Source organism: Nycticebus coucang, chromosome 4 (genome assembly GCF_027406575.1).
Source record: "Nycticebus coucang isolate mNycCou1 chromosome 4, mNycCou1.pri, whole genome shotgun sequence".
NCBI lineage: Eukaryota > Metazoa > Chordata > Mammalia > Primates > Lorisidae > Nycticebus > Nycticebus coucang.
The window spans coordinates 28,934,520-29,078,698 of NC_069783.1; the positions used below are offsets into that span (position 1 = coordinate 28,934,520).

General features: G+C 45.3%; 1 protein-coding gene across 1 annotated transcript; it reads right to left on the reverse strand.

Annotated features, from left to right (window-relative positions):
* Positions 1 to 1,449: 1,449 nt before the first annotated feature.
* On the reverse strand, positions 1,450 to 81,605 carry CAPN13 (calpain 13). The gene is made up of 23 exons (XM_053589873.1): positions 81,463 to 81,605; positions 68,507 to 68,735; positions 61,058 to 61,130; positions 59,522 to 59,637; positions 54,860 to 54,996; positions 48,268 to 48,442; positions 47,335 to 47,409; positions 42,820 to 42,905; positions 38,879 to 38,953; positions 36,861 to 37,009; positions 34,794 to 34,942; positions 30,069 to 30,080; positions 27,736 to 27,938; positions 26,734 to 26,770; positions 26,336 to 26,392; positions 23,310 to 23,367; positions 23,159 to 23,217; positions 21,182 to 21,250; positions 11,656 to 11,731; positions 9,739 to 9,867; positions 8,674 to 8,729; positions 8,067 to 8,124; positions 1,450 to 2,296 (listed from the first exon to the last, which is right to left on the reverse strand). The coding sequence occupies exons 2-22, from the start codon at positions 68,702 to 68,704 to the stop codon at positions 8,098 to 8,100; spliced, it is 2,016 nt and encodes a 671-aa protein (XP_053445848.1). The 5' UTR covers positions 68,705 to 68,735; positions 81,463 to 81,605; the 3' UTR covers positions 1,450 to 2,296; positions 8,067 to 8,097.
* Positions 81,606 to 144,179: the final 62,574 nt, after the last annotated feature.

Consider the following 144,179-nt stretch of genomic DNA (forward strand, 5'->3'; position numbering starts at 1 on the left):
ATGATTAGGACTCAGACACTGGAGAGTGTGATCATTCTGCCCAGCAGACGGCTCCTGTGTCCCTCGCAGTATCCTGATTGTGGGCCAGCCGGTTCATTCTGGCTCTTCCTAGAAATGGATCCAACTGGTGGAAGGGTGCTGTGAGGAGACTTCTCCCTCCTTTCCCATCGGGGGATATCTCCTGCTTAATTTTCTAGAGAAGTCCAAGCTGGTGTCCTGAAGTTCTCAGATGACCTGCTAGGTAGGCCTGAGCCTACCAGGCCCTGAGCCAGCCTAAAGCTGGAAGGCAGCATGGGCTGTGTTTCATGCAGAGTGGGTTTAGACATATCAAAGCCACGGAGATAGCACAGGCCCTCAGAACAAGAGCCAGATTCTTGAGTAATCCCTGGGAGCTTGTTCTAGAGGACGAGGATGCTCAAATGCAGAACGCCAAGGGAGAGTAAAGAAACTTGTCCTTCCCTGAGTGACTGCCGAGATCATGATCATCCTGATAGATGTTGTTCTGGACCAGCCCCCAGCAAAGGAGCACAGATGTCTCCTGATGCCAAGGCCACCAGCCCCCAACATGCCCATGGCCCCCTAGTGGATGGGAATGTCCCTCATCCATTCTTTAAAATCCTTCAAAGGGCACCCTCACCACCCACTTTGTCCTACCTGCCCCTTGAGTCCAAACCTCAGACCTTTTTAGCACCTCAATTGCCAGCAGCAGTGTGGAGGGAAACTGAGGGAGCAGATGTTCCTCCCACCCACTGGGCAGGTTGTTAGGACGGAGGCTGGAGGCAGCTACAGCAACAGCAGCTCTGTTCTTTTTTCCAGCTCAGCTCTGGATTGCCAGCTGTGGACTTCTGCAGAGGAGTGGTTTCCCCCCCAGTGTGGCTGGGGGTTAAATGGACACTCTTGCATAGACATTTTTTTCTGCAGCCATAATCAACTAACTGCTCTGCAAAGAAGCCTGATTCTTCTTCCCTGGCCCCCTCTTCTCGAGTCCCAAATTCCTGTCTTTCAGGCTATTTGCTAATTTGCTTATTTATTTTTTCAAAAGTTTTAGTCCAATGTACATAACTAAAAAATTCAAACAGCACAAGGTCTGAAGGAAAAATGGCAGTCCTCTGTCCCTTTTCTCCTCTAAATTCCTCCCCCCAAACTTTTTATTCTGATGTTCCTTTCCATATTTCTTTTTTTTTTTTTTTTTTTGTAGAGACAGAGTCTTACTTTATGGCCCTCGGTAGAGTGCCGTGACCTCACACAGCTCACAGCAACCTCCAACTCCTGGGCTTAAGCGATTCTCTTGCCTCAGCCTCCCGAGTAGCTGGGACTACAGGTGCCCGCCACAACGCCTGGCTATTTTTTGGTTGCAGTTCAGCTGGGGCCGGGTGTGAACCCGCCACCCTCGGTATATTGGGCCAGCGCCTTACCGACTGAGCCACAGGCGCCGCCCTCCTTGCCATATTTCTAAACAATATGCTTAGGCAGTCATTCCTTGACTTGTCCATTTTAAATGCTTATTGGCTTCTTATAACGGAGCACGGGGCTGGGTGCTCTAAACCTGCTTGCATGCCTCTATCTTCTTTCTCTTCATTCTTCTAATGTAGTATATCATTTTTTTGTTAAATCGATATTCAGTTTTTATTTTATTACACTTACATGTGTGCTGTTCCCTGCTGAATGGAGAAATACTCTAGGATCACATTTCCTTTCTTCTATAACTCTCTATTCTCCTAGAAGTTAATAATTACCTCATTTTTTTTTTGTCTGCTTAGTCTCAGTGATTATCCTAATAACTCTTCTAAGTCTCCCCAGTAGAATTTCCAAACCTCTATAAACACTCCTTTTCCTATAATTAAGCAATCTGATAAACTACGGGTTCCGTTTTTCCTAAAGGTCACTCCTCCTGCTCCCCTTGGAGTTGCTCACTCTCTTCTTTCGCTGCAGCTCTGGTTCTCGGACTTTTTTGCTTATAGAGTGTTGGGTCTTCTCTTCCCTGGATTCCTACTCTTCCTCCTCCTTCATTTGTGCTGTTGGAGTTTCCATGTCAATTCCCTAGCTGGAACCATTTCTCTTCCAGAGCCAGCTCCAGAAGCCTGGACACCCTGGCAAGTTAAGGCACCTGGTAACCGCCAGGGACATGTTTGGCAGGGGTGCTGGGAGTATGGGCATCTCCAGAGGCACATCCAGACTCCCACCTCTCAGCTCAACCTGCACAGGAGAGTCTGGTTCAAACTTCTGACAGTCTCATCTGCCCCGTGATATCAGTGTTGAATCCAAAGTCTAGCCAGGAATCTCCAAAAAAATTTCTCTGTATGGAAAGAATTGAATGGGAGGAATGAATTTATTGGGCTAGAAGCTGACCCACCCTAGTGAAAACTGAGCCCCTGACGCCATACATGTATTTCACCTTCCCGAAGATGAGGAGAAGATGGCCCTTTTCTCAAGACACTGTATTTTTGTATGGTGGGAAATCGTTATAAATGCTCATTTGGTCAGAATACTGCCATATTGACAGTACATCAACATCAATGTGGATGGCGTTAGCTAGACAAACTCTCAGCAGAGTGTGGTTGGCTGTGTATTAACCCTGTGTATTAAGGTCAATATGGCCTCAAATGTCCAAAGGAGCATAGACCAATGTACTGAGTATTTGCATTTTTTCAAGTCTGAACTTGATATTTTAACATATTTTAATGTAAGTATTGCCTGTGATGCAGAAATGAGGCACATTTGTTTTGTTCAAACATGGGAGAGGAGGAAGAGTTCAGCCTGTTTGTACACACCAGTATCCTAATCTGCAAAGTCAGAAGAGGGCAGATGGGTTGGAGATGAGACAGAGAGAGGAAGTGTACCCCAACTTGCCCAGTGAGTCCAAGGGCAAATGAAGGGACTCTTGCACACAGTTTGTAGGGAATGATCCAGAAGCAAAGCAGACTACAGATGGGTTCCAATAACCTTGGGCTCTGGGGAGAAGCTCACTTAGCTCACATGGCAAAGCCTTTGTTTGTTCCATGGACACTTTGTTGTACCAAGGACCAAATGAAGGGAATTCATCTTAAGAGACTGTAGATTATGATATATTGGGTATAATAACAAGATAATGTTAACTGTGTGCTTCCCAATATACCAAAAAGGAAGAAAACAGAGAAATAACTAAAGTAGCAGGAAGACTTGCAAAGATTGGAATGAGAACAAAACTGGAAGACACAAACCTGAAAGGATGTGGTTTTAGTTATTTGCAAGTGGTTACTGAGTGGCTTCTCTAAGCTGGGCACCTTGCTTCGTGCTAGGGAATAGCAATAAACAAGGCACACTGAGGCTTACAGTCTAACAGAGAATAGAGACATAGAGCAGGTAATTACAAGTGTGTTAACTCAGACAACTGCACATACACAAATAGCTTCCTCAGCCAAAGAAATAGCATGTATGAAAAACTGACAATGAGCATCACATTTAATGGCAAAAAACTGTGTCTTTTCTTCCAAGATCAGGAACGCATGGTTGCTTTCTTCACTTACACTAGCCATTGTATTAGAAGTTCTAGCCAGGACAATTATGCAAGAGAAAGAAAGCAAAGGCATCCAGATTAGAAGGAAAATAATTAAACTATCATCATTTGTGGATGACATGATTTTGTATATATAAAATTCTAAGGAATCCCTTAAAACACTATTAGAGCTAGGTTCAGCAAGGTTGCAGGCCATAAGATCAATATAAAAAAATCATTTCTATTTCTATACAGCAGTAAAGAGCAATCTGAAAATGAAATTAAGAAAACAATTCAATTTATAATAGCATCAAAAAGAATATAGCACGTAAGAATAAATTTAATAAAGTTCACGACTTCTACACTGAAAATAGTAAAACATTGTTCAAAAACATTAACCAAGATATTAAGAAAAAAAACCAGAGAGATGCATGGCTTGAAGGATTGTATGTGCCCTGTTTCCCTGAAAATAAGACATCCTCCGAAAATAAGACCTACTTACAGGAAAGATAAGACGTCCCCTGAAAATAAGACCTAGCGCATCTTTGGGGCACACCTTAAAATAAGACACTGTCTTATTTTTGGGGAGACAGGGTAGTGAATATGGCAATATTCCCCACATTTATCTACAGATTTTAATGTGTTTTCCATCAAAGCACCAGCAGCCCACCCATCCACCTTTTTGCAGAAATTGATAAGCTAATTCTAAAATTCATACGTAAATGTAAGGAACCAAGAATGTTAGAGAACTCAACATTTCCTGATTTGAAAACTTACTACAAAACTACAATAATCAACATGGTGTGGTACTGGCATAGAATAGACATATATATTGATGGAATAGAAATGAGAGTCTTACATTATGATAAATTGATGTTTGAAAAGAATGCTAAGACAACAAAATAGGAGAAAAAAATGTTTTCTTCAAGTGGTGGTAGGATATCTGGATATTTACATGCAAAAGAATCAAGTTCAACCCCTACCTCATACCACAAACAAAAATTACCTCAAAAAGAATCAAACCTAGGGCAGCGCCTGTGGCTCAAAGGAGTAGGGTGCTGGCCCCATATGCTGGAGGTGGCAGGTTCAAACCCAGCCCCGGAAAAAAACTGAAAAAAAGAAAAAAGAAGAATCAAACCTAAATGTAAGAACTGAACTATAAAACAGAAGTAAATATTCAGACCTTGGGCTAAGTAATGGTTTCTTAGCTATGCCACCAAAAGCACAAACAACAAAAGTAAAAATAGATATAAATTGAAAAGATAACCTATGGAATGGGTGAAAAATTTAGCAAATCACATAGTGATAAGGGACTAGCACCTGGAATATATTAAGAACTTTTACAGTTCAGTAGTGAAAAGGTAAATAACCCAATTTAAAAATGGACAAAAGATTGAATAAACATTTCTCCAAAGAAGACATACACGTAACCAGCAAGCACTGAAAAGATGCTTAACTTTATCGGTCCTCATGGAGATGCCAGGCAAACCACAATGACGTGAACATGTGGAGTGGTGCAGCTACTTTGGAAAACAGTTCGGCTGTTCCTCAAAATGTTACACATAGAGTTATCCCAAGATCCAACAATTCTACTCCTAAGTATATACCCAAGCAAAAAGGAAACACAGGCCCCCTCATATGAACTTGTATGCAAAAATTCATAGCAGGATTATTAACACTACTCAAAAAAAGTATAAACAACCTAAATGTCTACCAACTGACAAATAGATAAATGAAATATGATAGAGCCACAAGGAAATATTATTTGGCAATAAAAAGGAATGAAGTATTAATCAACAACATGAATGAACCCTGAAAACATTATGCTAAGTGAAAGAAGCCAGTCACAAAAGGCCACATTTGCATTATTCCATTTGTCTGAAATAACTGCAATAGACACCTCTGTAGACTTGGAAGGTGGATTAGTGGTTGCTTAGGACTAGAGGGTGTGATGCCATGGGGAGTGACTGCAATGGGCCTGCTTAGATGGGCATGGGGTTTCTTTTTGTGGTGACAAAAAAAGTTCTAAAATTATACTGTGGTTATGGTTGCACAACTCCATTGCCACACTAAAAACCAATAAACTCTATACTTGAAATGGGTGAACTGTATGGTATGTGAATTATATCTCAATAAATCTCTCTTTCTAAAAAAGGAAGGAGTGGGCAACAACTAAAGAGTGTGCCAAATGTTATGATTGGGAAAGGGTGACATGTGAGTAAATAACATGCGAACCCAACTGGGCTAAGACACGAAGGAGCATGAGTTTGGTGATTGATGACTCCCAGGGCAGAGAACATGGTAAGGTCAAAGACCTGAGGCTGGGAAAAGCATGGAAAACAAAAGGAAATAAGGTATGCTAGTGGGCTGAGAGCGAGCAGGAAGGAGAGGGTCAAGGTGTGGTTAGATGGCTTGGCAAGATGCAGGCCCTTGTGGTCCATAATAATGACTCTAGATTTTCCCTTTAAATTGATAGGGAGACATTGAAAGGTTCTACCCTGGAGAGTGGAATGACTGGAGTTGAGTTTTTAAAGGTGTGCTCTGGCTGTAGGAAATTGATTTGAGGGGAGGAATGGCTATAGGACAATCAGACAGGAAACCAATGAGAGAGGTGATCTCTAAGAAATCTAAACCAAAGTAGTATGAGGGGAGAGTGGGAGGTGAGGACGTGCAGACAATTAGCTCTTCTAAGAAGTTCGGCTGTAATGAGAGGAAAGAGAGGGAGTTGTAGCTGGAAGGGATATGAGATGGAAGAAATTTAAAAGATACACATGTTTAAATGGAAATTGGAAGACTCCAGAAGAGAAAGGCAGGTTTAGTATTCAGAAGACAGAAGAGAGAATTCATTTAGTCAGACGAAGGTGGAAAGTAATGAGATACAGAACACTCTCAGAGGGATCGGCCCTCTGATGTTAACAGGGGAAGGGAGGATATGGCTATGGATGAAGCTGGGTTCATCCTCATCTTCCTTTCTCCAATTTTGCAAAGCAACCTGTGGACCAAGAGTGAGTGGATCAGCTTTAATAGTGTGCTGTCAGGGGCGGCACCTGTGGCTCAAAGGAGTAGGGCGCCGGCCCCATATGCCGGAGGTGGCGGGTTCAAACCCAGCCCTGGCCAAAAGCTGCAAAAAAAAAAAAATAGTGTGCTGTCAGGGGTGGTGATTAACAAGGAAGCCCTCTGAGGGGTGATGATAGGCATTAATCAAAGAGACCAAAACACGCATAACCACACACCCGTAACCACACACCCAGGATTACACTTCCTTCTTATATATCCTTCCCACTAGGAAAAGTGGAAAAATGAATGAAGAGAGAATTGGAACCTTGAATGGAGACAAGACAGTGGAGAGGATCCAGTCAATTCATAAGTTCAAGCCTTTCAACCCTGTGTGTTGAATTAACTTCAAGATACAACTGAAGACTCGTTTTAGATAGTAGAAATCATAGAGACTGGAATAAGCATAATAAAATTGGAAATGATCAAATGTTCTATTTTTAAAGAACAGCAAAAGAAGAATTCAAGAAAATATAGTTGATTGCCATTAACATTGATCTCTGAAATGTTTGTTAGTTTGTAATTAGGAAGCACCAGTGTTCATCAGGAAATATTTATGTCAAAATATTATGTCTTTATGGGGATGGTGTCTGTTTCTTGATTTCAAAGTACATGATTGGGAGATTAATACTGTTTTCAAAAATAATAAAGTTTAAGAGGACATTGATCCCAGGTCTGCTTCATGGAGAACTACGTACTTCAAAGGGGCATTGACCTTTAGAGAATGGTCACCAGGAGGTCTTGGATGAAAATCAATAGAAATAGCAAAAGCAAAGAGGCATTGGACATGGCAGTACAGATGACCTCAAGCATTCAAAGGCCTGCTATATCTGGTCTTTTTTTTTTTTTAGAGTAGTCCATAAAGTAGAGCTGGAAGAATGTTCTGGGAAGGTGGACTGTTGCCTCTAAATAAGGAAGAGCTAACACCTAGAGATGTCCAACAAGGGGGAGCAAATATTGAGCTCCTCAGGCCTGAGGGGTTCTAAAAGATTCTATTGGGAGATCTGCTACAGCAGGGTTGGGGACTATGTAACACTAGGGTCTGTTCTTTGAAAATAAATGTGGAGGCAATGATATGGGTGTTAATCCTTTGGCATACACTCTAGACGTGTGAACACCAACACCCACAGAGACTGTGATCTAGCAGAGCTGTCTGGCCAGGCAATGGTAGTGCTGGAACCGACTCTTCTCTCTCCAAGATCTGACTGTTTCTGTTGCTCCATACCATTCTGTTCCCACCACTTCTATTGCCTTTCCTGTGTTTCTTTGGAATATCATTTAAGAATTCTAAATCCCCCATTCATGACTTTGAGGCCACACCCTTCCCCAAATATCAACTGGTTTATACAGCCTGGATGATGTCTGCAGCATTGGCCTTGAAACTCAAGGGCCCTCAGCAGCTGACCCTTGGTCCACACGGATAAGGGCTCTGTAATCCCTGGGGAGGCTGCTCCCAGGGAAAGAGTCTTGTGTCTGCTTCCTGGAGAAGGGGAATCGTGCTCCTGAGAGGAGATGACTCCAATGCCACATGCCTCACCTGAACTGTGGGGTCAGCTCTACGTCTTGCCTCAGTTGTACATGACCAGGGTCATCCACTGAAATACAACCATCATCATTACAACCAATTCTTTAAGTTCATTAGCTCAATACAGAGCCGGGAAAATGCCACCCTTCTCCCTTAGACCTCAGTGCAGTCCCATCACCCTTTTCCAGCTAATCCCAACCCAAGCATGAGGTCTTAGCCCCTGCCACAACACATCTGCTGCTCCCTGAATAGCCACAGTGAGGGGGGGGTAGCTGAGGTCGACCAGCTGGTTGGGAGGCTCTAAAACCCAATGGGAGTCAGTTTAATGCACAGTGAGCTCAGAGGCTGTTCTTCAGTTCCCTCTTGGATTTATGACTCCCACATAATCCTCTGCTTTATTAAGCTATTGGAAAAAAATAAAATCTGTCTGCCAAGATCCTAAAGCATCCTGGCAGCAGCGATATATAAGGCAGTAATTGGAGTCCAGGGTGGGGGGGCAGCAGCTTGGCTGGCCTCTGATGGATTGTTCAATGCCCTCAGGGAGAAAAATGCCCCTTGGAATCAGTTCAGGAGAGGCGACCTGGGACTGTGCCTATTCCTGGGACGGGATGGGGCCTACCTCCATCTCTGTCAGGTAGAGTCCTTTTCCATCCTTAGAGAGGTTATGGAAAGTCTCTAGGGTCAAGAAGGAAAATTTTGACTGAGTGAGGGGGAGGGAATCGGGGCAGGTCAGGGGAGGCAGATCTGGGCCCACCAGGAGGTGAAAGCAGATGTGGTGATTCTGCCAGGAGAGGGCCCCAGCTGCCTCCTCTCTCTGCAGCCACACTCTCCCCAGGCCGCTCAGGTGCATTCTGAGAACAGTTCCCTGGGACCCTCTGCCACACACCCACCCCATCTAGCTCCTAGTACTTTGTACCCGCCCCCCACACTCAGCCCTGGGGACGTGTGGGCTTGTCTTTTTTCACAGACACAATTTGGAGGCCTGAGGACTCTTTTGGGGGGCGGGGGGGAGGGCAAGGGTTGTGCCTCAGATTTTCTTTTACCCTCACAGGGCTCTAGTCTTCTCAGCTCTTACCCAGCTCGGAGCTGTGTGGGGTATGTAGAGGAACCTCAAAGCAGGTGTGAGGATGATGGGAGTAGGGGTCAGGGGGAGGCTGGCCCTCTGCTCCACCCCAACCATGTGGCTCCTCTAGAGCTCTATTATGGCCTGGCCTTCAGACATTGTTTCATTTAAAACAGAGGGTTATGCTGTTAAAAAGTGTGAAAACCTCGGGACTGCATAGTGGATTTCTGCAGCCTGGGGAGGGGCCTCCTGCCCACACTTATTCATGTGTGTGTGGAATTCCTGTAGCAGAGATCCAGGTTCTCCGTGGCAGGACCAAAGAGCAGGTTTAAATTATAAACACAACCTGGAGAGGGGACAGAGTAATTTAGATTACCCGTGTTTCTGAGACAGGAGCTGGGCAGGGGAGTGTGCTGGGGGAAACACAGAGGGAGCTGTCTACACTATGGGTGGCCTCAGCTGGCTGTGTCCTCTTAGAGCAAGGGCACCTCATGTAGGACACCAGCCCACCCTGCTGTGGGGGTCTTGGCCAGGCCTCGGGCAGGACTGGGCTCCTGGTCCTCTCCTGTGCTCTCTGACCACTGCAAAGGTCTCCCGGGTGCTCTCCCCAGCAACACTTACTTGCCATGGCTTCTAGCCGCATCAGGAGGCACACCAGGCTGGGAAAGCTGACCCTGCCAGCGCTGTTGCTGTACCGGAGGGTCACGAGGTCCAGCAGCTCAGTGCTGATGGAGATCCCTGCAAGAAAGTCTGGGCAGCAGGGTGTGTGTGAGTGGGGAGGAGGCCATGGGCCCGGTCTCTGCCCCACCAAGTCTGAGAGATGCGTTCAGAGGGCCCACGGCCTTCCGCCCACTCCTACTCAGCCTGGTGTGGAGTGGATGCCCCTCACTTCAGTGTCTTCCCTTTTTTGTTGGCTGCTGGGCCCCAGTGACACAATTCTGGAGTTTGGCCAGAGGCCAACTCATACTCAAGAGACACGGTGTGCCTTGGGGACACATCAGCCTTCACAATCCTCTGTTAATTCCCATGTAGTGTGGGAATTGCCGGGACACCTGGGGTTTGCTGGTGACCTGGTGAAACAACCGTCCTCCCTCAGCCATGATACCACATGGGTCTTAATGTGTGGCTGCTGCCAGTGCAGCTAAGTGTGGTCCCTGGCAGAGGGGCACAGCTAAGTCAGCCACCCAGGGAAAAGGTTGTTCCTCAGAGAGGAGACACAAACTCAGTGGGCAGGAGGTAGGACTAGTCATAAGCTCCAACCACACAGGGGCCAAGTGCGGACCAGCAGCATAGGCAGGCCTGAAAGCCCGGGTAGCAGGCAGAACCTTGTAAGCCAAACCATCCCTCAATAGACGAGCCCAGTGGCAATAGACCAGCTCAGAGACACACAGGGTTAAAAAGCGTGAATTTAAAGGCCTTTAGATGGGACACACAGACTCCAGCTTGCCACATTTTCAACCCCGCACCCCTTTCCTACAGTTAACAGCATTGCTCTTCTAAGTTACCGCCCTGCCTTTGGAAGGCTTTCGACTTGAATTTGAACTATTCTCTATTTTTTCCTCTTTATTATTCTGGAGTCACAAGGAAGGTCTCCTTTGAAGTCTTTAAAGGTCTTTTAGTGGTTCTCAAAGACCAAGGGCAAGCACAGAACCTGGGAGTTTGCTAGAGATGCAAATTCTTCAGCCCCACCCCAGACCTTCAAATCAGAAATGTTGAGGTGAGGCTCAGTCATCTGTGTTTCACCCTCCAGGGGATTCTGGTGCACATTCAGGCCTGTGAACCCTGGCTCTACATTATGAAGAATTACAGAAGAGGAGACGTCTACGTTACAGCAGAGGAGGGGTAGGAGCCACAGAGGTAGAATTACAGAGGCTTTCCTTCTAGTGTCAATTTGGGGAATATGGTTTCACATTTCATTAAGGTCGGTTGTCAACTCCTTGCATAGCCTTTTGTGATCCATTCTCCCCTTTGGCCACGTGGAGATAATGATTCCTGCCCTGCCCAGTTCTCAGGGTGGTGGAGACGGTGGAATAAAAGGACGTCAGTAGAAGCACCTGTGAACCATGAAGCACTTACGCCCCCTAAGGTATTATTATCAATATTTTGGACTGAAAGCTTTTGCCTACTTGAAGCAGACAGATGCCATTTGATTGAATTTAGCCCATACCCTCTATGAAGAGGGAGAAGAAAGATCAGCAGCCTGCCAGTGGGTATTTAACCCCAATGGCCCAGACATGGAGCTGGGAGCGTCTCTGAGGCCAGCTCGATCCCTGGAAGGGCAGCAGTCCTGTGGGGCTATTTTCTCACAATCAGAGCTGTGCTGGGAGAAGAGGCAGCTGGGAAAATTGACTGCACATGCGAAGTCAGGCTAAGAAAGGATGCCCGAGGCCAGAGCTCTGGAGGCCCTGAAGGGAGTGTGAGTGTGAACTGGGGGAGAACACAGGAGCTGCACGTCCCCCTCCTCTGACTTACCCCCCCACGCCATGCCCCCTCCCACCCTCACCCCCAGGATCCCAAAGCGGAGGGCTCCTGCTCTACCTGTGTTCTCTACAGCCTTCCACAGGTCTGAGCTCAGGAGAACTCCGGGGCTCTTCTGGATGTTCTGGAAAACATGCTGATATGGGAAAAGAAGCAAGAAGTCTCTGTGAGGACCCAGAACATGTCCTAGACAGGAGGAGGTCCAGGAAATCACTTTTTGCATCCTTGGAACTTATTTCTTCAAAACTCAAGTGGAGTCAACTCAGAGGTAGGCGTCACAGCATAGCTAAGGCCTGGAAGGTGGGAGTGGCCAGACTTGGTGACGTCAACAATCCTGGCTGCCCGCTGATGGGGCTGTGGGTTCCCCTCTGTCCTCCTTTCCTGTTCCCTACACCCAGCCTTGCCCCTGTCACATAGGGCAGTTTGCTGCTTTCTCTAAAGAGTCTTCACAGGTCAGTGGTTAGGAGCACAGGCTTCACAACCAAAACGCCAGGGTTTAAATCCTGCCTCAAGTACTTACCAGCTGTGCAACCTGGGCAGTGGCTTAATCTTTCTAGGCCTTAGTTTCCTCGTGTGCAGCACGGGGTTAATTACAGTACCTACCTCACGGGTTCGTTGCCAGCAATAAATGAGCAAATACAGCAGAACCTCTATCATTGACCACATCCGTACATTGACCACCTCCTTAAGTGAATCTAATGTTTATAGACTGGACGTGCACCACACGTACATACCAGTATGATAGGCCTCATTCCTCATGTCGACCACCTCCATACGGTAACCAGTTTGCTACATTCCCTTGGGTGCTCAACTTACAGGGGTTCTACTGTATTTATAAAGTGGTCAGGAGAGCACTGTGCACATTAGTAAGTTCATACAGGAAATATTAGAAGCAGGTAGGTACTGCAGCCTGGGTCCCAGCACAATCACAGAAGGTAGTAACTGTAACAGCTTGATTCTGTGTATGGTGGCTCTCACATTTACCCAGCACTTGTCTGCATCTACTCACCGTAACCCTGATCAGTGTCATACTTCATAGGACAGGGCAGTCCCTTGCCTTGGATTAAGTATATAGGTACCACAGGACTGAACTGAGGACTCCTGATGTGGGTCCGTGCAAATCAGGAGCTGTTCCCAGACAAAATATCCCACACACAGCTTTCTTTGATCTTCACTGTGAGAGCCAGGTGGGAGCTCTTGAAGGTGAAATTCCCCAACGTGTGGGTGTCCCTCTAAGACTAGGTTCCCAGGAATTGAACTCTCAAGCTAGTCCACACTCAGCCTCTGGCTATTCATCAACCATCATCTTTTTCTTGTGAGGATAGGAGTGATGACTTCTAAGCTTTTCACATGTCATAGTGGACACTGGCATTCCTTATCTAACTCTTGGCTCTCATTTCAGAGTAAGAGCAAGATGGCGGCTGAATAACAGCTTCCCTGCAACTGGGCACTGTGAGTCTGGGGAGATAAGACTCCAGGCATCTCTGGCTGGTGGGATCTGACTATAACCATCCCTTTGAGGACACAGGGAGTCAGCGAGAGACTTCTGGACCCCAAGAGGAGGACAAAAACAGTGGAAAACTGGCAAGTGATTGCTTGTGTTAGATCGGTCTAATCCCGCTGGCAGCTGTAAGTACAGCAGCAATGAGACTGCAAACTGGAAAGGCCTTCCCTGTGAACTGTTTTGGTGTTTTTGGACTTGGCACTCAGTTGAACTGCCTTGGGGAGAGCTTGGGCAGGAGTGCAGAGAACTCTGGGCATTGTCTAGGGCCCCAGACTGAGCCACTGAGCTGGAGGAGCTAATAGTGTTCGGCTGTGGGCCACAGGGAGCATTGTGAGAGAACTGCCCTGGCAAGCTCCACCCTCAGAGCAAGGATCGGGTGGGAGCTAATAATCTAGTGACTGAGCAGCCTAAAAGTGAGGACTGAGCTGCCTTATAGTCGTAACCCTCAGGGCAGGGTGAGACCAGTTTTGGCACACTGGGTAAGTGGATAGCCACTTTAGCAGTGATCCCAGTGACAAGCACTTTCCTGGAAAATCTTCTGCTTAGCCAAGCTTAGAAGTTTAAAGTGCCTTTTAAGAGGGTTGAAGAGAGATTTAGGGTCTCCACCCTGTGGGGTTTGGAAATCAGCAGAGGCTTCCAGTCATATAAGCATTGTGATTAACATCTCATACCCCAGAAGACCACCTGTTGCCCAGACAATATTCAACTGCTTTGTTTTGGAGTTTTTTTTCTTTTCTTTGTTTTTTGTTGTTGTTGTTGTTGTTTTTGATTTCAACCTTTTCCCTGCAGATTTTTTCTTTTCTTTTTTTCTTTCTTTTCTTTCTCCATTTTTCTAGTTTAAATACAATTTCCCATTGCCACCGTTTTCAATAATTAGAACTTCATTTTTCCTAGTGTTTCTACCCCTATTATTTGGTTTTTCACCCAAATTTATTCTGTAAAGTTTTCTGTTTGCTTGTTTTCGTTTGATTTATAGCATTTTTGTCTTTCCTCCCTACTTGGTGGAGGTGGGGTACTGTGTCCGATCAGGTTAGCAAAGAGCTGCTGACCTCAAGGGAACCACCCAACTGGGCACCGACAGAGGTTGGGATTTTTTTTTAAGGATGTGTCAAAGTACCCTACTGTACACCTATATTGCTCTGTCTCCCTCTTTCTTGGTCTCTTTTCTTTTTGTCAATATTCCCTTTTACCCACCCCCTCTCCTTTCTCTATTTTCTTTTCTTTCATTCATTCTCTTTCTTTTATCTGTTCTTGCTCTTCAACCTTCTCATCCTTCTGGTCCTGTACCAAAAGGACTCATTGAAACCCTAGTCCACAGGCATGACAACTTAAAGAGCAAGAGGAAGTGAAAGGAAAATTAGAGCAAGGAAACAGATAAAAGAAATCACTCATGAGGAAGAATCAGCAAAAAACTCCTGGCAACATGAAGAACCAGTCCTGAGCAACCCCTCCAAGAGACCATGAGGTAGCTACTGCAGAGGATTCCACCTGTAAAGAAATGTTAGGAATGACAGAAAGGGAATTTAGAATACACGTGATAAAAACAATGAAGGAAACTGCTAATAAAGTGGAAAATAACCAAAAGGAAATCCAAAAACAGAATCAAATAAGAGATGAATGATGTGAAGAATATAGAAAGGATATAGCAGAGCTCAAGGAACTGAAGCAGTCAATTAGGGAACTTAAAGATGCAATAGAAAGTATCAGCAACAGGTTAGACCATGCAGAAGAAAGAATTTCAGAGGCAGAGGACAAAGTTCTTGAGATAACTCAGATAGTTAGAGAGGCAGAAAAAAGAGAGAGTAAGCAGAATGTTCACTGACAGAATTAAGGGACTTTATGAAGCGTTCCAACATACAAGTTATAGGAATCCCAGAAGGGGAAGAAGAATGCCCCAGAGGAATGGAAGTCATACTATAGAATGTTATAAATTAAAATTTCCCAAATATCACCAAAGATTCTGACACACGCCTTTCAGAGGGATAGCGGACTCCAGGTCACCTCAACTTTAACTGAGCTTCTCCAAAACACATTGTCATGAACCTATCCAAAGTCAAGATAAAATAAAAGATTCTGCAAGCTGCCAGAAGTAAGCACCATTTGACCTACAGGGGAAAATCCATCAGAGTGACTGCACACTTCTCTAATGAACCTTTCCAAGCAAGAAGACAATGGTTGTCTACCTTCAATCTACTTAAACACAACAATTCCAGCCCAGAATTCTATACCCTGCTAAGCTAAGCTTTAAAATTGACAGAGAAATCAAATCATATGGATTTACAAACATTGAGGAAATTTGCCACAACAAGACCAGCTCTACAGGAAATACTTCAACCTGTTCTACACACTGACCTTCACAATGGATCAGCAGCGAAGTAAGAACTCAGAAATTAAAGGACAGAACCTAACTTCCACACTGATGCAAAAGGTAAAACTAAGCAATGGATTCTCACAAAATAAGATGAATAGAACACTACCACACTTATCAATTATCTCAATAAATATTAATGGCTTGAATTCCTCACTGAAGAGACATAGATTGGTTGATTGGATTAAAAAACACAAGGCATCAATTTGCTGTCTGCAGGAAACACACCTGGCTTCAAAGTACAAATTAAACTCCTAGTCAAGGGTTGGAAGACAATTTTTCAGGCAAATGGAATTCAGAAGAAAAGAGAAGTTGCAATCTTATTTTCAGATACATGTGGATTTAAAGCAACTGAAGTCAAAAAAGACAAAGGTGGTCACTTTGTATTGGTCAAGAAAAAATACCACAAAAGACTTTTCAATTCTAAATATTTATGCACCCAATTTAAATGCTCCCAGATTCTTGAAACAGATGTTACACAGTCTGAGCAATATGATATTCGATAATACCATAATAACAGGGAACTTTAACACTCCTCTTATAGAGCTGGACAGATCCTCTAAACACAAATTAAACAAAGATATAAGAGATTTAAAGGAGATCCTAAAACAACTGTGCTTGATAGATGCATATAGAACACTTCATCCCAAAGATAAAGAATATACATTCTTCTGATCACCCCATGGAACATTCTCCAAAATTTATCATAACCTGGGACACAAAACAAATATCAACAGAATAAAAAGAATTGAAATTTTACCTTGTATCTTTTCAGACCATAAGGCACTAAAGGTGGAACTCAACTCTAATAAAAATGTTCGACCCCACACAAAGGCATGGAAATTAAGCAACCTTCTGTTGAATGACAGATAGGTGCAGGAAGAAATAAAAGAGGAAATCATTAACTTCCTTGAGAACAACAACAATGAAGACACAAGCTACCAAAACCAGTGGGATACTGCAAAAGCAGTTTTGAGAGGAAAATTTATTGCTTTAGATACCTACACTTGAAAAACAGAAAGAGAGTGCATCAACAAACTCACAAGCCATCTTATGGAATTGGAAAAAGAAGAACAATCTAAGCCTAAACCAGTAGAAGAAAAGAAATCTCCAAAATCAAATCAGAGATCAATGAAATTGAAAACAAAAGAATCATTCAGAAAATTAATGAAACAAAGAGTTGGTTTTTTGAAAAAATAAATAAAGTAAATAAACCTTTGGCCAGACTAACTAGAAATAGAAAAGTAAAATCTCTAGTAACCTCAATCAGAAATGATAAAGGGGAAATAACAACTGATCCCACAGAGATACAAGAGATCATCTCTGAATACTACAAGAAATTCTATGCCCAGAAATTTGATAATGTGAAGGAAATGGATCAATATTTGGAATCACACCCTCTCCCTAGACTTAGCCAGGAAGAAATAGGGCTCCTGAACAGACCAATTTCAAGCACTGAGATTAAAGAAACAGTAAAAAAGCTTCCAACCAAAAAATGCCCTGGTCCAGATGGCTTCACACCAGAATTCTATCAAACCTTCAAGGAAGAGCTTATTCCTGTACTGCAGAAATTATTCCAAAACATTGAGGAGGAAGGAATCTTCCCCAACACGTTCTATGAAGCAAACATCACCCTGATACCAAAACCAGGAAAAGACCCAAATAAAAAGGAGAATTTCAGACCAATTTCACTCATGAATATAGACGCAAAAATTCTCAACAAAATCTTAGCCAATAGATTACAGCTTATCATCAAAAAAGTCATATATCATGATCAAGTAGGTTTTATCCCAGGGATGCAAGGCTGGTTTAACATATGCAAATCCATGAACATTATCCACCATATTAACAGAGGCAAAAATAAAGACCATATGATTCTCTCAATAGATGCAGAAAAAGCATTCGATAAAATCCAGCATCCTTTTCTAATTAGAACACTGAAGAGTATAGGCATAGGTGGCACATTTCTAAAACTGATTGAAGCTATCTATGACAAATCCACAGCTAATATTTTACTGAATGGAGTAAAACTGAAAGCTTTTTCTCTTAGAACTGGAACCAGACAAGGTTGTCTTCTGTCACCTTTACTATTCAACATAGTGCTAGAAGTCCTAGCCAATACAATTAGGCAAGACAAGGAAATAAAGGGAATCCAAATGGGAGCAGAGGAGGTCAATCTCTTTCTCTTTGCTGACGAGATGATCTTATACTTAGAGAATCCCAAAGACTCAACCACAAGACTCCTGGAAGTCATCAAAAATACAGAAATGTTTCAGGACATAAAATCAATGTCCACAAGTCAGTAGCCTTTGTATACGCCAATAACAGTCAAGATGAGATGCTAACTAAGGACACAACTCCCTTCACCATAGTTTCAAAGAAAATGAAATACCTAGGAATATATCTAATGAAGGAGGTGAAGGACCTCTATAAAAAAATTATGAAATCCTCAGAAAGGAAATAGCAGAGGATATTAATAAATGGAAGAACATACCATGCTCATGGATGGGAAGAATCAACATTCTTAAAATGTCTTTACTTCACAAAGCAATCTACCTATTCAATGCCATTCCTATTAAAATGCCAACATCGTACTTTGAAGATTTGGAAAAAATGGTTCTGCATTTTGTATGGAACCAGAAAAAACCCTGTATAGCTAAGGTGGTTCTTAGTAATAAAAATAAAGCTGGGGGCATCAGCATACCAGATTTTAGTCTGTACTACAAAGCCATAGTGGTCAATACAGCATGGTACTGGCACAAAAACAGAGACATAGACACTTGGAATTGAATAGAAAACCAGGAAGTGAAACTAGCATCTTACAACCACCTAATCTTTGATAAACCAAACAAGAACCTACCTTGGGGGAAAGACTCCCTATTCAATAAATGGTATTGGGAGAACTGGATGTCTACATGTAAAAGACTGAAACTGGACCCACACCTTTCCCCACTCACAAAAATTGATTCAAGATGGATAAAGGACTTAAATTTAAGGCATGAAACAATAAAAATCCTCAAAGAAAGCATTGGAAAAACACTGGAAGATATTGGCCTGGGGAAAGACTTCATGAAGAAGACTGCCATCACAATTGCAACAACAATAAAAATAAACAAATGGGACTTCATTAAACTGAAAAGCTTCTGTACAGCTAAGGAGACAACAACCAAAGCAAAGAGACAACCTACACAATGGGAAAGGATATTTGCATATTTTCAATCAGACAAAAGCTTGATAACTAGGATCTATAGAGAACTCAAGTTAATCCACATGAAAAAAGCCAACAATCCCTTATATCAATGGGCAAGAGACATGAATAGAACCTTCTTTAAAGAAGACAGACGAATGGCTAACAAACATGAAAAAATGTTCGTCATCCCTATCTATTAGAGAAATGCAAATCAAAACAACCCTGAGATATCATCTAACCCCAGTGAGAATGGCCCACATCACAAAATCTCAAAACTGCAGATGCTGGCGTGGATGTGGAGAGAAGGGAACACTTTTACACTGCTGGTGGGACTGCAAACTAGTACAACCTTTCTGGAAGGAAGTATGGAGAAACCTCAAAGCACTCAAGCTAGACCTCCCATTTGATCCTGCAATCCCATTACTGGGCATCTACCCAGAAGGAAAGAAATCCTTTTATCATAAGGACACTTGTACTAGACTGTTTATTGCAGCTCAATTTACAATCGCCAAAATGTGGAAACAGCCTAAATGCCCACCAACCCAGGAATGGATTAACAAGCTGTGGTATATGTACACCATGGAATACTATTCAGCTATTTAAAAAAATGGAGACTTTACATCCTTCGTATTAACCTGGATGGAAGTGGAAGACATTATTCTTAGTAAAGCATCACAAGAATGGAGAAGCATGAATCCTATGTACTCAATTTTGATATGAGGACAATTAATGACAATTAAGGTCACGGTGGGGGTGGGGGAAGGGGAGAGCAGAGAGAGAAAGAAGGAGGGAGGGGTGGGGAAGGGAAGAGCAGAGAGAGGGAAGGAGGGAGGGGGTGGGGCCTTGGTGTGTGCCACACCCTTTGGGGGCAAGAGGGACTTTACCTAACAAGGGCAATCAGTGTAACTGGGCTTATTGTACCCTTAATGAATCCCCAACAATAAAAAAAAAAAAGAAAAAAATCCCACACGCAGCTGTGTGACTGAGGCCCACTGTGGAGACAACTATTGTGCAGGAGCAGCTGGAGGACTTCTCCTTGGCCTTCTTCGGCTTTTGGTGAGTAAGAAGTCAGGCCTAGAGTGTTCTCAACTAGGTATTCATGTGTTCACTCACAATTTATTAGTCTGACCATTTATTTAGCATTTTTGATCCCTGTCTATGTTGTAGACACTAAGGGAGTCACTGAGGAAAGATTGATATGAGTGAGCTCCTGTCCTGGAGGGCCCCCCCAGTCTAACAGGGCAGTGGACACTCCAGCATCGTAGTGGCTGAAAATGAAATGAGAAGCCAATGACCTCGGCCAGGGATTAGGAAACACATCCCCGTATAGTCACAAAGGAGCACTTTATTCAGCCTTTAAACAGGTTGTGGAAATATCTAGCAACCTGGCTAGACATTTGATATATTGGTTTTCTCTTTTTAAAAAACAGATTATGCTTTTTGTTTGTTTGTTTGTTTGTTTTTTGCAGTTTTTGGCCAGGATCAGGTTTGAACCCACCACCTGCAGTATATGGGGCCAGCACCCTACTCCTTGAACCACAGGCGCCTCAGATTATACTTTTATATAGCATATGTGGGAATGTATATTAGAGGAAAATCCCAAAGTGTATTCACTGGGTGATAATAGTTTCTCTTTGGTTGGTAAGATCATGTTTTCTTTTTTAAATGTATCTTTGTCCTTCTATGATTCTGTTTTTTTTTTTTTATTATTATGGCAAGTATAGCCTTCATAATAAGGATGGGTTATTTATAAGTACAAAATAGCAAGACAACACAATGTGGCTTGTCCTGCAGATGTGGGTTCAAGAGTTAGGAGCTAAGGGTGGGGTGGGGGGTGACACTGGCTCAGGGAACCTGAGGAAGGTTCTGTAGGGAAGGTGTGTTTGGGGCTGGATGCTCAGGGCGGGAAGGCACTGGCCAGGCATGGGGTGTAGGGAGGGAGAGGGAATAGCAGGCCAAAGGGGCAAGGGCAAGTTTATAGGGAGTAATGACGAATCTCAGCTGGGAGCTGAGGCAGAGAATGGGACGAGTGAAGGGGGTTTCTCCAGCACCCCAAATAGGCGCCCGACTTGGAAGGTTTTGTGTGTGATTAGACTTTGTCCTAAGAACAATGGGAGGGCCACACGAGCCCCCCAAACATGTCTGCATTTTGACAGCTCCTCTGGCAAATGAATTGGAAGGGGCTGAGGGAGCAGGTGGGCCGGGGTTGTGCAGAGGACGGGGCACGAGGAGGAAAATGCTAGCTGGCAGTTTTAGCTACAGTTCACAGGGACCTTTTTCTCTCCTAGCCTCCCAGTATCCATCATCCTGCACCTGACCGGGAGCAGCCTGTGACCTCTAGTGCTCTAGAAGTGAGTCTAGACATGCATGTCTCCCCAGACAGAGTGTGAGCATGCCTGGAGGGCAGGGGAGACATTTCCTCTTTTTTTCAGACCTCTCAGCCCTGGTGCAGGTTTGGACATCTGCTAAATATCTGCTAAACTGGATGGAATCGGAGCATGAATCACAGAGAACCCACGCGGACCTGGCAGCGGACGAGGCGCCTCCACAGTCGTGTGAACTCCTCCTGGTTGAGCCGCCCATTCACTTGCAGCTGGATGGAGAGTTAAGAGTTAACCCGCCCAGCGGGCAGTGAGCTGGAGGGGCCGCTGGTCCTGCCAGCGAAGCCTCCATCCATCACTAGTAACTCTGTTGTTGGCCCAGCACCACCTATATGTGACCCCTCGCCAGCTGGCTCCCACAGCAGCGTCTGAAAGTGACCCAGCTCAGATTTGTTTTACAAAGAAAAATGGACAATTGGAAGAAGAAAGCCCTGAGAAAAAGAGGCCAATGTCACTTGCATCCAGAGGAAGAGAGTGGACTCAGGACAGAGCCCCACCCATCAGTGGGTTCTCTGGGGAGGGGCAGCTGCAGGTGAGTGTGTGCAGAGGGAAGCGCTTTCCATGTTCCTATTAAAACCAGACGTGGGGCCATTCCCTCGGAGGGGTTCAGTGATGACTGTGGAGGGGAAGAGGATTAACCTCAGAACTGGAAGGGGAGCCAGGGGTGGGTAGGAGGAAGGCCAGGAAAGGCCTGTCTGCTTTGCAGGAGTCCAGCAAAGGTGACCTCCTCTGGAGTTACCCACCTCAGGCCATGAGGCTGCAGAGACCATTTGGGTTCCTCTGTGGGAGATGGCAGTATCTCTGAGTGATTCTACACACCAGCCACCTCCTCCCCTTGCCACTGGAGGAGTCCCCACAACTTAGATTTTTACTCAGCAAGGCCCCAGTTCAATAAAGGTAGGAACCACCAACACATATAGAAATGTGGAGTCAGACAGAGCCTGACTCCATCACAAAGCCCTTGTGGTCTACAGTAACCAGCTCCACAATGCTGACCGAGCCTCGTGAGCTGCGTGAGAGCAGGCTGCTCTGTCCGTCTCAGGAGACAGAACACGGCCCAGCGAGGGGCTGGCCAGGCAGCAGCAGGGTGTGCACACGTGGGGTCAGCCTCCCCTGCCTGCTGGGCTGGGGGTGTGCAGGGCAGAATGGCCCATTGGAGGGTGAAACCAGCAGAGTCAGGAGTCCAAGTCAAGTTCTTGGTCCTGCCACTTGAAGTCATTGAGCTGAGGCGAGTCACTGGATGACTACCCAGCCACCTCCTTGGCAAATTTGCAGTCATGGGTCACAACTGCTGTGCAGACTGAGGAGTTTTCTGTATGTGTTGGTGGTTCCTAATTTTATTGAACTGGGGCCTTGCTGAGTAAAAATCTAAATTGTGGGGACTCCTCCAGTGGTAAGGGGAGGAATGGGGAGAGGGAGACTAGGCTTCCTGCTCTAAGGAGGCGGCATGGGGTTAAGATTAGAACATGGACTTTGGGGATTGAAAATTCCAACTAAAGGGGCGGCGCCTGTGGCTCAGTGGGTAGGGCGCCGGCCCCATATGCCGAGGGTGGAGGGTTCAAACCCGGCCCCGGCCAAACCGCAACAAAAAAATAGCCGGGCGTTGTGGCAGGCGCCTGTAGTCCCAGCTACTTGGGAGGCTGAGTCAAAAGAATCGCCTAAGCCCAAGGATTTGGAGGTTGCTGTGAGCTGTGTGACACCACGGCATCTACCGAGGGTGATAAAGTGAGACTCTGTCTCTACAAAAAAAAAAAAAAGAAAAGAAAATTCCAACCAAAATCTCAGCACAAGTCAGTCCTGGCTAGCTGCATGACCTGGGCAAATTAACATCTTTATACCCCTGTTTCTTTCACTGTGTGCTGAGATAATACCTCCTATGTCACAGAGTTGTTGCAAAAATTATAAGAAAAAATATATGTATTAAACAGTGCAGTTCTCAGCACACAGCGGTTACTCAATAGACGGTGACCACTGTCATGTTGCTATGGTTGGCCTGGAGAGTCAGTGAGTTGGAAGTGAATCCATGGAAACTCAGGGCCAAGAAGAAGAGAGTGAGAAATTGGACCCCTGCTGAAAGGGGTCCCCTCTCAGAGCCAGGGAGGGATGACTGCAAAGGATACGTCCATCAGAGCCACAATGCTGCGGCACTCGTCCAAGGAGAATGTGTCCCCCAGGGATCCTGAGGAGGGAAAGCCGGGGGGGCTGACGTGTTGGGGGCTGGGTGCCAGAGGGGACAAGGATGGGGCCAGCAGTCCCATGGGCTGATCCTACCTGTCAGGAGTTCCTGGTTGAGAAGGCTCTGAAGCTGGGTGGCATCAATGTCCGCCCTCTGTTCCAAACAAGGGAGGAAGCATTTGTATAGTGCTGGGCCCGAGAGACACATCCAGCTGGCCCTGTCTGTAAAAGTGCTCCATTTCTGAGCCTTTGGTTCCCAGGATGTGCCCATTTCGCCTTTGTCACGAAGCCTCCCCTGAGCTCCAGGCAGTGGTGGTCACTCCCTCCTCTGAACATCTGGAGGGCTGGTCATGGCGGCTGGCACCGGGGGTGGGCTGCCCTGCACTTCCCTCTCCATTCATTACTGGATGGAAAGCCAGGCTTGCCTCCTCCCGCCATCCCCTGCATGTGGTAGGCTTCCGGAAAGGTAATGTTGAATGCTCAATGCAGCCCGGTGGGTATTTTCCCCATCTGCTTCCAGAAAGAGATTGAGGGAGAATATGCTACTCTGTCTGTGCGAGTGCACACGTGTGTGATAACAGGAGTTAAAAATACCAGAAATGTAGGCTAAGAGGAGCTGCTATCACCGAACACATTACTTAGCATGAGTCTTCCCAGCCACTGAAGTGAAAACTGGAGACGTCATGGCTTTCCTTCCACTAGAAGCTGAAAGCAATTGAGGGGAGGGAGAAACTTTTCCCAGCCGCAGCTTCTGGACGACATTGAACAGCGTGGCAGACCGAGTGTCAGAGATGCAGGGTGTTCTATGCATGGCCAGCATACGTCCAGCCTAGGAAGGGCTGAGGAGACGATGTGTCGCTGTCACCCTGGGAGCTGATGCTGGAGTGAGGTTTCTCAGCAGGGCTCTGCAGGTGACACCAGTCAGGTGGAAGAAGGTGCGTCCCTGGGGTCTCCTGAGAATCGGCACCTCCCACCTCCCACCTCCCAGGGTGGGCCCTTGCCCGGAGGGCAGGCACAGCCGCACAGCCCTGTGGGGTTCCTCACTTGGGAGGACGAGCCCTTAGGGTGCTCCCCGAAGAAAACATCCTGCCACTGTCTGCAGTTGGTCCTCCGGTCATCCCTCCAGCATCTCACCTTTGGTTATGTCAGGGAAGCTGGTGTTGTGTACCCACCCTCAACTGAGTTTCTCTTCAGAGGAATCACATCCCCTTGATCTGGACAGCAGTGGACGTGATCTGAGGAACTCCCGCTCACAGGGAATGCTCCCCTGGACTACAAGCAGCTTTGGGGTATGGACCACGTTGCCCTCCTTCTTCATATCCCTGTGCTTTGACAGGCCCTGACGTGGACCCTATACTAGGTAACCAACCAAAAGTGTTTAAGGAGTGAGGGTAGGAACGAAGATAAGGGTTTCTTAAACCAAGTCCCACAGATTTGCACATTTGTCTCTCCCACCACAAGGTGAGATACCCAAGGGCTATGCTTGGTATGCCCAAAGCTTAGGGTAGCACTGGGCATGTCCTGGGTGCTTGGTAAATGCCTGCCAACTGAACAAACCAGCCCAGAGTCCAAGTGTATCCTTTCCCTACGGGCAGACCTAGAGCACTATGGCCTGTGCTGTGGCTAGTAAGGGAACGAATGGTAGCAGTACGCGCAGTCATAAGTTGTCGTATTAAAGTTAGTTAAAGCAACGTAGGAGATCAGGAGTTGGGACACGGTGAGTACGTGGGTTCATATTTTGCTTTAAACTTTCTTTGGAGGGCATAGTCTCTGAGGATAAATTGCAGGTTGTACAGACTAAAGCAAGGTGGTCCCTGCTCAGGGTGCCTGGCTGAGAGGTGAGATAGGCGGGAAGCCAGGCTCTGCTCCCATCCAGGGCACCCTGGCACAATGCCGCATCAGGGTCTAATTCTAGTTCCTACAAAGGCCACATAGGGGCTGCCAGTCACCCACTATGAGGAGGCATTTGGCTGTTGTTTGGAAAAGTCTTGATTAGGGAATCTGTCCCATCTTATCATATGACAAATATATTTTTATTTTAAAGGTGCAGGTGCAGGGACCATGTGTGAGAATATGCCACCTGCCCCTGAAGGAAGCTGGGTCTCAATCAGGCCCTTCTAACCACCTGGGGGCAGCTAACCTTAGCTTGGGCATCTGCTCTGGAGGAGCTAATCTGTCTCAATTCAATTCAACAGAAATGATTGAGCACCCACTTTGCGCCAAGGACAGTGATGACTGTTGGGGACAAGGAGTGCATATGATATCCTCCCTGCTTTGGGGAGCTCACAGACTGGGGACTGTCCTCTGGCCAGCCTTGCCATGTATCAAGTGAAGTGCCTTCTGGATCAGCCCAGATGGTGGCCTGAATCCTGGGCTGACACTGATTTCTTGGAGGTCCACATTCAGCTGCTCTTTGCAACATGTGCCCCTCATTCCACCTACGTTCTTCATTTTTCCTTTTGGGTCTCCTCTTGGGCCCAGGCTGCCTCTGGGTTACCACAAACTGTTTTTTACCCTCTGAACACAAAGCAGGGCCTGGCACCCTTCATGTCCTTGGCCTCTGCCTGGCTCCAGGCAGAAGGGAACCCATGGTCATTTGTATCACTCCCTGCTTCTCACACCAACATGATTATTAATAGCCAGAGGCCTAGCCCTTGGCAGCCATTTTATCCTGACAAGTCAAGGAGTTCTTTATAACAGTTTATTAAACTATTAAGAAAACCCCATGTGCACATAGGTGGCTTGGCAGGAAGGACGCTGCTGTGGCTCTCTGAAGCTGGCCAGCTCCCAGAGGAGTGATGCCAGGCTGGTGGAGGCGGCTGAGTGGGAGAAGGAAAGATTTCAAGGGGTACTGCCAATTGCTTGTTTTAACATTTAGAAGGCAACACACCCCAGGTCCCCCACCCATAATTATCCACTCCGTTTCTAAGCTCAACATTCCATCTGGATGTCACCCACATGACACTGGGTGTGCCGCTGCTTCCCTACATAGTTTGGCAGCTACAGTTCTGGAGCCGATGTGGGGAGAGAGGCTGATAGAATAATTCATCCACCTCCTGGTAAGGGCTGGGAGAGGCCCTCCACCCCCATCCTAGGTAAGGCCCCTGGGGCAGGCACAGTACCTGCTGAGCGTATCTGTAGAAAATGCTTTCCTGGGAACCAGGTTCTGCAAGGCTTTCCTGGATCAAAGGGAAAATAAGCAACATTATTAAACTGGGGAAAAAGCCACCTGCCTGGCACAGTGAGGGCACACACACACACACCCAGATCTGAGACAGAGGTTTCATCTACAAGGTGGAAAAAATCTTTAGGGAAATAAAACAAAAAATGAAGTTTGTGGGAGGAAGATGGTTGGGTTGAGCCTGGCCTTGGAGGCTGCTATCCTCCCCCAATCTCACCTCCCCTTTGAGCCATCGATGGCCCTTCATGGTGTCTCCATTTTCATTGGTCAGAGGACAGGTAAGAAGGGGACAGAGCTCGTGGGGCTGGGAGGTGGGCGAGGAAGCTTACACGTGCCTACCTGTAGTGCTTTCAGGCTGAAATTGCTGCTCAGGCTCCTGTAAAATAGGGAACAATGTGACAAGGACAACCTGTGCACCCCTCAAAGGGGCCTGCATGTGGCAGACACTCGGATGGCACTTGATGCTGCCAAGGGCTGAGCAGGGAGCCCTCAGCACTGCAGGACATGAAGTGGGCAGCCAGGCAGTCAGGACACTGATGAGCACCAAAGCCACATGCCCAGTTTTCTAGGTGGACATGGTCCGGTCTTTTGTCTTTCAGTAAATAATTCCTTTTGCAACCAGATACACATGTACCGTGACCCCCATTGCCAGAGTGAATAAGCTGTGTCCTCTGCTCCACCTCTAATTGGTGGTACAATGGCTGCTGGCATGCCAGACTGAGGAGGCGTCCCCCACTGCAGACTGTCCTGATGACAGTGATGTCTGCCTTGGGCCCAAGAGGGGATGAGGGGCCTAGAGGTGTGAGTACCTGCTGATCCCAGTCTTGACCCACTGACTTGGATGCAAGACCCTCCATGATTGGACCCTATCATTCAGGCCCACTTTTGGCTGCCTATATACCCATGTTCAGGCCACATTTCTGACAATGTGACAGGCTTGCCAGAGGCCACCGTCCTGCACAGATGCTGACACCACCCACTGTCCAACCAGCCCTGTGCTCCTCATTTCCCTGCTGTGTTCATGCTTGTTCCTCCCCCCTCCCGGCCTTCTCTTTAAATCATCACAGGACCAGCTCCAGTGCTGCCCCTCGGAGAGCCCTCCTCAGCCCCTCCTCAGCCCTCCCGTGGGACTTCACGTTTCCACCCACAAGGGGCCTCGGCCTGGGTGTGGTCTGGGTCTCGGTTCACAGACTTCCTCGGTCCCCTTTACAGGCCCCGCGTTGTGTCCTCCGCTCACACGGCACGTGCTGCGGACCCTGAGCAGACCTCCGCAAGCAATGTCACCGTGCATTTTTACAAAATTAAGTAGAATAAAACATTTAGAACTCCAGACTTCCATACCTGTCACCATCAGGCGTTTTCAGGAAGATTCGGAGCAAGAACTCAGCTGCACCTCTCCGTGCTGAGGGGACCACGACATAGTTCCCGGGGCTCAGGTGGAAGGATTTTGTGAAGTTGCACTTGGTTTTACAATTTATGCCCTGGGCGGCATTTCTGAATGGGGAAAAGAATGTGGACGGCAGTCTCTCCCCGAACCGCTGGAACTGGAAGAAGCATGAGTGTTGTGAGGCTTCCCCTCCATGCATGGGCCTGCGCCACTGGGGGAGACACCGCCACCTCTAGACCCTGTCTGTCCACTCCACCATATCTGCGTGACAGGCCCTGCAAGGGGACATGAACCCTCCCAAGGCACAGTCCCATTTAGACAGACCCGTACATGAATGCGAGGGAGTATAGTGCAGTTTTATCTCAGTAAGCCCAACAGCATCCCGGGGTTCTGGGTTTTCTCTCTCTGTATACATATGTTTATATATGTCTTATATATATGTTTATAGTTTCCGTGGAAACTAGTGACATCATTTCAACACTGTTTTGCTTCTGGGGCTCCTAAAGCCCCTTCTCTCCTAAACCTTTAGTGAAATACCCTAGATGGCTATGGTATTACAGAATTAAATTCTTTCCACTTCTGTTTCATCTCACCAGTGGCACCCCGAGATTTCTTCCTGTTGGAGGAATAATAGGCCCTGATCATTTTCTTTTTATTCCAATCTTTTCTTAGAGATAAAACAATAAATATAATGCCGTTCCTATTACCAGACATCACATGCACATTACATAATAAAAACCCCTTACTAAACAAATTTTCCCCACGATAGTCAAGCAAGGGGATCCTGTTTAGAGTGGTTATGGACCAGAAATGGATATTTATGAGCTCTGCCCACGGAAAAAGCAGGTGAAAGGGGATAGTTTCTTTTCAGGGTGTAGGAAAGGGTTTGTCTCCAGGGTGAGACAGGAGATAAGACCCTGTCCCAGCCATACAGCCTCCAAAGTGATCCTGCTGATGTTAACAGCAGCCCTGGTGGGTTTGGGAGTCAGACTTGCTTGGGCCCTTTTGGAAAAATCAGTGATGGAATCAGTTCTTCTCCAGAAGGTCAGTAAGGCCCCGTGGCTCTGGGTGTCATTGTGTGAGTGTGCCCTGCATATGTGCACGTGTGTGCATGTGGGAAGCGGTATACATGCAGAGGTGAGGGTGTCGAGCATCCTACAGTACTGCTAACCGGCTCTCCTGCCCTCCTCCCCGTGCTGGCCCTTACTCCCTGTCTAGGCTGCTGATCCTGCAGAACAGACCTGCTCAGGGGCTGTGAAAAGTGTGTAGGGACATGAGGGGAGTCTTGGCCCAATACTCAGAGGACTCAGCATAAAATTAACATGAGGATAGTTGTGAGCTGGCCTGACTCTGTAGTTCCTGAGATGGGGCATTTGCCTTTTCCTAGATTCAGTCCCACGCTGCTCTCCAGCTCTGAGAATGGAAGGGCTGACTGGTTTTTTGAACCTGAATGCTTCCCTATGATTCCTTCCAAACATTGCATTTCTATGGCTGGGGTTCTGGGGCCAGAGTCAGATCCTAGCCCCCAGCTTTGTGGCTGGGCCACAGCTGTCATAAACATGCTATTAGCTTTCTACCTTGACTTCTGCATATCCCTTGTCCTGAAACTCCTCTGTCTTGGTGTCTGTCAACCTGTTGGGGCTTCCCTGGAAGGCCTGGACATGGACGTGCTCCAGTCACCACCTGCTGGCTGCAGTCACATCTCGAAGTCCCCAGGTAACTGCATCTTCCTCTTGGCAGCTCAGAGCTCCCATCGTGGGAGGGATAAGTATCCCAAACTCCATCTGCCCTTTTCATCCTTCCTCCTAGTCACAAGTCACTTTTGACTAATATCAAGCCAGGTTCTATTTAGGGGGTGGTAAAATGCTTATAAGAGGATTTCAGCCTGTGCCTGGAAGCTACATTTGGAGAGCACACATCCCATTTGTGGTGGATTTGGGGGCTAATCAGGAGGCTGAAGATCTTTCTGAGGGACCTCTTAAATCTGCTCTCATCTTAAATAGCAGGGAACTGGCTGTATCAATCTTATCTCTGTCAAGAGCCACACAGTTGAAGATCGTTTCACTTGAATGTTAAGCAAAAGAACAGCCTTCAACCTTCCGTAGACCAGGACAGCTAAACATTTTCCTGCTTGGTTGACTTCTTTGGAGATTCTAAGTTTATGTCTGACATAAGACATAGCAAGACAGAATGCGCGAAGGCCACGGGCATTGGAAGAGGAGGAGCACTTCAGCCGAGGAGAGCAGTAAAGGTGTGGGAAGCCCAGCGAGGGGACGGTGAGCCATACCTGGAAGTCAACCTGCAGGGAAGAGGAAAGGCAGATTCAGGGACCGGAACCCAAATAAAAACACTGGCTTAGCCCCGTGTCCCCTCTTCTTGAGTGCCCAGCCTGTTTCCTAGCACACCTGGGCATGAATCAGGACAATTACTCATTCCCTGCGTGGGGTTGTATAAAAGGAAAGCCACTCAGTTGTAGAGAGCAGCAAGAGAATCTGTAAATTCCCTGACATCGGGGTGTCCGTGAGCAGTCAGCCTCTTTTTTTCCATTAGAAGGAATACAATACGATGGGAATTTGTTCTAGCCTCCCCACGCCTGGTACTTGCAAGAATCATGTATGTACGTGATGGGGGACTACCCAAGCTGCAGTCTTTCCCTGCACGAGAAGGAAGCTCCACTCTGACCCACTCTGCAATACGCAAAGCACTTCTATGCGATGTGCTGACAAGGATCCCATAAGTGACACGAGGCTCCGTGTTTTATGGATGTGGAAACTGAGGCTCGGTGGTTTAAGCAGCAGAGTTGAGAGCTGAGCGAGTTGTGTCACCTCCTTTGTAATCAAGCCCACCACCACCAGGCAGTCTCCCCCAGTGGTGTGCGTTTTGATTCTTTCCTGTTGCTCAGCTGGGCCCTACCCATGGGTACAGGTTCTTGATTTGCCCAGGCGGCCTTCTCTGGAGGCCAAGGGTAAGCTGGGAGGGAGGTGGATAGTCTTGGCCCTGGGGGAGGAACTTTGGGGGTGAGGACAAAATGCTGTGTCCACTTGGTGCTTTCCACTGTCCTATCTTCTTCTGCCTGTTCATACACCGCCAGGGTTTGGTTTGACATAAGGCAGAGTTGAGATCTCACAGCAATTGGGGAGTCACGGGCCCAAGCCAGGGCGGGAGCCTCACATCAGCTGTGTCAGCATCGCCACCGCTAGAGCTCTGGAGACCTCTGAAAGCCTGGCTGCTGGCACGTGCATAGCCTGTTTCTCTGCTGGCTGAGAACTCATGCATCTTTTGAGATGTCAAAGTCTGGGGTATTCTTTTGTGTTTAACTCAATTAAGATCCTGCAGGGTCCCTGGGGATCTTTAGGGAGCCTAAGGAGATCTTGGGTCTGAGTGTTCCTTCAGCAAAGTGGGAAGTGGTGAGAATCATGCATCTCCGGCTAAAAAGTAAAGACCTGGGCTTGGTGTCACTTTTAAAATGGCACAACAGTACTATTATGAAACCAATATATAATCATCCACACTTTCATATGAAGGATAAACACAACTATAGCCCAGAATGAAGGAGGGAGAGAGGAGGGTGAGAGGAGGGAGAGAGGAGGGGAGGGGGGAGGCTGGCTGGAGGGAGGTTAATCGGTGGGACCTCCCCTATTGTGCATATTGCAAGGGTACATGTCAAATCTGCTAAGAGTAGAGTATAAATGTCTTAACACAACAATTAAGTAAGGGAGGTAAAGGCGATGTCAACCATTTTGATGTAGGCATTCCAAATTGTATATAAAATCAGCACATTGTACCCCATAATTAGTGTACGCAGTTATGATTTAATAAAAAAGTATTAAGAATTAAAAAATAAATAAAATGGTACAGGGTTCCTGAACTGTAAGACTCTGTGCATATCAACGCAAGACTGCTAGGTTGCCCGACTCTGGACACCAGAGTCAAGGATGGCAGTGTGAACTGCAGCCCCAGCTGTGTGTGTCTGTGTGTGTGTGGCGGGGGTGGGTGGGGGGTCTGAGAGCCTCTCTGCTTCTTCTGCACGTCAGGAAAAGGAAGAATTGGCTGCGATATTTTGGGAGGCCTGTTTGACTCTTGACCCATTGGCTACTGGCTGGGCAGACTCCATGCCTCTTCTCAGCGTTATTCAAATCCTTCCCTCTGTCTACAGCCTTTTGTTCTTCACAGAGGCGAGAGTTGGGGGTCTCTGAGGATGACAGTCCCCTTAGAAGGCAGCTGAACCAGCAGGGCTTCTTGGCTAAACGCCAGGGAAGGAACCCAGGTGGGGTGGGCTGAAAGGCACTTCTGGGAAGGATAGCTCTGACAGCTCTCGAGCTGCTGTGGTGTCTGGAAAATGCAGCTTGGAAGGTGGTCAGGAGCCAAGGGAGACGGTGACATGGCCAGATACCAGCACAGGGACTGCCCTGCCTTGCCGCTGCTGGGCTCAAAGATTTGCTGCCAATAGTCCTTGGCTCGCGCTCCCTGGTTTACTTATTTCCACATATGTCAAAGCTCCGAGTGACCAGGAGAATGTGTTAGCGGGCAGGAGAAGAGGTATCTGATTGGACAAACCTGGGTCTGCACCTTTTACATCCAAAGTCTGGGAGAGAGAATATGTGGTCTCTTTACCTGTCACAATTGAAGGCTGCATCCTGCCCCCCACCAAGATTCCCCCAACGCAGGAAGGACCTTCCGGTGCCAGGTGGGGATGAAAATGACAACTGTTCACTACTGCATCTTAAGAAACGTTCTCGGAGAGCCTTGACAGGGTTGAGGCACCTCAAAGTGTTGTGCTAAACCGCAATAATTTCTTTCCATTGAATTCATGTAACAGGAAGCACAAACACACTCAGAGAGACTGGAACCCAAAGCTGTCGGTCTTCCAGAGCCAGAATTGTTGTTTTTTCTTGGAGCCATGCACGAAAGGCAGAAAGGCAGTGTCTAAGCCCTGCCTAGAGCCCTGGACCTGGGACCACAAGTCCTGAGGTCAAACACTCCCCTGTCACCTCCTAGCTGCATCTGGTTTCCCCCTTTACTCTCTGAGCTTGGCTTTCCACACCTATAAAAGTGGGGATAATTGGAGTTTTGAGACAATGAATGTGAATGTGCTTACAATTCTGAAGTACAGGTTGGACATCTCTAATCCAAAAATACAAAATCCCAAATGCTCTGATGAGCACCTTTTTTGAGCATCATATTGGTATTCAAAAGTTTTTTTTATTTTGGAATGTTCTGAATTTCAGATTTACAGATGGGGATGCTGAACTGACACTTATATAATGGCAATATTCCAAAATCTGAACAAGTCCCAAATCTGAAACACTTCCAATCCCACGCATTTCAGACAAGGGACACAGCACTTGTACTATATCACCTCAAGGGCCTCTGACTAGAGTGAGCCACAGCCAGAGCGCAGCACTGCTCAGCCGTCTCAGCTGAGAGTGGAGTGCCCAGGAGCCCTGCTTGTTCATAAACAGGTAAGACCCAAGGCTGTCAATTTGGCCTTCATCTGTGTGAGCGGAAACTGAAATCATGCCCAGAAATAGTGTAATCGAAGTTCCAGCCCGGTTTGGTAATGGACCTCTGATATCCTGGGTGCTTACGCAGATGATTTACATATTTGATTAAAGTCTTGGGGCACCTCTGGTTACTTTGGGGTACCCAGTCCCAGCTCTGCCATTAACTCTGACAGTGTCACTTCACTTCCTCAGCCTCAGTTTCTTCGACTCTAATATGAGGAGAGAGGGTCCCCACGTGTGATGGATGCTGGATCCTACCCTGTTTCCCTGAAAATAAGACAGTGTCTTATTTTAAGGTGTGTTCCCAAAGATGCGCTAGGTCTTATTTTCAGGGGACGTCTTATCTTTCCTGTAAGTAGGTCTTATTTTCGGAGGATGTCTTATTTATGGGGAAACAGGGTAAGTACCATAGTGCAGAGAAGCCATGGCATGTGTGATTTGAGAACCATCCACTTTATCTGTGAGGTGTGTTGAATTGTTTCGGGGAAGGGGCGGTAGTAGATAACTGTTTATCGACTTTTTTTATCTATAGCTATTTTTTGAACCTATAGCTAAACTTTTGTGGCACACTTAAATTATGTTGATTAAGAAAAAAAGTAAAAAGGAACACACTTACTGTGGTTTGAACTTATTTCAAAAATAGTTTAATTAATGATCTTTAAAATTTTTTCAAAGCACACCCAAGATCTTTTCAGACTACACCAATGTGTCATGGCACATGGGTTGAAAATCACTAGAGTAGAGGTTCCATCTGTGTTTTTTTTCTTTTGTAACTTTTTACAAAAATGTTTTATTAAACGGTATTTTAATAAATAAATTCCCTGATTACCTACTCATGGTTGGTTTGTACAGTGGCATGGTGAAGGGGGCGTGGCCCCCAGGAGGTGAGGAGCTGCTCATGGGGGATCCTTGAAGGGAGAGACCCACGTGGAGGGAAAACCTGGCCCGGGGCAAGTGCCTACACAGATGCTGGCATTATAGCCACCAAGCTGTGACTGGACTTTGGTCTAAACATAAGAGAAAAATATACCTTCTGGATTTTTACCCAGGCTTTTTTTTTTTTTCTTAAACTCTTCCTAAAGTTCAGCCAATGATTCTCAAACTTTAACAGGCATAAGCACCCCCTCTGGCAGGGGGTAGGGGAATTGTTAAAATGCATATTTTCTTAGGCTCTGTCCTTAGACGTTCCAATTCAGGTCTGGGGAGGGCCCAGGAATCTGCATTGTTACAAAGGCTGGTGTTGGCCCAGACCATTTTTCCAGTAGTAAGTACTAGATGCTGCAACATCTCAGGAAAGGATGACAAGTGACGCAGGCAGGCATGAATCCCACCGTAAGCATGAAGTCTCTTCTCCTCCCTGGCTTCAGATTTTCCTGCAAGTTTAGGGCTTGCATGAGGTGTGCTATGGCCTCTTTGGGCTTTATCTCCAAAGTATGGTGCAGTCAAACCTCCCAGCCTAAGGTTTAATTAAATTGCCAAAAGGGCGAGGCCTGGGCAGGCTGCCTTACCTTGAACACCTGGAAGTTCAGTGGGAATTTCTCATCTTCTGCTTTCTCACCTGATGGCATGCCAGCCACCGTGAAAGACACGACAACATTGGTGCCTTCAGTGTGCTCTTGCACAGAGAAGGGGTAATGAGCATCACTCTGAGGTCCTCCTGCATGAGAAAGAGCTGTTAGCAGAGCTCAGCTCTACTTCTGGGACTCCTAGCTGGGCCTATGTCCAGTTCACAGGGTCCTGTGGGTTTGTGGACTCTGGATTGGAGACCTAAGGCCTGGTCCCAATCCCTGAAGTTACTAGTTGTGATATAAATTTTTTTTTTTTTCTAAGCCTCAGTCTCCTCTTAAAAATAGGGAGGGGAAGTATATAGTCTGCGCTGGGTGAAAATGTTTCTTAAACTGTTAAGGATGAGGGCTATGTTTATAATAACAAGTGTAATTCCAGAGCCCCCAGGTAGTATACATGAGTTTAGATATAGGCAGTAACCACCAAAGCCTTGAAATGGCATCAACCACCCACCACCACTGGAGACAGGAAAATAGGCAGAGAGATGGCAGCTCACTCCAGCATGCTCACCAAAGCCAGAACGAGAGAGGAGAACTAATGTGAAAACTGCTAGATTCAAATGCATGAAAGGGCAAAGGCAAGTCAGGATAGAGATGAATCGATACATTCAGAAGGTTCTGGTTGCAACTGGGAAGCTCCAAAGGGGAGTGGGGAGATGTGCAGGACCATCATCGTGTCACAGGCTTTCTGAGAGGACTGCATAAGACGGTGCGCTAAAATGCAACTAGCAGCATAGCAGGTGCTCAGTCGCTGGCTCCCTTCCCTCTCTGCCTTGTGAGGTACTATTACAAATGGTCCCAATGTATAGTTTTGGTTAGTTCATTGATATGCGTGATATCTGGAGAAGAGGGCTTCGGCTCCACAGTCACAGCTGTGCAGCTCTAGAAAATCAGCACATGTGCTGCCCCTGAGTGACTCAGTGGCTCCTCAGTGGAGTCTGCACGTGGCCTCCTCGGGATGAGGGTCTCTGAGCAGCAGAGCGACCACTAGAGCCTGGAGTTGGGAAAGAGGAACCCCTGAGGTACATGGTGTCATTTGAGCAGACCATTCTAGACCAGCAATGCCCAGGAGAACTCACGCACATCTCACAGCGTGAACACACACACATACACACTAACACACAAACATGGTTTACAGCCTCTTCAGTGTGCTCTTGCACGGAGAAGGGGTAATGAGCATCACTCTGAGGTCCTCCTGCATGAGGAAGAGCTGTTACCAGAGTTCAGCTCCATTTCTGGGACTCCTAGCTGGGCCTATGTCCAGTTCACAGGGTCCTGTAGATTTGTGGACTCTGGATTGGAGACCTAAGGCCTGGTCTCTGTTATCAAGGACATACGCACACTCAGAGTCATCTACACAGGGGAATATTTCACTCAACAGTGTCACAAACAGGAACAGGAGGTATAGTGATGGAGTGTGACTCTCCCAAGGTCATGGTCAACAAGATTCATCTCAGGAGATCCCAAGGATAGGCTTAAAGACACCTACTTCTGGGACCTTAACAGGAAGACAGGGCAGGAACTGTCTCCCCTGTGTCTGGTGGTGCTCTGTGGATTGAAGGGACAGGCACATATTATTGATCTCACTGTTTACAGTTGAGGACGTTGACAATAGAATAGATAGTTACAGGCTCAAAGTCAGGAGGCTAATACATGGCCGAGAAGATGGCTTGACCTGGGCTCTGACTTCTGCCCAGTGTTCTTTCCATTACCCCCCCTGCTGTTCTGGACACCTACTGAAGGGCAGTGAGCCAGCTGGTGGAAGTTAGCAGAAGGACGGCAGTGCAGGGCACAGGGCCAGGGGAGACCTGATGGAGATTTTCCCACCCATCCCCACCAGCAATCATTTCCCTTAGAGAAGCAATAGCCATCCCATCAGGGTGATAAATTCCTTTCCTCTCTGCTTCAGACTGATGGTCCAGAATCAAGGGCAGGAGAGAGCTGGAACCAGAGCGGGGCTGGGGCTGCCAGCTTCCAGTTGGGCAGCGTGATCCCTGGGGTCATAATTACCTACATTGTTTCCTCGGATGACTTGGTTTCTAAACATCATTGAGGACCATCTTTCATGGAGCACGTTGTTTCCACGGTCCAGGGTGATTGGAATTTGGGCACATATAAACAGGCAGGAGAAGTTCTCTTGGAAATCTTGACATGACATCCTGTGAAAAACAGGTACACATGACTAAATGACCACTGGCTGTCCCCAGGGTGGGAATTTCCAACACTTCAGTGTCAGCCAAAGAATCTGTTGACTTAACCACTGTCTTCCCCAAATACCAAAGTCTGATTCTGGTCATTGACCATCAAGTAGCCCACTGTTTTTTCAGTCCCTTTCCTCTGGAGGTTGGGAGGACCAGAACAGAGTCATTTTCTGCATGTCACCTGGCCGGAGCTTCATCATTAACCACATCTCCTTATTGATCCAGCAGTGACACTTTTCACACGAGGTGGGGGGGTGACTACCAGTTTCTCTCTGTAGTGGGTCCTCTACACCGCTAGGAAAATCACCCTTCCCGAGGGCCTTTTACAAAATTCATTGCTGAGGTCTTTAGCAGAATAAAATGAATTCCATACGTAAAACCCTATCTCTTACTGTGATTAATGGGAGATAGTGGGATTATTTTCCTCCTAATTTACATTTTTCTCCTGGTTCTTAATTACTTAGACCCAGGTTCCTTTCCACACTTGCTAAATTTTCATTTAAATATGTTGCTCAGTAAACCAGACAGCCCTCTAAGAAAGATCCATCTAGTCCTACAGGAGTGTCCAGGCTTTTTTTTTTTTTTTCTCTCTGCTGCACACTGAAACAGTAAATACGTAAATGTTTATGAAAGCTGATTAGCAAAGGAAAAGGTCTCTGCATACTTTTTGTGATATCTGACACTTTAGATAAGCAAAAAATTCCTGACAAAGTCAGCATGTGGCCCACGGGCTGCAGGTTGGACACCACTGCTAAGATGTGAGCACGCACCGGGAATATGTTTTGAAAGCATCTGGTCCTGCACGACTTCTGGGTAAGAACATCAGTGGTTTGCCCAGAACTGTAGAATCAGGGCTGGGAGACAAGGGCCTTGCTGCTTTTTGGAGACTGGGGAGCTCCAGGGTCCCAACAGGATGGCACAGAAGACACAGATGTGACAACCAGGCCATCTGGTTTCCAGGAACCTCCAACTTTAAACCATTGGTGCCAATATTCCTGGCGCCTGTGGCTCAAGTGGCTAAGGCACCAGCCACATACACCTGAGTTGGCGGGTTCCAATCCAGCCCAGACCCGCCAAACAACAGTGATGGCTGCAACCAAAAAATAGCCGGGAGTTGTGGCGGGCGCCTGTAGTCCCAGCTACTTGGGAGGCGGAGGCAAGAGAATTGCTTAAGCCCAGGAGTTGGAGGTTGCTGTGAGCTGTAAAGCCATGGCACTCTACCGAGGGCCACATAGTGAGACTCTGTCTCAAGAAAAAAAAAAAAAGGTAAAGAGGAACACTACCTAATTATCCCCATGACTTTGGGTGGCACCTGTGGCCCAGCGAGTAGGGTGCTCGCCCCATATACCGAGGGTGGTGGGTTCAGGTCCGGCCCCGGCCAAACTGCAACAAAAAAAATAGCCACAAAAAAAAAAGCCGGGCGTTGTGGCGGGTGCCTGTAGTCCCAGCTACTCCGGAGGCTGAGGCAAGAGAATCGCCTAAGCCCAGGAGTTGGAGGTTGCTGTGAGCTGTGTGAGGCCACGGCACTCTACCAAGGGTGACAAAGTGAGACTCTGTCTCTAAAAAAAAACAAAACAAACAAACAAACAAACAAAAAAATGTCCTGAAACATCTAACATTTCATAACTGAAATGACTTTCCCACAAGAGGGAGCACACGATAACTTCCCACCGCATTTCTGTGTCTTGTTAGAGAAAATAGACCCCAAATTTGTCTCTGCAGACCTAATTCCCATCCTCATAAGAGTTTAGGGAAAGAGGAAGAAATGGGGACCTTGGGAAAATAGTTAATGATCGAAAAATATCATTTTTAAGGATGGATAGATACCAAAACTCGCCATCTTCCTTGTTCTTATGGAGCTGGCTTTTCCATGGGTCACTGGTTTCCTGCCACTCCCGAGACCTGAAGGTGGAGACAGGAACCGGAGGATGAGATTTCCAAGAGCGTTTTATCAACCACGCGTGGCCCCACAGTGGCCCTTTGCATGGGCCACCAGTCGTTCCTGGGGAATGAGTGGAGAGGCCATGCTACCCAGGGACAGGACTCAGTCATCCTCTGTCTGCTGGTAGCATTCAAACACCTGTTCCCGCCTGGTCCTCTTTCACCGCTGGAGTCCCATAGTGATCTCAAGTCATCCTGACCCAGCCCGTACCCTCCTCTCATTGCCTGAGTGAGAATGTGAGGAGTTGCTCTCTCGCCATCCACCCATTTCCTCCCCTACTTCTGTTATCCTACTTCAGGTCACCCTCAGCTCCCCCAGCACATCTAACTTTCCCATCCATCCACCATGCTGCCATCCAAATGATCTTTCTAAAATATAAGCTTGATGACGTTATTGCCCTGCGTCACACATCAGTGCTTCCCTGGTACTCTCAAGGTGAGGCTCAAACTCCTCAAAGGGAACCTGGGCCTCTGCCTATCTCTCCAGCACTCTCTTCCCACCTACCCTCACCCTTGAATCATTCCATGCTCCAGGAATAATGACTGTCTTCATTTCTTCAAAGACACCTGTCTGCCCTGCCCACCACCTTGGCTTTCACCTGGATGCCCTGTCCACCTGGAACACTGTTCCTCTTCTCAGTTCTGTAACCCACTCCATCTTCTTCTGGGTGGGGGGGCTTGCTCAGCCCTGCAGCCCACCTGCCCCATGTGCCCTGAGCTCCTGTAGCCCTGGTGCCACTGCTATCTCGGCAGCTAATGTCACTTGGGCTTGTTTATTAGACTCCACGTGCCAATATGTCAGCAGAGGTGTTTCACCCATGCCTTGGCTTGTAGTTGGCACATGATGATTTTTCATTAGTTATTTAATTATTAATGCTGTCCACTCCCTTGGGATGATGTGACTAGAAGCCGGTCCTAGGGTCTGTGCTGAGGAGGACACCCTCACTGGCAGAAGGGAGCCCCTCTTTCAGCCCCATCTTCACAGTGGAAGCATGCTCCCTGGCTGTGGTCCCCAGTGACACAGGAGTTTAATGAGATCTTTCTCAGGGAGGGACTCATGTGGGCAGCCGCGGTCACCCTGTGCTGCGATAGCAAGGCAGGGGCCACCATTCAGGCTTCTGGGTACAGGCTGAGGCAGTCAGATGTGTTATTGTAAAATGGCAATTTTATAATTAAGTGATAATTACATTTTCTGCAATGTGTAAGGGAAAATAAATGCAGCGTAAATCGATATGCTATTGATCCACGCAAGTTTGCCTTTAAGTGTGTGAGACTGAAATTTCAATTATGGCGAAGATTAGACCATCCAGCTCTCCCCATCCATCTCCATTTCTGAAAAGTAGGGAAGAAATCGACCACCGCATGGAGACAGTGAGTATGTGGTCCCTGTCACTTCCTTCCAGCCTGGTTTCTTGTGGGAAGTGGGCGACCCGGAGCACCCAGCAAGGTTCATGATCCTACAGAGCAGGTGCTGTGAGACCCATCTCCCCAGCCTCTGTTCTGCACATGTCTCTCCCCTGTTCTGAAGCTTTCCTCATGCCTGTGCCTGCAGGGGATAAATCCACACTGCTAAGCTGCCCTCGGCAGGCTTGTTGGCCCTGAGCGGACCATGTGTGTTTCTGGCTCAGCACTGTGGCCTGGGCTCCCCCTCCTACCCAGTCATCTCCTCTGAGGTGAGTCACACGCCCTCCCCCACCAGGCCAGCTCAAGTTCACCCTCATCTGTGAAGCCTCCCCTAAACATGCCTGGGCATGGAAGCATCTCTCCCCTGAGCTCTGGTGTCCCTTGTTGCCTTCACCGACTATTTGATAATTGCATGTGGAACATGGGCCAAGCTCCCCCACCCGAGAGATTCCACTATCGCCATTTGCTTCCCCTCTATTCCTAGTCCCAGGAGGCAACACCAAACTAAGGATTCTGGCTCATCAGGTCACCTTCTAGGCACACTGGGCAGCTGGGAGCCGCCAATGGGAAGGGAAAGCGGAAAAGACCGGAGGCCATTAGGACTTACATCAGAAAGTGCAAAGGTCACCTCTGGAAAGAAAGAAAGAAAAGAGGCAAGAGAGAGGGGAATAGGGCGTGGGGAGGGAAGACATTGTCCAGCCGGGGCTGGTTCATGGATCTGCAAGGTCCTTCTCTTCCTGGGTAGGGGGAAGCTATTTGGCTGACCTGTTCTCCAGGAGGCGTTGAAGATCCCAGCCGGGTTTATTATACAGATTCATTTTGCTCTTTCCTCCTTTCCTGCCCTGCCCTCTATTTTCCTACTCCCACCTCAGTTGTCCATTCTCTCGACATCTGTTGAGTACCCGCGTGTGGCAGGCTCACAGAGGCTTGGAGCAGCCCTGCCATGGCCGTGTTTGCAGTGTTAGGCCAGGGTCTGGGTGGTCTGGAATCAGCCTGAATACAAGCCGACCTTGCATCTGCCTCCCAGAATGCGCTGTCCTCCCTGTGCTGACCCTCACCTTGTGCAGGCCTGCTCTCCTGTCTGCAAAGGCCCTGCGTTTCCTTTCAGCTCACATTTTCATGTTTCCCCCACAACTATGGAGGCTGTGTCGCCCCATCACTGGTGACCACTGTGGAGGGTGTGTCTCTCCCTCACTGGTGACCACTGTGGAGGCTATGTCCCCCCTCACTAGTGACCACTGTGGTGGCTGTGTCCCCCAACCCACTCCTTACCACTGTGGAGGCTGTGTTCCCCCATCTCTGGTGACCGCTATGGAATCTGTGTCCCCCAACCCACTCCTGACCACTGTGGAGGCTGTGTCCTTCCATCTCTGGTGACCGCTGTGGAGTCTGTGTCCCTCATCCCACTCCTGACCACTGTGGAGGCTGTGTCCCCCCATTTCTGCCATTGTGGAGGCTATGTCCCCCCATCTCTGGTGACCGCTGTTGGAGTCTGTGGCCCCCATCCCACTCCTGACCACTGTGGAGGCTGTGTCCTGCTACTTTTCGTGGATGTACACAGACCTTCAGAGGAATTTGATGGAGGCGGCCTCACTGGCTTTCCAGAGGAGCAAGTAACCCACTGTGCCCTCCCCCCATCCTTTCAGGACCACTATCTTATTCTTGGGCAGCAAGGGCATGGGGGCCTAAAGTCTGTCTTTGTGGCTACCAGGAAACAGCAGCCCAACTCCCCAGGAAAACACTGACCACATGGTGGGGCCCCCATTGGACATGTGCAGGGGCGGCCTGTGAGACCCACTTAGCCTGCTCACACCCACAAAAAGGGCAGGTATGACTTCATCATTTATATTCCAGGTACCAAGTCCACCTGGGAGCCCAGAACAGCAGGGCAAGGCTGACAACTGAGTACACTGAGTGAAAAACCTTTGCTTCAATTTCTCCAGCTGCTCCTAGGTATGCAGCCTTTTCTGTCCTGATAATGTGGCATGATCCTTCTAAAGAATGTGGTTTCCTCCTTCTCCCTCCCTCTCCTTCTTTCTCTCTCTCCCACTCTCTCTCTCTCTTTTTCTCACATGGGCACACCAAGTGGGGACTTGGCTCCTGGCCTGACTCCTGACCCTTTTGCTGACTTTGGCTACGTGGGTTCCCAGCTCTAGACTGTAACCTTCTGCAGAATAGACAGAGGGTCTTGTCATTTCTGTACACCTCACAGCACCTGCCCAACACAGTGCACTTAGTACAGAGTACACCCAGCAGGTGCCTAATAAATATCTGGCAAATGGCCTCATGGGAGCATGAGATAAACCAACAGCCATATGTAGGTGTGACCTGAATAGGCCTGCAGTGAGACCCTTTGTGGGCGAGACACCACTGCCCTCATGAGCTCTCTCTGAAGGGTGGAGAGAAGTTTCCAGAAGCCCCACCTGTCACTCCAGCGCCCTCTCCATTCGGTGTTGCCCCAGGGGTTCCACAGGCAGATAATTTCTTCCCAGCCCCTTCTGTACTGAATCTGTAAAGAACAGAAAAGGAAACTGTCAGTGCTCTCCAGCAAAAGTCAGCAGAAAAAGGGAATATGAATGAAGCTGCTTTTTACCTCCAAGGACTAATTTAACTTCTGACCTCATTTGGCTGCAGCCGGAAAAAAATTGAAAGGAAAAAAAAAATCAATGTCTCTGTGCTGCCTGTGTGGAGCTGGAATGAGACAGAGGAGAAAATGGGCCGCTTTCTGCTCAGCCCCGTGCAAAGGCAGGTGCAACTTCATCATTCCCAGCAACTGCATCCCGGAACCTGGGAGCCAAGATTTAATAGCAGATAAATAGCCAGGGATGTTGCTTCGGGCTGCAGAGGAGAGATCTTTATGGGTCCCTGGCCTCCCCCAAGCCCTGTCACAGACGGCATCTCTATTCCACAGCCAGCAGCCCGGCAGGAGCTGACAGCACTGTGGTGAGTGAGGAGGGAAGAGGAGGCTGATTGGAGCAAGATAGGACAGCCTGGGAGCTGAGATAGACAAGGCTAGCTAGCACGCCTCATCCTGATCCCAGCCGGCCAGGCACCTCTGTCTGTGAGCAGACGGCCCACGTGGCCTCCCTTCCTGGTTAGTGCCGTTGCTCCTCACACCACTTACTCAGAGGGCATGACTGTGAACACTTAACACGGCAGTGACCCCTTGAACCTACATTCTTAGGAGCCAGGAGCCCACAGCCTGGCGAGAGGAATTAAAACATGATTGAATCGTACCTGTGATATTAATCTGTGCTAATGTAGTCTGAGGAGACAGTCTGGAGGGGCGAGGGAAGGGGTGCACTATTCAGAGAAAGCTCTGAATAGAATAGAACACGGCCGTGGAGAAGAGGGCCCCCCGCGTGGAGGCAGGCTCGGAGCTAGACGCCGGCTAACATGCTTTCTTCCACCAATTCACTGAGTGGACGTTAACACAATCCCTGTCTTGCAGAGGAGGAAAGTGGGCACCAGAGCAACTTGCGAAGGTCACAGAGTAAGTGACAGAGGCAGAATTTCAGTCCTGGCCACTGTCAGTCTCCAAAGCCCAGGCTCTTAGTTTTGGAATTGGGAGTGGATAGAGGCCATTCTAGGATGTGGGGGTGACTTCAGCCCCAAATATAATCCCTGAGTCACCTAGCTTAGGCCCTTGATCACCAACAGGGTATCATCATGAAGGAGTGACACACAGGGCCCGAGAACTTGGCTTTGAGGGTTCTTTCCTATTGTTTTCCTTGTGGCCCTTCCTCCCAGTCAGCACTGCAGTGGAAGGGGCTCAGGCTTTCCATGCCTCTCCCAGGGGGCCTGGTGCAAACCCAGGTTCCCACACCCCACCACTCCAGCCCCAGCCCCACCTCCAGTCCACACTTCATTGTTAACTGCCAGCACCTGACAGAGCCCTTGGAGTAGGGACATGAGAAATTGTTGCCTGGTGGCCAAAAGAGCTTAATGAGCCACCTCAGTGCCCAGCGGGTAGTCGGGAGCTCTGCTAGGCATGGGGGATGAAAGCAGCCAGTGATTCAAAGGGGCTGAAAGCAGGCTAAATGAGGCATGCAGATAAACACTCACCCCTGTGCCCAGGGGGAGTCACCGGCTGAACTAGGTGCATAATAAAAAATGCCAATTTCATTTATTTTCCTGTCTGTGTCTTGCCTAGAGGGACAATGAGCAGATTAAAAAGCATGCTGCATTTATGGGCTACTTTAATCTTAGCACTTGTGGTTCAGAGTTATAACCTCTTCTCTCTGGAGACTCTTGGGCCCTCGTGTCCCCTCTGTGTGACAGTAACCTACTGGTAATGGGACAGGTTTTGCATAGGGGATATGGGGTCACATTTGAGGCCAAGGTCGTGGCTACCTCAGGTGAGTCACTCCTTGGCAGCTGGTCAGTTCCGTCAGGAAGGGGGCCACTGGGCAAGAGGTGGCCCTTGTTGTCCATCCTGGAATAGTATTTCCTCAGAAGCATTCTCCTGAATGCTAGTTCCATTGGCCATTAATAGTTATTCTCAGGAAAAATGGTTTCATGGCTAAGGGCAGATTAAAACCAAGCAGTACTTGTGTTGTTATTGTACCCTTTCTTGGATCCCTTAAAGGCCGGCGTCCACCAAGGATCCCCACGGGACGAATATGATGAGCTATAGTTTCCAGAAGTATGTGGAAGCCTGTTTTCCCAGAAGTGCTCACCAGGTCAGTGCTCCTGGGAGCACGTTCTGGGAAGTGTCACCCGCACATTGTGGCCGAGCCAGGGTGGATCATATAGGACTTGCAACTTTGATCACATGTCATCACAAGTGGGGCGTGGTGCTCAGCTCCAGGGTCCTTGGCAGGGGCATAAGAGTGAGGGATGTGAGTGGAGTCCTCAGGAGCCCAGCAGCCTCTGCTCACACTTTGACTGCTGGGTTTACCTGTGTCACCCAGGGGCTCTATAATCTGGGGTGCTGCTCTATAGCCACTCTATAATCCAGTGGACATGCCCCTCCACACCCAGCTTCTGTGGGGGCTCACGCTCCATGTCCATCTGGACTTCTGGGTAGACAAGTCCCTTCTGTTCTATGTTCAGAGGTAAAACAAAACCTGTCTCAAGGTCTAAAAAGCGTGTCATGTGCAAGAATAGCAAATACATAGTGAGGGTACCCCAACTTCCTCAGCCCATGCCCTAGCCAGATGCTACTAATTGACATCCCTCTCTCCCTAGATCTGGAAACAGCAAGGTGATGGTATTGGTTGTCCCTCCTTGTCGGGGTGGGGCAGCACAGGTGGTGTATAGTTGAGAGGAAGTGGGGCTGGAGCTGCCGTGGCTGGGATCTCTTCCGGCTAGGGCACTGCAGGACAAGTGCTTCTTGCTGTGGGAAATGTCTTTGCAGCTCCTCACATATATGCTATATTGGGGGATCAGGAACGTCACCTTCCCAGGCCAAGAGCCAACGATTAATTCACTCATGCATCAGTATTCACTCCCTGATCCAAAAAGCATTTATTACAGAGATAGTAGACACCTAACTCAGAGGAAATGCTTTTCGTTTGTGGTGGGGGAAGCTTTCCGGCCAGGGCTGGGTTTGAACCCACCACCTCTTGTATATGGGGCCGATGCCCTCCTCCTTGAGCCACAGGCACTGCCCAAGAGGAAAGGTATTGTTGCTGATTTACCTTAGGGAGACAGGGAGGGGACAGGAGAGATATTGTCCCCATTTTGTGACTGGGACACTCACCAGAACATGAAATAATGGTATACTGGCCTGAGGTCAGTGGGCAGGAGAGCCAGGCTAGTAGAGAGAGAGGCAGGGCAGGTGTGAGAGCCACAGGTGGGACCTAACACTGTATGCCGTGGCCCATCAGGACCTGTGATGAGTGCACCCTGCAGTGTGGAACTCTCTTAGGGTGTAGATGACATTATTACCCAATCATAAGAATTGTGGCAAATACAGAGGGGGGGACATGTGCAGAAACCATCACAAGGCCAGGACACTGGCGAGACCTGTCCAGACGGCCATTTCACAGGTGACTGTCTGCATCACCCTGGGAAAGGCATTTCTCCCATCAGGCCTCGGCTTCTCCCTTTATAAACAGAGGCATCTGGACTTCAGCAGTGTTTTCCAGCTGAAATTATATTACTTATAGTAATGCAGACATTTTTGTTCACTGAAAGTCAGTTCTTCCATTAAGGGAAAGACTGTCCTCCAAAGCTACTCCCACTCCCCTTTCACAAGAAGCAAGTTTCATCTGGGCATATGGCCGTCCAGCAAGACAGTCATTTTCCAGGCCCCATGGCCTCGGGCGGCCATGTGATTAAGTTCAGACTGATGGGATATGAGAGGAATTGACAAGCGCCTTTTCCAATTGTTGCCTTCTATGTGGATGTTTGAGTGTCCCCTGGACTCTTTCTCTACCCTGGCTGGAAGATGAAGGGACTTGGATCAACCATCACAGGCTCCGAGAGGCCCCATGTTGGGGAGAACAGAGCCACCTACCTACCAGCCCTGCACCACCTGCTCACCTGGGAGAGAATCGAGCTCTGTCCTGTTTAGGCCCCTGTATTTTGATTTTTTTTTTTTTTTTGAAGTTTTTGGCCAGGGCTGGGTTTGAATCTGCCACCTCTGGCATATAGGGCCGGCTCTCTACCCCTTTCAGGGCAAAACTTTCTCCCAGAGTCAATTGGGTTGTTCATTTTGCCTCTTTTGGGGGCTAGTCTCTCTGTTTGGCTGATCTGTCTAAGATCAGCTCAGGGACATCAAGACCTCTGGTGGGTTCCTGGGAGGAGGAGGATACTGGGAGCCAGAACTTCTATATGAAAAGAAATTGCCACTGTCCATAGTGGGTGCCACTGTGATGACAAAGGTAATTAATACTCATTTTAGCTTTGTTTGACCCCTGCCTAGAGGAACAAGAATTTGGGCACTGGGGCACAGGCCAGGGAGAGCTGGCCGAGACGGCAGGTGGCCTTACCTGCTCAGCCCTGGTCACGGTGTAGGCGTGCTGAGTCACCAGCCCATTCACCATCACCTCTGCCTCATCTGTGGGCTGCCAAACAGATAAGCAAACCAAGTTTTAAACACCCACAGGTTCTTTAAAGAGATGGACAAACAGTTCAACACTGACTCACTTGGGAATGGTGTATGGCCTGGAACTCTTTTCGAGAGAGGCTGAGTTGGAAGCCTTTCCTGGCAGGTGAGGCTCCAGGGACTTCATGCCTCCAGAGACCACCCCACGACAGAGCCCCACAGGGACCTGCCACTCATTCAACCAACCACCCATACTCAGCGAGACACAAACGTCTGCTGGGTCAGTTGTAGGGGTCAGGCATGCCCAGCGCCTGTGCTGTGAGTAGGCGGGGTTACAGTGCGTCTAGGGGTTCTGGGGCACTTCAGATTAGGGATGTGTGCATCAACGCCCATGTTTCACGAGTGAAGGAAGCATTCCCAGGGACAGGAAGTCAGATCCAAAGAACAGACTCGAGGAATTTGGAGGGTCATCCAAGCTTTCAAAATGGGACAGGGACCTTTGGGGTGCTACCTTTAGAGCCAGGAAGAACTGGAGGTCCCCAGGTCTCCCTGTAAACTTAAGGCAAAGTGAACTGCCTTCTCCAGTGGGTGGTAAATGCCACCCCCTTCCCGGGCACTGTGGGCCCTATGGCTCCTGTCAGGGCTTTGGTGTCAGCACCATTGGAGGCCCTGCCCAGCCACTTCCCCGCCGTGTGAGAGTGAGCGCTTCTCTGAACCTGGCTCCTCTCCTATAAATGAATCCTGCTGTCTCTGCCCCGGATGCAGGCAGTATGGGGTAAAGCAGGCCATCTGTGCCCCAGAGCGGCCCTTGCCGTTCCCCCCTCTACCGGAAAGCCCCCTGGCTGAGCACAGCACCTAGGGCCTCCCATCTACTCACCCCACTGGGGGTGGCACAGGTCATCAGGGAGCCTTCCGTGGCTGCTGTCCTCACCACTGTCAGCAGCTGGGATGGGGAGGAGTGCAGGGCGATGCTGCTGACCACGCCCCCCGTGAGGTCCACCAGGGCGTCTGGGAGGTAGCCATAGTGCAGGTGGGAATAGGATCCCCGCAGCCTGTGGGGAGGAAGCTGGATTAGCCCTTGGGGTGCCTTCAGGCTGTACGCTGACCTCCGCACATTTCCCAGGTCAGGAGCTGCCTGATCCACTCCAGCTTGTACTGTCCTCTCCACCTGACAGCTCCACAGTGGCATCATCATGAAGAGGTGGGAGGTGCAGGAGCCTGAGTCGCAGGCTAAGGGTCAAATCCCAATTTCATCACAAGTTTAGCTGCTTGATCCTGGGCATGTGACTTCACTGCACAGAGCTGTGCTCGGCATGATGCCAGGCACGTCGTCAGTCCTTAGTGAAGCCTCGACATTGTTACCGAGTATCCACTCCTCCTGTTCTACTTAACAGCGGTGAGAGTACTGATTGTGGGCCAGGGACAATGCTAGGTATGTGTTCAAAGACAAGCAAGACCCTATTCCTGCCCTTGGAGAGCCTGGCATCATGACCCTGTGCCACCGGTAGCCTCTGTTCTCGCTCTATGCAAACCCCGACCCAGAACCCCCATTCCCAGAGTTACCCAGATAAGCTGACTCTACTAAGGGTAACATAGGTAAGGATGAATCTTATATAACACCCCAAAAATCAACTGCTTAAAAACCTCGTGCCTATTCCCAAAGCACCCCTTCCTACCCTCCCATTTGCCCATGGGGTTTCAGCTTGTAGGAGGACAGGCAGGGCAAGGAGGCCCGGTGCTTCCTGGCAGAGAGGGCATCTTGATCAATCACAATGGAACTACCGACCCAGGGGCCTAACAAAGCCTGATTGGCTTCAAGAGCTCAGGTTCTTATCAGTGGGGTGAACTGAAGGGTTCCCGTGGAATCCCAGAAAGGATGTGGAGCTGAGGCCAGGTCAGGCAGGACCTTGGGGCAGCCTCTTGGCATCAAAGCTGCCCATTGGGGGCCACGTTCACAGCTGTTCTGCCATGCAGGCTTCTCACCAAGGACCTGCAGTTCTAACCAGGATAGACAGACAGAGGCAGAGCTCTTCACTAGGCAGGGCAGCGGGGAAGGCTGTGGAGGCAGATAGGTTGACTTCTCACTGAGGTGCCCTGCCTCAGTCCGGGAGCATCAGGGAAAGCTGCCGTGATCCCTGGGGGTTCATCAAGACCACAGAAGGTGGAAAGAGCCTAGAGGTGGGGCAGGTCGAACTAGAACTATCTTTGTGCACCATAGTCAACAGGTAGGGCGGGACTGAAAAAGAGCTAAGTCCTTTGAACTTCTGATTACAGTTAGATTAGGGAACCTGGTTTACTTCCCCCGAGGGGATTGAACTAGTTTTCTTCTCCCCCTTTCTAGCTGTCTGTTAGCAACCCCCCTAGTCTTTTTACCCAGCCTCTCTCTAGCCAATCTTCCAGGGAACTTGGGGTTCTTTCAATCCTGTCTTTTGATAGTTTTGCATTTTGCGTATGTGCTTTGGTTAGAAATCAATAAAAGCCTTCTGAAGAAGCCAGAGAAGTGCTGAATCGTTCCTGTCTGCCACTGTACCCTTTCTCCAGGCACGCTGAGCCTCTGTGTCTTAAACTGGTGTAGATTATTTATTTATTTTTTTTTTTTGTAGAGACAGAGTCTCACTTTATGGCCCTCGGTAGAGTGCCGTGGCCTCACACAGCTCACAGCAACCTCCAACTCCTGGGATTCAGCGATTCTCTTGCCTCAGCCTCCCGAGTAGCTGGGACTACAGGCGCCCGCCACAACGCCCGGCTATTTTTTGGTTGCAGTTCAGCCGGGGGCCGGGTTTGAACCCGCCACCCTCGGTATATGGGGCCAGCGCCTTACCGACTGAGCCACAGGCGCTGCCCCTGGTGTAGATTATTTTTCCTCAGAGTCATTTCCCAGTCTGCTCTCAAACCAGGTGACCCCCCCCCAAAAAAAAAAATCCAAAAAACCAGGTGACCCTGACAGAAGCCTCTGCTGTGGTTTTTGTTCTGGGGATGCAAAGTCACATGGGGACACGGGCCTGCGTCCTCCCTGCTATTCCCTCTAACGGGGTCTTCAGCCTTGTACAAGATCCTAACCTTGGACTTTCGTTAGGAAATAGCCACTGGGTTAGCTCTAGAAGCCCCTCACACACTCCATTTTCACCCTGTTTCCATCTGTCACTCTCCTCCCCCCTGGAGATCACACAGAATTCCAGAACGTTCACTTCAGCAAATTTATGCAGGTGACCACTGTAAGAGGCCACTGTCCCAGGCATGAAGGAACAGCTTAGAAAGATTTTCATTCAAGAAACCTAAGGACACACAGGACAAAGGGACAACTCTACAGGAATTGCCATGTGACATATTTATCTCAACTTGTGTTAACCCTGGTTCTGGATCTTATCATCGTGCTTCCTCTCTCTGACCCTGGGTTCGGGCTGGTGCTCGGCTCTTATGTCTGGAGCGTTTGCTCAGTCAACTGCAGAGCCTGCCTTTGGCCATGGGTGTGCTCAGGGGGTCCAGATGCTGGACTCTGCTAATGTCCCACATGCATTCTGGCTCCTGCTCCTGAGAAGAGGGCTTTCTGAGGTGCTGGACAAGCACACGGCAGGGGGTCCAAAACCCATTCTGCCCCAGCGCCACCACCTGCTCACTGCAACGGTGTCTTCTCGGGCTTCAAATGGGGCTGTGCCAAAGCCACCACAGAACAGCAGCCATGGGGACAGTCCTCTGCCCCACTCTGTCTTAGTGTCCCTGGGCCTTGGCTGGTGTCTGGCACCCATAGAGACTTGGCCAGCAGGCCCCACTGAGCGCCTTCCAGGGCCTTCCCCCACTGTCCGCAGTGCCCTCCACGCCTGACCCCACAGCAGCTGGGCGCTTTGACAAGCAGCTATCTTCCTGCTTTACAAACACCAGCTCAGGGATCCTGCTGATGCTTCAGGAACACGGCAACTACTCTTAGACCCCGTTGCTGACAGGAAATAGAAAGGAAAGGAAAGAGAGAGAGCTGTGCTCGCCACAGCTGTCACTATTCCTTGTCACCTGAAACAGGAATTCTGAGAGAGCCTGTCCCCATCCCTCTGCTTCAGCCTCATTTAGGGGAAATGTCTCTCTGCTGGGCAATGATATGAAAGGAGGAAGGATTCATACAGCTCGTCAGCCCCAGAAAGAATGCTAAGTGCTACAGATTCTGGAAAAAAGGTATGCAGCCTGCCGGCTATCATCCTGCAGCCCCCCTCTCTCATGACCTCTGGGGTAAACAAAACTCTGAACATAGTTTTCTTTTCCCCACCTTTGACTGACTTGGCCAGTTCATTTACAGACTCCCCAGCCCCAAGCATAATGGAAGTCCATGTGTCCACTGGCTGGAGCCCACACCCTTGTGGGGGAAAAGGACCCTGTCTATATGGGCAGTCCCTGCAGGCCAGATACTGAGTTCCAAAGGAAGCAAACAGACAAATCCTTTTCCTACAGGACTGACAACACCAAGGGATATGGGGAGGCACGTGACCTGGGAGAACAGGGCTCACCCCTCCTGGCTTCAAATGCAGTGTGATTTTTGACACTTCACCTTACTGAGCCTCAGGGTCCTCATCTTTCCAAAAGGAAAGTAGGAGTCATTGCTGACAGAGGGCCCTTTCAGATCTAAAATACTAAAATTCTATTGAATTCACTCCTGAATTAGAGAACTTCCTTCTTCAGATGGGGGAGGCAGGTTTAAATAGCTTTAGTAGTTTAAGATATTTTACCCTCTGCCACATTTCTTCGGGTGGTACAATGTGGATTCTGGGTCCACTTTCCCATTTCTTTTCAAGCTGAATGATTGCTTTAGGTCATCTGTTAACAAAATGGGGTCAAACTCCTCATTTCATTCGGCAAGCTTTCTAATTCTCCCAGGGAGCCACCCTATCGCCTCCTCTTACGTGAGGAAAATGCGAGGCCCTGGAGTGATGAGGGCTGAATTTATACCGGGAAGATAACAGCCGTGTTTGTGTAAGTAGCTTAGAAGTGAATTAACCTCCCAAGCACGTGGATTGGCTCAACAACTTTGGCTGTTATCTGGGCTTCATTCTCAAATGCTAATGAACAGCTCTTCCTGACACTGGAAATAAGCTAAAATGTTAGTTTTTCATGATTTGCCTCAAAAGAAAGATTGCATAGGAAGAAGTCCTGAGGCATCTCACTGTTTAGATGGTGACTTTCACAAGGACAGTGTGGGCTGTGGCATTCTTGCCACCTCTGGGGGCCCAGGACTGGACTCAGCAAGAGCTGATGATGGGACGTTTGAGCTCTTGTTAAATGATGTCCCCAGTCAGGGGACTAAAGACCCAAGTTAACCGCTGGCACCTGCCATCTCATCAGTCTCTGGAGACTCAGCTTCCCCATTGGTGGGATGAAAGGCTGGTGAGGATGATCTCTGGAACCTTCTAATTCCAGGACTCTTATTCATTTTCTCCTTGAGGGTGGGGTCCTCCCTGCTTTCATCTGTCAGCAACTATTCCAGCTCTGATGTGTCCCTTGCAGTGTCTGCCTCAAACACAGCTGCTCTGAGAAAAGACTGTCCCTTCCTTAGCTCCTGGCCACACGACAGCTACCTTGGCCACGGTCTTCATAGCCACTTAAGCCTGATTGGACCAGTGGGGACCTGGCCTAGCTGGCCATCCAGGTTCTGACCCTCTGAAATTGGCTACTGGGCAGAGAACTGGTGAAGAGGAGCACAGGGACACAGACAAAGACCAGGCTGAGTGGGTGAAAGAGAGAGCTCTGAGGGAGGTGAAGAAAGGAGGAGGAAGGAGAGAAAAGACACACAATCAGGACGGGCTACCAGGGGGAGAGGGGAGCAGGCCAGCCACCAAGCAGAGCAGACACAGGGAGGCCCCGAGCGCAGCAGCCGCAAAACCACCACCAGGGCCTCTCCAGCCCCAGAGGCCAGTCCTCGTTGGCGTCCCTGTCTTTCCTCTCCTATTCCCCTGTGTGCCTCTTTCCCTCTCCCCATAATAAAGCAGATGCTTTGGGCGGCACCTGTGGCTCAAAGGAGTAGGGTGCCGGCCCCATATACCAGAGGTGGTAGGTTCAAACCCGGGCCCAGCCAAAAACTGCAAGAAAAAAAAAAAAAAAAAAAACCCAAATAAAGAAAAAAAAATAATAAAGCAGTGAAGCTTTATTTTTTCATTTAGTGAACTTTCACTGTCTCTCTTTAATCTTCCTTTCCTTCCTTTTATCCCTGTTCTCGCACCTCTCACTCTCCACCCCAGACAAGGATGTTTAACAAGCACCTTTTTTTTGCAGGCGTCTGGTGAGATGGGCGTTGCAGGGCACAGAGTTTCCATGTCACAACTAGCTTTGTGTGGCTGGCTCGGTGCTCCCTGCCCCTATCGCTCAGCACCTCCCGCTCCGTCCTGACCACTACAGCAGATGGAATCTGTGGCTTCCAACTGTTGGAAAGCAGTGGAGGGCACCCACCCCCTTGTACCTGCCTACTCTGGTGACAGACACTCCACACAACCCTCGTGGCACTGTAAGAAGTGCATGGAGCCCATCATCAAGCCGTCCCTCAGAAGGCTGCCTCTGTGCTCACTGTCCCAGGGCTGAGGACTGCTAGAGCCCACATTCTGGAAAACACTTGGCATTCTCCAGTTTTCTAACCCTCCTAGTCTGACAGGGGAGAGAAACATTTTGTTATACTTTTTATTTGCATTTTTTGATTATGGAAAACTTAAACATCTCTTTGTCATCTGTGTGGGTCTTTGTGACCGTGTTCTCTTCCACTCACACACACACACATACACAGTCCTGCACACTGGCCACTGGGCCAGTCCGAGAGTGTCTGTCCCAGTGTCGGGCACAGTGCCTGGCATATGGTTAAATGCCCAATAAGCATCTGTCAAATAACAGCAACCCAAAAAGTCTAAGTAAAATGTGTGAGTTGGGATGTCTGCAAGTCCTTGAGCTCGTCACACCCGAAGTAGTCCGTGAGCCGTGGTGATCTGACCGAATGAGAATGAGCATGCTCCCCCATCCCTGCACGCAGGGGACATCTCACAGCAGCCACACCAGATCTGTCCCACCCTGATGATGCTTCCTTCTGCCTACCCCCTCCCCACCGCTGGAATTCTACCCATCCTTCAAGGCCTCACTGCAGAGCCACCTCCTCCATACAGCTTCAGTGTGACCCTGGGAGGCAGACGTCAGGAGTGTTCACCGTCCTCTGCTCTCCCATCAGACTTTTTGCCCTTGGCATTATATTTCACTTGGGCCCACATGGCAGGCTGAAAGTCACTGCCTTATCAGTGCATATTTCTGTCCAGCCCCAGCCCTGCACGCCGACACTGACCTTTGCACACAGTGATTGCTTAGGGAGGATGCCCAGCCAGGTGGCCAAGGCTGTGATGCTCTGAAGGGCTCTGCCTGTACCCAGGAGAGCTGCTGAGAGCCCGGGGCCAACTAATGGACAGCAGCTGTCTGCAAGCTGCTGTGCAGACAGGGCTGAGGGGGCCCCTACTTACTTGGCATAGGCTTTCTCTAGCAGGCAGGGCCAGAATTCCTGGTTGTCTTTTCGAGGATGTACAAAGAGGCAGGCATTGTCCACGACGGGCAGGCGGTCATCAACCACCACTTCCACCCACTGGCCACACTGCCAAAACTGGAAGAGAGCCAAGTATGTGCCTTAACAGAGAGGGACGGGAGGGACCCTCTAACTTTTGCCGAACACTAACTGCAGTTGCAATGTGACCTGCATGATACAACAATGAACTCTCTCCAGAACAAAATCCCAACCAGCCCAGGTGGCTGGGCCAGGAACAGCCTCTCTACCGGCAGGTGGAGGAAACGAGACGTAGACCAAGTTAGTCAAGCGAAATGCAGGCAGGGAGAAAGAGACGGGGTCCTGCTGACTTTGCTACTCACTGAGGCCTCACTCGGGCAAGTCCTTTGTGAGTTTCAAAGCCACGCGCGGGAGCCTCCGGGTACTTCTTATACACAGAATGATGATGGGGAGCCAATGCTGCGAATAAAGGGCTGGCGTGAGGGCAGCACAGCCACCAGGAGATGAAGGATTTGAGCAGGTGGTGAGAAGATAGGGAAAGCATCTCAGGTAGTAGGGACAGTGTGGGCAAAGGCCTGGAGGCAGATGACATGATGGCTCAGGACTGAGCAGCTTCCTCCCATAAAGCCGGCTCTGCTGTTAAAGCAGCAGAAAGGAAACTGGCTGGCGCGGCTACTGCTCAGAGTGCAAATGAACCAGATGTTCCTCTCCAAAACAGACTGTTCTAATCTTTAGCATTCAACTCTAAATGGTTCACCTGGGGACATCGCCAAATGAGGAAAATTCATAACAAAGCCAGCCTTTTGGAGTCTCTTTGCTGGACTGCCCTGTGCAGGAGAAGCAGCAGAACTTCCAGCATCGGGCCTGAGCCTTGGTGAAGGCGAGTCTCCAGCAGGTGGGCTCAGCAGGAAGCTGGCTGGATGTGATCTCTCATCCACATGGCCTTTTCCACAGCTGGACCTCCCAGTTGCCAGGCTGTCGCATACCAGCCAAGGACACACTTTTAGAGCAGAGATGGAGACTGAGACAGAGATATTAGTGGAGACGAGCGAGGAAGAGATTCTCACGCTCAGCAAAGAGCCAGTGCACTGTGGCGGGTTCTGCACAGCCGTGGACTTGCGTTCCTATTATTGTGAGGAGGCGGTGAGGCTGAGGGGCTGCAGGGATGATATTAAAAGGGAGATCGTAAAACATGTCTGAACAGGGTGGCGCCTGTGGCTCAAAGGGGTAGGGCGCTGGCCCCATAGGCCAGAGGTGGTGGGTTCAAACCCAGCCCTGGCCAGAAACTGCAAAAAAAAAACATGTCTGAACACCAAGGAAGCAAATTCCAGCCCTCAGAAGGGAGTGCTGGAAAGATAATATGGATTTTGTGCTTAATTGGGGTGACAACATATAACAGCATTCAGTTGGTAGAACTATGCTTCAATTCTGGTTTCGCCTCTTGTTATCTAAACAGACATTGAACAAGACATTTAATTCTCCGTGACTCAGTTCCTTCATCCATCAAATGGTAAGAAAAGACCTGCCCCATAGGGTGTGATTCAGATCAGATAAGACTGTGAAAATGAGATCACAGTTTTGAGAGTAGAGGCTGTTTTTCAGTAGCTATTTTTGTTCAACATCTAGGATAGCGCCTGGCACACAGTAGGCCATCAAGAACAACCGAGTGCTGGTGAGTTTATCTTAGAAGTCACCCTCACCCTATCTTCCCACACCAGAAATGCTGACCAAACTTGTTCTTCCTAAACAAAGGGGACATTAAATAAGACTGCCACTCCCAGAGAGGATACCAACAGCCTGACAAGTGGTTGAAGATGAGGCCACCAACCTGCATTTCCTGGTTCACATCTCTGGGAGAGGAGGGATGGCATTTGGATAAGGTCTGCACCCTTCAGGAACCACCTTGTTGCCATTTTGCCAAAAGTAAAGGGTCTAACAGGGACATCAGAAGTGTTTTGGGCAGAGGCCCGGAGGTGCCCCAGGCACTGGGTCACTTCCAAAGATCAGTGCCTAAGCTCACAGTGATGAGATTTACAGAGGTCAGCCCACTGCAATTGCTCCTGAGAAACTGTGTGACTTTCTTTGTCACCCAGAAGGGCAGAATATGTCCTCCCTGTTTGGGTCTCGAGTTGTCATAACCACCCAGGTGTCCTGACTCTCACCAGCGTGGATACCTCTGGGTGAGCCCAGACACAACTCAATCCTGGATGCTGTAGCTCACCCCTGATATGGTCCTTGGATCAGCATCAGTAACATCACTTGCAGGCCTGTCAGGAGACCAAGCTTGCAAAGAGTTGGATGCCAGGAGTCAAAAACAAGATAAAGGAGGGGCCCGGAAATAATAGGAGGAAACTTAGGGGAGCAGAAGGATGTAGGTTTTCAGGTTGAAAAAGTTCACTGAATTTCAGGCAAGATGGATTTTTAGAGGAAACACATCTAAATATCTTCTAGAGAAAAGCCTAAACTCCAAGGAACGAGCATGGTTCTTACATCCTTCAGTTTAAAAGAACATGTTGCATACAAAGTCAAGAGAATAGATTTAAATTTAAAAAATTTAAAAATTAAATTTTTCTTCCACAATATTGGAAAGTTACAAGACAAGGGACAATGATTATAAACTTTTCAAAAAAACAAACGTGATCCAGTTATTCTAAACTAAACTAAAAATATCATTCTTAAGTGAGAGCAAATAAAAAACTCATGTTTTCTGAGAAAATTATTCAAGGAACTACTTCTATCCAGTGAAGGTTAAGCTAAAATAAAAATCTCAAGATAAAGAGAAATAAAGGGTGGAAGAAACAGTAGCAAACAATGAGTTTTAAATATGCATTTTTTTTTTACAGGAATCATATACCTATAAAAGTTAAAATGAAATTGATGATAAAAAGATGAGCAAAGATAAGGCAGGGAAGTGCAAACAGGAGGCAGCTGGGGTGGCAGTGTGAACATCAGATAAAAAGAAATTCAAGGTCAGAAGCATTAACTATAACAAAGAGGTATATTATACAAGTTTTACTCCAACAAGAAGATAAAAAGACCATAAACTTTTGAGCATCAAAGAATAGGGCAGGAGAAAAAAAGCAAAAATAAAAATACAGCACTGGGATCGAAAAAGCAGATTTAGCCCCAGATTACAAGAAATAAAACAAATTAGCAGAGAGTCATAGGAGCAGCAGTATATTTGGAAAAACTGAAGAAACAGTTTATTTTTCCCAAAAAGTATACATCTAAAGACTTAATTCCAGCAGAAATAAAAGACCCAAGCAGATCAATATCTATTGAATACACTGGAGGAGTTAAAGAAATCACAATTAAGGAGGCAGGCCCAGGTAAGTTAACTACTGTCTATTTTACTTTCAAAGAACAGATAATCAATAATTAGGGACTATTATTCAAATTATTTCAAATTTTAACAACTGTAAAGCTCAGTTATTTTAAAAAGCTAGATGATAAAATAACCTAAACTAGAAACCAATTTTACCCATGATATGAATACAAAAAGTCTAACAAAATTTATAGCAACTTGAATCCAAGAACGCCGTAACAGAGTGGCATATACAAAAAGCACAGTTTTAAAATCAAAAGAGGATAGAATTTAGCTCCTGTGACTCTTATTCAAAACTCTGAGGATAAACAAGAGAGGATAGAATTTAGCTCTTGTGACTCTTTTTCAAAACTCTTAAGCAAAACTAAGATGATGAGGCAAAGAGCAAAGTAAGTTCTATGAATTATTAAAAAGAGATAAAATTATCTTTATTTGCAGATAATATTATTGAGTAAGTAAAACCACCTAGATTCTGCTAGAGAAGAAAATGAGAACTAATAAAAGAATTTGACCAGGTGGCTAGATGCAGTTTAATATGTAATAAGTAGTAGCTTTTCTCTTTTTCAACAACATCTCGTTAGAAATTCGGGGGAAGAAAACCCTCATTTACCTCAGCGAAAAAAATGGTAAAATATCTGAGAATAAATTTACCAAGAAGATTATACACCAGGATGAAAACAAAACTATAACATTTTATTGAAGGGCATAAAACTAGTTCTGAACCCATAGAAAGGTATACCATGTTTCTGGAAAGGAATAATTAAAATAATAAAAATGTAATTCTTCCAAGTTAATGCAGAAATTTAAAGCTGCTTCATTCCATATCACAAGGGCTTTTCTTTTTAATTAGACAAAATGGTTTTAAAATGCTCATGAAGGAATAAATGTGCAAGAATTAGCAAGATAGTTTTGAGAAAAGAATAATGAATAATGAGGGAGAACTTACCCTGCCAGATGTTGCCACTTCCTATTAAGCTACTGTAATCAAAATAACACAATATGGCGCAAGAATAGACAGAGAGGCAAAAACTCAGTGATGGCTACAGGGTTCTTGATCAATGACTCTGTGCTGATTGTGTCTGCCATTTTTATTCACATATAAACATTTTAATTCTTATCTTTCCTGTGTGCTGTCGGGTTATAAGCTCAAATCCTTTTTGGGAGGTAGGCAAAGCTAACTAATGTGTGAGCATCTCTTTGATCTCAGGCCACCAGACCATGAGGAAATTCAAGACTCTCATCTCCCTTGTACTCACAGAAAACCCCAGCGTCTAAGGAGCATCAGAGTGGCGCACGTACCCAGAAACGAAAAATCCCTGCATACTGGTGTGCAAAGCTCTGGCCCATCAGGATCTTCTGCAGACGCTGTGGGTTCTGAGTCAAGGAGCCCAGTGCTGCCAGGAACCAGCAGTCTCCTGCGAGGAGAGGAAAGAAGCTGGGAGAGCCTGACTGGGCCCATGTGGAAGCCCCACCCCATAATGTCACAGGTCCTTGCCTCTGGAGTCTGTATACCTCCTTCTGAATAATGTCTTTTGTTTTGGGTTTTTCCTCTTAGAAAGGATTCACTGAGGCTAGTTCCAAGCAAGATAGAGACGAGGCTGGTGGTGGTGGTGGTGGTGGGCGTGGCTGGTGCAGGAGGGCAGGGAGCCCCAGCCAGGCTTTGGGAGAGATGGAGGCCAGCTTGCCTCCCAGGCTTCTTTGCCAGAGGTGCCCAGAGCTAAAGCTACAGCAAGTTTCTCTGCCTGCCTTGGTGATTCACAGGTGAAACCCTAATGGGGGGGGATCATTGGCTGTGAACAGCAGGCTTCTATCTAGACACAGTGATTCCACCAGGTGAAGTCCAAGTACAGGTACAGATCATTTGTAAGCCCACATTTTGAAGGTTTAGCAGTGGTTGTCAACCTTCCTGATGCCTCCTAATGCTGTGACCCTTTAATACAGTTCCTCATGTTGTGGTGACCCCCAACCATAAAATTATTTTTGTTGCTACTTCATAACTGTCATTTTGGTACTGTTATGAACTGTAATGTAAACATCTGATATGCAGGATGTATTTTCGTTGTTACAAAGGGGTCGCGACCCACAGGTTGAGAACCACTGGTTTAGAGTCTGTTCTTTAAGGGATGGTTGCCTTCGCTGGTTCCTCCAGACTCCTGTCTACTTTCCCCTCCCTGGCCAGCAGTTCTGTCCTTCCACTCTCGGCTTCTTCCTCCCGGGCCTCTCTTGACCTGGGACTGCCCAGGAGCCTGCTCGTAGGCAGACCTTGTGTCCCTGACCACACCCTCTGAGTCTGAGCAGCCCCTTGTTCTGGGGCTGTCTAGTGGGGTGGGCACCAGAGAATCAGACAGCCTTGGATTCTCGACCCTATCCACTACTGATTGTGTGACATTAAGTAAATTATTCTACCACATAGCTTCTCCATTTCCACACTAGGAGTGAATGGAATCACACGTGCAAATGTCTCCCGTGCCATGGCAGACCTCAATGTTTGTCTGCCTCTCTTTTCTCTCTTTCCCTCCCCTCTTCCAGCAGCTGATGCTTCCCTGTGCTCAATGCTCAGACTAAACAGCAAGTTTGTTTTCTTCCTTCCTTTGGTAACCCCTCACCCCAAATGGCCCTGCACACCCACTGCTGAGCAGTTGGGCGTCTGGGCATGGCAGGTGGCTGCAGGCTGCAGGACTGAGTGTGAGTAGTCCATGTACGGCAGCCCAGGGAGCCGGCCTCACACCTTCGGAAACTGGCACAGACCCATCCTCCTCTGCTCCCCATGCACACCCATGACTCGGGGCAGCCTGCCCTCATCCAGGGCCAAGAGAGAAGACCTTGAGTTCTTACCTGCCCTTCCTTGTTGGATGTCAAATTTGCTTGCACCTTCCAGGATGAAGTGTGGAGGGCCCCTTGACAAATCCTTTGTGGGAAAGAGGGAGAAAAGCTATGAGCATCTTTCGTGTCTTTATGTCCCAGTATGGTGCCTAAGACGTCATTCACTTTGTCTCTAGGGGTAGAGGGTTAATTCTTAAAAAGGTGCTTCAAATCTAAGTTAGGAAAGTTCTCTTCCTTCTTCAGGCTTTGTTGCTCTCAGGAAGGCAAGTGTCAGGGGGATGTAAATGTACCTGATAAGACAGGCCGTACGGGCCTAAGCATGCTGGAGGCGATGACATAAGTAAGGACTCGGGATCCTTATAGCAACTGTCATTCCCGTCCCACAGGCCAGTGTAAGAGGTTATAAACAAATCATCAGAAATAAATAGGATATGACATTTATTAGAGCAGACTTTATAAATATAATAAAGTACTATAGTTTTTCATAATATAGCTTTTCTTGGGAAATGCATCTCTCAGAAATCAGCTTAGGCATTCTGGACTCCAGGTTCAAGTCCAACCAACAGGATGCAAGGTGCACATGTGTCAGCTCTTTGGCCACTCCCAAGCACCCACCAGCCCCAGCCCTCTGCCAGGTCTGAGGAAAGCTGGGAGTGGCGAGGTCAGCAGGCACAAGAATTGCAAGGCCTTAAAGGGGACCCCTGGGCATCTGGGGAGAGGACCAGGCTGTAGGTCTAGCTCCTGCTCCCATGCTAGCCAGCTCTTGGCTTGTCCCCACTAGGAGATCATGGGATTGCCCTCAGTCTCCTCTCCGTGCAGCTCTGCCTGGTTCTGTGGCATAGGTCTGTGTAATTTGGTAACTGGTCCTGTATCATCCTTTTCATATTGACAAATAAATCCCCAGAAAGCAGGCCTGAAAAGTAGAAATGGACTCATTTCCTCAATAGCTTATTTTACCGAGTCATGGTCCTTCTAGAACCTGCCAGCCCTTTCCACGCTGCCAGAGTTTCCTGGTGGGGATGCAGACTAAGGGGCAAAGACCCTGGCCCAGCTGTGGACATCATCTGACTAAATTGCCTGACCCTGTCAGGTGCCAGGAGAGGCACACTGAGGCCCAGGCCCCCTTGGGCCAGGGGACCCTGGGGCGGTACCAAGCCTGACCCCCTGACAGAGCAGTGATGGGCAGGACTTAGGGTCTCTCCCAACATGGCAAGCAGGGAAGGACGTGGGGCGGGGGCGGGGGGAGGGGCTTCAGTGGCGCTCAGGGCGCCTCCTGGACCCAGTTTTAACACAGCTTAGAGTATTTCACAGTCTTGCACTGTCTCCTCTTCTTCTAGAAGAAGGGACTACAGTTCTCTGAGAGGCCTGCAGTCACAAGCAGGATGCTTAAGGTCCTCCGCACACAGGAAGTAAAGAAGAAGTGAGGCTGTGGGGTTTGGGGACCAGGAACGGAGACAGTCTGGCTTGGATTCCTTACCCCCAGCCATGGCTCTTCTTTACTGCTGCCCTGTGGCTTTTTCTCCAGGGCTCCCCAGAGCAGGGGGTTGGGGGTGGGGTGGAAATTGGGGAGCCTGTTCTGACAGACCCAGTACTTGCCCTGGCACTTCTTGAGAACCTTGAGAACTTGAGCAATTTACTTTGCTGAACCTCTGTTTCTTCATGTGTAAAAGTGATCCAATAATACAAATTATAAGGACAGTTGGGAGAACAGAGTGATGAAACCCAGGCAATGGCACAGCCTTGCTGAGGCCTGGGTGCTGTCCTGGAGTGTCTCTGACAGTTTCCCACTGGCCTTGCAAAGCAGGACAAGTCCTTCCATTTATAAATGAGGAGGGATGTGAAATACTCAGTGCAGCCTCTGACAGAGTATGTGTTCAATAAATATTGATTTCCTTCTTCTAAAATATTTGCAAAATTTAAAAGGCTATACTCAGATGAACCCACAGCCTCAAATGCACTCATTATTAAACAAGATAGAGTAAAAAACATGAATTAAGCAATCAACTCATAGATTTTTAGGAAGAAAAAGACAAAAAATAGCCTCACAAAAATAGGAGGAAGGAAGTAATAAAGAAAACAGTTAATAAATGACAAAATGATCCAGCAAAAAAGTAAGATAAATAAAGTCAATAAGTTGTTTTATTTGAGAGAGGGTGTTTGCATTGACCCAACCTTTGGCAAATACAGTACAGAAACTGAGATAAAATAAGAAATAAAAATGAAGTTTCAGAGTGAATAAGTGAGTGGGGAAAAAAGGAATTTTAGGAATATAAAAACACAGATAACTGAGTTACTGATGATTTTCTGACAAAATAAAGATGGCTGAAAGTGAATCAAGTTAATAAATAACATGAAAAAAATTAGTAACCTTGAGGTGTATTTTAAAGTTAAGAATATCTCTTTAATATTCTGAAAACACTTCTATGTACATGTAATTTTCCTGTTGAGTTCTCTCATATTTTCAGGGAACAGACAATTTCTATGTCATTTATAGTTTCAGTGTGAAAAAAAAAAAAGAATCCTGCCCCATTTAAGAAGTCAACATAATGTTGACGTTGAATCTGAGAAAAAACATACTCCTGACCTGCAAAATAATGTCAACTAATCTCTTATCATCTAGCAAGATTTGCTATAGAAATGCAGAATGCAAGGATGGTTTCATATTAGGACACCTAATAATATAAAGTAGCACTTACATGGCCAAAGGGGATAATAGTTTTATCCTTTCAATAAATGCTATGAAGGCATTTGATAAACTACAACTTTTTATGATTTACTAAAATAACAAAAGTTAAAATTTAAAAGACAAACATTTTAGCTAGTTAGGAACAAAAAGATGTTTTAAGGTGATGATAATTAAATGGCAATTATTTCCAACCACAAATAGATAGTCGACATCAGATTTATGGGGAAATATCAGAACCCTTTGGATCAAAATTGGGTACAAAACCAGCACTTGTCTCTTGTACTTTAAGCTGCCTGTTCCTGCCCCACCAGGGCTTTAGAGCTGCAACAGACAGTCCAAAGAGAGGGAAAGTGGGAAGGGATAGAAATTAGACACAGTAGCGGAGAACCAGAGGAGCTCATGGTATAATTCCCGTTCTAAGGGCAGAAAGAACATTAGTCTTTTAGTCTGCCAGGCTGACTTATTGAGACAAGACCCACTAAGAAAACTGGTAAAAGATGCAAAATCTTCATCTTTTAATGGCTGAATAGTACTCCAATGTGTACATACAACACAGTGTCTTAATCCTTTCGTGTGTTAAAGGGCACTAAGGTTGTTTCCACATCTTTGCGATTGTGAACTGAGCTGCTAAAAAAAAAAAAAGAAAGAAAGAAAGAAAAAGACAAGAAAAGAAAACAGGTAAAGATGGCTGAGAAGATGGAAGTGCTCTGGCTCTGGGCAAGTCACCTGTTACTAGGTGGACCAAGGAGAAGTCGGAGTGACAAGAACCTAAATCAGCTTCAGGCTGAACTATCAGCAACAGATAGTGTCCGGCTAATTGTGACTCAATCCCCAGCAGATGTGGGGACTGTTGTGTCCCGCCTCCCATGACTCTGAGTCAGTGGGTTATTCAGAGGTGGTGGCCTTCAGGATTAACACAGGTTCTCAGGTGATTCTGGGGCCCAGCCTGGGGGAGAAAGCAGTTCCGAGAAGTTGAGCAATTTGTCCCAGGTCACACAGGAAGCAGGAATCAGGTTTCTGCTCCGTAGTGCCCTGCTCTTCACCTCTGACCATACCAGCAGCTGGAGTCTTCACAAACTTTATTTATGATTATTATTTTTTTTAGAGACAGAGTCTCACTCTGTCACCCTCAGTAGAATGCTGTGGCATCACAGCTCACAGCAACCTCCAGCTCTTGGGCTTAGGCGATTCTCTTGCCTCAGCCTCCCAAGGAGCTGGGACTATAGGCCCCTGCCATAATATCCAGCTATGTTTTTGTTGCAGTCGGGTTCGAACCCGACACCCTGGGTATATGGGGCTGGCACCCTACTCACTGAGCCACAGGCGCTGCCCCACAACTTTAATGTTTTCTGATTCTGTGAGATGGACTGGGTCCCAGAAACATCATTTGTACAGAAGGAAGCTGTGATGGTTAATTTTATATGCCGACATAACTGTATCAATGGGGGTACCCAGATATTTGGCTAAATATTAATTCTGGGCATGTCCCTGAGGGTGTTTCTAGATGAGTTAGCATCTGAATTGGTAGAAGTAGTAATGCAGATTACCCTCCCTCCACCTGGATCCATTGAGCACCTAAATAGAACAACCCATGGAGGAAGAGAAAATCTGCCCTTTTTTGCCTGGCTGCTGGAACTGAGATGTGGTCCTTTCTGCCCTTAGACCGAGAATTACACAATCAGCTCCTCTGGTTCTCAGGCCTCTGACTTGAACTTAACTATGTCACAGCACTGGCTTTCCTGGGATTCCAGATTGGAGAAGACATATCAGATGTCTCAGCCTCTATAAGCATGTGAACCAATCTCTCATAATAAATCTCTCACGATAAATATATCCATAGGATTTATAGCAATAGGATATTTACATATTAGGATATATATTATCTATATATAGATAATAAATTATCAATCAATGTATCAATGGGACATATGTATCTTCTGCATATATATATTCAGGTGAGATATTTATGTGTGTGTGTATATATATATATATATCCTATAAAAAGTGATTGATTTCCTGGTTACCCACATGAAGTAGGAAAGTCTACGAGTATGTGCAATATTACTGGGAGCAAGTAGGCACCCAGAGTGTGATATGAGTCTATGAAGAGGCCTCACCGGTTGGGGGCGGGGGCAATACAATGTGGTGTAAGGAGTTCGGGAGTTAGAGCAAGACCACAGGGTTCAAGTCCCAGCTTTAGCACCATCTGGCTGTATGACTTTGACAGATTACTCTCTCTTTCTGCAGCTCATGTGCAAAATGGAGCTAGTAATAGGACCTCCTCATGGAGTTACTATGAGGATTCAGTGAGGCGAAGCCCTGAAGTCGGGCCTGCCACATGGTCAGCACTGTGCGAGTGGTGGCCTTTGCTATTAGGATTGGGCCACACTGACTCCTCCAAGGCTCTTTGGAGTCACAGCTGTGAGCTGAGCTACTCAAGGACATCTCAGTGTTGAAGGGCTAAGTACACTGGCTTTTTCCTGTCAGCCTACTTGGAAAACAGGTCAACTCAAGGCTTCTCTGCTACACACATGAGTTTGCAACACGCATCCAGCGCCTGAAACAGTCTTTTGTTCATCCATTTGCTCACTTATTCATTCATCCAAATTCTGATGGAGCCACCTATGAGGCACCCAAGTCAGTGTGAGGGGAAGTGCAGCATGTGGAAGGGACCAAATGTAAATCCTGGATCCCTCCCTTGCTAATTGAGCTACTTCTAATTGTGTTCCTTTGACAAATCATATCACCGGTCTGAATCTCAGTCCTCTTTCCTACAAAATTAGGAAAGAACAGAGAAAAAGTAAGAGAAGACACATGGAAAGCTCTGGAAAGTACTATACAAATGTAAGCATTGCTGAATTTAATAAGAAACACACAGAAATGACAGTATTTCAAAGGAAATGCTGGAATGGAAAGTGACCCCCTGATAGAGTCCAGGTAAGCGCTTGGATGAGGAGAGCAATGGGAAAGATGTATTCTGCCCCTGGCTGCCTTTATTTTGGGTTCCTGGCATGATTTCATATGAGTCAATTCACCTCTGTTTGCCTCAGTTTTCTTCTTGCCCCCAAAGATATCACAAATTGAAATGTTGCTAGAAGTAGGTAATAAGAAACTCTAAGTCTTTTCTAAATAGAAATGTTATAAATTCTTCAACATTATAAAGATGGTCTCAAGTCTTACTGCTCAGCACCTTGTGACAAAAAAAGAAAACACTTTCCAAAAAATCTCAGCTTCTGAAAATAACAAAGGAAAAAAAAAATGACCCTTCAGAAATTCTCTAAATAGAGCTCTCTCACTCAGCTCTCCTTAGTAGGTGAAGGTAAGAATAGCATTTTGAGGACTCACGGCTAAAGGTTAAAGCACCCCCATATTTCTTATAAACATTGTCTCAAGCCCCACCTGATTCTCACTACTCCCTTCCCCAAAGCTATAAATCTGTCCCAACTTCATGCAAGGAGTTTCACCTCCAGAGCTTGATGTCTGAATTAGATTTCCATAGACTGGACAGATACTTTAGGGACCTCGGATTCTCTTAGCAGGCACATCACAAAATGCCTTTTCTATAAGCTAACCTGGTTTATGGAAAGCACTCAGCCACGTGCTCAGTATTTAACCAGTGTTCAGTAGCACCTGCTGATTCTGTAATCATTAGCTTACTAGACATTATATTATTTCCTCCTGTTCTAGGTGCTACTAGCAGCTTTTGGAAGCATGAACAGAAGTGCAGACATCAGGATCCTCAAAGTGGTCCTTATCTAGGACCTTTGCATCACCAAAGATTACAAGATGGTTGGGTCTGCTGATAAATGTCCCACTGAGCTTCATACCCTAAAGTTGAGCTACTTCTAGAAAAACCAACAGGGTCACCTTGCTGCAAGGTGGAGTTAGTGGCCATCGACTGGGATGGGCGAGTCAGGGTGGTTTGAACGTTGTCCTGAAGTATCTTCTTAATTTTATATGTGATGTCTGCAGTTCACATATAGGTGATCAAGCCTTTACCATTCTGAGAGCAAGAGAGGCAATCATTTAAATCCACTCTGTAGTTTAAATGATTGACACGATGTCCATCCCGTGCGCCAATTCCAACAGGAAAGGAAAAAAGAGAATAAAGAGATATATACCCGAAGAGAATAAAGGGTGACAGGCTGATAGATGGGCTCAATTGTGGAGGTGGTGGAGACCCTAAAGACCAATTACTACAAGCTTTCTACCTATGGTTTCCCAATTTTTAGATAAGAAAGTGGAGGAGTTTGGGCGGTGCCTGTGGCTCAGTGGGTAGGGTGATGGCCCCATATACCGAGGGTGGCGCGTTCAAACCCAGCCCCGGCCAAAATGCAACAAAAAAATAGCCAGGCCATGTGGCTGGCGCCTGTTGTCCTAGCTGCTTGGGAGGCTGAGGCAAGAGAATTGCCTAAGTCCAAGAGCTGGAGGTTGCTGTGAGTTGTGACGCCACGGCTATCTACCAAGGGTGACAAAGTGAAGATTCTGTCTCTAAAAAAAAAAAAAAAAAAATTAAAGAAAGTGGAGGAGTTTTAATCTAGTTATGTGCTCAGCGTTAGAACTGGGTTGGAGCTCAGGGGTCTGGGGTCCTGGTTGCTATCACAGGGGCTTCACCTCCCACTCCGTGGATAACAAATGCTATAGCAGAAAGACCAGATGGATTCTGCTCTCCTTCCAGGCCATCTCTGAACACCAGGGTTCAGGCCTACCCTCCTTCAGGGGGAGGTGCCACCCTGAGGGCCGGGGGCTGGGTGTGCTCCTGGGGGTCCGCTCACCTGTGGCCGTTTCCACTCCAGGCCGGAGAGTCTTTTTCCCTGGAGCAGCTTCTGGCCTATGGAAGAAGCCTCAGCAGGGAATGTCTTATCCTTAAACAGCTGGCCTCTGCTTAGGCAGTGATCCCGCAAGGAGTTAAAGTCCTGGTCCTTGAATTTGATGATGTTGGTCTCTGCTAAAGCCTCCTGGTTATACGCCATGACTTTCCTTAGAAGACTTCTGAGGTCCTTTCTAGTGAGAAAAAGGGATATTTTTAGGGGTGAGCCATCAAGTCCTTTGAATCATTGGCTGTGAGACCCAGAAGAGCACTCTGATATATCCCCCTTTACAAGTGGGAGCACTGAGAGAGGATTCGTGCTCAACACAGGCAGTTGGTGGGCAAGCCGCATCCTTACCCCAGTTCAGCGTTCGGTCTGCCGTACTGCACAGCTTCCCACTCTTCTTATGTATATGAGGGGCTGTGGGGGAACCTGCACAGTCCATGAACCTCAACTGAGCCCTGACCTTGTGCCAGGCACTCTTCTGAATGCTAACAATCCAAAGGTAAATTCAACATAGTCTTTTTCCCCTTGGACCTGATTATCAAGTAGGAAAGATGTCTATCATTCAACAGAAATTGAAAATGTACATATAGTTCTCCTGTAGCAAGGAGGAGGAGCTATGTACTGCCTTGGAGGGTCTAGGACAGCGGTTGTCAGCCTGTGAGTCGCGACCCACAGGAACTGTATTAAAGGGCCATGGCATTAGGAAGGTCGAGAACCACTGGTCTAGGAGAATGACTCTCCTCTGGGCAGTGACTTTTGAATTAGGCCTTGAAAGAAGAAGAATTTGCCAGGTTGAGAATGGGTAGATAGACTTTTTTTTTTTTTTCAAATGCCCATAGCTGCCTTGAATAGCTGGATTGGAAAGGTCACCGGCTGTTGGAGGGAATGGTGAGCAACTGCAGGGTTTGATGCGGTGGGGGCTGGGGCTGGGGATGGCCAGAAAGGCAGATTGAAAGCTGGATGGTGATGTGTTTCATACTCTGCAAGCTCTGCATGGCCCTTGCAGAGGCAGGCATTAGCAGATCAGGGTGTAGGATTATACTGCAGGGTGGGGGCCAGGAGGAGGGGATGGGCAGGAACCAGAAGCGGGGAGCAGGCTAGGAGACTGCTGTCTCTGTCTGCAGAAGAGAGGGCGATAGGGCAGCAGAAGAGAAGACAGAGGGGAGACAGATTCCAAGGTCATTTTATAGGTAAAGAATTGAATATGGGGGTCAGGCTGGGGGAGGAGTGTGGTGAAGATCTCACATGTGTATATATATGTCAAAACTCCTCTAAGTTTACACCTTAAAACTCCTAGAGTTGCTTTAAAAATTAAATGCAGTAACTTGCTTCCCCCCTTCTCAAAAGTAAAAAAGTAGCTGAATTTCATTCATTTCCATTGCCCTATAATACATTATTCTACAATTTATTTATGCTTCTTCTCGTGATGGACATACAATGTTCTCCTATTTGTTTTAATAAAAATTATGCTATAAATGGTCTTGTGCACCATCTCCTGATAAACATGTGTGAGATTAATCTGTAGGCTAGATTCCCAGGAATAGAATTTCTGGGTTTAGGATATGCACATACTCAATCTTATTAAGTATGCCAAACCATTTTCCAAGGTTGTACCAATTTACAATCTCACCAGCAATGGAAGAGTCCCCATTGCAATATATCCTCCCTAACTCTCGGTATTGGCAGGCTTCTCATTTGTACCCATCTGTGGGAATACACGGCCACCCCTTGTGGTCTTAATTTGTTTCTCTGATCACGGGTAAGATTGAGCACCTTTCAATATGCTTATTCTTCATTGTCTTTTCCTCTCTTGAGCAATGAATATTCATATCTTCCGCCCATTTGTCGATTGGGTTGTCTTTCTCTTATTGATTTGTAGGAATTCTTTGCTTAGCCTGGATATTTGTCTTTTGTTAGTCCTCTATGTTGTAAATATCTTCTCTCAGCTTGTAGTTTATCTCCTTAATTCCCTTATGGTGTCTTTTGATGAACATAGATATTCTTCACTTTACACAAATATGAATGTTTTATAAATATTTGCTTATGTGTTTTAAGTATTATAAATTGTACCAAATGTTAATTCTTATGGGAATTTAACATAAGGAAATTTGTGAGAGATTCTTTTTAAAACAAGAAATTTCTTTGTAGTTAACACAGTCTCCCAAAACCCTGATTTAAAAAATTGAATAGGGCGCCAGCCCCATATGCCGGAGGGTTCGAACCTAGCCATGGCCAAAAACTGCAAAAAAAAAAAAAAAAAGAAAGAAGGAAAAGAAAAGAAAGGAAGAAAAATTTTATATGCACATAGGTTTCTCATGTTTATAAAATGTCAGATATTTACAGCAAAGTCTGAAATGGATTTGCAAAGAAATACTTTGCATACTTAGGAAATAAATCTGGTGTCTCTAGAAGCAAATATAGCCTTACTAAAGCCAATTACTTAAAATATCTCTCTCCCCCCAACCACCGTCCCATAAAGTCTTTACTTTGGAGGAAGAAGAGAATTTACATACATACACACATACATATTTTGATTTTTAGAAAGTGCTTGATAAATCTTGACAAAATCACCACTTAGTCCCTGCCATGTAGACCAGTGTAGACTAGACGGGTAGATTGTATACCATGTGGTACAGTAGAGCAGTACAATGTAGGACAGTAGAGTACAGCACAGGAAATAGACTGCATGGTGTGATCCAGAGATGATGGATGAACGCTTCTAGATTAGCTTGGACTCATTGCACCATGAGAGTCACAGAGCTCTGTTCCGTGTCGCATCCTATCTAATATTTTTGAGGCAAGAGGATGTTGAAATGAAAATGAAGACCCCTTTCAACTCTTCCATCCTTGTTAATACTAGAAATGAAGGAAGAACAATTAACCAAGCAGATAACAGAATCAAAATTCTAAATGATCCCAGAACCAAAGGAATGTTATTTAACCAATGTTATTTAAACCACAAACTTGTCTTCACATTTAGATGCTAACTATGCAAGTGAGTAGTGAGCAGGGTCTGTCTGGATTAAATTGCATTTTGAAAATATTCTGTCTGTCTGACTTCCTATTTGAAATGAGGCAAAACAATGGAAGATATGACAGTAAGGTGCTGGTTAGACAGACTAGCCCAGACCCCTGTACAAAGCGACTCTTGGACCTTTAGACACCATGGACATATGTGGTCAGTGCTAGGGGCTGTGTTTCTAAAGGCACATCAATGCTAGTGTCTAAAAGACACTGTTTGAGCATCATAAGGGCACCTGACCAGGGAGGCAAGCATGGCTGGAAAGCAGAGCCTCCTGGCATACAGTTATAGCCAACTGAGAGACATGGTGACTTCTGCTACCTGGCATCAACATGTCACATGGGCTGGAGCTCCAGCTAAGTACAGAGGATCCTGGAAATCTCTTCCTGGGAAGGAGAATTGGAGATTTACAGATGTTCTATTCTATGAAAGGTCTATGATAACCATCATAGTTGGCCCCTGCAGCCCTGGTGCCCAGCTCTCTAGAATCGTTCTGTAATCAGCTCTGGTCCCACACTGGGCTTTACACCCCTATGGTTCTACAAGAAGCTCAAAGAGGTGCATAGTCAGAGTTTCCTCCAGGCAGATAGGGGAACGAGGCTCTCGACACATGGGAATAGCACAATTCTAAAACCCAGAAAGCTCTGAGCTTGCAAGTCCAGAGGTGACTGGCCAGTGCCTGGGGTATACAGGCCCTGTCCCTGGATGCCTCTCTGGTCCCCAGTGTTATGTTCCAGTTCAGAAAACCAGGTCCTGACTCATCCCATAAGAAAATAAAAGGAAAAGAGAGAGGCAACATGGAATGGAGGTCAGAGAATGTGGAATCAGGGTGGAACTTTGGTTGGAGTCCAGCTGTCACTCACTCACTGAACATTCTCCGACAATACTCGTAGTGTCTCTGGGCCTCTTTCCCTTACACATAAAATGGGCTGGAGGTAGGGTAATAAAACCAGCCTCACAGCTGTAGATGAGTATTAAATGAGAAGATTCTTATAAAGGTCTTGGTGTGGCACATAGTAAAAGCCAGTGACTATCAACCTAACAGGAACTCTGCAGGTGTCCTGACTGGCTCTGAACTTGAGCCTAGTGACAGGGGCCCTATGCCCCAGGCCCTGGCCAGTCACCTCTGGACTTCCAACCTCAGGGCTTTCCAGGTTCCAGAGTTGTGCTCTTTCCATGTGTTAAGACCCGGGTTTCCCTGTTTGCCTGGAGGAAACTCTGAGTGTGCACCCTCCCCGAGCCTGCTACAGACCACATTACCTTTCAGTACCCACAGCTGGGCCAATGTCTCACCGCCTCCCTCTACCCTGAGAGCTTTTTCCTCTCCCTGCCTGTCCTATTCTGGTGTGATGGTCATGTTGTTGGAAGCCAGCCACATGCCAAATGGGGTCCAGAAGGTGCAACTAATCCCCAGATATTTGGGGAGGAGTGGTTTTGGTCAGAGAGCTTTGCAATAGAACCCTCTGTGATGACGGACACGTTCTAGACCCCGCTGTCCAATATAGTAGTCACCAGATGCACGTGGCTATTGAGCACTTGAAATATGGCTGGTGCAATTAAGGGACTGAATTTTAATTTTTATTCAATTTTAATTCATTTACGTTTACATGTAAATCCCCTACACACAGGCCTGTTGAACAGCACGGAAATAAAGAGCTGCTCTTCACATGAATTGCCGCAGAGCAAGCAAGGGAGGTATAAGCACGCATGTGCAAGTGGTCGGGCAGGGCCTAGACGTTAGCTGAGGGTGGCACCGACGGGCCCTTGAACTGGGCAGGTCTCTTTCATCCGACTTGCTGGGCTCTTGCCACTCAGTTGCTTTTCCTCAAATCCTATTTTGGTGACCAGACCACTCAGTCACTTCGTGCCAGTGATAGGACTGAGTACAGCACCCGGTCACCACACCACCCCCCTACCAGCATGACAGGTGCCGGAGTGGCCCTGGGGTCCCTGCCTGCAGAATGCACTCAGCATAACTCAGCAAGAAAAGGGTGATTTTGTTTGCATTTTTTTGCAATCATCTAAGAAACAGGAAGCAGCCATCAATTGTTCCCTGCCCGGGAGTGCAACACACCGCCCTCTCCGGGCTGGTGTTTTTCAGAACAATGGAAATAAATCTGATGTAATGTAGCAGAACACGACAAGGGACAGTTTCCCCCTTAACAAATACTCATTTGAAATGGTGCCCAAACCCTGCACAAGGAGCGATCTATTTCCCACAACAGTGTTCCAGCAAAACCCATTACTAATTCCACAACTCAAATTAAAACCAACAGAGCTTGAAGGCTGGGGCTGACACCCTCTCTGCTGACAAGGAACAAGGAAGGGTGGGGGAAGGGCCCGCGTACTTGTGCACACGTGTGTGTTTAATTACAGTGTTTAACACATCGAGAATAATTTAGCCACCCGAGTGGAGAAAATAAGGCCCTTAACTGCTCTCTGGTGGAAAGAAACCTCCATGCAAACCACTCTCAGCTGCATGCCACCTTGGTACACCTCAGGGCTTCGGGGACAGAGGATGGGAGGGAGGAAGAAAGAGAGAGAATTTTCTGTATATACAGATCTACTGCAAGTTAGGCGAATAGATGCCTCTTTCTCAAAGAGAATTTATAGGAAGTTGCGTAAATGTGAGAATGAACATTAATGTCAGATATCGAAGATGGAACTTAACCTCAGACCCATGCTGCCCCTGGGCCACTCCTTCACTTCCGAATCATCTCAGAGTGTCCATGCCTCTGAGGCCTGAAGGCCATGGGCGGGTTTTGTGGCCTCTAGAACAGCAGTTCTCAACCTGTGGGTTGCGACCCACAGAACTGTGTTAATGGGCCGCTGCATTAGGAAGGTTGAGAATGACTGTTCGAGAAGACCAGGTCTCAGAGGAAGACTGCGCATGGCTTACTTTGCACAAGGGGAAACTGAAGCTTAAGATCAAAGAGAAGTCTGGGGAGTATTGGATTCTATTCCTGTCCCATCCTCAGCTTCAAGGCTGGTAATTCAGCCTGCAAGCAGAGCATGACACTGTCCCCACCAAAAGACACCTTACTTTGAGCCTAATCGGGGCTAGGAGTACTACAGAGTAAACAAGTGTTTCTCATCCCTCAGATCGTCTTTAATTCACCAAGAGCCATGGAAGAGGGAGAAATGAAACAAAAGAAGCATCTCGTAGGTTCAGATTTAGAAAGCTAGAAAGTTTCCAGATCTGGAACAGGTGCCAGAGAAGTAAGTGCTCAGAATAGAATTATCCATCGCCTGCCAGTGACTCTGAGTTCAGCATTGGGGATGACTGCCAAGGAGATCAACATGTTGGCACAAGACAGGCAGAAAGCAGAAGCTGCTTTCTGTGGTTCCAGATAGAGGACAAATATAACCTCCTCTCACCTTCCTGCCCCCACCACATGGACCAGCCTCTTCCTAGACTCATGGCCTAAGAGAGCGCCAAGAGCTCAGCGGATGGGTCCCTCTCAGGAGACCCTGCAGAGCAACAAAGAGGATGTCTGTCCAGCAGAAAGAATCTGTGCAGCTCCACTAAACACTCTGAGTCCTGGGCACGTGGCTCCCTCCCTAGCCTCAGTTTCCCCACTTAGAACACTAAGAAGGTTGGACTTACTGTTCTAAGTGCTTTTCAACTGTAATGTTCTGTGTTTCTGGAGTCAAAAATACAGATTCTTATGTACCTTAAATAATACTGTTAGACAATAAAATAGGAACCCACAGAATGTATTATTCTTCAGTTAAGTTTAGGTTCATCCTTTGCCAACATAAAAATATAAAATTTGTCTTTGCATAAAAGGATTCTCCTACCCTCGCAGGTCTTTCACATGTGTCATTCAATTATGAAAGAGACCTAGACAGTTCTTAGGTAGAATGTCAATTGTACTCTATGGGCCAGGTGGAATATTCTTTCTGGGTTCTACAAATAAATGTTTCTGAGAAATGCTGCATAATAATAATATTTGATATGTTCTTAGATTTCTGAGCATGGGGTTTTTTTTCCATCCATGAAGAAGAGATGTGCTTCCCATGTAGGTAATTCAAGTATTCTCTGAAGCTAATCAGGTGAACTTAGGAAGTTGGGACCTGTCACATTCCAAGCTAAAATGCTGGGTCTTAAGAGCTACTGTCTCAAACCAACACTCCCCAGGTAGATCCCGGGCCCTACACCTGTCATGTCCTCAAGACATGAACCAGACAGGACTGGGTTTGGGGTCTTTTTTTCTTTCCTCTTCTTTTTTCTCTTTTTAAAAGATTCTTTAGAAGTTGAGGCCACATTTAGATAATCCATTTATTCTTAAAGGATTTCCTCTTGGCCCATATTTCTAGGCTTTTTCATTTAAGTGAGAGAAAGAGAAAACAGATGAGATGGCGACAAAGATAGAGGGTCTATCACACAGAGAGAAAGTCAGAGTGACAGGGACCCAGACAGATGGGGGGACAGGGACAGCCAGCCTGGGGGTGGGGACCAAGGAAGAGTGTGGGAAGAAGGAGAGGGAAAGATGTAGGGAGGAATAACCCACCAGGAAAAGCCTTCTCATACCACCCCAGCATCCTATGGCACCGAAATTGTGTCCAAATATCACCCTGCTGTCTCATCTGTCAGATGGGATGCTGAAGGCACAGTGGGAAACAAGGTGCCGTTTCTGTGACACCCGAATGGAGCTCTTAAAACACCCCCCATGCCCAGCACTGCTCATAGCCTCACACAGTGGAGAGAAAGGGGCAGTGGAGCTTGTAGTTTGACCTCTGGCCAGTTTACCTGGGCATCCTAGTCTGTGCCCAGTCATTCTGAGCATCTCAGGTCAGTGAGGGATACAGAGGTGAGTGGGCCGAGCCCTGGACAAAGGGTGTGGTTCTGGCTCTGCCAAGGGCCCTTCCCACCATGGCGTGGAGGGTCGGTGGTGGGGAGACAGATTCTGGAGCACCAGCCGCCAAGCATGCTGGGAAAGGGAGCCATTTGCTATCCTGACCAGGACACACAACAAGGGCTCCCAGGAGGCTCAGGCCAGCCACCTTGTTCTGAGAGCAGGTGGGGTTCCACCTCTGGAGTCAGGGATGGGCCCTGGACCAGTGGGAGGAGATACATTGTTCAAGAACAAGAAGGTTCTGTATTAAACATGTCAAAAAGTAGCACGAGGGAGAATGAGCTTAGAACACGGTTTATGTGTAAATGTGAGTGGCTCATGTGCACATGTGAGTGAGTGGAGCAGAGAAAACAGCCGGGAGGGGCCAGGCCTCTGAAGTTCCCCCTGTTTCCCTTTCCTCCACCCCTAAGAAATCCAAGTGGACAGATGGAGCGTCTGCGGGCAGGGCAGGAGAGAAGGAGAGAGCAGGAGATTGGAGACAGAGCCAACTCCTGAGGCCTGGCGTGGAGATGGTGGGGAGGGCAGGCCGGGCAGAGGCAGAAAATCTCTCTGACCTCTGCTGCCTGGACCACCTTCCGGAACAGGGGGTCAGGCAGGGAGCTGCAGGCAAGCCTGGTGCCCATCTGGGGAAAGTGATGTGGCCAAGGGGGGAAAGATGGTTCAAGGACAGGTCTGGAGAGGATGTGGCACTGGACCAAGACAGCCTCTGAATGGATGGGACAGTGCCTGGGCCCCAGGACCCAGTTCCTGCAGAAACCTCTGCTTTAATTTCTCCCTCAGGCTGTGCCACCTGAAAGTTTAACTTCAGTTCCCACAGGGAGGTGGGAGCTTTCTGAGAAGGAGCTTAGGGTGTAGTCCGGCTGTTTGGCAGCCACTTCCGTTAAGTATTAGACTGGGCTGGCAGGTGTGGTGGGGGGACAAAATGTTTGATGTGAAGAACTCCAGCAAACTTCCCTAGGACTCAAGATCTTATCACCTCTCCTGCCCCAGGCTCTTGGGACAGATCCCCATGAGGACAATCAGTTGCCTCTCTGGAGGCAGGGATGTGGCCAGTTCGGATGGAGACCACATTCCTCAGTATCTCTGGGCTGCAGGCTGTGACCAGGTCTGCCTCAGTCCTCAGCTGAGGCTGAGGGGGGCTGGTCCGGCCTGATCCACCTGCACAGAAGGTGGGCAACACAGGACTGACCCTGCAGAGATCAGAGGGAAGAGGGCTGTCCAAGGGACCACTCTGTCAGAGGGAAAGCAAATAAAGGTCCTGGCCACTCTGTTTTAAAGGTCCCTTGGGGCTGTGTCCAGAACCCTGGCTTTCTTCCAGCCCGCACACTTAGAGGTAGCCCAAGAACTACTATCTGGGACACGGGGCCACCTCTCTGCCCACGTACTACTCCACCAGAGGGGGCAGCAGTGGGCAAGCCTTCGCCTCATACCTAAACACCATCCCTTAAAAACTTGCCTCTGATGGGGGGGGAGGAAAAACAGAGAGAGGGAAGGGGGGAGAGGGGTGGGGCCTTGGTGTGTGCCACACCTTCTGGGGGCAAGACATGATTGCAAGAGGGACTTTACCTAACAAATGCAATCAGTGTAACCTGGCTTCTTGTACCTTCAATGAATCCCCAACAATAAAAAAAAAAAAAAAAAAAACTTGCCCCTGTCTATTAGTTTGTCTCTGAGGTGATCAGAAGCTGGATGAGACCATCTTCAGCTGCCTGAGCATTACAGATGACAGGAGACTGGAAGACCCTGTGGGTGTTGCCTCGTTCAACTATCTCCATTATTAAGACAAGGAAACAGGGCTTGGCTGATTGTTTCCTAGGAGAATTAGCCTTGCAAATTGGGGGTTTTCCATGCATTACACAGTCTCCTATTATATTGCAAACTTTTGCGTTCAAAAAGGTTTCTGCAAAGCAAAAGTAGCACAGGGCAGAGAGGAATCCACTGCGAATTCAGGGATCAAGACTGAGCCCAGGGTTGCCATGGTCCAAAGCAGCGTGTTCAGTGTGAGACGTGCTAATGCACTCCAGTTGACCAGTTTTTTTCTTTTGGCCTCCTTAGAGCCTTGATATGAAAATTTGAACCATGACTGTCCAAGGAGGGAAGAGTAGGAAGCAACATTCATCCAGATATTTGATCACAGTGTCTTTTTATCAGCAACAGCCCCCGGAATTCGTGTTCTGTGCACCGTGCTTTAGGAAACGCTCATTCAAGGGTGGGAGGAAAATTCCCCCTGGATTCTGCTTTGGTCTTTTGCATGGCCTTGGCTTTCTTCCTATCTACCAGCGGCCTGCTCCACCAAATTCTGAGAGTGTTAGAACACACTCAGTGTCACTTTCTCCAGATGCTGAAGAGACATAAGATGAACCAGCCTCTCAGAGGACACACACCTTGTGGTTTTCTTGCTTTTTTTTTTTTTAGAGTCAGAGTCTCACTTTATTGCACTCGGTAGAGTGCTGGCACAGCTCACAGCAACCTCCAGCTCTTGGGCTTAGGCAATTCTCTTGCCTCAGCCTTCTGAGTAGCTGGGACTACAGGTGCCCGCCACAACACCGGCTATTTGTGTTGTTGCAGTTTGGCCGGGGCCGGGTTTGGAAGTTTGGCCACCCCCGGTATATGGGGCCTGCGCCCTACTCACTGAGCCACAGGCGCCACCCCCCATTGTGGTTTTCTCATAGGAGAAAGAGGTGACTCCCAAGGAATACTACCCTGTTTCCCCGAAAATAAGACAGTGTCTTATTTTAAGGTGTGCTCCCAAAGATGTGCTAGGTCTTATTTTCAGGGGCTGTCTTATCTTTCCTGTAAGTAGGTCTTATTTTCGGAGGATGTCTTATTTTGGGGGAAACAGGGTAATACCTTGCACAATGCTTAGCACGCGTTAAATAATGATAATTTCATCTTTTTTGAACATCTTCCATGCTGGCTCAGGTTCTCTTAGCCTCACTTGCCGCTGGGACCTTTTTCTGCCCCTGCCAAGGAAGTGGCTTTTCTGACCACTGCTGGACTTAGGTGAGGTGCCAAGTCTCAAGGAATAGGAACTGGCCATCCCAGTGGCTGCCAAAGGGGATCAGATGACATGGTTAGCAAACTTTGAACAGTAAGAGCTAGAAGAGGGAGCCAACACATAAATGTCCTCTCCACCCTCCCCTGATATACCATTCCAAGGCACAGTGCTTCTGTGGAGCCCCTGCACAGGTGTCCTGCTTTAGCCAAGTGGCCAGCTGTGTCTCTTTGTGAAGAGGGCAGGTGGGTGACACATCGGCCTACATTGCTTCCCACCCTTCTCCTCACTCTCAGCACCCTGGTATCACACTTCCTAAAGAGTAAAAACAGCAGCACTTTGGCTTTGCCTCAGGCTGTGTTTTATAGAGAACCTAGGCTAACATACTATCAATAGTATAGCACAAATTTCTTGAGCGCTTATCATATGTCATACACTGCTACGTACTTTACATATACTATCTCATTTAATCTTTTCAGCACTGGTATGAGGCAGATACTGTTGTCACCACATTTTAGCGATGGGGAAAGTGGGACCCAAAGAGGTTAATCTGGGCTCCGTGGCTCACACCTGTTATCATAGTACTCTGGGGGGCTGAGGCAAGAGGATTGCTTAGGCTCAGGAGTTGGAGACCAGCCTGAGCCAGAGCGAGACCTCATCTCTAAAAATAGCCGGGCATTGTAGTGGGCACCTATAGTCCCAGATACCTGGAAGGCTGAGGCAAGAGGACCACTGGACCCCAAGAGTTTAAGGTTGCTGTGAGCTATCACTCCATGACACTCTACTGGGGGCAAGAAAGTGAGACTGTCTCAAAAAAAAAAAAAAAGTTAAGTAACATTCCCAAAGTCACACAGCTAACAGATATGGTAGCATCAAGCCCAGCACTCAACAATGAGCATGTACCACTAGGTGGGTCGCGTGCGTGGCTTGGTAGCACCTTTTTTTCTAAGGTGTTCTTTCAAGTAGGTCACGGAACCAAGTAACCAGGGAACAAGGCAGAGCACCAGAACTCTAGCTCTGTCATTTGCCTCTGGTACAAGTCACTCGCTCATTTTTTTCCATCTACAAATTGGGGATAATGAGCTCATGCTACATATAGTCCTTCACTATTATAAAATTGGTAGATTATTGCATTTTCCATCAACCAATGTACTAATAAGTAAGCTTTCCTATCACACCCTTACACCTTCAAAAAAAAAAAAAAGAAAGAAACTTAAGTCAAGCTGGTTACAAAGTAGTACAATTCAAGAGGTTATGCCCACTAAAGACCCAATTAATGCTACGTGGGGGTAAGCAAAGTTTGTGACCGACAACAAGTAGGACAGTTAGGAGTTGGTGACTCAATTTTTGCTACAGAGGGAAAATATCGGGTTAGGCTGGGTTCTAGTTAAATAGGAATTGTTAAACATCACATCCCAAAGATTACACAACTTTAGCAGCCACAGCGACACACACATATGTGACATATGATGGAGCTGGAAGGGTTTAGGAACCTGAATCTCTATAGTGGTAGTGATTTGTCTTTCGTGATTAATCCAGCTTTTTCAACTTCATCCTACTATTAAGCTAGATCATTAGAAAACAAAAGACCTACACCCCATTCCTTCCTTTAGCAAATATTTATTAAACACCGGCTACATGTCAGAAACTACACATCAGTGAACAAAGAAGACGCAATTCCAGCCATCAGGGTATCCCTTAGGGTGAATTTGGCCCTCGGGTTGTGACTTTGGGCAGAAAGCAAAGGAGCCTCAGTGATTAAGAGATCTTCTCACTGCATGAACCATGCAAAGTTTAGATTAGCTTGTCTTAGAAAATCAACTCATCCCTTGCCCTGGATTTTTGACAGCATAAAATCCTCGGACCCCTGGCATCATCAGTGCCTGGTTTCCATCCAGAGCTACTGAGGACATATCTCTGGGGGTGAGGACTCAGAATCAGCACAATCAAGAAGCCGTCTGGGGAAATTCACCTGCTTGCTAATGTTTGGAAGACTGTCTTGTTGCAAGGCTCTGGGAAATGACCACTCACAACTTACCCGTTTCCTAGATGGGCATGTCCAGTGTTGAGTTGTCAGCAGTAAGGTGGGACTGGGCGGGTCCCACAGGCGTCTTAGCAGCAGTTTTGTAGAATGAGAGTGGCAGAGGGGACTGGCAGGAGGAGAAGGCTGAACAGTGTTGGCACCTGCCCCTCCTTCCCTTAGCCTCTTCCTTAAATGGGTGGGTCAGGTGTGGCTCCTCCTTAGTTAAACAGTGACTCCAGCTTAGGGGAGAGAGAGGATATTAGAGAGAGAGGCTATAAACAGCAAGACCTTCCAGGTTCTCTCTCTTGGTCCTACCTCACTTCCTGGCACCCTGAGCCACCCATTTCTTGGCTGCTTGGTTGTGCTTTTCATTGTTTTCACATTATTTCCATTTCTTCACCTTTGTTCTGCTTCAGGGAATTGTTTTATTTTACAAAACCCTCCTAAGAGGCCAGAAGAAGTTCTGAGAAGAGACTCAGGGGAGCTGCCTTCCTTCAGGCCTGGTTTTCATACAGGGAAATACGATTGCCATGTCTTCCATGCCAAGAGTGGGTACTCAAGGCTAACCACATGGCATGCTCTTTCTACACAAAACTGCAGAGCACATTAACCCCTGTGTGTGGTCAGGCCCAGGGAAGGTCTCGGCATCATCTCTGCATAAGGGATCACGAGAAAGCAAGAAGGCATGTGGAACACATGGTTCCTGATTCCAGAACCCTGACAGTGTTAGCTCACCCTAGGAGACAGTGGTAAAACAGGGAAAGCTGGAAATCACATGGAAACCAACAGAAAAGGACATGACTGCTCCATATCCAGACTGTGAGAAATAGAAGGTGATGAGATTTGGAACGTAGAAGGAAGCATGGACATGTTTTAATCCAAGTTCTACAAATTTTTAGCCATATGACCTGGGCAAGTCCCCTACTCTCTGAGGTTTAGTTTACGAATCTGTGCAGTAAGGATTAAGAAGCTTGCTCTGCCGGCCTCATGCTTTCTTAGCTGGATACCTGCACCCCAGTAGACACCTTCTATTGGAACTTTCACTATAAATACAGTAAGCAAGAAACACACTCTTTTATGTAAATATAATTAATGAAGAAATATGCATATATTTGTGGTCCAAATTATTTTACTAATAGGATATATAATCAACAATGTTTGAAAGCCATAGTTTCATGACAAAGGGTGAGAAAATGCTTTAGAGAGCTCTCCCACATGAATACCTCTTCAGGCGGCTCTTCAAGCAAAATAATTGGGAGTATTCCTGCTTACCGATGACGGTTTTGTCTTCTCCCAGCTCACAAAACATTTTTTTTCCCCTTAGAGCAGAAACTGCTGTCCCCAGAGCAGTCCTTGGGAATACTGAGTTAAAAGGGAACTATCTCTCAACGGAGTTTTCTCAGTGCCACGATGGGCAAGGAGCTTTATAAAGGTGACCTGTTCACAGATCAAAGGGGCTGTTTTCCTTTCTTAGCTTTTTGGTTCCTTGGTGTTTCCCTTTCCCATTTATATGGGTTCTTTAAAAGGCAATTCTCAGTGATTTATGTTTTCCAGAGAATTCCAGCCTGGGGCGATAATCTGGGCAACACCTCACAGTAAATTCCTCCCTACTTGCTCCAGCTCCTACCTGAGCCCTCTTCTCCCACTGAGCCTTGGTCTTCCACCCTGCGTTCAATGGCAGCAGTGTCGGCTAAGGGTGAGGGGGCTTCTAGGGCCTCCCTGTCACTCACTGTGCCTACGAAGTGCTCAGGTCCTGTCGGGGCCACCCAAGGACAGTTTATCGAGTGCTCACAGTGGGAGCAGAAACTGCTATCGTGGCCATAGTGCCATGCCATAGAAGGGAGGTCCCCCTCTTCCTTTGCTACACTGTGGCTACCCCTGCCATGGCTGGCCCCTGCACCCATGCTGCTGACTTGCCATGCTCAGTGTCCTACAGAAATGCCAGAGAAATAGGTTTCTGCAGCCTCCTCTGGGCCCAAAGAAAATCGGAAGCAGAGTAAACACAGGGCCTCCACCCTCCCCTAGTGAGCCTGGGTACCGGCCTTGCACCAGTGTTGCCCCTGTGGGTCCACCTTCTCTCTCAGGGAACTCTTCACTCCTTCATGTCAGTACCCTCCTGAGTGTCCCCCCGCCAACCTCTAGCCATGCCTCAAAATACCCAGATCTTGAGGGACACGATCTTCCCCCTCCTTCCTTCTTCTCACGTCCTCTCCCCAGTCCCCTGCTCTGCCTGTCTCCTTCTCTGCCCCTCTGTCATTCCTTTACAAGCTGTTTCCTGGAGCACCATCTGTGCCAGGCACAGGGAATACCACCTAGACCCCAGGGAGACAGCAAGCCTAGTTGTTTAGAGTCTAGTGAGAGACAAATCCGAGGCCGATGACCACAAAAGCAGCCAGACAACTTCGCTTGTGATCAGCGCTGAGAGAGGGATTTACAGGCTCTGTGAGACCCCAAACCAGAGAATGCAGCCTCACCCCGACTGAGGAGTCCTGGAGTACACCCTGCAGGGAAGCGTGCAGGGAGCTGGCCGGGGTGGTGGGGGTGGGGGGGAGGGGGGGAGGGGTGGGGGGGGTGGAGGTGGTCCGGGCAGGGGGAAGAGTGGCAAGCACATGCAAATCCTGGGTATGGCCTGATGAATCTTCACAGAATGAAACCCAAGTTACTGGCACCCAGATTAAGAAACACCATTGCTGGGACCCAGGGGCTCTCTGCCTCCTTCCTGCACTACCTCCAGGGTGCCCACAAGGTAAACTATCCTCAGTCCTGTTCCTGTTGATAAGCTTCATCCTCTTTGCCTTTGTGAGAAAACAAACCCCGTGTTGACTTACGGAATTAAATCAAATAACCCTGGAAAATATGACAAAGAGCACTATTTTGGCAGGGTAAACAGGTCTACGGAGCATTTGCCATGTAATTAAATGGATCATCTAACAGATTTCATGTATTTTTACATTCCTCCGTGGGTGGAAATAGCAAAGTCAACAAAGTACCGTGAGTTTTGTTAGTGCCAAAAAGTGCGAAGTGCTTGGAGGTTGCCCTGCTTGAGTTTGCAGCTCTGTGGCTGGTTGCTGGGTGGAGGACTCATGGCCCAAGTCAGGCCCAGGTCTGCTCCACTCCAATTTCTTCCTGTGCCCTGGGGCACAGAACCCCAGCATAGGCCGGGGCGCCATCCTTATGCACAGAAGATGACAGATGAGAAAGTGGAGTATGTTGGGTTAGGAAGACGGACCTGAAGGCCAGAGGAACAGAAGGATCCAGGGGCTATTTAAAATGACTAACATACACGAATTTATGACTATAAAATACTCATAAACATTTGAAAAATAGTTGAAAAGTGTTTTAAAACCATAATCTTTACCCAGAGATAAAAATTATTTCCTGTCTTTTTTCCTAGACGTACCCACCCATAGCTCAGATGTTCCAGTCATGGGAGCCTGCCCTTGCTTGCCAGAGACAGCGACCTGGTGCTCACATCCTTAGTGAACTGGTGTAAAGCCTTCTCCTTGATGGTGAGAAGTTTCCTCAGGTAGTTCTAGAATGTCCTGGGAGTATCTTCTGGGCGTTCACAGAGCATCTTCTGACCCTCCTTGGGCATTACGGTCTCTGGGGCACCCTCCACCTTCTCTAAATAAGCTCTGCCTTGGTCAGGATTCTGGACTCTTGATTTATCTGTCTCAATTGTCTCTGGCCCACTTCTTCCACTCCCAAATTGCTTCTTGGGACCCCCTTCCCATGAAAATCACTTGTGCAAGTATATGCCATTGAAGGGAGGTGTTAAGAATATCAAGTTTCAGCAGGCACGATGGTGCATATCTATAGTCCCAGACACTCAGAAGGCTAGGGTAGGAGGGTCATTTGGGCCCAGGAGTTTGAAAGCAGACTGGGCTATATAGCAAGATCCCATCTCATAAAAATTAAAAAAAAAATCAATAAATAAATTTAACTTTTATAACTTAAAAAAGCATCAAGTCTCTAATCTAAATTTATTCTCAATAGGATCCCCCTATATCTCTCCCTACCTCCAAATAACATCTTTTCCTTATTTTTTCACAAAATCTAGATTACACGATAGCCTATTTTACATCTTGCCTTTTTTGCTTTAAATTAGATCATAGACATATTTTGTATGATACATTTCTAAAAGTGAAATTACTGAGTCAAGAGCTATGCACACTGTGGAAGATTTTTGGTTCTGAATGCTAAATTATTTTTTCCAAAAGACTGTGCTGGCCAGATTACAGCCCCACCAGCAGTATATGAAGGCTCTTCTCCCATTTGGCTACCTGGAGACAAGCCCTCAAGCAGCTGCAGGCATTAATGAGTTAAGATTGGTAGCTCGTTAGCAAGCAGGTGTTATACACTGGACATCGTGGAGCAGCAGGGTGGGAGTTGAGCCTGGGGAGAAAGAGCATGTAGTGATCATTAAGCACATAGCTCTCTTAGCATGGGCCCCCACACCTGTTGTATAATGCTTCAATAAAAGGGCAGAGGTTTCTCAGGGCTCTCCCTGGAATATGGAAAGCCCCGCTCTTGCAGGCATTTGTACCTTCAATCCCTGGTCCCAGCTGCTTTTATTGGCACAGTCACAGGGTGCCCACAGTGGGCACTGACAGTCCCTTCTATAGACTGGGAAGATGGAGCACTGGAAAGCAGAATAGTGAACTCCAAACCCTCAATGAAGCCTGTGAGTTCTCACGCCCTATAGCTATCACTCCCCACTCAGGCCTCATCTTCCTACTATCTTGTGCTCATTCTACCAGAGAACAGGACTCAATAATCCCCAGACACACTATATACATCCATGTTTCCATGACTTTAAATAGGCTAGCTTTTTATTTAGAATTTCTCATCATCTCTCTTTTGCCCCATCAAATCCAAAGTCACTTTTCAAAGACCAGATCAAAAATTGCTATATTATTACTACTTACCAGAAACAAATGTTCAATAGATGTTTGCAATTACTACTAATAGTTTGACTTCTTAATAGAGTAGTATGTCTAGGCCCAGGGCCAACATTTTACATGACATTCATCATTATTTTAATCCTTATAACTCAACAGGATAGGTGTTATTGTTCCCATTTTTTTACACAAGGGACTGACTTGTATATAAATCCACTTGTCCAAGATCATCCAGATTCAAACCCAGTAAACCTGACTCGAAAGTCTGGGGTCCTGTCCTCTGTAGAACTTTCCCCTCTCTCACCTTTCTGCAGTACACAATCCCTCCTTCTCTCACTTAAGGTATCATACATGTGGTCATTTCCCAAGTGGTTCCAGAGCCACTTACAGGGCATGGATCATGTCCCTCACACCCCCAACTCCCAGCAGACATATGGCCCATAGTAAGTGCTCAATAAACCTGTGTGGAATTTAGGAAGTTGGTAAATCAAGTGGATTACCTGAATGTTGAAGAGGAAGAGCATTAATTTCTCTTAGACTAGAATCTGGAACTGACATGGAAGGCCCAAGAAGGTACCACTGGAAGGAGGAGGCATAAACCAAATCTGCCCTCAGAAAGGTAATTCATGTGGCTCTCCTGGCCTCTGGAAAGGGTAGGTCCTGTTATGCTCTTGGACTCAGAGCAATAGGTGATAAGTCTAATATAACCTTCAACAGAAGCATTATAACCCCTCAGGTTTTCAAATCAAACAGTCCCACCACTTACTTATGGGATTTTGGACAAATTACTTAACTCTAAACCTATTTCCTAAATACCAAAATGCTTATGATAATAAATTCTAACTTATCAGGCATCATGAGACTGAAAAAGGCAAAGACAGATAAATGCTTAATACTGAGCCTATTACATAGTAAGTATCTAGTGCATGATGGCTTTTCATTAGTAAAATTAGACTGTTATCTGGCTGGTGGAACCAGATTAGGAGGGAGGCTAGGACCTACAGGGTGGAAACCAACGATGCTTTTGGGAAGGATGAAGGCAGTAACCCAGGCAAAGCAAGTCTAAGAGAAAGTCCAGAGTGGAAAAAAGAACTCATTTTCATTTGTTTCTTAGAGGTTCTGTTTTAAGAACTGGTAAATCTGTATGCTGGGACTATTGTCTGAAGAAACCAAGAGACTGGCAACCTATGTTTGTCTCTGGTGTTGTTATCTGTTGCTGTATCCATAAAGACAGAAAAATTCAGCCACCCAGAGATGAGTTCTGCTACTGATGTGGAACCCTTAGCAGTAGAGGCATTGAAAGGAAATGAACCCTTTCCTTCCCTGAGGTGTTGGGGTCCTGCTTGTTGGAGGATCAGGAAGCCCATCCTTGGAGAGGGATGTGTCTGCACCGGGGCAGGGATGTCTGGGGGCTGTATGTGTCTCAGCACCTCTCAGGGAGAGCACCTCTGGTGGATATTTGATCCATAACAGCACAACCCAAGGGTGGTCTCTGCCACAGCAGCCTGAGGAGGATGCACAGACCAGAACCATGCCTGTCCTAGAACTGTCCACTTCCTCAGGGAAGTGGGGAAGGACAGGTGAAGGCATTGTTCTTGCGACTTCCCTCAGTAATTGCATCTCCCAATAGACACAGTCTCAGAAATTTGAGGCAATGTCTAAGGGAGCTGGTGTAAGCTTTATTCCCTATCATCACTCTCCAGCTAACTTAGGGGCCTCATGAAAACTGAAAGGTGATGGATGGGATGGTAGGGACAGGTATGGATCAGAAGTGTTCAGAGTCGGCATACAGTTGCTTGAAGACAGAAAAAAGGGCATTTGGGAAGCAGGTGGGCAAATATTTCACATGCTTAGAAAAGTCCAGGTGACAAATTTAGGGGGGAATAGGCCTCAGGGAAGAAGAGGCAGGATGCCCAGAACCAAAGATTGGTGAGCAGGTTCTATCAAAGACCGATGGCAGAGTCAGCCCAAATCCATGGGGGGCTAATGGCATGGCAACTTTGTTTTTGAGTCAGTCCCCTGAAAATAGTCTCTCAGTCCCAGGAGGACTCTCCAGGTGCCCTCTAACTAAATGACCTTGGAGAGCCAGCCGGGGTGGAGGTGAGGTGTAGCTTCTTCTGTGGATTCCTGGGCTCACCTCTCTGTTCCCCAAGATGATGAGCAAGAAAACTATGCCTGTGCTTATTTGCAGGGACAGAAAGAAAGAGATGTCCTCAGGTGACAATTTCTATCAATAGCCAGTCTGGGGGTGACAAAAGTAACTCCAACAAAGTAGATATACAAATTCCCATAAGAAAAGAGGAAAGCAGGCTCAGGACCTGAGAGAAGGTAGAGCAAGGGAGGCCTGGGTCCAGACCAGCAAACAATATGTGAACCTTAATTGGCTCCAACTGCCCACTGACACACCACCTGTGAAAGATCATCAGGATGGTTTCATTAATATGGATCCTGGCACCATCACAAAGTAATTAAACCAGGAAGTTAAAACTGCCAAGTACCACTACGGATTAGAAATACAGAGATGCTTGAAGGAGCTCAAGAAATTTCACCCCACAATACCGCTATAGGGTTCCCCTGCTAAGGGTGGGATAGAGAACCTCCCTTTTTCTAGTCCTGAGCAGCCTCAGGTCCAGATCCCATCTCTAGGCACAAACAGGCCCTTTATAGGCTGCATTCTCTGGACACACACAGTCACAAAAATCAGCCTGACCCAGATTCCACTTGGAGCTACCACTCCCTCCAGGAGAAGGAAGAGCTCATCTGGAACAAAACCGCAAGCACCACATTCCTCTGCATTATGGCAGTTTTTAAATTAATTTCTGCCCAAGCCCCTGATGCCAAACAGTTGTGACATATTCCAGACATACATTCCATCGACCCCAAACCCCCTGCCTGCAGGATGAGAAAAGCAGTATATAGGGCAGTGCCTGTGGCACAAAAGAATAGGGCGCCGGCCCCATATGCCAGAGGTGGTGGGTTCAAACCCAGCCCCGGCCAAAAACTGCAAAAAAAAAAAAAAAAGAAGAAAAGCAGAATATAAACCCATAGACAGAAGGCCCACATGGGTTTCTCACTTGGGTTCCCCCTCTACTGTCAGAGGTTCTGTTCCTCTCTTTTGTTTATCTATCTCTTTATCTTTCAATAAAATCTGTCCTTTCACTTACTTGCATGGTCCATGGATTCATTCCTTGAATCTCAGAGATAAAAAACTTGGCAGAGAGAAATTCTGGCTGCAATATGACTCCTTGGTATAAAGTGCATTTTGAATCAAAGGTCCTTAGAGATCAACAGGCCTTAGAAGGGGCTTTCCCTCTTTCTTCATAAAAAAACCGACCCATCAGAAAGAACAACCAACTCCCTTTCCCTCCCTGTTATCTCAATATATTACAAGAAAGATCAAGAATGCAACCAGATATGGCCCAAATCATTTTAAATATAATACCTATCTCTCAGTTTAATTTAATTTCCAAAGAGGATTGTACGAGGCAATCTGTTTCCTCCACTCACTCACTCTCGCAGTCTCCATTCATCCTCCATAGTAAGCATTTATTGTCCCTAAACACAATTACCTACATAACTTGTCTCCCTCTTCCCTTTAAAATGAGGCTGTATAAATTTCTGGACCCCACTGGGACATTGGGTAATCACTCTGTGATCCTCCCCATGTGCACTGTAAATAAATCTCTTTGTCTTATTAATCTGCCTTATCGTGAGTTAATTTCTCAGCAAACCTTCTGCAGTAATGGATAAGTCTCTCCCCCACCCCTACACGCCTCATGAAGTTCTGACTTCAATCATGCTCAGATATGACAGTTATGATTACAAAAAGCCAAGATAAGTGGTCAAGGAAACATTTGTGTTTCCTTGATAAGATGATGCTCCTGGCAAGGGGTGTACAAGTCTATTAAAATCTATTTTTACCCATCTGAAAGCCATACCTGCATCTTAAGAGGACTCTCATTAGACAATGGGCCAAGTGTGAAGATAAGGCAGTGTGCTCAGTTGCAAATACTGCCTCCTAACTGACAGTCAAGCTTTATCCATTTCTTGTTAGGCTCATTATGTTAACCTTTTATTATGCAAAACTGCCAATTCAATTGCACAGTAACAGAAAAAAAATACTTGGGACAATTATCAAGTTTACCATACTTGATAAAAAGAAAAAAACCAACCAGAAAGAATTTGCTGAATAGGATTCTCATGCTCTTCTCAGATCCTGTTGACAAGCTGGATGGTCCATTCAGGAACTTGGAGCTGCTCCCACTGGAGTGTGCTTTGGAAAATGTAGGAGCAGGGAGGCTTCCTGGGCTACATAGGAGGCAAAGCTTTCCTACAAGTGAACTGGTACATATGAGAAGGCCCTCAGGAGCTCTCAGCAACAGTTCTCAAACTGTGTGCATAAGACCCACTCAGGGAGTTTGTCAAGCAATGTGGATTCCTGGACCTCACCTGAGAGATTCCAATTTAGAAAGTTTGGGTCCACAGGTTGAATAAGCATCCTGGAGACTCCTACATTAATAATCTTTGGACTCACCTAGGTTGTGGCTGGTTCACTATTTAGAAAAGGAAACTCCCTTTACATATGTTGTCAGAGGGTCACTTGGCCTTCACAGGGCCAGGAGATGGGGTTGCCATCCGTGAGCCCTGGCCCCAGGGCCCAAGAAGTGATGTGCAATGGTTAATAGGACATGGGGTGGGAGTACATTTGTCGAGTAGATGTGAGGGTGGGTATTAGCCCTCCCTGCCTGCCCATCTCTGTTAGCTAAATGAGTCTTAGTCACGGTCCTCCATCAGGATCACCTGGAAGGTGAAAATGTTTATGTCTGGGCCTTCCTCCAGATCAGTCAAGTCAGAATCTTGAGGTAGAGTGAGGATGCTCCTGGCAGTGGTAAATCCCAAAGGTCACCAGATGGTTGCCATGTGCATTTGCATCGAGGACTGCTGGTGGTCCTGAGTCCCTGGTGATGGTTATGTGCATCTGGACTGAGGACCGCTGGTGGTCCTGAGTCCCTGGGTGATGGTCATGTGCATCTGGACTGAGGACTGCTGGTGGTCCTGAGTCCCTGGGTGATGGTCATGTGCATCTGGACTGAGGACCGCTGGTGGTCCTGAGTCCCTGGTGATGGTCATGTGCATCTGGACTGAGGACCACTGGTGGTCCTGAGTCCCTGGGTGATTGTCATCTGGATCAAGGACCACTGTAGTCCTAAGTCCCCAGGTGATCATCATGTGTATCTGGATTGAGGACCGCTGGTGGTCCTGAGTCCCTGGGTGATGGTCATGTGCATCTGGATTGAGGACCTCTGGTGGTCCTGAGTCCCCAAGTGATTGTCATCTGGATCGAGGACCACAAGGAGTCCTGAGTCCCCAGGTGATCATCATGTGCATCTGGATCGAGGACCACTGATGTCCTGAGTCCCTTCTCTCCTGCTTCTCATGGCTGAGGCCACCCTAGGAGCTCTGAGCTCAGACCATGCCTTCTACCTGCCTAGATGCCCAACTCTGCTGCCCCTTCCATCACCACCTGCTCCCTCCTCTTCTCTCTTCACTCAGTGCCAGCAGTGGTAGTGGAGTACATGGATTTGCAGCAGTCCTTGAAGGATGACGTGCACTTCTATGTGCTCTACTCGCCGTGTAGAAGTGACTAATGGTCTCAGGCCAAGTTCCCTAAGAAGCCCACTCAGAGAAGGAGGTTTATGTGCAGGTTTACTGGGGAGTGCTGTTTAGAGCAGTTCGGAGGAGGAAACTGGGTAGACCTCACAAAACAGGCTTTTGCAGCAAAGGCCTCAGCAGCTCTGTGTGCTGCCCTAGAGTATGAACAACCCCTCAGAATCATCCCACTTTGAGGCAAGGGGACAGGTCTCTCGGAGGTCCTTGATCCACGGACTAGTAATTGGATGCTGGCTGTGGTCTGCAGAGGGGCTGGCCTTGGAGGAGGCCATTCTCTACAGCTACAGGAAACAGAGGGCATTGGTGGGAGGGGCTTCCAGTTGTTACATGTGAGCAGGTGGGGAGCCAGTGCCCAGTCCTGCATGGGATACACTTGCCATTACTCATCATCCTCAGATCCAAATACACGGGGAGGGGGGGTCTTTCTATTTTGAGACAAGTTTGTCAATATAAATGAATATCTAATCAGTTACATTGAGGAAAGGAGGCTTCTTGGTGACCTTGAGAGACAAGTTGGATGTGGTATAAAAACTTTTGGATTTGGATTGGAAGGCCAGCTGAGCTGCTTACTGGATTTATTATCTTAAGCAAATCATCTAAAATCTCTAAGCCTCAGTTAATTCATTTTTAAAATGGAGTTGATGACTTGGTACCCTGCAGAATTGCTGAGGATTAAACACCACGGTGTGGGCAGTATCTAGGGTATTGGAGAGGGTGTGAACACAGGCCCCCTGCTGAGCTGGGCCTTGCCTGTCTGGGCTCTCACACCCCCTTAAACCCCACAGGACTAAGCCACTTCTCTCTGGTTCACACTACTTGTCCTGCTAGCTGAGATGCTGAAAGGATGTTCATGATATCCCTGGTGGGATGTTTGGCTCTGCACTGGATTCTCAGATTTCCATTTCTCTCACTGTAGTATCTACAAGTGCTTTGTCCAAATTCCTTTAAGGGTGGCCAGGCAGAACATCTTACAACTTAAGGGAAGTATCATAATGGAATAATTCCCCAAATCAAAGTGAAGGAAAATTTCCAGCAGAGTTTCTATTTCACCAAAAAGGCTGCCAGTCTAAGTAAGATTCATTACCAGGTTGATTAATGACCAGCCTTAGCAAAATACTATGGGAATATCAAATATCAGATGCAAAAAAATAGGTGGGACTCAATACATTCAATGTAATTTTGCCTAGGTTATACAATGGTTTAGAAAAATCCTGGAAGCAAAAGTGACAAGATGTCGCAGTAATTGCCTATGTATGATAAAATTGTCACTGATTTTTATTTCTGATGCTTTCTTTATGTGTTTCTCTAGTATTTTTTCTACAATGGGCAGGGGGTAGGGTAAGAAAAGAAAAAAGAAAATGGAAAACGCATTCCCTGCACAGGGAAAGGGCACACATCCTACCGTCCCCTGCTGGCCTCTCCTCCAGACTGCAATGGCCTGCATGGGGACACAGCGCTGGGTGTCCCTCTGACTCACCCCGCCTGGAAATGCCTCCATGAGGAGATGTGAGCAAAACAGACACGCCTGCTAATCATCGTTCCGAGCTCAGCTGCTGAGTGTTTTCTGGGAAGCACATTGTTAGCGGAGGGCTGCCTGCTGTGTGGGGTGTTTTCCCAGCCCTCACGGGATAATTTTATCATGAAGGACAACATTTGTAGTTCTGCATGAGCAGCTCTCCTGGCGAGATAAAGAGGAGTGCTCATGAGCTGAGGCTGCGAAGGCAGGCGTATGTGGTGTCTTCAGGGACTGGAGGCTGTAAATAGCACAGGGGCACAGAGAGGCCCATGGTGGCAGAAAAGTGAGTTTGAGGAGTCCAGGCAAGTCCTGCTGCCTTCAAAACCCCTTCCAGTGGGCTCCTGCCCCCTCAGTGCCTATGATCCTCACCTTGGGCCACACGCCATGCCACTGGCCTCAAGTGCTTTTCAAATGTTACTAAGAACTCCTCAGTACAGAGCCAGGCCCACAGGGAATGGACATCAAGTTTTCGCGAAGGGGAAGAGACACTTGTAGAGGTTTGAGAGCTAGAAGACAGTCTTAAAGATCACCTTGTCCTAACCATAGTTTCCAAGGGAGGAGCTTAGCTCAGAGAGGTTCCCAATGAGCTTGAGTTGGGCCTGTCTGAATCCACACCAAGATTCTGTAACTACACATTGCCCACGTATGTATAGGCTCAATTATATTCTCTTTATTCTCCCCTCACTACCCTCTAAGGCAGCAGGTCTCAACCTCTGGGTCACAACCCACGGGAACTATATTAAAGGGTCAGGGCATTAGGAAGGTTGAGAATCACTGCTCTAAGGAAAGATATATGGGAGTCCTAACCCCCAGTACCTCAAAATATGGCCTTATTTGGAGAGAGGGTCTTACAGAGGACACCAAGTTAACATGGAATGATCAAGATAGTTGCTAACCAACCTAACTGGTGTCCCAGGGGACTTCCCATTTAGACATGGAGACAGCACAGCCACAAGGAGAATGCCAGGTGATGCCAGAAGTTAAACTGCCACAATGTAAAAAGAGGGGCCTGAACAGATCCTTCCCCAGCCCTTCAGAGGGAGCACAGCCCTGCTGACACTGTGATCTCAGACTAGCAGCTTCCAGAACTCTGAGACGATAAACTTCCATTGTTTAAGCCTCTCCTTCTGTGGTACTTTGTTATTGCAACCCTGAGAAGTTAACACAGAGGACCTTCCTGTTAGAGGAAGGATTTATAATGTTGGCCTCATTGGAGGAGGCAAATCTATGAATCCTAATAATCTATGCCAACCCTGCACCTCATGATCATTAATAACTGAGACTAGAGAACTCGTAGACAAACTAGATTCTCTGAAGCAAATCTGAAAATTCAGCTTGATACCCAAGGACCTGAGAAGCCAAACACTGTGGTTTGGTACACTCTGGGCAGAATAGGCCTTTCAGCAGGCTGCATGGGCTCCCTGGAAGATGGCTGCCTCTGGAACTGGAGAGAAGAACTCAGGCCAAGGTAGAGAAATAAAAGCAGGTTGGACGTGTTTTCTATTTCTTCTTGCATTTCAAAGATAGGTGTCATTCAGAGACCTAATAAGCTCCCAAGTGCCCTTAGCTAAGGAATCAAGCTAGCCTGACTTGACTCAATGATGGTGCACGTTAGCATGAAAGATAGGAGAAGAGCTTAAGGAAGGCAGGTGATGGATCAAATGAAAGAAATAGAGTTTCTTTCCCATTTTCAGTCAGAGTTTTTGTTAAATCCCCTCAGTGCAGCACTTGAATTATTTTTTATTAGTATGAAGTGAGATTGAATGATCCCTTGCTGTCAAAGATGCTATCTGGCCAGGACCAATTTTGGAGACAAGGTGTTCAGGCCCTGTATTGTTTTTCCCTTCGCCTCCCTGGCTGTCATATTGCATCTGTAGTCCAGAAAAAAGTAAGTGGCCCATGGATTAGAATTGCCTTTGTCCCAGATACCTTTGACTCCAGGAAAGTGGTCTGAAATTCTAACCTGTTGACACATTGCCAAGCAGTAATTTAGCTGGTAAACTGCCATATCACAACCGTGGGAAAAATTAGCTCTAGTGATTGAAAAGCAGTGTGGACTAGAGGGTTTATCTCCATGAAGAGCGTGTGTGGACAAGGCAGTGCAGAGCTCTCAAAGCTGACATCCTGAGCACAGCGAAAGGCCCCTGGCAGGTAAAGGGGCAGATGGAATAGATAAATCACTTTTAACTCTTTTCCCCCTCTTTTTTAAATCAGAGGAAATATTTTTTCAAATATTAATTGGAAACCCAAATAAATAAAAAGTAATTATTTAAAATCAGTTGCTCTGTTTAAAAAATGAGCAAAGGACTTGAATAGACATTTCTTCAAAGAAAGTATACAAATGGGCTACAAGCGCATGAAAAGATGCCCAACATCACAAGCCATTAAAGAAACGCGGGTCAAAACGACTAGATCCTGCTTCACACTCATTAATATGACTGCTCCCACAAACAAAACAAAACAAGAACAAAAACTAAAAACAGAGCATGAAAAGTATTAGTGAGGATTTGGAGAAATTGAAACATCTGTGTTCTGTTGGTGGGTGTGTGAGATGTGGGTACACTTGGAAAGTACTCTGGCAGTTTCTAAAAAACTTAGGAATAGAAATATCATATGATCTAGCAATTCCACATATAAGTACACACCCAAAAGAATTAAAAGCAGAGACTCAAACAGATACTTGTATAATCCATGTTCATAGCAGTAGTATTCACAGTATCCCAAGGATGAAGGCATTCTAGTGTCCATCAATAGATAAATGAAAAATTAAGTGTTGTATATTCCAACAATGCAATATTATGCAGCCTTAAAAAGGAAGGAAATTCTGAATCTGCTAAAACATGGATGAAGGGCAACTAGGTACGCAGGTCTCCATTTTTTAGTGTTCTGCTTTAACAGAACAACTGCCAGTCAAAATTTTTGTATCTTGCGAAACTAAGTTTCTCAAATTGTGAAGAAATAAAAGATTTTTCTAGACAAGCCAACACTAAGGGAATTTGTCACTATTCACCCCAACCTGCAGGAGATACTCTGAACTGCATTCATTAAACACAGAACAGCACAATACGTAGCAACTAGTGTAAAACCATCCAAAAGCTAAAGCTTGCAGCTCTTAAAAAACAATAGCGTAAGAAGGAAAACAAAAAAATAAGGTCTCACTCAACATGACAAACAAAACAGCATCCCACATATCAATAGTAACATTCAATGTGAATAGTCTGAATGCAACACTCAAAAGACAGATGGTCTGAATGGATGAAATAACACAACCCATGTGTGTATTGCTGGCGTCCTCAAACTGTGGCCCGCGGGCCACGTGAAGCCATGTGAATTGTATTTGTTCCCATTTTTTTTTTACTTCAAAATAAGATATGTGCAGTATGCATAGGAATTTGTTCATAGTTTTTTTTTTTTTTAAACTATAGTCCGGCCCTCCAACGGTCGGAAGGACAGTGAATTGGCCCCCTGTTTAAAAAGTTTGAGGACGCCTGGTGTATTGTCTTCAGGAAACACATCTTAACCCACAAGGACTCACAGATACACAAGGTAAAGGGATGGACAAAAATGTTCCACACAAATGGAAACCAAATGACAGCAGGTCTAACCATTATTAAAACAGATAAAAGCAGACTTAAAATGAACAATGGTTAAAAGAAAGAAAGACAAAGATGACTATTATATTATGATAAGGGGAACAATTCAACAAGAAGATATAACAATCCTAAATATATATGCACCTAATACCAGAGCTCCTAGATTCTCAAAGAAAATCCTATCAGATCTAAGCAAAGGCCTAAACAGTAGCATCATAACTGCCAGGGACTTCAACATCCCACTGACAGAGCTGGACAGATCCTCAAGGAGAAAATTAATGCAGAAACACTGGACTTAAATGACACTATAGAAAAAATAGACAAAATAGGCATTTACAGAATATTCTGCTCAAAAACTACTGAATATACATTCTTCATATCAGTACATGGGACATTGTCCGAGATTGACCATATCTTAGACCACAGAACATGTGTCAGCAAGTTAAAAAAAAATTGAAATCATACCATGTGCCTTCTCAGACTGCAGAAGAATAAAACTAGAAATTAATTCCAAGAGAAACACTCAATTCTATACAAAGTTATGAAAATTAAACAACCTGCTGCTGAATGATCTTTGGGTCAATGATGAAATTAAGATAGAAATCAAAAGATTCCTAGAACTTAACAACAAAGGAGACACAAACTATCAAGATCGATGGGACACAATAAAAGCAGTCCCAAGGGGAAAAATCTATAGCCTTAAAAAACATCAAAATGACAGAAAAATAACACATGACAACCTAACGTTAAATCTTAAGGAACTAAAAAAGGAAGAAAAAATCAAATCCAAAGCCAGCAGAAGAAAAATAACAAAGCTTAGAACAGAACCAAACACAATGGAAAACAAACAAAAAAATACAAATGATCAATGAAACAAAAAGTTGGTTCTTTGAAACGATAAACACAATATATAGGCCATTAGTCAAATTAACCACACACAGGAGAGAAAGGACTCAAATAAGTTCAATCAGAAATGAAAAAGGAAATATTACAACTAGCATCGCAGAAATACATAATATCTATGAATACTATGAAAACCTCTATGCACACAAATTACAAAACCTAAAGAAAATGGATAAATTCCTGCAAACCCACAACCTCCCAAGCTTGAATCAAGAAAAAATAAAAATCCTGAACATACCAACAATGAGCAGCGAGATCAAAGAAGTAATAAAAATATTCCAGCAACGACATCAAAAAAGCCCAGACTAGATGGATTCACAGCTGAATTCCACTAGACCTACAAAGAAGAACCAGTACTTCTTCTACAAAAATTATTCCGTAACATTGAGAAGGAGGGAATCCTCACTAACTCATTCTATGAAGCCAGTATCATCTTAATACCAAAGCCAGGAAAGGACACAGCAAACATATAACTGTGGCTCAAAGGAGTAGGATGCCGGCTCCATATGCCAGAGGTGGCGGGTTCAAACCCAGCCTCGGCCAGAAACTGCAAAACAAAAGAATAAATAAATCTTTCATTAAAAAAAAAAAAAGCTAGAGATAAATATCTCTTAGAAACATAGATGCAAAAATTCTCATCAAAATACCAGTAAACTTCATTCAATAGCACATCAAAAAGATAATTCATCATTATCAAGAGGGCTTCCTCCCAGGGATGCAATGATGGTTTGATACACGCAAATCAATAAACCTGATTCACTATACAAACAGGAGCAACACAAAGACCACATGATCATTTCAATAGATGCAGAAAAAGCATTTGATAAAATCCAACACCTTTTCATGGTAAAAACCCTCAACAAACTAGGGTACAAGGAACATATCACAACATTGTATAATAAAAGCCATATATGATGAACCCAGAGCCATCAGAGTGAAGTTGAAAGCATTCCCCCAAAGAACTGCAACAAGACAAGGGTGCCCACTGTCAACACTTCTATTAAGCATAGTACTGAAGTCCTAGCCAGAGCAATCAGAAAAGAAATAAAGGGTATCTGAGTCAAGAAAGAGAAGGTTGTATCGTGGTCCTCTCTTTCTTCCTTCTTTCTTTCCTGACTTCCTTAGTTAACATTAATTTTTCTGTGGTACTATGTTTTAATTTCTTGCTTTTTTATTTTTTTATGTGTCTGTTATAGTTTTTTGGTTTGAGGCTACCAGGAGGCTGAGTCTTACAAAAAAGATTTTTATGACCAATTATTTTAAAGATATGACAACTTAATTTATTTTAAAGATATGACAACTTAATTTCTCACAAACAAAAAGCACACAAATAAGCAAGGAGAAATCCAAAAGAAATTCTATTCTTTAATGTCATCCCACTTCTGCTTTTAAACTTCGTATTGCTTCCATTTATAACCTTTTATACTACCTCTCTCTCAAGGAGTTGTTGTAGTTATTGTTTTTGGAAGGCTTGTCTTTTAGTCTTCCTACTCAAGATGTAAGGGATTTATACATGTATACTACAATTGTAGCGATAAAGTATTATATTTGTGTGCTTACTGTTATTACTGAGCTTAACTGTTATCATGGAGTTTTTTTTGTACCTTCAGATGATTTCTTACTGTTCATTAACGTCCCTTTCTTTCCTGTTGAAGAAATTCTTATAGCATTTCTTCTAGTAGGAGAGGTCGGGTGTTAATGAAATGCCCTAGCTTTTTTTTTTTTTTTTTTGTCTGAGAAAGTCTTTATTTCTCCTTCATGTTTGAAGGATATCTTTGAAGGACATAATATTCTAGGGTTAAGGTATTTTTTCCTTCAGCACTTTGGGTATGTCATGCCACTCTCTCCTGCCCTATAGGGTTTCCAATGAGACGTCTGCTGCCAGATATATGGAAGCTCCTTTATTTGCTGTTGGTTTTCTTTTTTCTTGACTCCCTTAGGAATTTTTCTTTACCCATGACCTTTGGGAGCTTGATTATAAATGCCTTGAGGTAGTATTGTTTAAGTTATCTTCTTGGTATGCTATGACTTTCTTGTACCTGAATATTGATATTTTTCTCTCAATTTGGAAAGTTCTCTGTTATTGTTTCTTTGAATAAACTTTACACCTGAATCTCTCTATCTCCTGTTTAAACCCAATCACTCTTAGATTCCCCCCTTTGAGTGTGTTTTCTACATCTTGCACTGGTCTTTCAATCTTTTTATTCTTTTTTATTTTTTTCTCTTCTAACTGTATATTTTCATATAGCCTGTTCTCAAGCTCTCTAATTCTTCTTCTGCTTGATCACTTCTGCTATTGAGAGATTCTAATGCTATTTTTAGTTTGTCAAATTAATTTTTTAGCTTCAGAATTTCTGCTTGAGTTTTTCTATTTATTATTTCAACCTCTTTGTTAAATTTATTTGATACTCTTCCAAATTCTTTCTCTGTGTTGTCTTGAACTTCACTGAGCTTCTTCAGGACAGCTATTTTGAATTCTTTGTCTGAAAGGTCACGTAGCTCTATCACTCAAGTATTGATTACTGGTACCTTATTTAGTTTTATTGGTGTGGTCACATTTTCCTGGATGTTCTTGATGCCTGAGGATATTCATTGATATCTGGACATTGAAGAATTAGGTGTTTTTTCTAATAAAGGTGTTTGCAATCTGGGCTTGTTTGAACATGTCCTTCTTGAGAAGGCTTTCCAGATATTCAAATATAATTAAGTGCTGTGATCTGATTCATTGGTCACTGCAGCCATATCATTACTTGAATTGCCCCAATTTTCCATTAATGCTGTGACTTTTGTAGACTCCTGGTAGTATAACCTTGGTAGACTTGGGTAAGATACAAAGTTCCTTAGATTATCAGGCAAAGTCTCTCACTCTTTTTCCTCACTCTCTGAGCTGGGCTGCTAGAGTTAAGGAAAGAGTGATGTGGGCATTCTCTCACAACCACTGCAGTTAGGACTGTATCAGGTCACACCTGAAGTCAGCCCAGTCTCACTCAAAGCCCAGGATGATTGTTGCCTGGCTGACTACCTGTGATGTTTATTCAAAACCCAAGGGCTCTTTAGTCAACAGGTAGTAGATCCTGCCATGGGTGGGTCCTTCCATTTAGCATAGCAGCTTATCTTCTGGCCCAGGGCAGGTCTAGAAATGCTTCTCAGAAGCCAACGCCTGGAATCAGGGGCTTCAGGAGTCTACCCAGTACTTTATTTTACTGTGTACCCAAGTTGCAAAGTTAAGTTCACCAAACTCTTCCTTTTCCTTTCCGCAAATGAAATAAGAGTCTCCCTGAGCTCCACTGCCTGCAATTAGAGGAGGTGTGACAGTCACTGGCTTGGCCACTACTGCTAGTATCTCCCTGGGTCACATACACCTCCAGTCCACTGGCTTCAAGATAGCACAGCCACAGAATTGCTTTTTTGGGACCTAAGTACCATATGAATTTATTTTAGGCTATAGGCTGTTTTTTGCCAATCAGTGGAGGGTGCAAATTGGAACTTTAGTTTGGGGGTTGAGGATTTCTTTCTAGCCAGGCTGGTCTAAGTGTTCCTTCTGTGAGCACTGGTAGAATTCTGCATTGTGCTTGTGCTGTGTTCCCCTGTGACAATGCAAAGTCCCACAATCACTTCACTCTCCTTCCCCAAGGAACATAGGTTCTCCACTTCTCGTGTTTTCATGGCACAGCTGGGCATAGTGGAAAGCCAGCACAGACAATGCAAGACAATCTTTTCTGCCCTCTGCTGTGCCTCTTTCTTTGGTATAATGTTAAAGCCAGGTGATTGTTCACCTTGTTTTTGATTCTTCTGAAGGTGCTTCCTTGCATAGGTAGTTGTATTTGGTGCTCAGCAGAGGGATGATCACTGTAGGTTTCTATTTGGCCATCTTGCTCTGCCCCCTCCCTGGTGGAATTTTTAAATGTTTCATGGGGCTTCCAAAATAAGGTTTTCCTCCATTTCTCTCCTACCCTGACACACATGAGAGGAATCTGAAGGTAACTAGCTACACAGCTTATACAGGTACACGGTCCTCTGGACTCTAGGATCCAGAAGTTCATGCAAACTCTGACCTCACTAAAGTTCACGACCCTCTGCAGAGCTGTCCCTGCCCATAGCCTGCTGGGGTGTATCATCAAAATCTGTAACCAGGAACTTCTGTCCTTCCCATCCTGTCCTTTCTTCTTTTACAGTTACTAAATATAACATTTTATTTTTCTAACTACAAAACAATATAAATAATTATAAAGAAAATAAAGAATTCTTAAGAAATTCACTATTCAAAATGACTCTAAATTCTATCAGAAAACTCACCTTAGCATACAAATAGGATCAACCTTAAAAGCAGGTGCCTACAAATACTTATTTTGGTTAGTAGAGATGTATTTCTTTTTGAGTCCACCCACAATTTAGATAAATGCTGTTATCTCACATCACCAGATTAATTGCAGCAGGACTTGCAAGCAGTTCGATCTTGACCTTTCAAGGACTGGTATGATTTAAAGTTGCCTTTTTTTCCCCCTGAGATAAAATTGGGTATGTACATGAGGCAGAGGATCTATCTCCTTGTTTCAAAATTTTATGTGAGAATGAAGCATTTAGAAGTTTTCATATCAAGGATCTTTTTTTTTTTTTTAACAAAAGGGTAAGTCTAAACTTGATGATCCAAAGACCTCTAATTTATTCATGTAAATCATTTTGAGGAAAATTATTTTATTTTGCTTGAAAAGATCTTGTAAGATTTTGTTATACTGAATTTGGATGTAGCTTAGAAACTGGCCTAGTATGTTTTGATAGAGATGTAATATTCAAATTTCCCAATGGGCATTGTTCCACTTCTAAAACTTCTTTGTAAATGTGTTTTTTTAAGCTACTTGGCCCCTACAGAGAAGAATATGCAGATGAGATACAATGCTGGCTAATATTCAGGGCTATCCTCTTCTTTGATGATGATGCCAGGTGTTTGGGGTGTTGCCCACATATACAATCCCTTTATATGGAGAACCTATCAATGAGAACTTTGTTTTGAAGAACACTAATTTGAAGAGGGTGCATTTCAGGAATGTAGACTCCTTATTGTTTGTAAAATTCATCCTGAAATTTGTTTCTCTGTTTACAATGTGTTTCTCTATTTGTGTGTATATTTAAATGCTAACCAGATTGGAAAGCATTTAGGTGAGTTGTGTCAAGTCCAATCAGAGAGAGCTTGCAAAAGAAGCGAAAACACATAGGCAGTGATTTTGAGAGAAGAGGGTCATAGTTCAGCAGGGAAGAAAAGGGGAGTGGTTTTGGAAAGTGTTTTAGCTGGTAGAAATGGGTAGTAAATCAGTTCACCTAAATCAAACAGACCCTGAATCAAACAGAGTTCAAAGACAAGTAAATATGATACATGCCCTCAGGGTGATAGTATGGAACCATTACAATGAATTTTATTAAGACCGAAATCATTTGCACTCAAATGTTTATAGCAGTTCAATTCACAATTGCAAAAATGTGGAAATATCCCAAGTGCTCATCAGCCTATGAATGGATTAATAAATGGTGGTGTATATATATACCATGGAGTACTATTCAGCCATAAAAATGTTAGAGACTTCTTATATCTTTTGTTTTTACCTGGATGGAGTTAAAAAAACATTCTCCTTAGTAAAGTATATCAAGTATAGAAAAGCAAGCATCCCATGTATTTAATACTAATATGGAACTAGTAGATTAACAACTACAGGCCCACATGAGAGAAAAACACAATTAAATTCAACAAGGGGGCAATCAGGGCAAGTTGGGGAAAGGGTTCAGTAATCTCCCACCTAACGGGTACAATGTAGGGGTATATAGCACACCTCTTGGGTGAAGGATTCAACTACTATGACTTGGACTTTACCTTACAAATGCAAATAATGTAACCTAATTATATGTAGCCTTATTTAATTCAAACTAAAAAAGTAAAATAATTTAAAACAAAGAAAATTAAAAAAGAAAAAAGACTGAAGTATGGCAAATGCACATGCAGTTTGATAACAATAAGGCAAATAATCACAAAGTTTTATAACAATTATGCAAAAAGGAAAAAGAAACATCAAACTAGGACTTTCAAAACAATAGCTATAATCTTTTTGTTAGACATCAGGATGGTTGGTTACTGTCCCCATTTGTTTTTAAATTTTCATTAAGTATATTTTCAAGATGAAAATAGTTATTTTATTTGTTTTTGAATCAAAAACATAGGGTATATTGTCGGGGTCCCTTCATGGTGGTCACTTATCAGGGCCCAGGACTGGCAAGGTCTCCGGCCCCCTGCTTATCTAGGTTCCAGTGCGGACTGCTATGCTACCTTGCTCAGGAACAGTTGCTCTTAAGTGTCTGAGGGCTATCTACTTTAGCAGAAGAGAGAGAAAGAGAGAATCTTTCAGGGGGTAAAGCAGTCTTAGAAGAATAGAGTTTAGCGATCTTTAGCAGAGAGATGCCGTGCCAGTGTTCTGCAGGCAGGAGAAGCGACAAAGTCAGAGTGAGTGGTCTATGATAGAATGTGTGCTCCCAACTGCCTTCTGCAGCCTAATATAGAGCTGATCTCGTCACTCTTAACACCACAGGTGCAGCTCTGCCAATTCACTAACCCTCTCCTCTCGAGAGTGCTCATGCTTGTTAAGGGAGCTAAATCCCTCCCCAGGCCCTTTCACCAAGGTGTTCCATTATTGAGCTATACAGGTGTTACTTATAACTCTCATTCCTCCTAGCCACAGGCTATATGGGTTGTTACAATATATAGATGTTGGGGAGATGCTTTGAGTTTTAGAAAACTCCAATTTTTTTTTAATTGGATATTTGATTTATTCTACATTCTTAAAATTTTCACAGAACTTTCCTATGAACAAAAGTTAATTTTATAGAAGAATATATTTTAATAAATACTCTTAATGATCTAATTTATCTATGTCCTCTAAATAATAGATGCTCATACACACACAACATTTTACAATATGAGTAAATGCTCATTGTACAATATAGAGTTTAAAAGGTCAAGATTATACAGACAATACTATCCAAATAATTCTGCTTGAAAAACAAAAGTAAATCAGATACTAATTCAAAAATATATTGTTATGAAGAGAAAAAAGACTGGACAGAAATATTTCAAAATGTAAACAGTGGTTATCTCTGAATGACAGTATTATCAGTAACTTATTTTCATCTACAGTCTTTTCTACATTTTCAAATTTTCCATAAAGCATGTGGATTTACCCTTAAAATTAGTAAAATGATATTTTTTAAAAAACCTTTTTGGCCACCATGTAAAACAGCATGGTGACTCCTCAAAAAATAACATATGGAGAGCGACGCCTGTGGCTCAGTGGGTAGAGCACCAACTCCATACCGACAGTGGTGGGTTCTGACCCAGCCCCAGCCAAACTGCAACAAAAAATATCCGGGCATTGTGGTGGGTGCCTGTAGTCCCAGCTACTCGGGAGGCTGAGGCAAGAGAATCGCCTAAGCCTAAGATCTAGAGGTTGCTGTGAGCTGTGACACTACAGCACTCTACTGAGGGTGACAAAGTGAGACTCTGTCTCTAAAAATAAAATAATATATAGAATTACCATATGGATCCAGGAATTCCACTTCTGTGAGCATGCACACACACACACACACTTCCCACAAAGAATTAAAAGCAGGGAGGCGCCTGTGGCTCAAAGAAGTAGGGCACCAGCCCCATATACTGGAAGTGGAGGGTTCAAACCCAGCCCCGACTTAAAAAAAAAAAAAAAACTGCAAAAAAAAAATAATTAAAAGCAGGAGTACACTCCTGGTTCGTATTTGTACACTCATGTTCATAGCAGCACTGTTCACAATAGTCAATGGGGGGACAACACACATGTTTATCTACAGTTAAATGAATAAACAAATGTCATATATACGATGGAATATTATTCAGCCTTAAAAAGGAAGAACATTCTGACACATGCTGCAACATAAATGCATCTTGCAGACATTATGCTAAATGAAACAAGCAAGTCTCAAAAAGGCAAATTCTCTGTGGTTCCATTTTCATGAGATACTTAAAGTAGTCAAAAGCATAGAGACAGGAAGTCAAACGGTGGTTACCAGGAGCTAGGGAGAGCAGGGATGGGGGAGTTAATATTTAATGGGAAAAGAGTTTCAGTTTTGAAAAATGATTAGAGTTCTAGAGATAAATAGTGGTAATGATTGCACAACATCAATGTCCTTAATGCCACTGTGATGTATGTTTTGCCACAATTAAAAAATATTTTAGCTGCTTTAAATTAAAATTCAGATACCACTAGGGTCCCAGATAAAATGGTAAAGTTGGTGAGAAAGTTGGAAGGTGGTGGGCCAAATCATGGAAAGCCTTGACCTCCCAGCTGAACTAGGTAAAGGCCATAGGGAAGAAACATGGAGAAAGGCAATTACAGGGGACCAGTCTGGATGCCTTGCTCAGGATGAGTTGAGCAAGACTGGCAGGTGGGAGGGAATCCTGGACTTATCCAGAGGCTTTTTAAAGTGCTGTATCTTCTACCTAGCCCTCCATATTCAGGGCTAAGGAGACACAGAATAAGAGAAGTGACTTGCTTGGGATCCCAGAACTAGTAGATGGCAGAGGCCTGTCCTGAGCTCAGATGCATGTGACCCCACATCCCTTTTCTTTCCTTCATACCATGCTACCTCTATAAATGAAAGAAAAGGGGGGAAATGGTGGGAGAGGAGAAGATGGAAGGAGAGAAGGAGAAGAAAGTAGGAAAAGAGAAGAAAGTGAGAATCAGCAGACAGGAAGATGAACTTCAAAGCTGCAAACAAGAACAAACTTTTAAATAAGGCCGTGAGCGTGCATTGAACTTTTGACAACTATGGCTTGTCAGCAGGGTAACTGATTCATAATTATTTTATGGGAGTTTAGCAACTCTATATGTAACTGGTGCAGAGTAGTTGCAGAGTTGTTAATCCTGAATGTTTATTACCCACTATTCAATAAATAGCTTAATAAATCTAAAGAAATCCAATTTATGGGGCTGGTTATGGCATGCTATTCGAATTTCAAGCAATTACAATAAAACCGTATCTATTGAGAGTAGAGAAGTTTTGTTTTTTTAATTTGATATTTAAGGATGCCTGAGACTTGGCATTCCTTTGTTTTACTCCCTGTCTGGGCCACCGCGGCTGGGGGTAGGATAGGGATTGGAGGCTGTCTTTAGGGTGGAATCTGCCAGGGAGATGGAATGAGGCTGAGATGCAGGTTTGTCATTTGCCATCATGGTTAGGGATCTAGATTCCTGGTGAAAGTAACATTTTAGGCTCATCTTGGACTTCACTGTGATACAATAGGCTATATATAGCCCAGGTTGGGTAGGTGTTAGGCATTTCTAGAAGGTGAATTATTGGGAAGAGGCAGGAGGGATGACTTCTCTCCTCATAGCTCCTGTCATGGTCATGGGCTTCTGTGCTCACTTCCAGGAGCATAGTGCAGCCACACTGAAGGCTAAAGGTACACTCAGAAAAAAGGAGGTGATGCGCCCCCACATACACACATATGAATGTTAATAGTAGCACCCACCCCTTGACCATGGATTTCCTCCCATTCTTACACTCTGCCTCCCACTGTCTCCCATTGGGTGATGTGAAGAGAAGGCTGGAGAGAGAGAGCACACAGAGAGCCCCATGGGGCCAGCAACCTGGTCCTGGGCTTGGTTCTTTTCTTTCCTGTGTAGATGCTGTACCTCGGTGTTGCCCTTTCAGTTCTGATATTCTGTGGTTCTATGATTCAATGAAGATGAGCAGCAGGCCAGTTAGAGACAAATGAAAGAGGTGACAGCAGAGGGGGACCCCTGTCTGGACTGGAGACACCACTTTACATCACCAGAGGTAGAAGTTCAACTCCACCCTCCCCTCAGATGCTCATTGAAAACCTATCTGCTCCCTGTGAAGTTCAGTGTTTGAAACTACATGTAAGACCCATTCTCCTCCTCCCTAAGAGTTCAAATTTAGTGAAGCAGGAGACACATATTGAAGTAATTATAATACAAGGAAGTAAATGCTAAACTGACACTTTGAAAAAGATGTTTTAAGTGTTCACAGAAAAAAAAAGTCACTTGCTTTGACTCATCGAAGAATGTATTTAGGTCAGTCCATAGTGGAGAAATGGATACTCGAGTTAGGTCTTCAGGAATGGATGAATGGAAAATAGGGGAAGGGCACTTCAGGCAAAGGCAAAGAAGAATGGAGGAGAATTTATTCACCTGCTGTAATGCCAGGCATATCTAGTCACTGTGACTATAATGCTAAGGATGGGTCTCTGATCTCATGGGACAGTCAAGTGGGTGGGAAAGGCATGAAACAGCTGTTCATGCATGTGAATGAGGTGGTCTTAGGAAAGGAAGATGCCTGAGTGCCTGCAGTGTGTGCACGTGTACTTGAAAAGATACAAACTTATGAGATTGAGGCAGTTTTTGAGTGCAATGCTAAGGAGGTTGATTTTGTTCCTTAGGTAGTGGGGAACTAAGGAAGTTTTTTTTGGTGGTGAAACATTAGCATATTTATGTTGTAGAACTAAAACCAAGTAAAGAATACATTAGATGGAGAGAGACTGGGTGCTGAGAAAGCAATTAGAATGTCATTACTACAATCCAAAAAAAAGATGATGAGATTGGAAGTAGCACCCTATCTGTGGAAATGAAGACAAGGAGAGAGATTTGAAAGGCATTTTAGAGGCACAAACAATATTTGTTAACATGAGCAGTGAGCAAGAGAGAGATAAAGACAATACCATTTACAGATGGAGCGACTTGGGAAATATTCACACCATTCTTCAAGATAAAAAATACAAAAGGAAGAGGGGGTTAAAGTGTGCAGTTGATTTGAGGAGCCTATGGGACACCTAGGAAGTTGGTGGTTACAGATGTCATCTTGGATTTCATAAGGTAAGTCCAGATGGAGCTAGTAATTGGAGAATGTTCAATCTAGGAGTATACATGGAAGCCATGGGAATGCACGAGGCCATGCAGAAAAAGAATAAAAAAGGAGACTCAGCCTCACTTAATGAAAGTCATGCAGAAGGCGATAAGCAAAGAAATTTAGAATGAGTTCTCCAAATGAGGAGAGAATGAGGTCCTAGAATCAAGGGAGGAAGTAGAAAGATAAAGGGGATTAACATGGGAAATGCTGCCTGAAGGTCAACCAAAACCAGGAAAAAAAAGCCTTTTAATAATTCGTCGTGAAGAGGGCTGCTGGGTCAAGCCATTGGGTCAAACTTTGGGTCAAACTTTGGGTCAAGCCATTTTATTGACATGGGAGGAGCAGAAGGCATTAAGTGAAAGGTTTCGAGGGACCAATAGTCCAGAAAGTAAAGAAAGCAAGCAGAGAAAACATTCTGAGGGAGTATTCTGGCAAAAGCGGACTTTGAATGAAAATTGGAAAATACAGTCATCTATTCTTTCACTCATTCAATAATTATTTTTTGACCTCCTAATATAGTCTAAGCAGTGATCTAGGGGAATGGTAGAGAAGAGTAAGGTATAATTCCTGCCTCCAGGTGCTCAAGGTCTTATAAGAGAGGTAGATGCAATCGAGGAGGTATATAAAAGGGCAGATAGAGCTCGGAGGCAGAACATTTGTTCTGTCTGGTGGAGAAGTCAAAGAAACTTGTGCAGCATTGCCATAAAACTGGGTTTGAAATGTTAAGAGAAGTTTGCTGGGTGGAAGAAGATAGGATTCATTCCAAAGGATAGGAATAGTATAAGCAATAAAATAAAGGCAAGAAAGAGAATGTATTTTGGGAACTACAAGCATTTGGCATTGTTGGATCATGAAGTAAGATGGGTTGGTTGTGTTAACAGATGAGGCATAGGGGAACTAGACCATGAATGGCTTTGGGTGCCATGCTCCAGGTTAAGAACATGGTCTTTACTTTGTAGGTAGAGAGAAAAGACAGGAAAACAAGGAAGAATTAGGGTTTTGAGAGACCTTCAGTTTCAACTTTTCTCTTCATTGATTCATTTTTCCTGATTATTTGGTTTATTTCATTGTTCTTTTCCTAACCTAGATTAGCACTTGGTTTCTTTATTTTTCATTGTCTTTCTTTAATAATTAAGTACAGCTTTTATATTATCTCATTACTTTTGTATGAAGTGTTATATTTTTCATTGCTATCCAGGTAGTAAGTAACCTCTTTTTAAAATTTCTCTTTGAAATCAGTGAAATGGAAATTTTAAAAATAGAAAGGCTAAATATATGTGATATCTAAAGAATCTGATTCTTTGAGAAAACCAATAATGCAGATATGCTTCTTGTAAGCTTAATTAAGAAAAAAGAGGGTACAAGGGTAGGCAAGATGAAAAGCAAAAAAGGAGACACCTGCCAGAGTTACATGTTTGGATTGTATAGTAGCAAATTTAAAACGTAGAGGAAATAGATTAATTCCAAATATAATACATCCTAGTAAAATCAGTTTAAGAAGAAATAGGAATCTTAACTTGATCAATTATTAGAGGAGAAATAGAAAAGTGATTAGTGAGGCTAAGCAGTCCTTAAAGGTGAAATTTTATATAACATAAGAACAGGTAATTCCGGTGCCATTTAACTATTCCAGATGATATAAAGAAAAATAAGCCCCTTCTGTAATTCTAACAACAAACTCTGACAAAGACAATAATGAAGTAAAGCTATGCAGCTCAATTTACAATCGCCAAAATGTGGAAACAGCCTAAATGCCCACCAACCCAGAAATGGATTAACAAGCTGTGGTATATGTATACCATGGAATACTATTCAGCCATTAAAAAAAATGGAGACTTTACATCCTTCGTATTAACCTGGATGGACGTGGAAGACATTATTCTTAGTAAAGCATCACAAGAATGGAGAAGCATGAATCCTATGTACTCAATTTTGATATGAGGACAATTAATGACAATTATGGTTATGGGGGGGAAACAGAAAGAGGGAAGGAGGGAGGGGGGTGGGGCCTTGGTGTGTGTCACACTTTATGGGGGTAAGACATGATTGCAAGAGGGACTTTACCTAACAATTGCAATCAGTGTAACCTGGCTTATTGTACCCTCAATGAATCCCCAACAATAAAAAATAAATAAATAAATAAATAAAAGATCACTTGTTAATATACATGGAAAATTCTAAATTAAAAATATTAGCAAGTAGAGGGCGGCGCCTGTGGCTCAGTCGGTAAGGTGCCGGCCCCAAATACCGAGGGTGGCGGATTCAAACCCCGCCCGGGCTGAACTGCAACCAAAAAACAGCTGGGCGTTGTGGCGGGCGCCTGTAGTCCCAGCTACTCGGGAGGCTGAGGCAAGAGAATTGCTAAAGCCCAGGAGTTGGAGGTTGCTGTGAGCTGTGTGATGCCATGGCACTCTACCGAGGGCCATAAAGTGAGACTCTGTCTCTACAAAAAAAAAAAAAAAAAAAAAAATTAGCAAATAGAATCTTGTTTGATCTAAAGAAAAATATATTATAATTAAGTTGATTTAATACTAGAGGTGGTTCAATATGAAAGACTCAATCAGAACAACCCATTATATCATTATATATCATTGTATCAACATATTGACTATATTGATTGGTATTATTATATAAATAAATTGAACATATATGTTTATATACATATATTGTTTTTATGTGCTATATATACATGTTATATATTTATGCATGCATATATATGTGTAAATTATATATGGTAATTATATTTAACCTAGGAAACTATAATATAAAGTTGAGAAGAGTTAGCTAATAAAAAATGGACACCCGTTATAAATAAAATATACATACAGCATAGAAATATTTGACTATACAAAATTAAATGTTTATGTGAAAAGGCAAATTTAAATGAAGTCTTTGCATGGAAAAATAGATGCAGCAGACATGTCAGCAAAAATGACAGCTTAAAGACCTCCCAACATTCTCTTTTCCATAAAGGCAATGACAACATTGGCAAAAATCAGATTCAAAGTTTTCAGAACTCTAGAAATTAACCAAAGGCTTACAGAAATTCAGGGTGCATTTGTATAAGAAAAGTGGCTGAATTTTGGTAAGAACAGTTGGCAATATGACCTTTTAATTTGCCCTATTCCTGTCTCTCTCCTCCCCATCTCTGCCGTAGCTGTGAAAATCAATACCCCACAATCACATTGAAGACCAACAGCGTGGCAGCCGGTAGGGAAGCTACTTTGAAAATAACTAAAAGAACCAACAAAGGAATTGAAAAGATACACTAGAAAATATCTATGTAACACAAAAAAAGACAGTAGGGGGAAAATAGAGTGACAAATAAGATACATGCAAAATAAATAGCATTCTGGCAGATACAAATTGCACCTCAATTAGTAATTACATTTAATGTAAATGGATTAAACTATTAACTGTAAATTATTAAACCCCAATTAAAAGGCAGAGATTGGAAGAATGAACTAAAAAATAGTCCCATTAGATACTTCCTACAAGAGACACATGTTAAAGTAAAAGACACCAAAAGGTTTTAAGTATGTGAATGGAAAAGATATACCATCCAAAAAGCAATCAAAAGAGAGTTGAAATAGCTATACTAATATCAGAAAACAGACTTCAAGACAAAAATTTTCACTAGAGATAAAGAAGGAATGAAGAAGTTATAACAGTATACACGTACAAATATATATATACTCAATAACAGAAACCCCAAATGCACGAAGCAAACTACATGGTGAACTGAAGGGAAAAATAGACAATTTAACAATAATAGTTGAGTCTTTAATACTCTAGTTTCAATACTGGATACAACAACTAAATAGAAGCTCAGTGAGGAAATGAAAGACGTGAATAATACTAAAAACAAACTAGACCTGGCAGATATCTATAGAACGTTCCACTCAACAAAAGCAAATATGGATTCTTTTCAAGAACACATGGAACATTTTTCAGGATAGACAATATGTAAGTCCATAAGATAAGCCTCAATATATGCAGTGTATACTCTCTATCTACAATGGAATGAAATTTAAAATATGGCAAATTCACAAATATGTGGAACTTAAACAATACACTCTTAAATAGCCAAAGGATCAAAAAGAGAAATAACTAAGGACTGTAGAAAATACTTCAAAAACAATGAAAATGAAAACAATTTTCTAAAATGATGGACATTGAAAAAGCGGTGCTTGGAGAAAAAATTGTAACTGTAAAGTACTGTATTTTTTAAAAGCCTAAAAAAAAAAACCCTAAACTCCCGCCTCAAGACATTAGCAAGAGTAAAATAAAGCAAAAGTTGGCAGAATAAAGGAAACAATAAAGGTTAGAATAGCAATACCTGAAATAGAGAATAGAAAAACAATAGAGAAAAAATAATGAAATCAAAAGTTGAGGTGGAGGGCTCAAGCAATCCTCTTGCCTCCACCTCCTGAGTAGCTGGAACTACAGGCACCCACCACAAAACACAGCTATATTTTTTTAGAGATGGGGTCTTGCTCTTGCTCGGGCTGGTCTCAAACTCATGAGTTCGAGCAATCCACCTGCCTCAACCTCCCAGAGTGCTAGGAGAGTAACTACAATAAGGAATGAAAAATGGGACATTATAGTGAATGATGCCCCATGATCGTATCAATGTACACAGCTATGATTTAATAAAAAAAAAAAAAAGAAAAATGGGACATTAGTGACTTTAAAGAAGTAAACAGAATTATAAGGGAATACCAAGAATAATTGTAGGCCAACAAACCACATAACCTAAACAAATGGACGTATTTCTAGAAAAACACACACCTATGGAAAATGATTGAAGAAGAAATAGAAAATCTTAGCACAGTTTTAATGAGTTAACAGATTGAATTAATAATCAAAAACTTCCCACAAAAAAACAGGACTAACACAGGTGAATTCTACTAAACTTCTAAAGAAAAATTAGCACTAATCCTTCATAATCTCTTCTCAATGAAACAGAAGAGGAGTGAACATTTAGCAACTCATTTGTATGAGACATGCATTACCTTGATAACAAAACTAAATATATCTCAAGAAAACTGCAGACGTCCCTCATGAATATAGACTCAATAACTGCCAGCAAAACTACTAGCAAACAGAATTCAGCATCACAGGAAAAGAATGATACAGAAGGACCAAGTGCTATTTATCCTGAGAATGCAAGGTTGGTTTAACACAACTGCCAAGAAATGTAATATATTATTTTAATAAGTCAAAGGACAAAAGTCACATGATTATCTCCAAAGATTCAGAAGAAGGATTTGAAAAATATCGACATGGTGTCATGATAGAAACAAACACTGGGAACAAAAGGAAATTCCTCAAACTGATAAATGGCATCTACAATAAATTCACATCTTATATCAGATTTAATGGTGAAAACCTGAAATCTTTCCCATGAAATCAGTAACTATTACGACTCAACAACAAAACAACAAGTAACTCAATTTAAAAATAGGCAAAAAAATATACAAATAGCTAATAATCACACTCAACATCATTAGTTTATTAGGGAAATTATTAGACAAAATTACAATGAAATATCACTTTACACCCACTAGGGCAGCCATTAAAAAAAATATGGATAATGACAAATGTGGAAAAATTAGAATCCTAATACATTGTTAGTGGAAATCTAATATGCTGCAACTGCTTTGGAAAATAGTTTGACAGTTTCTAAAAAGTTAAATGTAAGAGTTATTGTGTGACCTAGCAATTCCAGCCCTACGTATATACCCTAGAGAATTAAAAGAATGTATTTGCACAAAAACTTGTATACACATGTTTATAACAGCACTATTCAAAACAGGGCAAAGGTGAAAGCACCCAAATGTCCATCAATGATGAATGGAAAAAACAAAATATGGTCTATCCATATAAAGGCATATTATGCAGCCATAAATAGGAATGAGGTTTTGGTGCACAGTGAACCATGAAAACATGCTAAGAAAATAAAGCAGGCACAAAGGCCACATACGATTTGATTTATTTTATACAAAATGTTAAGAATAGGCAAATCCACAGAGACAGAAATCATATTTGTGGTTGCCAAGGGCTGGGGGAGGGGGAAATGGGGAATGACTGCTGGTGGTTCCTTCAGAGTGATGAATATATTCCGGACTTAGACAGTGGTGCTGATTGTGTAACCTTGTGAATACATTTAAAACCAATGAACTAGTATACTTTAAAAGGTGAATTTTGCAGCATGTAAATTGTATCAATAAAAATTCAGTATATGAATTTAGCAAAAAAAGCATAACAAAGGCAACAATAGATTTATAAAAATGTTTGTAATTCAGATGGCAATTAAAGGGTTAATATCCTCAGTATGTAGAAAATTATAAATTGACAAAAAGACTAAATCACCATAAACAGCAAATTACATCAAAATACAGTTCATAGAAGGGGATATGCAAATGATAAAATATTCTGAACTCACTGATAGTCATAGAAATCCAAATTAAAATAACAATGAGAGATCTTTTTGCACCCACTAGACTGGCAAAAATTAAGAACTATCATATCTTTAGCTGGCCGGGATGTGTGGGAATTAAGAGTGCTCTCATACTTTGCTTGTTGGAATAGTCATGTAGTTACAGCTATTTTGGAAGCTAGCAAGCAACACCTATTAATATTCAAAGTATACACATATATATATGTCCTTTGATCTTGCAAACCTAGTTCTGTGTATCAATCTCATCTAAATAAAAATAGTAGTTTCTACAGGTACATGTAGAAACACACACATATGTATTATTGCTGAATTGGTTGTTGATATTTATATTGGCCCCAAACTGAGTAGATTTTTGTGTGACCATAAAAATGTATGACTTGGAAAACTGCCAGAGACCCAGAGGGAATTTCGTGGATTTATTGGATGAGAAAAGAAAGATACAGCAAGTTAAGTATAACACAATCATTTTTGTAAAATAATTAGAAAGAGCAATATATGTGGGTATACCCAAATCTATATATGATTATACTCTTCATACCCCTGTAATAACAGAGTGGGAGGAAGGGGGAGAGGAAGGTCACTTTGGTGGTAGCTACTTAAAGCAAAAATGGATGGTACAGAGATCAGTGGGGAACTCCTTCAACTGTCCAGGAAAAACTAAATGAAAACCTTGGCTGAATTAATGTCAGAGCCCAGTCCTACTGGAACACCCTCTCTGGGGCTTTCTTCTGGATGTCAGAGCTGCCATGTACCTTTCCTCCTGTACAGCAGGTGACAGACTGCTGGGCTCTAGCTCCAGTGCTATGACTCATCCTTCCATCCTGGGATGTCTTTCCCTACAAGGTCAGTGTGGAATGAAAGTGGCTGACGGCTTCTTTCATCCCAAACCTTGCCCCAGTCATCATCCTAGGCATCTTCTCACATACTTCTGATATTGTTCATAGATTTGGACCATGTAACCCCAAAGAAACAGACAGTATCCATAAGACTCCATGATGATATCTTCATAGACCCTTTGTCTTTAGGGGCAATAAAGAGGTCCAGCTGTGACTTGACTTCTATCCTCTGCATGTTCTCTGCCTTCATCCTTTTACTGGGAGTCAGCTCTAATGCTTTCTCTATCTTGTGCTTCTGAGTTCTCCCTGAATACCATATGCTCCTTCATTCCAGTCCAACTCCCTTTTCTTCAAACCTAGACCAGAGGTTCTCATGTTGGGATAGGCTAATCCCAAAAGCTTGTTTTAAGGTTTCCTTTATTTTGCAAATAATCACTGAGCTTCTAATATGTGCCTAGCTCTACAATAGTTAGGTGCTTGGAGTAAGGGAGTGAGAAGGTTGGTGGGGAGATGTGGAAATACACAGATAAACAAAATAGGTCATCTGCTGAGGTAGATCAGCAAAGAGTCACTTACAGTCAATGGCTGGAGAAATTCAGAATTTATCCTACCTGGGAGCACCTGTGGAGGCTCCCAGGGAGCAAGTGTTTAAGAACCACTTAAAGTGAATAGGTCTATTTAGATCTACCTGTTTCTAAAAGGAAGTAATCCCTTCTCTCCCTCTGAACACATAGAGGACAATTCCTTGGGACCCATCCGGTTTCATACTGAATTTGGGCACAATTCAATGTATAACTAAGTCTGCTATTTTCTCCATGGGTTTCTGAGGGTGCTCCATGAAACCAACTGCCTGAGTTTTGGCAGCAGGGCCTTAAGACACTTTGTGACTGGGTCTTTAAATTGTTCTAAAGAAGTGAGTGTGGTCCTGCAGGAAACTATAGGGTTTCAACAGGTGAGAGAAAGGAAGGCAAGAAAATTCTGTACAGATTGGGGAGTAGGGGCAAAAATTTAACATGCCCCGGGGAAAGATGGACATTTCTGATCATGAAACAGAAAGGGATGGGGGGCAGGGCTGGTGGTAATTCTGAACTCCTACATTCATTCAGACTGTAAAGATTTGTAGGTGAGTTGGGACTTTAGCAGGGAGAAATTGGAAACTCAGGTACATTTTTTAAGCTGAGTTGTTGCAAGATCAAAAACATTATTTTTAATCATTTTGTCATAACTTCCCAGTGGTTTTCCTACCTGGCAGGAACTTCTGTGAAGTATCTGAAGAGTGCCTGCAAGTGAAATCAGCCACAGAGCAATCCATGTCTGCCATGGCCCAGATGACCTAGCTCTTCAAAGCAGAGTAAGAGTGGGGCTAAGGGAGGAATCGTGGTGGGAGAACAGGAGGGAGCCTACAAGGCCAAGTGCTGTGAAGCGCCTGCCTTTCGGGCCCGCGGACTTCTGAGACTTCTGCCCTCCCTCTGTGCTTTCAACCTATAAAACCTGCCTCTTTGATGTAAAAGGAAAAAAATGGATTCAGCCTCTAGGTTAATGCTGTTGGCAAAGGATTTCAGAGAGGCTGCATGACTTAAGTGTGAGCAGAGAACAGGCAGTGAGGGGAATCAAGGCTGTCCCTATAACTTGTGTGATGCTCAACCCCAAGATGCCCCAAATCCTATTCATCCCCCAGGGCTACCTAACCCTAACCAGTAACAGAATCTGAACCCTAACCCAAGCCCTAACCAAGGGCCCCAAAATCTGTCATCCCCAAAAGTGGCCCAACCCTAATCATCACCTGAATCCAAACCCTAACTCTAGCCCTAAAACCAAAGGCCCTGAAACCTATTCATCTCCAAGGGCCACATAGAAATAACCAGCACCAGAACCCAACCCCTAACCCAAGAACCTCGAATCATGTTCATCCCCAAGGGCCACCTAACACTGACCAGTACCCCTAATTCTAGGCCTAAACCCTATTTATCACCAAGGGCTGCTTACCTCTGACCATTACCAAACCTGAACCTGAGCTTTAGCTATAACTCAAGGGCCCCATCCTTAATGGCCACCTGAACCCAAACTCTAATCATAGCCCTAACTTAAGGTCCTGAACCCTACTCATCCCCGAGGGCTGCCTCAACCCTTACCAGCACTCAAACTAAACCCCAAACCTTCACCCTAACCAAAAGGCCCTGACCACTATTCATCGCCAAGGGCTGCTTAGCCCTGACCATTACCAAACCTGAACGTGAGCTTTACCTATAACCCAAAGGCCTCATCCTTAATGGCCACCTGAACCCAAACCCTAACCATAGCCCTAACTCAGAGTCCTGAACCCTATTCATTCCCGAGGATTGCCTCACATTCACCAGCACTCAAACCAACCCCAAACCCTCACCCTAACCCAAGGGCCCCAAACCAAATTTATTGCCAAGGGCTGTGTAAATCTAATCAATACCAAACCCAAACCCTAACCCAAGGGCCCTATCCCTATATATCCCCAAGGGCCACCTAACGCTAACCATGACCCGAAGCCAAACTCAAACACTAGCCCTAACCCAAAGGCTCCAAACCCTATTCAGCCCCCTCATCCTAATCAATACACAAACTTGAACCTTAACCATAGCGCTAATCCAAGGGCCCCCAAACCTATTCATCCCTGAGGGCCAACTAACCCTAAGAAGCACATGAACCCCAACCAAAACCCTAGCCCTAGCCCAAAGGCCCAGAACCCTACTCATTGTCAAGGGCTGCCTCATCCTAACCAGTGCCTGAACCCGAACCATAACCATAACCCTAGCCCTCACCCAAGGGCCTTGAACCCTATTCATCCCCAGGGGCCTAGTAACCCTACCCAGCCCTCAAACACACCCTAACCCTAGCCCTAACTCGAGGGACACAAACCATATTCATCTCCAAGGGCTGCCTAATGATAACCATCCCCCAAACCCAGACTCTAACTTGAGCCCTAACCTTAGGCTTAGGCAGCCCTTGGCCATGAATAGTGTTCATGGCCCTTGGGTTAGGCTGGGTTTAGTGTTCGCATTCAGGTGATGGTTAGGGATGTTCTGGTCTGCAATAAGGGCAATCTTCTGTCTCACTTTCCTGCGCAAGGAGGGGACAAAGGATGTCATACAAGGCAGATCTCTTCATCAGCTATCTGTTGCCAGATTAACGATACTGAACAAAACCCACAAATCCGTGGTGGCATATGAGAGCCTGCATTGAATTAGCTTGGGTGTCTGGGCACTTGGCTGCTCTCAACTCTGTGCGTGTGACTGTGCTCAGCTGTGGGTCATCTAAATGGCCCTGCTGATGTCGGCTGGGACGGCTCTCATGCCTGGAAGTGGGCTAGCTACTGCTGAGATCAGATGGCCCCAGCTAGAACAAAGGAATGCCTATGTGTGCCCTTGTAATGGGATGGCATAAAGCAAGGAAAAAAGGATGCATACAAGTACTTTCTAGCTGCTGCTTATGTCACATCTCCTAACATCCTAGTGGACAAAACAAACCCCATGGTTAAGCCTAGCATCAGAGCGAGAGGGAGTGAGAAAGTTACAATGGCATGAGGTGAGGATGAAAGGAGTGGTGAAGAAGTGAATCACACTTCTTCACAGCCCCTATGATCTGTAAGCTATGCAAATAAATGTACGGCAATATTACTATCCAAAGGCAGTTTAATCAATGTATGCTTGTTGAATTGATTTACATGGACATTGGCCTGTCTCAGACCTGATTACTTTCACAAGTGTTTTCCAATTACCCCATGGTTTTTCATAGCTGGACTAAAACTCCATTTAAAAATGATGTGTAAATTTTTCTTGGATAGCTGAGCTCTCTACTTTCTCTTTGTCTGATATTATAGTGCAAGGGTGGGGGTGGGTGGGGGATGTTAGTGGTGATTTTCTGTTTCCATTTAGCTTAAGTCTTAGCGATAACTTTAACTTGGCAGTTTCATCAGGCCTCTTTCTAAATGTGCTGACATTTCAATTAAATGTCAGTGGCATCATTCTGTTTACCAGCTGGAAGATTTGTAATGGGAAATATTGGTAGTGCCAGAGAGTAGAGATTTCCATTTGGTAAAATGCCAACCAATGTCATTTGTCTCTACTACCCCCTGAGGGTCCTCTGCACATGGTTTTTGACAGGCTGATTGGCCCATCAAGATGTCCCTGGTGCTCTAGGTCAGGAATTTTCAAACTGTTCCCTGTACCCTAATTGGGGGTTGCTTTCAAAGTTAGGGTTTTTTAAAATTTATTTTTTGTTTAGAGCTTGGAATAAAACTTCTTCTGCTCTCTTATTTTAATTAAAGAATAGCCTGGGCTTGCGAGGCAGGCAATTAAAAAGTTATTAATTACAAGTACATGTATAGCTTTTAATAGAAGCAGCAAAAGAATATAGTTATTCACTTTACAGATTGGGAGACTAGACTGCCTAAGTTTAAACCCCAGCTCTCCACTTGCTAGCTTGCTGTGTGACCCAGGCCACTTATCTGGGACTCTGGGCCTCCATTTCCTCCCCTGGCAATGACAGTATCTCACAGAGTTCTGAGGCTTAAATAATCAACATGTTTAAAGCACTCAGAGCAATGTTGAGATACTCTCCATTATTAATATAATACAACCAAAATAAAATGTGGCTAAGAAGTCAGGTGCTGAAGCTGGTACCAAAAAACGCAGCTATTACCCACAGTCCCTGACTTAATCTTCTTTGTTAAAACAATTCCATTATTGTCACTGATTGACTTTATAAAAAATTCTATTAGGTAGAAATTACTTTAAAATGTAACTGCCATTTAATATATATTGAGTTGCAGGTGAGATTTCATTTGAGGAAATCTCAAACATTCTTGCTGCTTAAAAATTTCAAAAGCCACCATTCTTAGCTATTTTACATGACTGTGAGTTAGGGGCTGGAAAAAAAAAAAACAAAAAAACATTCAGATACTTAGATACTGATCCAGCTCCCAACCATATGGACCTAGAGGACAAATCCCAGGTTAAGTATTTAAACACAGAGCTGAAGACATTCTACAGTAGTTTCTATCAGTATATCCAGTTGAACCAAACCATTGTAAGAGCATCTGGTGACAATAGCCCCCTGTGGAAATAATAGTCACCTTGGTCTTAGGCCAGGGCTGGAACTGGTCCCCTGAATGGTTACTAAAGCAGGAGAAGCCTGTGGTGAACTATGTGTAGTTATTATTCTAATTTCTATCCAGACCAGCTCTAACATTCTGGGTCGAAAGAAGCCACAAATACAGCAGGGCTCCAGGGGGAGCACAGGGAAGATCCCTGTCTCTTCGCTCCTGCTTCCATGTGGGCAAATTGCCACAAATCAATTTGATTCAAGTTAGAGAAGAGCCTGGTGGGCCAGCAAGTTCAAACAGGGCAGTGACCATCTACTGGATCATTGTCCGCAGGAGGTGTGAGTATGAGCCCCTCCCTCTCTCTGTGCTTGCAAGAAAGCCCTGAGCAGAGCTTCTCCCTCACATCGGGGGAGACTCAATAGTGGAGCCCTGCCAGGTCTGCTCAACACAGCTCCCTACAGTGAGCAGGTCCTCCCCGTTTCATAGACGAGCATGCACAAGTCCCAGTGACCTGGAAGGGCTTTGAACTAATAGCTTCTGGTTCCAAATCCATTATTATTTTTTTTTTTTACTCTGCCAGCAGCTATCAGAAACTGCTTAAAAGAAGAACTAGAAACATTTTATAAATTCATGCAGAACTTGATTTGTCTGTATTATCATTATTTTGCCCAGGAACATTTAAGGAGATAAATGTTCCATTTCTCTTAGCTATTCCTATTGTGAGGAGTCAAATGCTCCCATGTCATGGGGTCCTATTCTATTTTAGTGGCTTCATACTAATCTACAGAAGTGCTTTATTCTTAATATTTATGTTGTGGTTGACCAGGGAGAGTGTTTTTAGTTTTCACTGTAAGGTATATTGCTGCAATAAAAATCTTTGTGTTTAATGCCAAAAGGCCTTGTTGGTATACAAGGGCAAAATTTAGTTTTACTTTTTTATCATGGCAAGAGAAAAAAGGCCCAATTCTGAAAATGTAGAGGAACACAAATATTGGGCTTGCTCAGACTCTTCCCTTGGCTGAGCAAGAGGAGAGGTGGCTCAGGGAAGGTCAGTACAAAATCATACAGAGGTTTGGATGATAAGTGAAGGAGTTTTCACCTTTTTTTTTTTTTTTGGAAAATAGGATGTCGCTAAAGAGTAGAGGAGAGTCAAGTCCAAGCTGAGTAAGGGACTGTAAATCTGTGCCTGAAAGATGGGACTGAATAGAGACACCAGGCAGGGACAGATGTCAGGCCCTGACCACCCCAGTCATTACTAGGTCGCTGTCTCCTTGTCTGTGAAGTAGCTAGAAAGAGATAAGAAGATGTGGCCCAGCTTCAGAGCCAGATAGACCTTGGTGCAAATTCTAGCTCAGCTCCTATCTGCTTACCCATCTGTACAATGTGGAGAACTGTACCTACCCCATAGGGTTATGGTGATAACTACAATTATGGGTATAAAGAACACAGTCCAACAGCTGACACAATCTTGGATAAGATCAGCAGTCACCGTTTTGCCCATATCTATTTTATAGCCCAGAGATTGTCTAAACTCTCTCTTTTGGATTAGATGTGTCAGGTTCTATTATGTGACGAGATAATGGTTTGGAAGGAAAGGGACCTAAAAATTAAATTACTGGTTAATGGATTATTAAAAAAAAAATCCTCAATTGGAAAGAACCCCAAGGAAAATAACAGTTATTAAAGATCCAGACATTTCACGGAGAAAAAAAAATGATGTTGACTGGAGAGGTTTCCTCTAAGGTGTGTTTAATTCATGCTGTTCCTGCTCTGCAGGCCGCATAGATCTGTTTCTCCCAGTTTCCGGGGGAGGACTGGAACGTGAGGAACACAGCTTGAAATTCTTGGATGAGAAAGGATTAAAAATCAATACTTTCCTGCTTCAACTCTTTCAATTTTGTTTTCCTCTTCCTCTTTCTGTAGAAAGAAGCAACACCCAGCTACTGAAGAGGTCGTGATGCATTTGGGGAGATCTGCTGTGTTTTTTGCCAAGGGATATGAGAAAGTGCTCCCAAGTGCCATCACTGAATCTAAACTTCACGGCCACTATGTGGCAGAAGTCACAGCGCTGGGCCTTGGGGAAAGGAGGATGCTAGAGCTGTACTGTCCCACGTAGTAAAAATCCAGCTCCTTGGTTACACTAGTCACACTCCAAGTTCTCCAGAGCCACGTGTGCTAGTGGCTACTGAGCCGTCCGGCACAGGTCTAGAACATTCCCATTCCTGAGGACTGTTTTACTAGACAACGCTGGCTCGGAGTCTCCAAATATTAGACAGCACAGAGGGTCTAGTCTTGCTCCCAAACCAGACTGGGATACAGAAGACCTGGGTATCAGTCTGAGCTCTGCCAAAACTCACATGTACCAAGCTCGGTCTGTCTCCTGCAGACCACAAGCCTCAATCTTCTCATCTGATCATTCATTCAGTCCGATGATTATTTTTCAAGTATTTACTAAGTTTCAGCTTTCTGATAGATACATTATGGACAACAAATACAGGTGCTGCCACATTTCTAGCAGCATTCCTCCGGGGTGATCGAGACATAGCAGTGTGCACAGCGCTGCCGGGAGAACCACCCAGGTAATGGGTGTGAGTGCGTTGCACTGCGCCTGGCAAAGAGGAAGGCGCTTCAGGTGCTAACTGCGCTGTCAGAAGCCACCAGAGATAAAGAGCTCCTTTCAGAGAACTCCTTTTGGGTTTTCCCTTCCCACTTTGCTGGTCTTTTATACATTTCTATAAGCTGAAAATGGCTTAAAGAAGAAACAGTTCAGGAATACAGAAGCTGTATGTCCAGGCCAGGAGCTGGAAGTGCACCCAGGAGATGGGTCTCTCCTGCTTGGCCTTCTGTCTGCTCTTCTAGCCCAGGCCCAGTGAGGAACTGAAGGAGAGAAGCAGACACAGGGGCTCCCCCTCTGCTCAGGTGAGCCTGGAGCGTCGTCTGCTCTGAAGGGAGAGTCTGGAGGAATTGCCTCCACTTTCCATCTTGACTCTACAGTATCTCAGCCATGTTAGCATCTCCTCGTTATAACAGAGGACATAGGTGAGGGGATGGATGGAGCATGGGAAGTCCAGGCTGGGGGGAAGACCCCCCGCCATGAGTCAGAGACACTGGTCAGCACAGCTCTTGAGGACCTTGCTTCAGAAGCTGGGGTCTTTCTGGCCCTTCCCACCCACGTCAGTGCTGTTTGTGTCTTGGTCCTGCGTGTGCCCAGGTGAGGACACCTCAGCCCCACAGCCCTGTGCTTCCAGAGCAGGGTTCTGGGCTAGAGAGGAGGATCCCTGATTTCCCGGGTCAGCCCTTCCACTCACCTCACTGTGTGATCTTGGACAAGGCAACTAACCTCTCCAGTTCGTGCATCAGCAAAATGAACATCATCTCTCTCTTGTGTGCATATCTTTTAATGAGAATTAAAATTTGAAAGCTGAAAGGAAATTGTTTACACACATGAAAACTCAGGCAAAGGTCTTAATCTTGAGACTAGAAGGGCTGCTTTGGAGAACTGCGAATAGCTGGAGTGACATTTAAGATTCTGTGCACTCAAGACCATGGAGAAAAAGGACCAGTGCAGACCTCTCGGACTTCCTCTATTGCAAACACTTCCTCTCTTGCAAACTTTAAGCTGCTCTAAGGCTCAGCCTCCTTCCTAAGGGATCTGTAACCACAGAATATCAGGGACAGTCAGGTATCAGTCTTCACCTGTGACCACACCCCATGACAGTATCCCTGTCCTCGGACCCTGCCAGTGGCCTAGCATGTGCTACCTCCTAAATCCTCCCATTCGCTCTGTGAAGAGTCCTAGCTGCTGACAATAAAAGGGGTTCTTTTTGAGACTTGTCTCTAATCTACTGTTACTATCTTCCTGAAAGACTAAAGTAAGGAGGATTCTGAGGTCGGTGGTAAGGAGCAATTGATTAATTAGCTACATCTGCCCCTGGCATCCAAGGGGGCAATGGTGGAACGACACTGCACACCTGCCCTCCAGTGCTAGACTCTCTCTTTCCTGTGAGTCACATCTGCTCCTATTTCCTGGGCCCTGTTTTTCCCTATAGTGCACATTGCTAGTGGTCTTGGCAGATAGCACCCCCTTTTTTTCCTTCCCAGCAGAGCCCAATATTGCTCAGGGTGCCCCTGCCACTGTTCCTCCTGTGAGTGCTCAGCAGAAGTTGACCTGCCACAGCTCCAGGTTTGGTCAGGATTAGTCTTCGCCAACCAGAGTAATCCCGCCTCTCAACCACACTGACTAATTCAGAAATGGGCCTGTAGTCCAATTCTAGCCAGAGTGATGTGATCAGAGATGCTTGCTTAGGGCTTCTAAGAGCTTTCCACATTCTTTTGAGAGTTATGTGAAGACAGTTCTTGCTTTCCTGGCGGAAATGAGCAAGAGAGTGTGCAACCCGTATTGCTACTGGAGGACATAAGCACACTAGAGTAACCAATTTAGGATAGGGCCAATATTGTGCATAGCAGAGTGGAAAAATGGAAAGAATACCACAGAGACCCCAAACTGTCCCCCTCGGGTCCTCCAGCGGTGCAAACTAGTATATGCCCTAGTTATTTAAGAGGATTAGAGCTGAGTTTTCTGTTGTCAGTCCTCATTGATTTATTTTTCTTGAGCCATGCAGATGTGACCAATTTGATTCCTGTTGGACCATCTACAGTTGGCCATCCTCTGCTCCTGGGTCTTCTCCAGGTTCAAGTTCTTTAGTTCCTCCAGCTGTTCCTCATATAAAATGGCTGGGATTAATTCAGTACTGGGGGGACTCTCTTCTGAGTGTGTTCAAACTTGTTGTAAGTCATTGTATAATAAGTGGGCACCTCTGTTAGCACACCTAGGCATCCAGGGAGGCCAGGAGGAAAGCCCACAGCAAGTGTGTGCTGTCTCCTGAAACTGCGCTAGGAGCCCAGATAGCCACCTGGGGTTTCTCCCACCTCAATATGGCTGAGGCAGCCTCAGCCAGGCTGCCTCTCTTTCCTGGCTTCTGGGTAAATAACTCATGTTCTCGTCACTGCGTGTCACAGATAGAGAGTTTTCAGTGGGGTTCAATGTAATTGCTACCATCTATCACTTTAATAGCCTAATGAAGGTGAGATGTAATTAGAAAGGGTGTCAGTGGAATATGGAGTTTGTTTTACAATTATCTATACAGCCAGGGGGACCATCAGCACAGAACATTGCCTTTTAAAAGCCCAAGAAACATGTGGCATAAATGTTCATCATGGACTGACTTAAAGGACCCATGGTCAAATTCCACTGTGTTTTCTTTCAGCTTCTTTGAGTGCTGGTTCAGGATTGTTTGCACTGGACTCTGAATAAGGTTACATAAAAACTTAGTGTGTATAAACCAAATCCTCGTAATTTCGCAGCACTGTTTCTCTTTGCTTGACATCCCTTGTGTGTCTCTGGCTACCCCCTTCTTGGACAACCAGTTAGTGATTTCTAAACAAACATTACTGTCACACTGGAGTCACAGAGAAAGGAAGCTATTGGTAGTACAATGTGTATTTTCTTCAAGTGATAAATTTCTCCTTGAAGTTTTTATTTTTTTACTTTTTAATTGTAGTAAAATACACATAAGAAAAAATTTACCAATTTAACCATTGTAAGTGTACAGTCCAATGGCATTACATACATCTACATTGTTGTACAATAATCACCACTGTCCATTTCCAGAATTTTTCATTATCCCAAACAGCAATCTGTATCCATGAAACAATACCTGCCATTTCCCCCCGTCCCTCATTCCCTGGTGACCTCCATTCTACTCTCTGTCTCTGTGAACTTGACTACTCTGGGTAGTAGTCTTAACACAATTTCACCTAAGTGAAATCATACAATATTGTCCTCATACAATAACTTCACCTAAGTGAAATCATACAATAATTATCCTTTCGTGTCTGGTTTGTTTCCTCTAGCATAATGTCTTCAAGGTTATTCTATGCTATGTAATGCATCAGAATTTCCCTCCTTTTCAAGGCTGGATGATATACACGGTATATACAAACCACGTTTTGTTTATCCGTCCATTGGTAGCCACTTTCATTGCTTCTACCTTTTGGCTATTGTGAATAATGCTGCTATGACCATGGGTATATAAATATCTTCCCAGATCCCTACTTTTAATTCTTGTGGTGTATATCCACACACATATTCGTATATGTGTATATCCAGGAGTGGAATTGCTGGATCATATATTAATTATGTTTAACTCTCTGAGGAATACCAAACTGTTTTCTGCAAGGGTTGCACCATTCTACATTCTTAGAGTTCTAATTTCTCCACATCCCTTGCCAACATTTATTATCCCCCTCCCTTTTTTTAACAATAGCCATCCTGATGGGTATGACATGGTACCTCATTATGGTTTAATTTGCATTCTTTCCTGGGTTTGAATCTCCAAGTCTCTCTAGTGGAGGGATTTGCAGTCTTAGCACCCTGTGGTAGCAAGGCCTGGAGAGACAGGACAGGTCTGATCAGGAGCCTCCCAGGGCGTCAGCTCCCTAGGATATGAGCCTAGGATTTTCATCTCTTTGTAAGTGCAGGTTAAAGAACCAGATTATACTCTATTTTGTTTTTTTTTGTAGAGACAGAGTCTCACTGTACCGCCCTCGGTAGAGTGCTGTGGCATCACACGGCTCACAGCAACCTCTAACTCTTGGGTTTACACGATTCTCTTGCCTCAGCCTCCGGAGTAGCTGGGACTACAGGCGCCCGCCACAACACCCGGCTATTTTTTGTTGTTGTTGTTGTTGCAGTTTGGCCGGGGCTGGGTTTGAACCCTCCACCCTCGGCATATGGGGCCGGCGCCCTACTCACTGAGCCACAGGCGCCGCCTATACTCTATTTTGGATGAGAAAAAGGGCCTAGGATGAGGGAACAAACAGGTGTGAGTCTCATCACTATGTTATTATCTTGGGTCAGTCATTTAACCTCTCCACATTTTAGTTTTCTCATCAGTAAGATGGGGACATGCTCTACCCAGAACTGTGATGATGCTGTGGAAGCCGTGGCAGAGCCAGCAATCAGGCCCTCAGTCAATACGACCCAACTTCAGAGTTGCTCATGATTGGATCTTGGCTTTTACTGTGTTCAACTTGTCTGCGTGTGAACTTATACACTCCTGAGGGTATGTGTATATAGAGGGCACACAGACTAGATCACACATGCCTCTCGATTCCCGGTAGCCTAGTGCAGCCTCAGCCTTATAGGACCCTCTGTTAATTAACAAACTCATTACTCAGACTGTAGCTTTCAATCTAAGGCCAAAAGAGGTAAAGTATCAGAAAGAAGGCCAGACTCTAAGTCAGTAAGATTAGCAAGATGGCAGAGGACAAATGGCCTTAACAACATCAGTTAAAGGCCCTAGACTTGAACAAGAACAACAGCAACTTACAAGTGGAGAGTGCTCTATGGTTGACACAGCATTTTCTTACACAGGGTGGCCATAAAGTATGTAAAGTATATGGCCACCCTGTATATTATCTTCACAAACAACAATGCTGTGAGAAAGGGATCATTGTCACTCTCATGTACAGATGAGCAAATCAAGGCTCAGGGAAGTTTAGACACTTGTCTGAGGTCTAGAATTCAGAAACCGGTGGTGCCTGGACTTGAACCTGGGTCTTCTGATGTCAGGACCTAGGATGCTTTGTTGGCAATTCATTCTGAGCTTCTGCATTCACACCCATTGCAGATTCTGATTTGATAGTAGAAGGCAAACAACGGACACCAAGAGCCACAAGAGCCCTTTCTCATATCTCCCTAACACTCAGAAATTCCCCATCTGGGTAATCTACTGGATTTTCTGTTACATTCACATAGGAAGGTTTGCTGAAGTAGGAATGAGGATTCTCCCTGGTATTATGTCTTCCATCTTCTCCTAAACATTCATTCAACGACCACTTGTCAGAGTCAAAGCTCTGGCCAGTTTCTCTGGCTCAACTGTGGTACTCGCCTTCTGAGTTTGAATGTGGTTTATTCCACAGGAAGAATAGCATAATAACACAAACCACTGGATGGCTGACCCTTATTTAGGAGATACTGTCAGTGGGAAGAACATTGCCTCCAGATAACATCACTGGCTGCTAGATTAATTCCAGGGCTTGGCTCCTGATGGATGGTGTGCAAGAAAATAACAATTACTCAGTGTAGCTTTGCTGGATTGCTGTGCTGCTCACCCTTGCTAAGGGGCACAAGTATGCTTTGGGGGACTGAGAGTGGCCTTAGTTTAGCACCTTGTGTCCAGACCAGGATGTGGGAGATGCTAAATGGGCAAAGAGAGGGGAAAGAGGAGACTCCATCTCCACCTCTGCTGTGTGGCTCTGGGGTGCTTTCTTGATTCGACTGTGCTCCAGTTTTTGCAGCCTGTATTATCATCTGCAACCCCAGGCTGTCTTAAGGGTTTGGAAAATACTTGACACCAACATCAGGATGTCAAGTGGCACTTTTGACCCTGGTAAGGTGCCTCCCTCAGTTCTGCTTTCATGGCTAGGCTGACAATGGGGCAAGGCAAATTGGAAGGGTAGAGCATGGGATGGAAGGGCGAGAGTGCCCCCTGTGTGAGGACAACAGTCACAAAGTAGCCCTCACCATAATTCTGAGCCCCATTTTCCTTCGTGGGAAAAAGAACATGGGCTTTCAAGTCAGATGGATGGAGATTTCAATTCCCTTTAGCCACCTTTAGCCAGGTGCCTGTAAACCAGGTAATCTTTCTGACTTTCAATTTCCTGATTTTAAAAAGGGAATGCAGCTCTGTCCATGCTTGGATTATGGCAGTGCCCTCCTAACTGGCCTTCTGCTTTCCCTTTAACCCCTTCATTAGTTGGAGCCAGAGGGAGGCTATCAAAATGCAGGCCAGGTCACGGGACTTTCACACCTAACCTCTATGGCTTCCTATCTCATAGAGCAGGAGCCAAAGTCTCCAATGGCCCAAAAGGACCAGGTCCCCTGTCCTGTCCTTGCCCTCTGCTTATTCCTCTCGGCCTCTGGGCCCCTCCCTGAGGCTCAGTATCTCTGCACAGGCTGCTCCCTCCGCCTAAAGCACTCTGTGCGCTCAGATTTGCATCACACACACCCTGTCTTCTTCAAGTATTTGCCTAAACAGCTTCTTAAGCCTGCTCTCACCATCCTTTCAAAAATTGCATGCTTACCTCCCTGTGACCCTCCCAGTTTATCTCACCTTGCTGTTTTTTGTTTTCTTAAGCATCCCTAGTAGGAGCTGTAATACTTAAATCGTACAAGATAGTTACTGTACACAACTGCCTTGTGTTTATTGCCTATTTTCCTGGCCAGAATGTTTGGCTCCATGAGGGCAGGGATTTTCATCAGTTTTACTCAATTCCATAGCCACATCATCTAGAAAATTACTTGGCACATAAATCAGGGGCCCGCATTTAAAAACAATAATGTTTTGTGTACAACAATTAGAAAATAAGAAATCAAAGAAAATAAAAATTACCCATAGTCACATGTACCACCACCCAAAGTTAGGTACGGTCAGAATCTCAGTATGCATTCTTTTAGGTTTTGATCTTATATATAAATTATATGCACATAACTCTATTTAATAAAAGTGGGTCTGTTCTGTAACTGTTATCAATCCATTTGGCTTTTTTCTTTTCTTTTCTTTCTTTCTTTCTTTTTTTTTTGACACAGAATCTCAAGGCATCACCCTGGGTAGAGTGCCATGGAGTCACAGCTCACAGCAACCTCCAACTCTTGGGCTTAAGCAATTCTCTTGCCTCAGCCTCCCAAGTAGCTGGGACCACAGGAGCCCGCCATAACGCCTGGCTATTTTTCCTTTCCTTTTTGTTGCAGTTGTCATTGCTGTTTTCTTTAGCTGTCCTGAGCCAGGTTCGAACCTATCAGCCTCCGTATATGTGGCCGGTGCCCTGCCCACTGAGCTACAGGCACTGCCCCCATTTGGCTTTTTTCAAAAAACTATATTATCAATATTTTTTCATGTCATTGATCAACTCCATTCTTTTTAATGGTTACATAGTTCTCCATAGCATGATGAACCATGACCCGCTCAATGAATCTGCTATTGGTGGAATTAAGTTTATCTCCAGTTTTTCACCATGGAAGACAATGCTGCGATGACCATCTTTATCCATATTACTATTTCTGTGGGTTAGAAATCTAGAAGTGAGTGTTCTGCATTGAAAATCATGTGCATTTTAAATCCTGGTTAAGAAATCCTGGAGACTGGCAGAACCAATGAGCGACATTTCTCCCTAATCTCATCATCTACGTAGAGTTTTTCTATAGTTTGAGGAGGAGGCAAATATTTCAACCTGAGAATGTGGGTTTAGAACATTTTTTTCCATAATCGTAAATAATTAGCCTAACAACAACCTGCTGGCCCACTAGGATTATCCTGAGAAAGGGACCTTTGTAAGCAGTGCGTTGTTTTGCTTATAAGCATCCAGTGTTCATTGTCAATAGTACAATGTAAACCATGAGCTTTTCACATATGTCTTCTCTAATTGGAGAAATGAATAATTTCATTTTGTCTAATATTTTTTCTGCATCTACTGTGATGATCCTACATTATTTTTCTTCTTTATTCTGTTAATGTGGTGAATTACATGGATTCTCAAATGTTGTAACAGCCTTAAATTCCTGGACAAACCTCACCTTAGTCAAGATAGATTATCTTTTTTGCTGGATAGGCTTCATTCATGATTTTTCTATTCATATTCATGAGGGAGAGTAGTCTGCTATTTTATTTTCTAGTAAAGGCTTTGTCAGATTTTTGTACTGGGCTAATAGTGGCCTCATAAATTAGATTATATGTTCCCTCCTCCTCTACGTATTTGTATAAGGTTGGCATTATGCGTTCCTCATGTTTGATAAAATCCAACAGTGAAACCATCTGTATTAAGAGTTTTCGTGGTGAGAAGGTTATATTTTCTATTTCATTTGTGTCAGTTTTGGCAAGTTATGTTTTTCAGAGGAATTTGTTCTCTGGCCTCCATTGTCTCCACAGAGAAGTCAGCCTTCATTCGTAACATTGTCCCCTTTCATTGTTTACTTTCTTCTAGCTGCTCTCTAATTTTTTTTGCTATTTTGTGTTTTACCACGGTATGAGTAGATGATTTGCTTTCTTTGCATTTGTTCTACTTGAGATTCACTGAGTTTCGTGGATCTGTAAATGTATGTTTGTATACAATTTGGGAATATTCAGGCTTCATTTCATCAATTTTTTTTCTGCCTCTTTCTTTTTCTTGTTTTTTTTTTTTTTTGCATTTCATTTATACATGCAAAGCTATGCTTCACTGCTTTATATTATCCTATAGATTTCAGAGGCTCTGTTAATGTCTATTAATATTTTTTCTCTGTTCTTTAGCATGAATAATTTCTATTGATCTAACTTCAAGTTTACTAACCCTTTCTTATGTCATCTATAATTTTCTATAAGCCCAACCAGTACATCTTTTGTTTCAATTATTATATATTTTTACTCTGGTTATTCCTTTTTTCCCTTTTACATTGTCCTATTTTCTCTGCTGAGGTTTCACATCTTTTCATTCACTATCTGATATTTTCTTTTAAGTCATTGTACCAATTTATAAAAACTCCGTTGAGTCCTTTCATGTTATTCCAACAATGGGGTCAATTTCAATTGCCTGTATTTTTCAATTGAGTATGTGTTAAACATTCCTGTTTACTCAAGTCTAAAACATTTTAACTTTATCGCAGATACTGTGGATGACACACTGTAGAAACCCAAATTTGTTATCTTGCTTCCTAGTGTGTTGAATTTTGTTGTAGCAGGTAGTTAACATGACTCAACTCAAATTCCAAATTGCCTTGCCTGAAGTGAGTATCCTCTGATTCACTGCTCAGTTCTTCAACTTTCCAGGTGGGCTTCTTGGAATCTTACACACACACACACACACACACACACACACACAGTGAATTAAAACTTTGGGCAGAATTTATAAGGATATTTTAGATCTGTAGTTTCTGTGCCTTCCTCTTTTCGAAGGTTTCTCTTCTCAATTTCCATCTGCTTTGGCAGCCCTGAAATCTGTTCTCTGACTCCTCAGCCTTGTAAGAGTGCAGGTTTCTCAGAGAGTTATATTCTCTCTATGTTGGGTATCTTAGGCTAGGGATGAAGGGGAGATGCTTTTAGTTGAAAAGCTACATAAATGTGACTCTCACCAACACAGTTTCCTTCTTCCAAGGTTTAATTTTCCCGTTTCTGCCTATTAATTATTTTTCAGCACCTTCAGGTAGTTTTTATTTGTTTGTTTGCCCAGAGTTTATAATTCTACCTGAAGAACCATTAGTCTAAAACAAGCTACCCTCCCATTACTGCAAGCAAACACCTTTCAGTAAGTAAGATCATTAGTGTTGTTTTTCTTCTTTTGTGTATTGCCTGTTTTATATCCCCACTCATTTCTTATTCAGATTTTATTATTAATTTATAGACTGTACCTGATGAGCTCATGTCTACATCTATTTTGATCACAACTATTTGAACTGGCTAGTAAAACAGCTTCAACTGCACACTTGAAGCAGACATACAGAATAGCCTAAGAGAACATTTGTAAATAGATCAAAGACAAATATAGTTGTGGAGCTAAAAAATCACTTCCAGGTGGTACCTACCTACACACTATTGTGTAAGCCTCCTCATTTAGAACTTGTAGTGTCCTCACTGCTGGGTACACATGATACAACCATCCCTGTCCCCAGACCAATTTACCTAGGCTATTTTCCCCACTGCAATATTCTACCCACTATTTTAGCCCAAACAGACTTTACTCACCATGGTGCACATTGAATAAAGATCACTGACTAGCAAGTCAGGAGGCCTGGATTTTAATTCAGGCTCTTCCACATCATAGTCAATTTATAGGAATCAGTTCCTCTGACTTTAAAATAACCACAATAACAGAGCATTGTGCTACAAATAGAATGAAAGAGATGAAAACGTCTAGCAAAACGTGTGGCACACAAAAAGAGCTCAACAAAAGTTGAGTCTGAATTATTTCTTGAATTCCAAACTATCCAAAAATGGAGAACAGAAGAGAAGGGTTCCTGGCCATAGGTGCTGCAGCATATTCCACGGAGGAGCTGTGAACAGGGCCGGAGGCAGCCACCCTGCACAGGTATGTGAGAGAGAAGGGGAGCAGGGGACTTGGGGCTGGATTCCTCTAACCATGAAAATTTGTATTTGCTCTCTGGAGCAAAAATAAATAGTAAATGCTTTAACCAAAACTTACTGCTAACTTTCCGATGGTCTGTCATGTAGAAATATTGTGGAGATAGAAGACAAATATGGCTGACTTGCTCATATAAAACAGCTAGTAAGGTAAACTTTGGATTCGTTTTCTGGCCATGTATTTTCACAGAAATTCACCTAACAGAGAACCTGGCTTATCAGAGGAGCTAAATAAACCCTAATGTCTGAATCTGAATCCCACTTTCTTTGCAATTATCTCCCAGTGAGCCACGCAGAGTGGGGACTCTGGAGGCCAATCTCAGCCACAGGCTGCCATGCTTCTTTGCTCCCAGATCATGCTGCCCTGGGTGGGGATGGTGCCTGGGGGTGCTGGGCAGTAAATCCACTGAGTTTGGAACCCTAGGGCACCAGTGATCCTCCCTATCTGCCCCCCGGCTGAAATGTAAAGTGCAGGAGACCTGTCTGGGATGGAGAAAGTCAGAGCCCTGAAACCAGAAAGGACGGATAAGCACTGGCCAGGCTCCCTGAGAAAGCTCACAGCCGCCATGGGCCCTGACGGCATGGCAGCCTGCTGTGTGCACAGTTATCCTGGCACTGGGCCCATCGGTTCAGGCACCGTAGGTATGTGGTTGGTTCCACCACGCTACCTCTTCCTGTGGAGTGGAGATCAGACAAGGCTCTTTCATGGACCAGAAGGTATTTTTTTTTATCCATTTTTTTTTTTTTTTTTTATTGTTGGGGATTCATTGAGGGTACAATAAGCCAGTTACACTGATTGCAATTGTTAGGTAAAGTCCCTCTTGCAATCATGTCTTGCCCCCATAAAGTGTGACACACACTAAGGCCCCACCCCCCTCCCTCCATCCCTCTCTCTGCTTTTCCTCCCTGCCATAACCTTAATTGTCATTAATTGTCCTCATATCAAGATTGATATCCATGTGTTTGTTTTAGGCAAAGAAAATAAATAATAAAAGGGAACTGTAAATTTTCTTGAGGATCCCCCAGAATATACAAATCAGGTGGTGACCAAGTCCCTTAGGGTCTAATAAGAACCTGTGCAGAGCTGAGGACATGTTATATTTGAATTCTCTGAAGAATGTGCATAGGCTTAGGACAAACCTGATTTAGCTTAGGAAAGGCAACAAGTAAAATCTAAAGGATGAAGCAGGGGGTAATGTTGTCTATCTCAGGCGTCCTCAAACGTTTTAAACAGGGGGCCAATTCACTGTCTCTCAGACCATTGGAGGGCCGGACTATAGTTTAAAAAAAAAAAAAACTATGAACAAATTCCTATGCACACTGCACATATCTTATTTTGAAGTGAAAAACAAAACGGGAACAAATACAATTCACACTGCTTCGTGTGGCCCACGGGCCGCAGTTTGAGGACCCCTGGTCTATAGTAACATTCCTCATAGGTTCCTTTTTTCAGCAAATGTCCCTGCTGTCATTAGAATATTATTTGATGTGCATAATTATAATTAGAGCTAGCTTTTCCAGAACATGTCTACTGTGAACCTGGCTGCATTAGTTTGATGTTGATTTCATTTCCTCACATTTATTTGGGCATCTCTCACTGCCAGGTACTATGCTGGACCTTGTACCGGTCACAAGGATATTGACGTCAGTTCAGACGCTGAGCTCCAGGAGATTAGAGTTTCATGGAGGAGCTGGCCAGGCACACAGCTAAAGAGAATGTAATCAGGGAAACATCATACAAGGTAATCTGAGGACACAGATGACTTCTTTGGCACCCGTGGCGAGGACATGTATCCTAGGAGCCCGAAGAGAAGAGACAATACCAGGGCTGGGGTTGCAGTCAACCCTTTAGCCACAAATACTTGTTGATTACTAACCAAGTGAACAAGATCGGTATATATTGTGAAACGTGCTGTGGGAGGGGTAGGAGGATAGCGTGGCTGCCAGTAGATGGAGGAGAGGCTATTTTAAATCCAATGGGTGGCAGGGAAGTGTTTTAGGAAAGGGCATTTTTGTTGCAACTTGAAGCATGAGAATAAGTCCTCTTACAAGAATCACTGGCAAAAGCTGCAGAGGGATCAGCAGGGGCAAAAGTCCTGGGACAGAGAAGAGTTCATGAGTCCTGGGAACAGGAAGGTTGCTGTGGATGGATTATGCTGGGCCGCACTTGCATGGAGTGGGACTAGTTTTCTGCTTTGGTGAACAAGGGAGGTTTCTAAACAGGGGGTAGCAATCTTCAAGCAGGCTTTGCTCTGAACCTGGAAGAGATAAGGTAACGCACAGAGCGTGGGGGAAGGCAGAGACCCAGGCAAACTGTTACTAGAAGGCCTTTGGTGAGCTGACCCCAGTCGCTGGCTTTGATGCCTTTGTCTGGCTTCCTCTACAGCCCTGGCGCACCTCCGGGTGCTGAGCCAGGATAAAGATGCCCATGTGAAGTAAGAGACCCCTGTCTGAGGGGAGGTGCTCGAGACAGCCACAGTCTTACAGGAGAAGCCCCCGTTAGGCCAGGGGATGGGGCTCAGCTCTGTCTAACCTCCAGCAAACCACTTACACCTCCTACCCTCTGTGACAAAATGCCTCTGGCGCCTTCAGACCCCCCACTTGAGTGGACTTCTCAAAGGATGGGATTTTTTTTTTAACTCTCCAGCATCTCTAGGCACACAGTGCAGTCTTAATAAATTCTGGTTAATTGAAATGTTGAATGAAGGTTAAGAGTTTTGAAACATGACAATAGTAAAATTAAGATCTATACAAAACAGAGAAGGGCCAGATGTGCCCTTTAAATTTTCCTTAACTAATCAATTCTTGTCCTCAGGGATTTGCCTTCCGAACTGGATTTATTCTTACTAATAAACTCGTACTCCCATCAGAGGCTAAACTGGAGACTTGTTCATTGTTCTTGAACACTTTTGAATAATGTTTCAAGTACATTTAATACACCAGAGGGAAAGGTGTATTTAGAGAAGAAGATGGATTTTATGCATAACAGAGTTAGGCTCGGAAATTACTTTTATTTTTTTTAAATGGTTTCTTAAGTATTATATAATTTTTGAGTGCAGAAGATATGCGTTTACATGAATTCTTTAAATTCTTGCCACGGTCTGCGGTGAGGCCTTTGTGTGAAACCTTACCCGCCCCTCATTCGGGTCTCCTCTGCAGCATGCAGCCTCATTAAACATTCTTCCCATAATTCTTTCCTCTTGCAGTTTCCATGATTATTTCTGATTCTCCTTCTGCCTGAATTGCACCTTTTATTTTTTATCTCAGTCTTTCTTTGCTGTGTCTGTTTCCTCCTCCCAGCCCAGAAAGGTTGGCATTCCCTGGGGTTCCTTCCTCGCTTTTCTTCTCTCCCAGGGAGGATCTCACCCCCTCTGCCCTGGCCTGACACACACCTGTGGCTTCCAGATCTGTGGCTTCTAGCTCTCGCTCTTTTGGGGCACTTCAGGTTCAAATTCCCAACCTTCTGGATAGCTCCAGTTGGATTGTTGTTATTGCTTGAAATTAAATTCGTCTGAGAAAAAAATAAACATTTGCTTTTCCTCTCAACCCCCCTCACCTCCTCCCCTACCTGTTTTTATCAAAGGTTTCACCACTGATCCAGGTATCCTGGAGAGAACTTTGAGACTGCCTGCCCATTCTTCTCTCATCAACTTCAATCCCATGGACTATCCTTGGAAATGGTTCCAATTTGGGCCTTGCTTCCCCATAGCATAGCCAATAGCCTTGCTCTAACTCAAGCCCTTGCATTTTTCCTCTTTAACATTATGAAAACTCAGCCTCCTTCCTCTCCAACGGGTCTTCTCCACCCTGGCCCATTTTGTTGTTTTACTGGCTGAACCTGCTGCTAGGATTTATTGCCTTTCCTCTAAACACATAAAATAGACTTGAGGCACCAGAGGACCCGAAGGGGGCTGGGATGACACCTCCCTGTACATCCCTCTGCCCCTCAGACTGCACTTCCCTTGCCCTGCTGGGGAGGCAGAAAGAGCTTATAGCCTTTGTTCACACTGGTCTAGTTGTGGCGGGGTGGGGTCTGGGGGGTGATGGGGTGCAGGGGGAAGCCTCCTTTGATTTTTCTCATTCCCTCTGTGAGCTCCCACTTAGTTGGAAGTAAAAAGTCAGTTTTTAGATCCACCTTCAGAATTAGGACTTAAAAAAAATCTTTTATGAAGGAAAATTATAAACATATAAAGACATGGAAAGTATAATATGCCCCAGTGACCCATCACCCATCCAACAAGTTTTAACTCACAGCCAGTCCTATCTTTTCTCTGCTCCTCATGCACTTCGCTTCCTCCACTTTGGGGTATTTGGAAGCAAACTGGAAACTGAAGTTTTAACTGAGCTGAAGTACCAGGGCCAGGCACCCCTTTGTTGAGCCACAGTCTTGGTGCCCAGTGTGTGTGTGTCTTCTCAGCACCTCCTCGTCTGGCAGCCCCTGGGGACAGGGCCCCACATGGACCCTTGAGCGAGCCTGTGGCTAATGCTGTCTCATGCCATCCATGGGTGACACCACCCCCTCTCCATGGGAGCTGAGAGAAGCAGTTAGGGGCTACAAGCCTGGCATCCCTGCACTTTCCTGGGTCCCCCAAGCCAGGCCTTATAGCTGCCCCCTGGCAGCAAAGCAACACCACCACCTCCCCAGCCATCAGGGTGCTCTTCAGACTGGCTCCCAGCCAACACCAGCACCCATTCCTGAGCCTAAGGAGGGGCTAAGGAAAGGAGCAGCAGCAGAACAGAGGGGATGAACCCAGATGCCTGGGAGTTAAAGTAGAAGATTTGCTATGTGGGTACCTAGAGACCCTCTGCAGTACCCATCAGTGCAGTCTGGGGCAGGAACAAGGGTGATCAAGCCACAGGTGGCATAGTGAAGGGATAGTGGATCTTGGCTGCTGGAAGAGAGAGGGTGTCAGGCCAGAAGCCACAGTGAGTGGTTCATTTTTCCAAGGCCTCTCTGTGTAGCCTTTTTGGTAATCAAAAGCACTCGCAGGGCTCTAGGCTCAAGATACAAATTTGCATATTGCTTTACATAAGTCAGCATATGGAGTTCGCTCACCCCTAACACCAAGAAAGGGAAATTAAATTCAATTAGATTAATTAGTACAACTGATTGCAAATTGTTTGCAGACCAAAATATTAAGAGTGCTGCACGCAGGAAATACAAAATAGATGTTGTAATTGGGAGGGGGGAGCCAGGGAGGCAGGCAGCTTGGGCAGGTCTGCTAGGGAGCAGCAGGGAGAGGGAAGAGGCTGTACCCGCTTCTAGTCTCCCTCCCCATTTCCTCCATCCCAGCCCCCAAGGATACAAATTGCTCTTGGGCAGAGGCTGATTCACTTGGAAAATAACAAAGCTTAGGTTTAGGGCCACTCTCTGGCATGGATCCCTTCCAAGGCTCAATATTCAATTTTCCATTTGTAAATTCTCAATGAGCCCTCCCTCTCTGAAGTGCCCAAGTTTTAGGCCCCTAAAAGCCTCTCTCGGTCCCTGCTACCATCCTATCATTCATTCCCTCTCTTCTCTCCCTCACCTTCCTCCTTTGCTCGTTTGTTTCTACCCATTCCTGTCTTGTTCCTTGGAATTCAGGGTTGGAGGGAAAGGCTCAGGAAGGAAGGTTTAGCCTTGCAGAACCATGTGTCCCAGCAGCACAGGCCTGGCCCTGACACCCAGCCAGGCACGGTGGCAGTCAGGGTCAGGAGTGAAGTGGCCCATCTTTATCGGTGTCTGTCTTGGGTTCATCATTTGGGGCCCGTGTCATACTTGGGTGGCAAGGATGATTGCCTGCCATCCTTCCTGAAGGGGCTCCCAGGCCCATGCTGGGAGACGGCCCCCATGGAGAGGCCCAGCTTACTTGACAGGCTTCTGGGCCTGCCACACCCCTGCCACCAAGTGGATGACAGTAACTGGGCAGCTGCTGTGCCCTGGACACTCCTGCTGTGCCCTGAACACTCCTGCTGCCTGTCCCTTGCCCACAGTCTTGGCTCTCTGCCCTTCCCCAAGGGTCCATGTCTCAGAAGTCCCAGCTTGCCTAGGACTGACTTGTCTCAATTCATCCTCTCCGTTTCTTTCTTTCTAGGCTTTGCCCCCCCGTGATAACATAGAGAAGGCCACTGTACTCCCAGGGAGGGAAAGGGCCTGGCCCAGAGCCTCTGCCCTACTCCCTTCTTATCCATTTTCTAAAGAAAACTCTGCAGAGGGGCTCTCTGCAGGATGGACCACAGTTGGTGGCACAGGGATTCCTGCCTGGGTCAGGAATTCATCTGCACATTTGTCCAGCAGACACCTGTTGCCTCCCATGAGTTAGGCCCTGTGCTCCTGTGAGATGACCAGTGGTGGATCCACAGAGCCTAGTGAGGAAGGTTAAGAGAAGTCCAGAAATTACCATAATGTGAACCAGAACAGGATAAGGTTTCAAGAGAGGCAGAAATAGGTCGGGATTGTTCAGAGGTAGGGAGGCCATATCTCCCTAGGGTTGGGCCATCAAGAAAAACCTTGAAAGGAAACCATGCAAACTGGCCCTCCCAAGAGGGATGGTGGGGTTGGGCCCAACATGCAGAGACTGAGCAGTAACAGGAAGAGGTGGGTGAGACCACTCTGGAAACAAGCAGCCATTCAGCTTAGCCATGGCATTAAAATTTGGGTAGTAAAGTAATTGATGAGTTCAGAGAGATTTATGGACAAAAATCAGACTAAAGGGAAATGAGGAGGAAGCGGTGACCTTAGCAAGGAAGTGGGGGGAGAGTGGACACACGAGGTGGGGGTGTCAAAGGCCCCTTCTTCCTTTTCACAAATTCTCTTTTCTTGCTACTCTCAATTGATGGTGGTGAGGGAAAATTTCCATTTTAACTCTCTGGATCTGCTCAGTCCAGGCTGGACACCCAGTCCTTGCTAATAGCCAGGCCCTCCCCCTGGGAACCCAGAATTCCTCAGCTGGGCCTTGGCCTTTCTGAACACATCTCTCCAGGTATCCAAGGTAGAGAGGAGACTCTCCATGCAGACAGTAGCCTGTCCTGCGTAATGATATGATACGCACACTCCTGACCTTGCTAAATGGCTGTCTACTAATAAACCCCTTGTTGGGGGTGCAGCTTGAGAGGGATGAACCGCTCCTCCCGGCTGGCTCCAGCCATAGCCAGGATTATAGAGACGCATGAATCAGAGATGGCAACCTGCAACAACAGCTCTACCTCCAGCTGTTTTGTTCATTTTCTAAACAACAACAGAACATTCCCTCCTTCTCCACCCCTCCCACTGTTCCCTTGTGTCTCAGATTTGTCACCAGCCAAATGCATTGGTCTAAACCCCCAGAGAGAGAGCGAGGCCAGAGAGGCCAGAGAGGCCCATCTGGCTGCACCAGGCCCACGGTTACTTGCTTTTGGATCAGGGGCTCACACCTGCGCCCCCTGGGCAGGAGATCCAGGTTTCTCTCTGCCCCGCCGCACACAGCACATCTGCCCTGCTCATTCTGGCTCAGCCTGCTTCCAGGACCCTGACCCTATGTGGCTAGCTTTAGCACAAGGTCACCTTTGTACCAAATAACTGAGCTGGCGTCAGGAACCAAAGCCTTGCTCCCCACCTCGTTTATACCTCCATTTAAGTACCTTGGAACCTGTCTTAATCTCTGCCCGATACTGTGATTGTGCTAAGGTCCTAATTTACTCTTGGTTTTGTTTTTTGTTTTTTACATCAAAATAAAATTTATAAAACATAAAATTAACCATTTTAATGTGAGTAATTTAGTGGCCTTTATACATTCATATTGCTGTACAACCACCACCTCCATCTTATTTCAAAACATTTTCCTCACCCCAAAGGAAAATCCTGCACCATTAAGCAGTTACTTTCCACTTCCCCTTCCCCCAGACCCTTGCAGCCACATTCTGCCTTCTATCTCTGTTGTGTGATTTCATGTATGGGATGTGATTGATCCTATTCTGAATATTTCACATAAGTGAAATCACACAATAGGAGACATTTTGTAACTAATATCAATTCTTCATTCCTTTTTCACTTCTGAATAATATTCCACTTTATGCATATACCACAATTTATCCATTCATCTGTTGATAGACATTTGGATTGCTTCTACTTTTGGCTACTGTGAGTAGTGATGTTATGAAAGTGCATGTGTATGTATTTGCTTAAGTGTCTCTTTTCAGTTTGGGGGGAATCTATAGCTGGGGCAGAATTGCTGAGTCAAATAGTAACTCTGTGTTTAACTTTTTGAGAAACCACCGAACTGTTTTCCACAGCAGCTCAACCACTTTTCATGCCTACTGGCAATGTATAAAGGATCTAATTTCTTGACATCTTTGGTAACACTTCCTTTTTTTTTTTTTGTAGAGACAGAGTCTCACTGTACCGCCCTCGGTAGGGTGCCATGGCGTCACACGGCTCACAGCAACCTCTAACTCTTGGGCTTACGCGATTCTCTTGCCTCAGCCTCCCGAGCAGCTGGGACTACAGGCACCCGCCACAACGCCCGGCTATTTTTTTGTTGCAGTTTGGCCGGGGCTGGGTTTGAACCCGCCACCCTCGACATATGGGGCCAGCGCCCTACTCACTGAGCCACAGGCGCCGCCCAACACTTCCTTTTTTAAAAAAATGTAAACATTTCAAAGATTATAACCATCCTCATGAGTTATAGCTCATTGTAGTTTTGATTTGTATTTTTATAATCACTAATGATGTTGAACATCTTATCATATGCTTGCTGGCCATATATTTTCTTTGGAGAGATGTCTATTTAATTCTGCCTATTTTTAACTAGGTTGGCGTTTTGCTGTTGAATTATAAGAGCTCTTTATATATTCTGGATACTAAATCCTTCTTAGACTATGATTTACAAATATTACCTCCCATTCTGTAGATTGTCTTTTCACTTTTTTGTTGTTGTTGTTGTTGTTGGGGATTCATTGAGGGTACAATAAACCAGATTACACTGACTGCATTTGTTGGGCAAAGTCCCTCTTGCAATCGTGTCTTGCCCCCAGAATCACTTTCTTGATAATGTCTTTTGATGCACAAAATTCTTTAATTTTGATGAAGTCCAATCTATCTAATTTTTTTCTTTTGTTGCCTATGCTTTGGCTGTCACATCTAAGAAATCATTGCTACATCTAAGGTCATGAAGAATCACTCCTATGTTTTCTTCTAAGAATTTTTGGTTTGGGCATTTATATTTAGGTCCTTGATACATTTTGAGCTAATTTTTTGTATATGGTGTGAGGTAGGCTTTCCTAACTTGATCTTGATTCCTGCTCCCAAACCCACCTCAACTTGGGGTTCAACCTGGGACCTGTTGCCTGCTAGCAACTGCCCTTGATAGCTGCCCTGCTGAGGGTTTCTTGCCCTGCATGGCCTCTTGGTCTGGGAAACTTCTTCCCAGTGTCAGCCTCCCTGACAAGTGCTGCTTGCTTGGGCTGCTACTCCTTGACCTACACTGGAATCCACTAGATGGGACTTGCTGTCAGCCAACCGATGAGACCTGTTCCTCCAGCTCTAGCCCTGCCCTGTCATTGGTCTAAGCCAGGCCCATTCTCCCCCCACCCCAAGACTTAGTGATCTGCTACTCCACTCCAGCAGTATCTTGCAACCAAAAACAGGTTTCATCAATAAAGCACAGTTCGTGGACTCTGGAAATAGGGACCAAATTCCAGCTCTGC

Coding starts and splice junctions, on each gene's coding strand:
- CAPN13 (XM_053589873.1), bottom strand. CDS start 68,704: ATGGCGTATAACCAGGAGGCTTTAGCAGAGACCAACATCATCAAATTC. Junction 23,368..26,335: donor TCTACAGATACGCTCAGCAG/GTACTGTGCCTG, acceptor TGTTTGGAACAG/AGGGCGGACATTGATGCCAC. Junction 11,732..21,181: donor GGCGCCTCGTCCGCTGCCAG/GTCCGCGTGGGT, acceptor TTCCCATATCAG/CATGTTTTCCAGAACATCCA.